Genomic DNA, 144,179 nt, shown 5'->3' on the forward strand with positions numbered 1-144,179 from the left:
TGTGTACGGGGTATAAGTGTTAATGCATACAGTAGGTTGGTATAGGGTAGTGATAGGGTTTCAGACATATGCCACATTATGAAGGGGTGGGGTGGGGGGCATACTGTAGCAGCACACATTTTTATTCTAAGGGACTGAACAGTTCGTTCACAAAGAAAAAAAAAAATCAGACAATTACAAATCACACAATAGCTGTACAATGTTAGCTGCTGCATAAAATAAAAATGGATATAAAATGGTATCTATAGCAACCGCTGAGAAAGGTACATTCCTTCCTTTAAAGCAAAATAGATAAGATATCATTTAAGAAATGTATAGTTAGGTAAGCGTTCTCATTGCCCTTAGGAAGCAATTGAATTTTTGCCTTTGAGAATCTTCTGTAATTTGGTTGCTGCAAAATAAAAAAAACAAGGCAATGTTCCTTTAGAACAATTTAAATGCAGAGGGCTCAGCCGACCTCATTTATAACAGTCAGAAAATAAATGATTTAGTCTCAGGTGATGTATTATATTTTTACTCATAGCAAAGTGAAAATCTGATTAGTAGCGGGACGGAGCATCTGAGGAAATTCTGAAACAGATTGTCAGTAGCCAGCCATGTTCCAGCTGTCATTTTTATGCTGCATGTGGGAAAAAAAATTGAAGATTTCCCTTTTGTTTAAGTTAAACAAAAGTAAAAAAACAGATTTCTCCATTTACATGAAGGTCAGGTTTCTATAACTCAGCCAGCACAGAGTTCCCCCTTACATCAGAGTCTGCAGGATTCCCCCTTACAGTGAAAGGGAACTCTTATGTAAAGGGGAACACTGCAGATCATGATCTAAGGGGGAACTCTGATGTAAGGGGGGGGGGGGGGACTCTGTTGACCAGAGACCACCTTATACCAGAGTCCACTGCATTCCCTTTACATTAGAGTTCCCATTTACATCAGGGTCTGCAGCATTGCCCTTGCACTGTAAGGGGGGGATCCTGCAGACTCTGATGTAAAGGGCAATGCCAGGAACTCTGATGTGGGGGCACTCTGGTGACCAGAGACCACCTTCCGTAGAGTTAATACACTAACGTAATGGGGGGGGGGATTACTAATACAGGGGGGCACCTTTATATCAGTCTTCTCTTACATTATTGTATTCACTCCCCCCTTACATCAGCAACCCCCTTCCCATCAGACTGGTCTGGCGGCGCTGTCACTGACCACCATGCAGGTTTCAATCAGACAGCTCCCAGCTTAGCAGTTCTGGTTTTATCCTATAGTCTCCTCTCCACAGTCCACACATGTCTGACTCCTTCCGTGAATCCCAGCCCAGGGGCACTCCCACTCTTGACTGAGGCTGCAGACAGGATATGGTCAGAGGAGGCGGACAAGATACAGGAGGTGGTCAGAGGCTGCGGACAAGATACAGGAGGTGGTCAGAGGCTGCGGACAAGATACAGGAGGTGGTCAGAGGCTGCGGACAGAATACAGGAGATGGTCAGAGGCTGTGGACAAGATACAGGAGATGGTCAGAGGCTGTAGACAGAATACAGGAGATGGGCAGAGGCTGTGGACAAGATACAGGAGATGATTAGAGACTGCGGACAGGATACAAGAAATGGTCAGAGGCTGCATACAGAATACAGGAGATGGTCAGAGGCTGCGGACAGGATACAGGAGTAAGACTGCAGACAGGATACAAGAAATGGTCAGAGACTGCAGACAGGATACAGGAGATGATCAGTGACTGCAGACAGGATACAGGAGATGGTCAGAGGCTGCGGACAGGATACAGGAGTAAGACTGCAGACAGGATACAAGAAATGGTCAGAGACTGCAGACAGGATACAGGAGATGATCAGAGACTGCAGACAGGATACAGGAGATGATCAGAGACTGCAGACAGGAGATAGTCAGAGACTGTGGACATGATACAGTAAAAGGAGATGGTCAAAGGGTGTGGACATGGTAGTGTCTTCCTCACCCCCTCATAGTAGTTTCTTCCTCTGCCCTTCTTCATATTACCATACCTCTCCATCTCAGTCTCCTGTGAACCTTTCACCTCTCCAGTCCACAGGCACATCAGTGTCCTCTTCTGCCCCCTTTACGACTTCACCCCCAGGAATGTCTTCCTGTGCCCCCGTTTTATTATCTTCCACGTCTCCTCCATTTACCTCTGCTGTAGCAAGTCACTGGCAAGGCGCCGCTGCGGGACCTTCCATTTAAAAATTATGCCAGGTGGCGGCATTACTCTACTGCGCATTATGTTATCGTGCAGCCGACGTGTACAATCTTTCCCGAGCCTGGCAGGCTTGGGAAAGGCGCCTGCGCAGTTGCATGGTCGGCCCACAGCCATCTTTTTTACAGGCACCTCTGCTTGTAATGGGCATTTACGAGCCGCCCCAAAATGGGCTGAAATTTATGGTCTGCGCGTAAATTAATGGGCAGTTGGCAACACTGATAGGCATGTGCCTAAAAAGCACACCCTATCACCCCGTGCGGCACAGATTCCCTCTGCTCTACTGACACCATCCATGTTTTAATACATTTTGAAATGTTTGTTTCCATTTATTTCTAAAAGTGTGTGTATATATATATATATATATATATATATATACAGTATATAGATATATACGTAATTATGTACACACGCATGTGTGTTTTAGCTTTGCGGTACACAACCTAAAGTAATATTAAACAATTTTTTTTTTACGTTTCCTGCAGCAGATGCGCAGACTTACATTGGATGCTGCTCATCTTTCTTCTTTCTTTGAAAGCTTTTCCTTCCTCCTGCTCAGTAGGTTATCTTCCCTTAATTTGTCACCTTGACCTAGCAGGGCCCTGTGGTGTAGGGTGACCAGATATCCCTGGTTTCAGGGGACAGTCCCCGGATTGAGGACACTGTCCCCAGACCAAGTCTGTCCCCGGTTTTGTCCCCAGATTGGATTTGAACAGGGGTTGGGGCAATTTCAAAGACAGTCAGTGCAAAATAAAAAAAATAAAATTCTGAATTACACACCCCCGCTCCTACTATCTTAGGGGGGGGGGCTATTTTTTTCCATTATCTGTGCCCCTTTCTGATGATCATGAGCTGGTGCGAGCGAAGGGAATATTTCTTCAGTTTCGGGTGCATGCCCATTAAGCTCCGCTCGCATGTTCTTCTGCCTTGGCCAGCCGCCTGCCTGCTTATCTCCTTGCCTTCCCTGGCAGAGTGATCTTCCTCTGCTTCCCACCCAGTAGTAGCCGGGGCCTGGCGAGTAAGACTTGACAGGCTGTGACGCAGGCGGCTCCGGCGGCGGGCAGAGAGACGCTGATTGCCGCCATTACTAGTATAAAAAAAAAATATGTCCCCAGATTTAATTTAAAAAATCTGGTCACCTTACTGTGGTGACACCCATGCGTGAAGCTCCCAAAATAAATAGGGTGGACTGGAGGGGGCGTGAAGATTAAGTGCTTCTATGCTCCCGCAGCCAGACGGGGGGGGCTCACAAGATCATTGGTGATCAGCCAGAGTGGGCTGGACAGGGTGTGCATACGCCGCCTGAGCAGACTGGATGCAGTGTGCCAGCTCAGTGGGTGTCAGCCAGAGTAGCCTGGATGGGTGTGCCTGGGCAGTGGCCCCAACACATTCATCCAGTGCAGGCTGGACGGGGCATGCAAGTGCATTGGAGCCTGGTATCATGGGTCATGTAGTCCAGAGCAAATATGCTTCAGGCCAGAAGTTTGGAAAAGCGGTGCACTTAAACTCAAATGCTATGGTGGTAAGTGTTTCTGGACTTTAGTAACCAAATGCATTTATTGTTCGCTGCTTAGCTGCTCACCACCAGTGTATTTAGGAATCAAAATGTGAGGCTTTTAGAACTGCTTTAATTTCTATGCTTTAAAATGAAACTACAGTTGTGGGAGTAAGTTAAAAGTGAACTTGACCAGCACTTGTTAAAAAAGCAAATAAATAAAAAAGCAGCTTCGCTGTACCACCAACCTGTCCCTAGCAGACTTTTACCGCTGTCTGCCTTCTGCTGATGCTCTTTTGGGTTGATAATTGGCCAGCAATGACCTGGATCCACAGGAAAATGCGACAGAGGACATAAAATGTAATGGCATTGAAAAGGAGAGCGCTCCATTCAACTAACTGCAGCTGAAATCTGGAATGTTATTACCTTTCTTTAACCACTAGATGGCAGTCATTTACAATTTTTTTAGCTAGGAAGATGTCCTATCTAAAAGGCTGGCACCGATTATTACAAATCTTCCCATTAACAATGCCCAGGGAGACACACTATATTGCCAAAAGTATTAGGACGCCTGCCTTTACACACACATGAACTTCTTCTGGGAAGGCTTTCCATAAGGTTTAGGAGTGTGTCTATGGGAATGTTTGACCATTCTTCCAGAAGCGCATCTGTGAGGCACTGATGTTGGACGAGAAGGCCTGGCTTGCAGTCTCCACACTAATTCATCCCAAAGGTGTTCTATCGGATTGCGGTCAGGACTCTGTGTAGGCCAGTCAAGTTCCTCCATCCCAAACTCGCTCATCCATATCTTTATGGACCTTGCTTTGTGATCTGGTGCGCAGTTATGTTGGAACAGGAAAGGGCCACCCCAAACTGTTCCCACACAGTTGTAAGCAGGAAATTGTCCAAAATATCTTGGTATCCTGACGCCTTAATAGTTCCCATCACTGGAACTAAGGTAAGGTGACCAGATTTTTTTAATGAAATCCAGGGACATATATATATATATATATATATATTTTTTTTATAGTAATGGAGGCGACCCCCTGCCCATCACTGCCGCTGCCCGCCTTACAGCCTCTCAAGTCTTACTCTCTGGGCCCTGGCTACTACTGGGTTAGGAGCAGAGGAAGATCACTCCTCCAGCAGAGGCAAGAAGATAAGCAGGCAGGCGGTTGGCCGAGACTTCAGCCAAGACAGAAGAACATGCGAGCGGAGCTGAATGGGCATGCACTTGAAACTGAAGAAATATTCCCTCCGCTCCGACCAGCACATGATCATCAGAAAGGGGCACAGATAATGGAAAAAAATACACCCCCTAAGCTAGTAGGAAGCGGCGGAACGGGGGGTGTGTAATTCTGTTTTTATTTTCTTAATTCTGCACTTACTGTCTTTGAAATTGCCCCCGGCACCTGTTCAAATCCAATCCGGGGACAAAACCGGGGGCAGACTTGGCCCAGGGACAGTGTCCTCAATCCAGGCACTGTCCCCTGTGTCACCCTAAACCATGGGTCTTCAAACTGTGGCCCTCCAGTTGTTCAGGAACTACAATTCCCATCATGCCTAGTCATGTCTGTGAAGGTCAGTTTGTTACAATGCCTCATGGGGTGTGTAGTTCTATAACAGCTGGAGGGCCGAAGTTTGAGGATCCCTGCCCTAAACTAAGGGGTCAATTCTAACTCCTGAAAAAAAACCCACACCATTATACCCCTCCACCAAATGATTTGGACCAGTGCACAAAGGAAGGTCCATAAAGACATGGATGAGCAAGTTTGGGGTGGAGAAACTTGACTGGACGAGGACGGCAGGAACAGTCCACTGCTGGATGTGGGGGAGCACAGTTTTCCAGAGGATTGACGGACTGAGGAAGTACAGCTTTCCCTTGGGCCCCTAGACTAAATAAGCAGTTTAGTCTTACCCTTTTCGGAACCCACCCCTCCTCCGGAGTCACATTTGGCACCTAAGACAGGTATTTGCACCCACTTCCGGGCATAGACTCTCGTGGGAGTCATTCCACTTCCTGTCCCCCCTTGCTGTCTCATGGGAAACACACTGTTCCCCGGATAGAGAGGGGACCAGTGAGGACGGGCCGCGCCGCTCGCGCATGCGCAGTAGGGAATCAGGCAGTTAAGCCGCAACGCTTCACTTCCTGATTACCTCACCGAGGATGGCAGCTGGGGCAGCTGAGAGACAAGCAATTGCTCGGCCTCAGCTACCGACATCGCGGGCACCCTGGACAGGTAAGTGTCCATTTATTAAAAGTCAACAGCTGCAGTATTTGTAGCTGCTGGCTTTTAAATAAAAAATTTGGGTGGACCTCCACTTTAAAGTAGAACCTAAACTGTTTTCTGTGTGCCCTTGTGGTGACTTGCATTGGTCCCATGCAGGAAAACACCAGTCATCACACCCTGTGTGAATAAGACCTTAAAGTTGAACTAAAGCAATGGAAGTGGTTCTAAAGACTCAAGGTTTTTTACCTTCATACATTCCATGGTAAAAAAAAATTTAAGATCCGCCGCCGCAATTTTTTAAAGCAAATGCTAATTCACAAAGCACTTACCTCAAAACTTGCGGCGGCGTATCTTAAATCCCCCGGCGGAATTCAAATTCCGCGGCTAGGGGGAGTGTAGTATTTAAATCGGGCGCGTCCCTGCGCCGATTTAAATGCGCATGCGCCGTCCGCGAATTTTCCCGGCGTGCATTGCTCCCAATGATGCCGCTAGGACGTCATTGGTTTCGGCGTGAGCGTAACTTGCGTCCAGCACTTTTGTGAATCAACGTACGCAAACGACGTAAAATTTCAAAATTCAACGCGGGAACGACGCCCATACTTAACATTGGCTGCGCCTCATAGAAGCAGGGGTAACTATACGCCGGAAAAAGCCGAACGCAAACGACGTAAAAAAAAAGCGCCGGGCGGTCATTCGTTACGTTTCTCCTCATTTGCATAATAGTCGCGTAAATAAACCCAAAACGCCACCTAGCGGCCGGCCTGGAATTGCAGCCTAAGATCCGACGGTGTAACACAGTTACACCTGTCGGATCTTAGGCATATCTATGCGTAACAGATTCTATGAATCAGTCGCATTGATACGACCGACGAAACTCAGAGATACGACGGTGTATCAGGAGATACACCGTCGTATCTCTATGTGAATCTGGCCCTCTGTGTGCAGCATCCTTCCCCCAAGCCCCCCGAATACCTACCTGAGCCCCATCGCGATCCAGCGATGTGCATGATAATCTCGGCTCTTCGGGGACTCTCACTCCTCATTGGCTGATCACAGCCAGTTAGCCAATGAGAAGAGAGAGGAAGCAGGGCCGAGCTGTGGCTCTGTGTCAGAATGGACACGCAGAGCATTGAATCAGGTGCTCCCACAGCAAGCTGTTTTCTGTGTTTGTTATTTGAAAAAAAACATACTTAACATTGGCTGCCCCTCCTAATAGCAGGAGCAGCCTTACGCCGAAAACGATGTACGCAAACGACATAAAAAACTACCGCCGGGCGCACGTACGTTCGTGAATCGGCGTAAGTATGTAATTTGCAAACTCTACGCTGACATCTATGGGAGCGCCACCTGGCGGCCAGCGTCAGAATGCACCCTAAGATACGACGGCATAAGAGACTTATGCCAGTCGTATCTTAGGCTAAAGTCGGCGTATCTAGCTTTCTGAATACAGAAAGTAGATACGCCGGCGCTACTTAGCAATTACGCGGCGTATCTATGGATACGCCGGCGTAATTGCTCTCTGAATCTAGACCCATTATGTTTTGGGGGTTCTAAGTAATTTTCTAGCAACAAAAAAAAACGGTTTTCAACTTGTAAACACTAAATCTCAGAAAGAGGCTCGGGCTGAAGTGGTAAAGGGGTTGTAAAACGTTGCGTTTTCTCACCTTAAAGCAGTGTTCCAGCCGCAATTTATTTTTTTAAGTCAGCAACTACAAACACTACAAACACTGTAGCTGCTGACTTTTAATAAGGACACTTACCTGTCCAGGGCACCCGCGATGTTGGCCCCCCGAGGCCAATCCGTCCTTCAGATCATGTCCCAGCGCCGCCATCCTCACTAAGGGAAACAGGCAGTGGAGCCTTGCGGCTTCACTGCCCGTTTCCTACTGCGCATGCGCGAGTCGCTTTGTGAATGGGTGGCTGTCTTCTGGGACACACAGGTCCCAGAACACAGCGCGCCCCATTCCCCAGAAGACAACGCAAGGAGGAAGACTACCGCGGAATAGGACATTTTTAATTTTTTTAGCCTTTTTATGTAATTTTTTTTTTTTTTTTTTTAGGGTGGACTTCCGCTTTAATGCATTAAGGTGAAAAAACACCTTGCAGTGTCCAGTCCCCCTGTTTTTCATACCCGAGCCCCAAATTTCTGTGGGCTCGTCACCGCCATCCTTCTCTCCACGGAGTCCTGGCTTTGATTGGATAGTTTGATAGCAGCGCAGCCATTGGCTCCCGTTACTGTCAATCAAATCCAATGACACGGGCGACAGGGCTGAGTCATACACTCATAGCCGGATTCAGGTAGACTTACGCCAGCATATCTACTGATACGCCGTCGTAAGTCCAAATTTGCGCCGTCGTATCTATGCGCTGATTCTCTAAATGAGATATGCCTGAATTGTGGCAAGATACGACCGACGTAAGTCTCCTACGCCGTCGTATCTTGGGTGCATATTTACGCTGGCCGCTAGGTGGCGCTTCCGTTGATTTACGCGTTGAATATGTAAATGAGCGAGATACGCCGATTCACGAACGTACTTGCGCCCGTCGCTGTAATCTACGTTGTTTACGTAAGGCGTTTTTCCGGCGGAAAGATAAACCACCAAAAAGCTGGTCTAAGTCGTTTAAGGTATGGACGTCGGAACTGCCGTCGGATTTTACGTCGTTTACGTAAGTCGTACGTGAATGGGGCTGGGCGTAAGTTACGTTCACGTCGTACGCATTGAGCCGTCATATCTTAGGGAGTATTTGCGACGTGATTCTGACACGCCCACTACCTGCCTACTTTGAATTAGGTGGGCTTACGCCGGCCCATTTACGCTACGCCGCCGTAACTTAGGGAGCAAGTGCTTTGTGAATACTGGCCTTGCCTCTCTAAGTTACGTCGGCGTAGCGCATATGAGCTGCGCTACGCCCGCCTAACAATACGCCGCTCTACCTGAATCCGGCTATTTGTGTCTATAGACGATGAGTGTATGACTCACGCCCGCAAGGTAACCCCCGTTGGGGTCTATAGACGATGAGTGTAGAAGCACGCCCGCAAAGTAACCCCCGTTGGGCGAACGCTTCTCCTAGGGGGTTATCTAATGCTGCGAGAGCCCCCAGAAGAGGAGGATCACAGCCACTTTGTGCAAAACTAACTGCACAGCGGAGGTAAGTATGATATGTTTGTTATTTAAAAATAAAATAAAACGAATCTTTAGTATTACTTAAAAAAAAAAAGGCAAAACAAAAAAGATCGAAGACAGCTGAAAGGACAAGTGATAATACTTAGAGGAAAAATAATGTAAAAAAACAACATATCTCAAGTAAAAGCACAGCAAAATAGTAAAATAAATAATTGGGGCCTTTTTTTTTTCCTTCTAGAATTCATCATGCACATCGAGCGTTGCCCTTCTTCCGGGTTACGTGCTGACGCCGTTAGCTGTTGTTGTAGCGAGTCATGTGATAGAGCGGAGTCCCGCCCACTGTGAGAATCTCTCCTGCCCCTTTGCTGAGCTGGTGGTACAGTTCTGTCAGCCGGTGGAGACGGTGTGAGGTGACAGAAGCGGACATGGCGGGCCGGGTGAGTGACTGGTCACCTCACAATATTATTATTATAAAGGAGAGCGTACAGAGTCGCTCCGCCATGACACTGGGGGGGACCTATGGAGGATGTGGGCTGTATGTGCGTGTGTCCCATTCATACATAGATATACATTCATTTATAGGTCTGTGTTTTTTTTTCTGTATATAATGACCTCTAGTTATACATTTCTCTCCATATAATATATATATATAAAAATGAAGATAATACAGTGGGACTCGGCAGTTGAGGGGTTACGTTCACACCTGAGCGCCGCCCTCTTCGCACCTTTTCAGCAATGAGGGTCTTTCTTTTAGCCAATGAAAAGCCAGCTTTCAGAAGAGGATTGTTAGGCGTAAAGGCGCACCGATAGCTTGCGTCACGCGTGTTTTCTAGGCGCTCATCGAATTCTATTGGGAAGATTCTGAGCGCGACACTCGGCTGTGAACAGGCACTGTAGAATATCGGGCACACAGACTATACAATCTGATTAGACGGGTCACATCCATGCGTTGCATAAAGGCGTTGTTCGCGTTTTGGGCGCATCCCATTCATTAGAGAAGAAGCTCCTGCAGCTTTTTTTGGGGCGTTGAGCGTCACACATGTGAAAATGTACATGTTCCAGATGTTTGGGGTGTCATTTAGGCTGCATTCACACCTGAACGCGGCGTATGTTACCGCGATTTGCGGCGACAAATTGCGGCGTTTTGTCCAGTGAATTGCCGCGACAAAACGCTGCGTTTTTTAAGCCTAACATACGCCGGAGGGGTGATCAACATTGTCGGCTATGCCGAAAGCCGCCTGAAAAAAAGGTCCGGGACTTGTTTTGAGCTTCAGGCGTACAGCGTTTGGCGTGGAGATGTGAACCATCTCCATAGCCGACAATGTTAAATCACCCCTCCAGCGTATTGCAGGCTGCAATAGCGTCGCGCTACAGGCGACAATACGCCTAGGTGTGAATGGAGCCTAACCGTGAATGGCACCGCGAGCGAGGCGCTTGTTTTGCACGTGTTCGTGGATTGCGCAGATGTGAGCGGATCCTTAGATCTGACATCATCTACGTAGTACAAGGGCCTGTCTGATTTTATAATACGGATTGGGTTGTTTAGGTCAGTCCCGGTATTATTACACAGGGTTGGTAGATCTAAGGCAAACTATGGCTCTCCAGGTGTTCAGGAACTACAATTCCCATCATGCCTAGCCATGTCTGTGAATGTCAGAGGTTTACAATGCCTCATGGGACTTGTAGTTCTGCAACAGCTGGAGGGGCGTAGTTTGGAGATCAGGGATCTAAGACATCATTCGCACGGGTGTACTTCTATGGATAGAGCCATCTGTGCCTGCACAGGATGTTCAGATGTTCCATGCATCTGCATGCAGGCAGTCCCATTCATATCTATTGGGGGCGCAGTGGCTGCATGGACACAGTTGCTGATCCCAATTTGATGTCCGTGCAGGTATGTGTCCCCCATACACAGACAGTATGTATTCAGGGATACGCACCTACATGGCTGTCAAAACCGGTCCAGTGGCTGTTGCTAATGCATCCACTGCACCCCAATAGACATGAATGGGACTGCCTGCAGGCAGATGCATGGAATATCTGAACTTCCCTTGCAGGCAAAGCTTGCTCTGCATACAGATGTGTGTGTATGTATGTGTGTAAAATATATATATTAGGGTAGTCCCGATACCACTTTTTTAGGACTGAGTACAAGTACCGATACTTTTTTTTTTTTTTTTATGTACTCGCCGATACCGTATATATATATATATATATATATATATATATATATATATATCGTGCGTGCGCGATATACGCCGATACCCGCGCTTATTTTGAATGCCTGCGCCGACATATACCAAGCGCAGTACATTCGGCCAGGCTCGCTTCGCTCGTAGTCACGCTCTGTGACGTTTATGCGTGAGAAGCCGAGCGTGGCCGAATATACCCGAGTGTACTGCGCTCGGTATATGTCGGCGGAGGCTTCAAACGTGCGGGGATTCGACACGGAGACATCGCGGGAGAAGCCGGGAGGACACCACCGAGGCCGCAGACGGACGCCGGACCGGACGAGGCCGCCGATGGACGCCGGGCAAGACACCAAAACTGTAAGTAGTAAAATGCGGAGCGCGCAATACCCCGATAAATATGGTATATATTACACCTGTGTGAATGAGCCCTAAGGCCCTACTGTGCATTTAGCCCCGGTATGAGGTGCAGGGTGCAGACGGAAGGCACAGGAGCACCATCCTCCCACGCTTCCGGCAGCCTGTTAAAGCAGAGTTCCACCCAAGAGTAAGCTCTGCTTGTTCATACCCTCCCCCACATTTGGCACATTTCCAGGGAGGGGGGGCAGATACCTTTCAAAACCAGGTATCCGCTCCCACTTCTGTGTAAGTTTGCTGCATCGTTGTGCGGCGATCTACGAAACTTCCGGCCCCTCCACCTTCCCCGCCCCCCCCGCCTTCTATGAGAGACACAGGTACCAAAAGACAGCGGGACCATTCAGAAAGCGCAGTGCGACTTACGCATGCTAAGTAGTAAAGAGGCGGTAGGCTGCTGCAAGGCTTCATCTCCTGTTAACCATAGTAAGGGTGCCGGCACCCAGAGCCAATGGGTGCCAACATCGTATTAGCTTTGAGGGCCCACATCGCAGGCTCCCTGGACAGGTAAGTGACCTTTTGTATTAAGAGTCAGCAGCTGCAGTATTTGTAGCTGCTGACTTTTAGAAAAAAAAATCACCCAGGCTGGAACTCAGCTTTAAGCTGGAAGCTGCACCTAGCAGTGATGGCCAACCTTGGCATCCCCAGATCTTTTGGAACTACATTTCCCATGATGCTTCACTACACTGCAGAGTGCATGATCTGATCATCATGGGAAATAAAGTTCCAAAACATCTGGGGTGCCAAGGTTCCCCATCACTGACCTAGGAGTACTAATGTAATGAAGGCCTAGAACAGTGATGGTGAACCTTGGCACCCCAGATGTTTTGGAACTACATTTCCCATAATGCTCATGCACTCTGCAGTGTAGTGGAGCATCATGGGAAATGTAGTTCCAAAACATCTGGGGTGCCAAGGTTCGCCATCACTGACCTAGAATGTTAGAAGTCTGCTTTCAGGGCATTCTTTCCTGGGAGCATACTGCCCTAATGTTATCCTTGATAGAGGTTTACAGGCTGCTGACAGCGGGGCTGGACGGCGCTTCCACATCTAAACACTGGTATCTTGTGCACAATGGGGGCTTAACAGAGATCTTACAATCAGATTGTATAGTGTATGTCCAGCATTACACAGTAAATGTGGAGCATTTCTAGAAACAACCGCTGAGGTGTGAATGAGGCTCAGGACTTGTTTTGTGTATCCTCAGCCTGTTCACTGTGATTCATACCAAGCTTTGTTCTTTTCTTCAGTCAGGGTCATTCACTCCATCCCTATTGGTCTGCACCAGGGATGAGCTCTCCTAGTCAGAACCCACCTAAGCCGCCATATCAGGAAGCTGTCAGTGTGGACCAATCATAAGTGTCCAAGGCATACCCTCCCACCCGCATGTATACACGCCCCTTGTATTTGTGTGGCTGCAGGTGGAGTAATGCCTCAGTTGCTCATGACTGATGATGGGCAGTGACGGCTTCCTGGTGGGCTTGGGCTAGGATCTGAATAGGCCTGAGCTTATCCCTAGCCAGACCAAGTTCAGTGCGAGGGGGACCTAGAAATACATTGTCCTCTGTGTGCCCTGTATAACCACAATGGTGGCTTGTGTGACATGAACTGCTGCTCTGCATAGACTGGAGTGAAGTGTTGTTTTGTGACACCAAGTTTAGTAGTTTGTGTTGTAAGAAGGGACCTGCGGTTTAGTGTGCGCAGGCTGGTGTGGATGAACCTCTACTACTGAATTAAAGGGGTTGTAAAAGTTTGTTTCTTATTTTATAAATAGGTTCCTTTAAGCTAGTGCATTGTTGGTTCACTTACTTTTTCCTTCCATTTCCCTTCTAAATGTTTTTTTTCTTTGTCTGAATCTCTCACTTCTTGTTTCTCCTCCAGTAAGCTTGCCCCCATCATCCGAGCCGTTCTGGCTGGGGGTTAGCTGATCACATGATGTAAACAAAGGATCAGTAATTTTTTTTCTCCTCAGCGTGAAGGGGGGGGGGGGGGGGCGAATAAAAGATCACCGGCTTGTTTACAAGGGACATCGGTCCGGAGGAGAAAGGAGACATCTGCCTCCTCTGTGCCCAAAAATACCATCTGCCAGTGCCCGCAGTGCCACCTATCAATGCCCGCAGTGCCACCTATCAATGCCCACCTGTGATGCCAATCAGTGCCACCTAGTAATGCAGCCTATCACTGTAATTGATCAGTGCCCATTATTGCCACTCATCAGTGCCCATCACTGCCAGCTATCACTTCTCAGTGCCCATCGGTTCCCATCAGTACAGCCTCATCAGCGTACATCAATGAAGGAGAAAAATTACCCATTTGCAAAAAAATGTAACAAAATATATAAAAAAAAAAAAAAAAAAAAAAAATCTAATTTTTTTTAACAAAAAACAAAAGCCGCAGAGGTGATCAAATACCACCAAAAGTGGGTTTAAGTGCTCAGTAAGGGCTCTTTCACACGTCCGCTCAGTTTTTTAGATTATTTTATTTTTCATCAGTTGATCCGTTTTTTCGTCCGTTTCCGATCCGTTTTTCCATCCGTTTTTTTTTTATTATTATTCTTTTTTTTTTTTTTTTGGCTTTTTACATATTTTGATGAAAAACAGATGTTGGCGGATCGGATGTTAAACGGATCGTCCGCTAACGTCCGTTTTTCGTCCGTTCCGTTTTTTTGACGGAAGAAAAATAGGGTTTTCTTCCGTTCAAAAAAACGGAGCTTAACGAAGACGGATGTTAACGGACGTTAGCGGATGCTCATGCGCTAACGGACGCTAACCCATAGGAAAGCATTGCAGTCCGTTAACGGACGTCCAAAAAACGGACGAACGGAACGGACGTGTGAAAGAGCCCTAAGCAAGTGGTTAAAGGAACCTATTTAGAAAATAAAAAAACGAACCGTTACATCCCCTTTAAATATTTTGGAAGCATAAAATAAATGACACCCCCTGGGAAATGCATGCAGATGTGAAAGGAATCGGAGTGCTTCTCTTCCAGTAAATGAATTGTGTGGCTGTGTAATTGGGTTTGATGCCGAGCGGTGATCAGGCAGGCACCGGTGTTATGTAGGCCAGGCCATCATGTTTGGTGATGACGTTGTACATGTCATTGTTAATAGCTGTAGTCATGTGACTGACTATTGTCACTTGTCACCGTGCTTATGTTTGTGTAGGATGAAGCTAGGGGATTGTGTGACGATGATGGAAACGCCGCTCCTCGGTACATTTGGAATTGGTGTTCCTCCCGTCATTAATATTCTATAATTTGCTGCTGTGTTGCCCTCTCCCTCCCAGTGGGAGATGCGAGCCTCTAAATTAGTATTCTTTTTTTTCCGCTAGCTGGAGATGTTTGCTTCTTCTTCCAGAGGCAATGTCTTCTCCTCCAGGCTGGCTGTCGGCTTGTTGTGGATCGGATGGCGCTGGCAGTGGGAGTCATGATTTGATTTCTGTGTCTTGTCAGGTTGCAGCAATGCAGATGGGTGTGAAGCTTCCAGTGGCCTGTGTTTTATTAGAGTAAAAGGAAGATGCAGTAACCTGTAGCAATGACTAAGCAATCCTTTATAATTCTGACTGCATTTGGCTTATGAAAGATTCAGTGTGGATGAATTGGGTGTTCTCTTTTTTTTTTTTTTTTGCTCCATCCTTTTAAAATGTCATTCCAGTTTTGCTAAGAAAAAATAAATGCCCTTTTAATAGGTCCTTCACACTTGCAGCAGTCTCTACTGATCCTTTAACCACTTGCTTACTGGGCACATATACCCCCCTCCTGCCCAGGTGAAATTTCAGCTTCCGACACTGCGTGGCTTAAACTGACAATTGCGCGGTTGTGCGACGTGGCTCCCAAACAAAATTGATGTCCTTTTTCCCCCCACAAGTAGAGCTTTCTTTTGGTGGTATTTGATCACCTCTGCGGTTTTTATTTTTTGCTCCTATAAACAAAAAAGAACGACAATTTTGAAAAAAAATACAATATTTTTTACTTGTTGCTATAATAAATAGCCCAATTAAAAAATAAAAATAAAATTCAGTCTAGGCCGATACATATTCTTCATATTTTTGGTAAAAAAAGAAAAAAAAACGCAATAAGCGACTGGTTTGCACAAAAGTTATAGCGCCTACAAAATAAGGGACAGAATTATTATTATTTTTTTACTAGTAATGGCGGCGATCTGCGATTATTTATTTATTTTTTATTTATTTTTTTTTTTATTGCGACTGCGACATTATGGCGGACACTTTTTTAACACATTTTTGGCACCATTCACATTTATACTGCAATTAGTGCTATAAATATGCACTAATTACTGTATAAATGTGACTGACAGGGAGGGGGTGAGGAAGGGGTTAAATGTGTACCCTATATAGTGTTCTAGCTGTGGGGGAAGGGGGGTGACTGATCTGTGTCCCTATGTACAAGAGACACAGATCGGTCTCCTCTCTCCCTGACAGCACGCTGTCATTGTGAGAGCCGGCAATGAGAAATTATCTCATATGTTTACATATGAGATCATCTCTCATTGGCCGCACAGATCGCCTACCAAACGGCCACTCTGATTGGCCGTTCACGGCGATCTGTGATTGGCTGTGTCCAAGGGACACGGCCAGCACAGAAGTTCCCCGCTGCGCGCTCGGGAGCAAGGAAAGGGGCGGCCGTAAAAAGACGGCGTCCCAGAGAAGTAGAACCACCCTGCGGCCGTATATAGTCGTGCGACCGTCGGGAAGTGGTTAAAAAAATGCTTTTGAAGGTGGTACTGTCCGCCCAATAAGACGTGGGGTAACAAATCTTAAAACATTGCGGTCAGGGCATGCGTAAGAAAAAAAAGAAAAAGGAAAGGCTGCATGTTATCTTTTAAGTGGCCGTTTGGGAGCAGTAAATCCACTGCTTAACCGCTTCAGCCCAGGACCGTTTTGGTGGTCAAAGACCAGGCCACTTTTTTGCGTTTTGGCACTGCGTCGCTTATTGCGCGATCGTGCGACGTGGCTCCCAAACAAAATTGACATCCTTTTTTTTTTTTTTTCTCACAAATAGAGCTTTCTTTTGGTGGTATTTGATCACCTCTGCGGTTTTTATCTTTTGCGCTATAAACAAAAAAGAGCAACAATTTAAAAAAAAAAATATGCAATAATTTTTTTACTTTTTGCTATAATATCCCCAAAAAATATATATATAAAAAAATATATATATTTTTTCCTCAGTTTAGGCCAATACGTATTCTTCTACATATTTTTGGTAAAATAAATCGCAATAAGCATTTGATTAGTTTGCGCAGAAGTTAGTCTTCAAAATACGGGACTGTTTTATGTTTTTTTTTATTCGGACTGCGACATTATGGCGGACACTTTTGACACCATTTTGGGACCATTGTCCTGTGACCAGACCACCCGCTCCAGGCTCATCCGTCCACATGGCCCAAGTACAACAAATCGGTTAGGAGGCGATATGCCGACTCGTCGTCACCTCTGTTAACCCACACAGGCCTCCCCCCCCCCCCCCCCCCCCCCCAGAGAATAGGTGCAGGAACTCCCTCCTTTCAGAGTCGCCCTTTGTCTCCTCCCCTGCCCACCTCTGAGCACTGTTTCTTCATTCCACCCTTTACCCACCTTCCAGTACCACTGCTTTTAGGAAATACAGTAAGTAATTTGAATGTAATTTAATGATAACAAGAAAATCAGTACAATAGATTCCCTGCAGCCAGCAACAGTAGATCCCCCCCCCCCCCCACAACAACAAATCTCCCCACAGACAGTATCAATAGACCCTCCAGCAGCCAGCTACAATAGACTGCTCCCTCAAAAGTAGATCCCAACCCAACAACAACAGACTTCCATGCAAAAATAAATCTCCTTCAGCAACAATGTACTTTTCCAGCGACAATAAACTCCGCCCTCCTGCAAAAATGTATCCCATGCAGCAACAATAGACCCTGCCGCACACCCCAGCACACCTTGCCATTACATACATTCACTGCGGGAACTGCGTCCCACCCCACGTTCCCTCTGGGAAAAAAAGACCCGTAACTATGCAAATGCAGCTCCACCATGCCACAACCACCGCGCAGCACCGACCCTGAATGGGTTGCGTTAAGCAGGCGGTAGTGCCTACTGAATCAGGTCATTTCAGTGTTGGGTTCAGAGGTGGAAAGGCTGATAGAAGATCGCTACCTGCAGCTCTTAAACTCCCAGGATGTATTGAATCATGAGCTGCTCGGCCATGCGAATAGTGAACAAACCAGTATGAACTAGAGGTCGACCGATATATCGGCAGGCCGATATTTGGCCGTTTTGGAGAAATCAGCATCGGCCGATTTTCATCCAAATTAGGCCGATATTTAACATGGCCGTTAGCGGTGCCTTGGCTCCGGAGCTAGGCCGAGGCTGCGGCCTTTCCTGATGCTGTGAGTCGCGGATTGCCGCCGCGGTCACAGCATCAGGAAAGGCCGCGGCTTCGGCCTAGCTCCGGAGCCGCGGCCATCTTGGTACACCCAGCGCGGCGGCCCTCCCCTCTGTTTACACCCAGAGGAGGAGGGGCCCGCTCGCTGCTATCTGCTGACTTTTTTTTGTTTTAGGAAGTCGCCAATCGGCGCCCGCCGCTGCCGACATCCTCCACTCTGGAAAAAAAACGTCCCCTGACTGCTGCGCGCCCCGCCTCTGCCTACAAACCCCAGAATGCAGCGAGGGCCGGCAGTTACCGGCCCATCCTGCATTCTGGGGCTTGTAGGCAGAGGCGGGGCAGCACGTCAGGGACGAATGGAGTCTTGTGCTAGGCTGGTGGGCATTGATAAATGACTGACATTGGGCTGTACTGGTTGGCACTGATGTGGTGACGCACTGGTTGGCACTGATGTGGTGACGCACTGGTTGGCACTGATGTGGTGACGCACTGGTTGGCACTGATGTGGTGACGCACTGGTTGGCACTGATGTGGTGACGCACTGGTTGGCACTGATGTGGTGACGCACTGGTTGGCACTGATGTGGTGACGCACTGGTTGGCACTGATGTGGTGACGCACTGGTTGGCACTAATGTGGTGACGCACTGGTTGGCACTAATGTGGTGACGCACTGGTTGGCACTAATGTGGTGACGCACTGGTTGGCACTAATGTGGTGACGCACTGGTTGGCGCTGATGGGATTCACTGGTGGGCACTGATGGGATTCACTGGTGGGCACTGATGGGATTCACTGGTGGGCACTGATGGGATTCACTGGTGGGCACTGATGGGATTCACTGGTGGGCACTGATGGGATTCACTGGTGGGCACTGATGGGATTCACTGGTGGGCACTGATGGGATTCACTGGTGGGCACTGATGGGATTCACTGGTGGGCACTGATGGGATTCACTGGTGGGCACTGATGGGATTCACTGGTGGGCACTGATGAGGTGGCACTGATGGGCTGCACTGATGTGGCACTGACAGGCTGCACCCCACCTCTCCACCCTAAACAATTATCTCCTCGCCACCTCTCCACCCTAGGTTTTTTTTTTTATGAGAAAAAAAAAAATCGGCCTAAAATATCGGCCGCAAAAATCGGCAACACATATCGGCCATTGGCCGCCCCGATTTCCAAATATCGACATCGGCCAGAGAAAAACCCATATCGATCGACCTCTAGTATGAACCCAACTCTGTCATTGTCTGTTTCCTAACACTTCTAATCAGCCAATCAGAAGGCTTATCACAGTAATGGGGCTGGTAATAAGATTTAAAATGGGTTGGTAGTAGGGTTGCCACGATAATGTTTGTAGAGTGGGGGATGCCGTTTTTTGTCTGGGTTATTTCTGAAGATCTGGAATATTTTATATAATTTTCATTTATTGATATTGTTACTCTTTTAAACATGCTGCGTTTTTTAATCTTGGGAGAACCAGAGTTGACTTGAAACTTACTTAAAATGATATTGAACCCCAAATCAGGATTTAAATCCCTAGTAAAAAGGCTTTATTTACGGTAAATCGACGCTCTTTTAATCCATAATTTTTAAAGAGCAACTGTCATCTCTGTCCCCCCCAATAATCCTTGCCTTCCCTTGTCACAGAAGGGAGATCTGCCTTGTTTACATATTCAGATCGCCGTTCTGCCTGTCTCCCCGAACAATTGGCCGCTGTTGACTCACCAATGGTCCCATTTACTTTACTGGGACAGCTGGTGATGCGGCGGTAACGCAACAACACGAGGGCAGAAGATGAGTGGATTCCCGCTAACAGGCGCCGCCATGATGGATCTGAAATGACGGGTGCTCTTTAAATGCTTATTCTTGCTGGTAGTTAGAATCTTTAATATTTGCAAACAAAATTAAGGTTTCCTATTTAGAATAATAAGCTGTCAGGTTAGTAAAACAGCGATATCCGAACTGATTCAATCATACAGTTTGTAGTGTACATAGATTTGCAAAACAATGGGATAAAGGAATATTCCTGAACTTTGTTTTCTCTCATGATTAATGTGTCGAATGCATCAATGCAGTGCATGTTTTCTCAGCTTAGTGTTAAAGTGGAATTCCAGAACTTCCACATGCCTTGCCGCCCTTCCCCCAACCCCATTTTTTCTCAAAGGGTCTGTGCCTCTGTGCGCCCCCACCGCGCTAACGCGGCGGGCCGTAATTGAGTCCGCGGCCTTGTAGGCCGCAAAGCCGCGGCCTCAATTACCAGCGGGCGCCAGGTCACAATTTCTTGTCGCAATTGCGCCCGGATATTGCCGAGCCCTGCTTAAAGCGGTAGTAAACCCGCTACCTGAAAAGCAAAAGCCATAATGAGCTAGTATGCACCGCATACTAGCTCATTATGAAATTCTTACCTTGGAACGAGGTGTGGGGAACTTGCCTGGCCCACGCCGAGGGAGATGTCATCTTACCTCGGCGTGTCTTCCGGGTATCAGCCAATCGCAGCGCTGGAGCGGCCATGTGGTCACTCCCGCGCATGCTGGGCCTTTAGCCGAGGATCCCCTCTGCACATGCGCCGCTGCAGTCAGCGGCGCATTGCGAGTGGAATATCTCCTAAACCGTACAAGTTTAGGAGATATTCTTTATACCTACAGGATGAGAGAACGTTCAGGTCCGAGGATGAGAGAACGTTCGTGATAGGCAGAACTGTCTGTTGAGAAACGCCTATCACGGAAGGGACCAGGAGGAGACCGCGACTTTTAAACAATGAATGTCCGCAGCCCGTCAATTTTGGGCACAGTGAGGCGGGCATTGTTGATTCTCTTTTCCGCTTACAGTAGCTGCTGCATTCTCACCCTAGGCTTATACTCGAGTCAATACGTTTTCCCAGTTTTTTTTTGTGGTAAAATGTAGGTACCTCGGCTTATACTCGAGTATATACGGTAACTAATGCAGCCATCACATCTAAGAATTGATGATAAACTGCAATATAATAAATGTTTGCTTTTGGGTTAAATACTTTAACTGCAGGTGGACATGAAAGTTGGATACTGAAGTACAAGTTTACATTTAACTTGGGAATGTGATTGGCACAGTTCTGTAGCTCCATTATACAAGCTCTGGTGTCTTCTGGGAGATTTGTTTAGACAACATATGGAAAGATCAGGCTGGTGTGAGCAAACAGAATGGAGACAACCGGAGAAATATTTAGGGAAAATGGTAGCCGCAATCTGCTGGTCAGTGTGATTTTTTTCGAACATGCTTTATTTTTAACAACATTTTAAACTGTCGTTTTTTTGGGTTGTAAAAAATGATCATGTGAGGGCTTTAATGACGTGAAAAACCCGATCATGCTCAGAAGCAAGTTATGAGACGGGAGCGCTCGTTCTGGTAAAGCTAGCGTTCATAATGGGGTAAGCACATTCATCACACTGTAACAGACAGAAAAGCGCGAATTGTCTTTTACTAACACGAAATCTGCAAAAGCAGCCCCAAGGGTGGCGTCATCCGCATGGAACTTCCCCTTTATAGAGCCGTCATACGTGTTGTACGTCACCACGCTTTGCTAGAGCATTTTTTTTTTTTAACGATCGTGTGTAGGCGAGGCCGTTTTAATGATGAAGTTGAAAAAAACATTTTTTTCTAGAGCCAAAAAACTTCATTTTTTAGAACCAGGAAAATGGTCGCGTGTACGCGGCATGACTTTTATGTCCAGAAGCTGGTGGGACCAAGAACTGGCTTCATAGATCTTCTATAAATCAGGTGAAAATAACGGAGATCTGAAAGAAAAGGTATCCGTGTTCCTCATTGTATCCAACACAAAGCAGTAGACTTACCTCCTGGTTGCTGACCTGTGTTCAATACAAATAATTATCTGGTTGCTCAATAAGACCCAATATGTGTTTTTCATTGTGTAGAATTTTTTTTTTTCTGGTTTTGTCTATAATCTGAGTAACCACATATCTGGTAAAGAACCTACCCACTTTTACTGTAAAAAAAAAAAAAAAAAGAAGAACCTACCCACCTTCGCAGTTTTCTGGATTTGCACCTTTTTTCCTGGATACTTCGAATCTTGTTTTGTGGAATGTTGAAATAATGTCACCTATAAAAATAGATCCTTTCACAGTGTGATAAGTCGTGGTCACACATCAAAGCTTTTGATAACATTCGTAGTCACTTTAAAGCCGTGAAGATTGGATACATGGGAATTATTTTGTGTGGTGTTTCCTAGATGTGCTGTGTTTTTAGTACGGTGGAGTTGTTTGTTTATATATATATATATATATATATATATATATATATATATATATATATATATATATATATATATATATATATATATATATATATATATATATATATATATATATATATATATATATATATATATATAATTTGTCAAAGCTGAAGTTAGAAGCTGATTGGGTACCGTGCATCACTGCACCATATTTTGCACTCTCCGGTTTTAGTAAATCGGTAAGCCGACCCCTGCTTTAAACATTTTAACCACTTGAGGACCGCCCAACGCCGATATACCTCGGCAGAATGGCACGGCTGGGCACAGGCACGCCACGCTTTGCGACCTGGTCCGAAGCTCCGTGACTGCGCCCGCGGACCCGATCGCCGCCGGTGTCCCGCGATCGGGTCACAGGAGCTAAAGAACGGTGAGAGGTGAGTGTAAACACACCTTCCCCGTTCTTCTCTGTGACTTGTCACTAATCTTCTGTTCCCTGTTATAGGGAACGACGATCAGTGATGTCACACGTACAGCCACACCCCCCCCCCCACAGTAAGAATCACTCCCTTAGGGCACACTTAACCCCTTAGCTAGTGGTTAACCCCTTCACTGCCATTGTCATTTTCACAGTAATCGGTGCATTTTTATAGCACTTTTCACTATGAAAATGACAATGGTCCCAAAAATGTGTCAAAAGTGTCCGATGTGTCCGCCATAATGTCGCAGTCACGGAAAAAATCGCTGACTAGTAAAAAATAAATAAAAATATTAACCACTTCCCGCCCAAGGACGTCATATGACGTCCTGGACTTTCAGTGGGGATATCTGAATGATGCCTGCAGCCACAGGCATCATTCAGCTATCCATCTCTTCAGCCGGCGAATCCCTGCACCATAAGAACGATCATAGCGGCAGTTCCGCCACTTGATCATTCTTATAGGCGGCGGGAGGGGACGCCCCCCCTCCCGCCGCCATCCGGTGCTTCTCCGGGCTCTCCTTTGCCATCGGAGACCCGGAGAAACGAATCCGCCGGCGTCCGATGGAAACCATAGAGTAGACTGGTGACCAGATGGTCACCAGTCATCTCTATGATCGTCGGAGGCCCGGGCGCGATGTTATGACGTCACGCCCGAGTCCTGGAATGTAAACACAGCCGCATTCGCGGCTGAAAGCATTAGATCAGTGAATTTTTTTTCACGATATTGGATTATGACAAGGGCAGGTTTCCTGATTTGTTAAAGTCTCCAGTATGACAGTGAAAATGAGTACTGAATCCTTGTGATGCACACACCTCATAAGATTAAAAAAAAATCTTCCTTTACCTTCCCTAAATGAGCAAAATCCTCCTTCACATGTCTTTCACACGCTCCCCCTCTATGACCCTGTGGGAGGATTTCAGGAAGAGAGGTAAGCAGGACTAGATGTGGCCACCAGGTGCTGGGTGGTCAGCGAATCAGCGGTGACAACGCACATACTCGGGTCCCCTGCAACAGTTTTTAGTTTTCATCCCACTGTAGTGAAGGCAGGCACAACCTACATGAGTGGCACCTCTGCTCTGAATTCAGAAGCAGTGTTCATGCCATGCCATCACAGGAGTCGCCTTAGGTTGATTTTACTGGCAGGATTAATAAATATTTGTGGAATACTGGCCATTTAGAAGCGACACCATGCAACTCTGTGTCACTCAGCCCCCCCCCCCCATGCTGTCCCCATCTTGCAATTTTTTTTTTAAGCCTGAGTGGAAAAGACATTGATGGCACGGGTGGGCTGAGCAACACCATAAGTTGCAAGGTGTTGATGGTAAATGCCAATTGCATGGACAGATGTCAAACCTGATGCTATACATTTTATCAAGGTCTACAGTATGTTTTATATGGCCGTTTCATGTTCATATAGTATTTCTAAGGCAAACTTTTTTTATTTATTTTTTTAACAGGGCACAGTCACGGAGCTCGCGGCAGGGGCGCACGCACGGCAGGAATTTCAAAGTGACGTATATATACGTCACTATGCCCAGCCGTGCCATTCTGCCGATGTAAGGCTCGATTCACACCTATGCATGTTGCTTTTGAGCGTTTTTGCAATGCTTTTTGCGGTGCTTGCTGCGTTTTTTGACGTGCGTTTTTCCGCGTTTTATGTTTTTTTTTTTTTTGGCCAGTAATTTAAATTTTTTTTTTTTTTACATTTCCTTTAACAACCAGCTATTAAAAAAAAACGGAAATCGCGGCAAAATCACGGCACTTGCGTTTTGGATGCAGGTCCATTGAATTCTATTTCATGCAAAACGCTGCTTTTTTCAGGGAAAAAGGTCCCCACCCTTTCCAAAAACGCAGAGGCACAAAAAAGCATTGAAGTGAACATGTTCCATAGGAAACCATGTTAAAAAATGTCCCTGTATTTCTGCAAAATGCATAAAAAAAAGCATTAGTGTGAATGGAGCCTTAATCTACAGGAGCCGGTCGGAAACCAGTTAAAATAACTTTCCTGTCTCGGGGAACCCCCGCTAACTAGGGTTGTCCCGATACCACTTTTTTAAGACCGAGTACAAATACGATACTTTTTTTCAAGTACTCTCCGATACTGAATACCGATACTTTTACTTTTAATCTCATGTGACAGCAGCACATGTGTCAGTAGTTTTTTTTTTCATCTTTAATAATTTGTTTTTAATTTTTTACAATATTTTTTTTACAATATTATTTTTATTTATAATGCTTTCTTTTTTTTTTTAAGGGGGGGGGGGTGGACCGTGTCAGTGTGTTTTTTAATTTTTTTTATTATTTTCTACAATTTTTTTTATTCCTTTTTTTTTTTTTTTTTTTTTTTTTCAGCCCTGTAGGGGGGCTTTGGTGAGATATCAGGGGTCTTAACAGACCTCTGACATCTCCCCTTTAAGACAGAGAAAGGGACTAGGGACACATGTTCCCCTGTCCCTTTCTCGGCAGCATCAGCTGAGCTGAAAATGAATGGAGTGAAGACAGCGTCTTCTCTTCATTCATAAACTGAAACATTGTAATCACAGTTTACGATGTTTCAGTTATGTGAATGGACAGTGATCACTGACTCTGTCCATTCGGAGCAGTAGGGAGCTGGATTTACCGGCTCCTACCCCGCTCTCCATCCTGACAGTTCCAAGGGGTGGAGGAGGAGCACAGAAGGGGAGAGAAACACGGCGGAATACACGGCGGAATACACGGCGGGATACACGCCGGAATACACTATATAGCGGTGATTGGTGCCTGTAACTTCCCCATACACGGATCACCCCTGACAGTACAAGTATCGGGTGAAGCATCGGGAGCATTTGCCCGAGTACAAGTACTCGGGCAAATGCTTGGTATCGGTCCCGATACTAGTATCGGGACAACCCTACCGCTAACCATTTCTGTATCTACATGATACATTGGTGTGATAGTCAGTGGGAAGAATGCTCCTTACACCTGTGGTTATTGGGAAGAATTACCCCCTTACAGATAGTTTAAAAGATCATTGGTGTCAGTGGGAACTTTATCTGAGAGGCAGAAATTGCTCAAGGAACACCTATTAATCTCTGGAGGAACCCTAGGGTTTCATGGAACCCTGGTGGAGAAACCCTAATCTAGGGGGACAGGTTTCAAGGAACAGAGCAGCCACCAGCACAAGAAACACTGATCGTTAATACAAGCACTGTCCTTGGTGCTGATTTATAAAAAGAAATGATTAAACTTCAGCATTAAAGGGGTTGTAAAGAATTATTATTATTTTTTTTAATAACAAACATGTCATACTTGCCTCCGCTGTGCAGCTTGTTTTGCACAGAGTGGCCCCGATCCTCGTCTTCTGGGGTCCCTCGGCGGCTGTCTCGATTCCTCCCCACAGGAACTCCACACATTCATGCGAGTGAGCTCACATGGTGTGGAGTCCATGCGGGCGCGCTCCCGTGATGTAGCGAGCAGCTATAGCCGCTCACTGTATTACTCGGCCCTGCACGCCGCGACATTGGATGTGATTGACGGCAGCGCCAGCCAATGGCTGCGCTGCTTTCAATCCATCCGCTCTAGCCAATCAACGGCCAGGCTGAGCAGCAAAAGGGGATGTTGGGGGCGAGCGTGGGAATTTTCGAGGGACCAGGTAAGTATAAAGGGGGGGCGGCATTGTCTGAAGTTTTTTCACCTTAATGCAGAGGATGGATTAAGGTGAAAAAACGTTTACCTTTACAACCCCTTTAAAGTAGAACTATAGGCGTATAGCCCTTGTCAGATTTTTTTATTTTTTCCTCCGCCATCTGTGTCCCATCGCAGAGATTTCCCTTTACTTCCTGTCCCATAGCCAAACAGGTGAGAGGAAATATCTGCAATTTAAGGGTATTCCTTGGGGACTCCCTGGTCATCGGATCTTGTGTCTCCATTGGAAGATTTCTCCTCTATTTATTTTCTGGGAGAGAGAATGATGTGGTCCAATGCACACCATAAATAATTGGCCTCCATCCCAAATATGAACAGAAAGAGAGAACGTTTGGTCGGCGGGACTTTAAATGAGGCCAATCACTTTATAGAGTAAGCATGTGGGATATAAAATACAGTATTGCTTATATGGGTTCCAACAAAAAAGGGAGGAGTTTGTTGGGGACTTTGATTGAGAGATGTATACCAAAAAGCAGTCTTGGCAAAGAACATTTTATTAAACCTTGTGAGATCATGTACAGCATACTGAATGATAAAAAAATGCAAGGCATGCTAAAAAACACATATACATATTGATGGCATGGTACTTGGCATATCATGGAGTAAAGACAAGTCACAACACGGGCCACTGGGGGGTGTTGGAAAATCTGGAGTAAAACAATATAAAAGACATAAAATCATCTGTATGGACATCATGCGCGTCGGGCTTACAGAGATGCAGAGGAAAGTCCGATATCCAGGCTGTGATCTTGATAGTTACGCAGAGAACTATTGGATTCAAATTCAAATCTGTAGGCAGGTAAAGAAGCTCTAGTTTATATACTTTATCTGTGCATTTTGAGTCCAGTTTTATGGATTAGTTTGCTCAGATTTGGGGTCATTCAATAAAAGGAGCAAAACCCAGAACCCCGTGGCTCACTTTGAAGAAGTCAGAGCAATCTATGTTGGATTTTGTTTGGTATAGACAAGAACTGCACTTTGTTCCTTTTGTATCTTTTTATTAACCACTTAAGGACCGCCTCCTGCACATATACGTTGGCAGAATGGCGCGGCTGGGCACAAGCACGTACCTGTATGTCCTCTTTAAGTGCCTGGTCCGAAGCTCCGTGACCGCGGGACCCGCGGATCCGATCGCCGCAGGAGTCCCGCGATTGGTCCCCGGAGCTGAAGAACGGGGAGAGCTGTGTGTAAACACTGCTTCCCCGTTCTTCACTGTGGCGCCGGCATCGATCGTGTGTTCCCTTTTATAGGGAAACAGTCAATGACGTCACACCTACAGCCACACCCCCCTACAGTTAGAAACACAAATGAGGTCACACAACCCCTTCAGCGCCCCTTGTGGTTAACTCCCAAACTGCAATTGTCATTATCACAGTAAACAATGCATTCTTAATGCATTTTTTTGCTGTGAAAATGACAGTGGTCCCAAAAATGTGTCAAAATTGTCCGAAGTGTCCGCCATAATGTCGCAGTCACGAAAAAAAATCGCTGATCGCCGCCATTAGTAGTAAAAAAAATAATATTTAATAAAAATGCAATAAAACTTTCCCCTATTTTGTAAACGCTATAAATTTTGTGCAAACCAATCGATAAACGCTTATTGCAATTTTTTTTTTATTTTTTTTTTTTACCCAAAATAGGTAGAAGAATTTGTATCGGCCTAAACTGAGAATTTTTTTTTTTTTATATATATATTTTTGGGGGATATTTATTATAGCAAAATGTAAAAAATATTGATTTTTTTTCAAAATTGTCGCTCTATTTTTGTTTATAGTGCAAAAACTAAAAACCGCAGAGGTGATCAAATACCACCAAAAGAAAGCTCTATTTGTGGGAAGTAAAGGACGCCAATTTTGTTTGGGAGCCACGTCGCACGACCGCGCAATTGTCAGTTAAAGCGACGCAGTGCCGAATCGCAAAAACTGGCCAGGTCCTTTAGCTGCCTAAAGGTCCGGGTCTTAAGTGGTTAAATAACCCCACTTGTGTCTACCCACTGATTGTTGGCAGAATAAACGATCTTCCTTTCCCAGTATAAAATAAAATGTATTTCTGACATGGCACAGAGATGACGCATTACATGCACACCAGCAGGACTCATTATAGTGCACACACATCAGACGAGACACTGCTGTGCTGTCTGTAGCTACAGATCTCGCTTTGATTTTGGAAGATGGAAACCTTTGGTGGCAGCTCCAGTTTTGTGATTGGCCCCTGGTTTTCAAATTCTCATTAAAGTCTGCAATGTGACGGAGAAGCCATAAGTGACCTGGATTCTGTGCAGCTGCGGGGGGATAGGAGGAAGAGAGGGAGGTTGGATGTTCTCTGGGTGTTGAGAATTATTTCTGTAGGAGGAAAGGAACAGGCTCTTGCATTATTTATCACAAGCTCTGCTTGTGCTATCTAGGTAGGGACACCCCAGATTAAACCCTTTCCATTCCAGATTGAACAAGCTTCTTACACCAGGCTTACAGTGAATTAAAGCGTTTTGCAGTTTAGCTACTTTTGGCAGAGATTAATGGTGGCTGTAATTAAAGACCTCCTCAGACCTCATCAAACAATCTGATAATTTAGGTTATTAGTTTGACTTCACTTGATGCTGAAGTCCCAATCAATAGGGACCCACCTGCTGTATGACTTGGCCATGTATCCTGGTACATATTTATGATATAATATTTCAGCTAGGGATTGATGCAAAGTGGGCTGGGTGACTGACTTGTATATTTCAAATGGAACTGAACTGAGCTGAACACCCCAGGTATTGTATTAGAATGCAGTGTGATTACCCCTCCTTGGGGGTCACCACCTGCCAAGTGCCAAAGTCCAAGTCAACCTTTAGCAGACTGTCTCTAAGTTGTCTTGGTTTGTCTCCCTCTCCAGGCATACCTGACAAGGTGTGCTTTTACTTGTTTGTACTCTGCTTCTATCTTCACTGTGCAGCTCACTTCGCTTCTCCATGTATGTACATCTTGGTCTTTGTTTTAGTGGAGAGATTGTACTCCATATGACCTGGCAGGGGCCCCAGTCTACTTGTTGGTTTTTAATTTATAGTATAGACCCAGGGTCTCCAAATTGTCTAAACAAAGAGACAGTTTACTATACTTTTAGGGGAGGCAGACTGTGGCCAGTGGGAGTAAATAATGCACCATCATTGGTTTATTTTAGGAATAATGGTGCCCCATTGTATGTATCGGGGAAGGAAGTGGTGCCCTATTGGTGTCGGTGGAAGGAAGTGGTGCCCTATTGGTGTCGGTGGAAGGAAGTGGTGCCCTATTGGTGTCGGTGGAAGGAAGTGGTGCCCTATTGGTGTCGGTGGAAGGAAGTGGTGCCCTATTGGTGTCGGTGGAAGGAAGTGGTGCCCTATTGGTGTCGGTGGAAGCAAGTGGTGCCCTATTGGTGTCGGTGGAAGCAAGTGGTGCCCTATTGGTGTCAGTGGAAGCAAGTGGTGCCCTATTGGTGTCAGTGGAAGGAAGTGGTGCCCTATTGTTGGTGTCGGTGGAAGGAAGTGGTGCCCTATTGTTGGTGTCAGTGGAAGAAAGTGGTGCCCTTTTGTTGGTGTCAGTGGAAGGAAGTGGTGCCCTATTGTTGGTGTCAGTGGAAGGAAGTGGTGCCCTATTGTTGGTGTCAGTGGAAGGAAGTGGTGCCCTATTGTTGGTGTCAGTGGAAGGAAGTGGTGCCCTATTGTTGGTGTCAGTGGAAGGAAGTGGTGCCCTATTGTTGGTGTCAGTGGAAGGAAGTGGTGCCCTATTGTTGGTGTCTGTGGCAGTCTGTTTACACCCAACAGCAATCTGATCCACTAGACGGATGGGGAATGGTATCCTCATACATTTGTTTTTAGTAGATAGGATTGGATGTTGGCAGGTGTCAGCGGACACGTCTGTTGCCATCTGCCACTCCATAGAGGGCAATGGATGGTCCAGTTGGGTCTGCTTTTGCCTAAATAACTGACAGGCGGACCCGATCAGTCTTCCCATGTCCCCACTCCCGATCCGCACTGTCCTGTCTGCAACCCTGGACCCTGTTGCAAAATCAGTGGAAGGAAGGGTGCCCTATTGTGTGTGTCAGTGGAAGGAATGGTGCCCTATTGGTATCAGTGGAAGGAAGTGGTGCCCTATTGGTGTCAGTGGAAGGAAGTGGTGCCCTATTGGTGTCGGTGGAAGGAAGTGGTGCCCTATTGGTGTCAGTGGAAGGAAGTGGTGCCCTATTGGTGTCGGTGGAAGGAAGTGGTGCCCTATTGGTGTCTGTGGAAGGAAGTGGTGCCCTATTGGTGTCTGTGGAAGGAAGTGGTGCCCTATTGGTGTCGGTGGAAGGAAGTGGTGCCCTATTGGTGTCGGTGGAAGGAAGTGGTGCCCTATTGGTGTCGGTGGAAGAAAGTGGTGCCCTATTGTTGGTGTCAGTGGAAGAAAGTGGTGCCCTATTGTTGGTGTCAGTGGAAGAAAGTGGTGCCCTATTGTTGGTGTCAGTGGAAGGAAGTGGTGCCCTATTGTTGGTGTCAGTGGAAGGAAGTGGTGCCCTATTGTTGGTGTCAGTGGACGGAAGTGGTGCCCTATTGTTGGTGTCAGTGGAAGGAATAGTGCCCTATTGTTGGTGTCAGTGGTGCCCTATTGTTGGTGTCAGTGGAAGGAAGTGGTGCCCAATTGTTGGTGTCTGTGGCAGTCTGTTTACACCCAACAGCAATCTGATCCACTAGACGGATGGGGAATGGTATCCTCATACATTTGTTTTTAGTAGATAGGATTGGATGTTGGCAGGTGTCAGCGGACACGTCTGTTGCCATCTGCCACTCCATAGAGGGCAATGGATGGTCCAGTTGGGTCTGCTTTTGCCTAAATAACTGACAGGCGGACCCGATCAGTCTTCCCATGTCCCCACTCCCGATCCGCACTGTCCTGTCTGCAACCCTGGACCCTGTTGCAAAATCAGTGGAAGGAAGGGTGCCCTATTGTGTGTGTCAGTGGAAGGAATGGTGCCCTATTGGTATCAGTGGAAGGAAGTGGTGCCCTATTGGTGTCAGTGGAAGGAAGTGGTGCCCTATTGGTGTCGGTGGAAGGAAGTGGTGCCCTATTGGTGTCAGTGGAAGGAAGTGGTGCCCTATTGGTGTCGGTGGAAGGAAGTGGTGCCCTATTGGTGTCTGTGGAAGGAAGTGGTGCCCTATTGGTGTCTGTGGAAGGAAGTGGTGCCCTATTGGTGTCTGTGGAAGGAAGTGGTGCCCTATTGGTGTCTGTGGAAGGAAGTGGTGCCCTATTGGTGTCGGTGGAAGGAAGTGGTGCCCTATTGGTGTCGGTGGAAGGAAGTGGTGCCCTATTGGTGTCGGTGGAAGGAAGTGGTGCCCTATTGGTGTCGGTGGAAGAAAGTGGTGCCCTATTGTTGGTGTCAGTGGAAGAAAGTGGTGCCCTATTGTTGGTGTCAGTGGAAGGAAGTGGTGCCCTATTGTTGGTGTCAGTGGAAGGAAGTGGTGCCCTATTGTTGGTGTCAGTGGACGGAAGTGGTGCCCTATTGTTGGTGTCAGTGGAAGGAATAGTGCCCTATTGTTGGTGTCAGTGGTGCCCTATTGTTGGTGTCTGTGGCAGTCTGTTTACACCCAACAGCAATCTGATCCACTAGACGGCTGGGGCATGGTATCCTCATCCATTTGTTTTTAGTAGATAGGATTGGATGTTGGTGGGTGTCAGCGGACACGTCTGTTGCCATCTGCCACTCCATAGAGGGCAATGGATGGTCCAGTTGGGTCTGCTTTTGCCTAAATAACTGACAGGCGGACCCGATCAGTCTTCCCATGTCCCCACTCCCGATCCGCACTGTCCTGTCTGCAACCCTGGATCCTGTTGCAAAATCAGTGGAAGGAAGGGTGCCCTATTGTGTGTGTCAGTGGAAGAAATGGTGCCCTATTGGTGTCAGTGGAAGGAAGTGGTGCCCTATTGGTGTCAGTGGAAGGAAGTGGTGCCCTATTGGTGTCGGTGGAAGGAAGTGGTGCCCTATTGGTGTCGGTGGAAGGAAGTGGTGCCCTATTGTTGGTGTCAGTGGAAGGAAGTGGTGCCCTATTGTTGGTGTCAGTGGAAGGAAGTGGTGCCCTATTGTTGGTGTCAGTGGAAGGAAGTGGTGCCCTATTGTTGGTGTCAGTGGAAGGAAGTGGTGCCCTATTGTTGGTGTCAGTGGAAGGAAGTGGTGCCCTATTGTTGGTGTCAGTGGAAGGAAGTGGTGCCCAATTGTTGGTGTCTGTGGCAGTCTGTTTACACCCAACAGCAATCTGATCCACTAGACGGCTGGGGCATGGTATCCTCATACATTTGTTTTTAGTAGATAGGATTGGATGTTGGCAGGTGTCAGCGGACACGTCTGTTGCCATCTGCCACTCCATAGAGGGCAATGGATGGTTCAGTTGGGTCTGCTTCTGCCTAAATAACTGACAGGCGGACCCGATCAGTCTTCCCATGTGAAACATGTCCCCACTCCCGATCCGCACTGTCCTGTCTGCAACCCTGGATCCTGTTGCAAAATCTAAAGTGGAAACAAAAATAAATGCCATTTTAAAGATGACATAATAATCTTACCTGGTCCACTGCCCATGCTGCTGATCGTCGCCTTCTTCAAAAGATTATGGTGCCCTGAAAATCCTCTATCTGTCACACTTCCAGGGGTGTCCTATCCCTGTTCCTCCACCAAGCGCTGTGATTCCTTTTACTGCCCCCTACACCACTGCAGTATTGACATAGGGGTGCCCGGCAGAAGGAACCACAGCACCCGGTCTGGGACAACGGGTCCTACACAGGTGAAGTGTGGCTTGGGCAGTAGGATAGGCAAGCGTAACCTTTCTCCATCACGCAGAAATCTTTTATTTCTATTTTTAATTATGCAATAGGGTTACTTCAAATATAGTGTTGAATGATGTTTATCTCATTACATTCCACTGCTGGTTTTATTTTTTTATTTTCTCTGCCCTGAGCTTTAATTAAAATGGCAAAGTAATGAAGACATGGCAGTTCTCCTGGATAGTGCCTGATCAGCATTTCCACGATTAAATAAGGAATACAAGATTAAACGCCTTTACTGAAGAGAAGCTGGTCATCTTCAGTCACTGCAGATTTATTACATGGGGGTTTCACTCAACTGTGGAGACAGCTTTTTTTTAAACGTTTCATAACTAAAATATTCCCTATCCTACAAAATAAAGACTTAAAAGTCCAGTTCACACCGATGGAACAATCACTCCAACTTTGGAGCGTTTGTCGCATTAGAAGTCGGAACCCAGTTGGACCCAATTCTGTGCAGTGGAGCCGCTCTAATCGGTGTGACTTGAGTCGCTCCGAGTCCGACTTAGTAAAAGGTTCCTGCACTACTTTAGGTCTGACTTTGCAATGACTTGCATTGATCTCTGTTACAGAAGTCGCATGCAAGTCGTGCCAGGGTCTGACTTCAAAGTCGCGCATCCTTGAAGTCGGGTGCTAATAAAGCCCCCTCTGACCTTTCCTGCTGTTGTTGGGCGGAGAGTTCTCGTCTACCTTCATTCTGAGCGATTAGTATCTAAAATAGTTTGCTGACCATGGTAATCTCTCACACACTAGCATTAAAGTGGAGTTCCACCCATAAATATAACATTACATCAGTAGTTTTAAAAAAATGTCATTAGTCCTTTAAGAATTTTTTTATTTTTTATTTTTATAGATGCCTTCAAAGTGTTGTTGCTAGGCAGAATAGTTAATCTTCCCTCTTCCTGCACCTAGGTGCTTAAGCTTCCTAACCTACACCGCACAGACTCCTGGGAATGTAGTGGGTGTAACTTTCCAGGAGTCTGTGCACTCCCCAGTCTCGAAGAATCATGTGACTTGGACAGTACAGGTGCTGAAACCTGATCTGAAACCTATTACACTGCTTGTGCAGCACTGAGCATGTGCGAGATCTGCAAGGCTGAAATCCAAGAAGTCATACAGTCTGGCTTCATGATGCCCACACTTAAGATGGCCCCAGTCAATTTCTATTTTATAAAGTGTCTAAATGCTGTAACAACCTAACAAAACGGACCTTAGTTTACAGACTAACTTTACTAGAATACATTAAGCTTGTGTACTACAGGGGTATTTATATTTAAAAAGTGAAATTGTGGCCGGAACTCCGCTTTAAATCAGTACAGCATACTCCAGATGCAGACCTTTTTTTTATTTATTTTTTATTAAGTTTGAGATGTTTCCAAAATTAGGTTTAGAACATAAATAGAAAGATACTGGCATCTGTCTCTGTACTCTAGTGAATTTGGTTGTCCGCTGCACAAGGTAGGTGCCAAGGTGAGAATCCACTCAGCAGGTAGGTCCAGACAATTAAAGTGGAATTTCAGGCTCTAACTAAACTTCAACAGGCTCCCGTCCCCCTTTTTTAACTCTTTTATATTTACTACCCTGTAGAAGGAAGATGCTTATACTTGCCTATTCTCAGGGCGCTCCAGTCTGGTCACATGATCGGCTCCCAGCAGCAACTTCAGGGGAGAGGAGGGACAGCCGACAATGGATACCCCTTAGGTCAGTGATGGCGAACCTTGGCACCCCAGATGTTTTGGAACTACATTTCCCATGATGTTCAACTACACTGTAGAGTGCATGAGCATCATGGGAAATGTAATTCCGTAAATATCTGGGGTTCCAAGGTTCGCCATCACTGCCTCCTCTCCCCTGAAGCCAACCACTTAGCAAATCACAGTAATGGGCTGGAGCACCCTGAGAATGGGTAAGTATAAGCATCTTCCTTCTACAGGGTGGTTAATATAGGAGTTAGAGGGGGGGGGGGGGGGGATTTAGAGATTATGAGAGCAGTTTTTAGGCATGGAGCCTAGGATTTCCGCTTTAAATGCAAACTGAGTAGTACGGATTTCTGTTCTTCTGATAAGTACGGACAGCAAAAAGTTCAAATACTTCCTGTGCATTTCCAGTGTTGGCAAAGTGCAACTTCCTTCCTTGAAGGGACCATCATTTCTCTGTGGTCAAAGTTAGTAATGAATTGTGGTGTTATGTAGTGACGTAGGTGCCGAAGGATGGAAGTACAGATCTCAGCAGGGACAAAAACAAACGCACTATTCCCAACACACGTTCCTCCATAATGACTGTGAATGTAGATGGATGCTGCGTCTACCACCGGCTGGAAACCAAAGACGTTCAAAGTTAAAGTTTGTCACAAGCACACGACGGATATCCAGAATGGGTCCAAAGATCTATTCAGTGATCACCTCATAACAACTTAAAGGGGTTGTAAAGGAATTTTTTTTTTTTTCATAATAAGCATCCTTTACCTGCAGACATTCCTCTCTTCACTTCCCCATTGTTCGTTTTTGCTCAAAAGTTGCTCTATTTCTTCTGTGTTCTGTTCACTTCCTGCTTGTCGGATTTTACTGACCACCGTGACGGGAGGCTTTACTGCGGTGGTCAGTAACGTGCTCACCCCCTCCTGGGAACTACATCTGTGCGGCAGGACGCTCTCTACGTGTTAGAGACCTCAAGGAGGTGTGAATTACTGGGCGTGCCGCAATTCATACTGGGAAATGTAGTTCTTGCATGAAAGAGCGCCGCAAACCAGGAAGTGAATGAGAGAACAGAAACTAGAATGCCGGAGGGGATATAGATGAAGGAATTTAATTGGTATTTACTCGTTTTTTAACAGAATTATTACACTATTCTGTCTGTCTACCTTGCAGACATTCATTTTAGGCAAAAAACATTTTTCCTTTACAACTCCTTTTAAACAACGTTTCGGAGCCATGCAGGACCCCTTCCGTCAGGCATGCGTGCCTCCGAAATGTTATGATGTGATCACTAAATAAAGCTTTGGACCCATTCTGGATATCTGTGGTGTGCTGGTGACTAACCTTCGCTTAGAACTCAGCGAGGAACACGGGTATTCGACCTTCCCAGACGGCGTATAGATCGGTGGTATGGGCCACATAGAGGCAAGTATCATTCTTCCTGTTTTTCAGGGAATTGTTTTTAAGGTTTAACCGCTTAAGGACCAGCGCACGACTATATACGTCGGTACAATGGCACGGCTGGGCAGATGGACGTACGTCCCCTTTAAGATGCGGCATTGTGGGTGCGATCGCGAGCTCCGGCGGGTCCCGCGGACTAGATGTCCGCCGGGGTACCCACGATTGTCTCACGGAGAGAGAGAGAAAGGGAAATGCTGATGTAAACAAGGCATTTCCCCATTCTTCCTAGTGACAGGACACTGATCACAGATCCCTGTAATCGGGGGCGGTGATCATCCCATCCCCCCCTACAGTTGGAAGCACTCCCTATGACATATTTAACCCCTTCAGCGCCCCCTACCGGTTAACCCCTTCACTGCCAGTGTCATTTTTACAGTAATCGGTGCCTTTTTATAGCACTGATCACTCTTTAATGGACAATGGTCCCAAAATGGTGTCAAAAGTGTCCGATGTGTCAGCCATAATGTTGCAGTCATGATAAAAATTGCTGATCGCCGCCATTAGTAGTAAAAAAAAAAAAATGAATAAAACTATCCCCTATTTTGTAAATGCTATAACTTTTATGCAAACCAATCAATAAACCAAAAATATGTAGAAGAATACGTATTGGCCTAAACTGAGGATTTTTTTTTTTTTTATAGATTTTTTGGGGATATTTATTATAGCAAAAAGTAAATATTGCTTTTTTTTTTCAAAATTGTCGCTCTTTTTTTTGTCTATAGCGGAAAAAATAAAAACTGCAGAGGTGATCAAATACCACCAAAAGAAAGCTCTATTTGTGGGGGAAAAAGGACATCCGTTTTGTTTGGGAGCCACGTCGCACGACCACGCAATTGTCTGTTAAAGCGACGCAGTGCCGAATCGCAAAAAGTGCTCTTGTCTTTGGCCAGCCCAATGGTCCGGGGCTGAAGTGGTTAAAGAATGTCACTATAATGCCCCATCACAGGATAGGGGGTGTGCTGGACCAGGCTGTGTTGCTTTATTGCAGTGTAATGCAAAGAACTGGTTCTCTTATCTACCTGTCTGGTGTATAAGACTGGCTACAAAAATGACAGATCCTGTGGCAGCTGATATCCACATACACTCACCGGACACTTTATTAGGTACACCTTGCTAGTACTGGCTCGGACCCCCTTTTGTCTTCAGAACTGCCCTGACTTTTCGTGGCATCGATTGAACAAAGAGATTTCGGTCCATAGTGACACGATGGCATCACACAGTTGCTGCAGATTTGTCAGCTGCACATCCATGATGCGAATCTCCTGTTTCACCACATCCCAAAGGTGCTCATATGGATTGAGATCTGGTGACTGTGGAGGCCATTGGCATACAGTGACCTCATTGTCAAGTGGTGAGATGATTGGAGCTTTGTGACATGGTGCATTATCCTGCTGGAAGGAGCCATCAGAAGATGGGGACACTGTAGTCCTAAAGCGATGGACATGGTCGGCAACAATACTCGGGTAGGCCGTGGGGTTTTAAATGATGCTCAATTGGTACGAAGGGACCCAAAGTGTGCCAAAGAAATACCCACCACACCATTACACCACCACTAGTGGTTGATAGAAGGCAGGATGGATCCATGCTTTCATGTTGTCTATGCCAAATTCTGACCCGACCATCTGAAGGTTGCAGCTGAAATTAAGACTTATCAGACCAGCCAACATTTTTCCAATCTTCTGCTTTTGGTGAGCCTCTACGACTTGAAGACTTATTGCCCCGTACACATGACCGGGATTCCCGACAGGAAAAGGTCAGGGGGGAAAACCGAGAACCTGCTCTCGACTTTTCTCCCCGTACACACGGCGGTTTTTGGGCAGCTTTCCCTTCTGAAAAACTGCGAGGAGCATACACATGGCCGGGATTCCTGCCCAAAAGCTCTCCTCGCAGTTTTCCCAGCGGGAAACCCGGTTGGTTTCCTGTTTTTGGCTGACAGGAGTGGCACCCGGTGTGGTCTTCTGCTGCTGTAGCCCATTTGCTTCAATGGTCAATGTGCGTTCAGAGATGATATTCTGCATATCTTGGTTGTAACAAGTGATTATTTGAGTTACTGTTGCCTTTCTATCATCTCGAACCAGTCTGACCATTCTCCACTGACATCAACAAAGCATTTTCCCCCACACAAATGCCGCTCGCTGGATATTTTCTCTTTTTCAGACCATTCTCTGTAAACCTGAGAGATGGTTGCGAGTGCAAATCCCAGTAGATCAGCAGTTTTTGAAATACTCAGACCAGCCTGTCACCAACAAACATGACACGTTCAAAGTCACTCAAAGCGGAGTTCCGCCCAAAAGTAGAACTTCCGCTTAGCCGATTCCCCCCTCCCCCTCCGGTGTCACATTTGGTACCTTTTTTTTTTATTATTTTTTTTTTTAGGGTGGAGTGGGTATCTGTTTTTTTTTTTACAGGTACCCTGTCCTTATTTTCGGGAGACCGAGCCGCTGTGAATTACGCCAGCAACTTATCTCCCTCCTCCTCCCTCCCCCTTCTGCCAGGGCCAGTGAGAGAGCGCACCGCGCTTTGCGCATGCCCAGTAGGGACCCGGCTGTAAAACGGAAAGGCTGCACTAACGCATTCCCTTTACCTGCATTGATGGCGGCAGCACCTGACCAGCCGATGTAAAGATTGGATGCATTGCGGACGGTCGCTGGACCCCAGGACAGGTAAGTGTCCTAATGTTAAAAGTCAGCAGCTACAGTATGTGTAGCTACTGACTTTTAATTTTTAAAGTGGCGGAACTCCGCTTTATCCTAGGTTCACATTGGAGCGATTTAGCATGCGATTTGAGATCAAATCGCATGGAAAGTCGCAGCCTATTGGGGGCAATGGCACTGTTCCAATTGGTGCGGCGGCGCCACACCGATTTGCAAAAGTAGTTTCTGCTGTACTTCTGACGATTTCAGGTGCGACTTCAAGCATGAAGCCGCACAGATGTCTATCAAGTAGTGCCTGAAATTGCGCTGATCTGCTACTTTCATGCTACTTTGAAATCACTTTAAGTAGTGTGATTTCAATGAGAACCAGGGCTTGAATCCCCTTTCTTCCACATTTGTTTTTAACTTCAAGTCGTCTTCACCATGTCCAGATGCCTAAATGCATTGAGTTGCTGCCATATGATTGGCTGATTAGCAATTTGTGTTACCAAGTATATATATATATATATATATATAATTATTGCTTTTTTGAGCTGTATTGTCTGCCTGCTTTTGTGTGATCCGTCCAGCTCTTGATGTAAGCGTATGTTTTACATTTACCCCGATCATTTGGGGATTGTACGTTGGATTATATTACTGTGTCACTATGACATATATATTATGTCACATAGTCCCAGTATGGCTTATTGATGTGCTCTATACCTTCAGTGGAAGAGAGTGCAGGATATGGCGTCCTGTTTGACGAGCTTATGGTCTTAATCGGTCAGCCGATTACAGAAATGTATCTAAAGCCTTGGGGATTTCATTCCCTCCGTGTCCGACAAGCCGATGATGTGACCTGTGTTTCTGATTGGGACCTCGGTGTAACCCTTTAAGCACATGATTGTCACTATCGCCCCCTCCCAGTTCTGCAATAACTGCTGGCTGGTGTATGACATGGGTTCCTAATCATCGTCTGATCGGTATACATTTAATCACACAATCCTGGCAGTAAAAGATCAGGAATGATGCGGGAATTTGGGCTTTATCATAGAAAGAAAGGCAGATTGGTGTATTTGGGGAACCCATTTTTTTCTGTTCTGGCCGTTGATCATCTCCTACATCATTCTAAGTTATGGTAGACCTTCATGTTTTTTCCTTCTCTTCAATCCATGCCAGAGTTTCTAAGACTAGCAGCGTGAAGCCATTTCTGGAAGAGAAATCAATACATCATTGAATAAACGGCACGTTTGTGCAGAATAACGGCTAACTATCGTCTTGGCGGAGAAACGCTGGGGGCTGTCAGGAGCCGAGTGAGACGACTGAAATGTCACTGGGATTTGAATGATTGATGCCAAGGATAGATGTTCTGTTCAGGCGTGCGGAGGCTGCAAAGCTTTAAAGGTCTCTTTAGTTTTCGTGTAATCAGATGGCGGCGGGAGCTGCTCGGAATTCCCTCCTACAAAATAAAAGATGCTGAAAGCTTTGTCACACACCCAATTTCATACATTGGTTTTCTGCAACAGCAGGCTGTAGCTGAAAAGAAATCTGAGGGCAGCAGGCAAAATCAGGTTGCGGATTTTGCTACCGAGGGAAGGTCGGCAAACAAGCTGACAAATTCCAGCAGATATGTAAATCGCCATTTAAAATTACTTTGTTTAAAAAAAAAAACTTGAACAATGAACAGATGTGCCGCAAGGAAGGAAGTAAATACTGGGCCAGATTCAGAGAAGAAGTACGCCGGAGTATCTGCTGATACTCCGGCGTACTTTCAAATTTCCGGCGTCGTATCTTAATTTGTGATTCACAAACAAGATACGACGGCATTTGGCTAAGATCCGACAGGCGTACGCCTTCGGATCTTAGGATGCAATACTTCGGCCGCCGCTGGGTGGAGTTCACGTCGTTTTCCAGAGTCGGGTATGCAAATTAGCTTTTACGGCGATCCACGAAGGTACGCAAATTCGTCGCATTCTCTTACGTCGGTTTTTCCCGTCGTAAAGTTAAGTGTGCTATTTAGATGGTGTAAAATTACACCATCCATGTTAAAGTATGGCCGTCGTTCCCGCGTCAAATTAAATTTTTTATTTTTTTTTGCGTAAGTACGTTACACACGTCGCCTTTCAAAAACACGTCGGAGCGCCGTAATTTCGCGCAAAGCACGGCGGGAAATTTCCAAACGGAGCATGTGCAGAACGTTCGGCGCGGGAACGCGCCTAATTTAAATGGTACACGCCCCATTTGAATTAGGCGGGCTTGCGCCGGACGGCTTTACGCTACGCCGCCAAAAGTTTACACGCAAGTGCTTGGTGAATCAGGCACTTGCGCTGAAATCTTGCGGCGGTGTAACTTACTTACTGTAACTTGTAAGACGATATGTTAGTGTCACACGCAGGGGGCTGTGGAAAGTTTTTTTTCCTGAAACTTCCCTCTTAAAGTTAGGGTGCGTGTTATACGCCGATAAATACAGTACTTAAAGTGGTATTAACCACTTCTCCACCAGGCCTTTTCTGGCACTTCTCTCCTTCATGTAAAAATCATTTTTTTGCTTGAAAATTAATCGGAACCCCCAAACATTATATATTTTTGTTTTTAGCAGACACCCTAGGGAATAAAATGGCGGTCATTGCAACTTTTTATCTTGCACAGTATTTGCGCAATAATTTTTTAAACTTTTTTGGAAAAAAAAAAAAAAGTTTCATGAATTAAAAAATAACGAAACAGTAAAGTTAGCCCAATTTTTTTGTATAATGTGAAAAATTATGTTACGCCAAGTAATTAGATACCTAACATGTCACACTTTAAACTTGCGCACACTCATGGAATGGCGCCAAACTTCGGTACTTAAAAATCTCCATAGGCGATGCTTAAATTTTTTTTTTACAGGTTACTATTTTCGAGTTAGAGGAGGTTTAGTGCTAGAATTGTTGCACACGCTTTAACGCACGCGGCGATACCTCACATGTGAGGTTTGAACGGCGTTTACATATATGGGCGGGACTTGCATGCGTGTTTGCTTCTGAGCGCGAGCTACTGGGGACGGGCGTTTTTTTATATTTTTTTTATTTTTACTTAATTTTTACACTTTTTTTTTTTTTTTTTTTTTTACATTTTGATTTTTTTAATCACTTTTATTCCTATTACAAGGAATGTAAACATCCCTTGTAATAGGAATTATTGTGACAGGTCCTCTTTATGGAGAGATGTGGGGTCAATAAGACCCCACATTTCTGCTCCAGGCTTGATAGCATGAGATCGTGAAAAAAACTTGTCGATCTCATGCCGACAGCCGCGGTTGCGGCTTTGTTTACTTCAGGGCACTCGAGCGTGAAGTCACAACATCGCGCCTGAGCCTCCGACGGTCATAGAGATGACTGGTGACCATCTGGTAATTTTTCCAATACAGTTGTCATTGTATCCTTGGTGATGGGTCCTCTCTCACAGCTACACCACTCTCTCTTCCAGAATATAGAAGGAGCAGGCTTCTGCAGTTTTCTGCCACATCAATGAGAAGATGAAGTATCAGGGCGCTCAGTAGGAGAGAATTGTCTATATATAGAAATGTGCGTTTATTTTCATAGAGTGGCAATTGAAACCTAATAAGTGCATCTATATGATGAAAAGAAAAATGGAACTGGTATGTTGCCTCTACAATCCGTATCAATTTCAGAGTTGAGAGTAACTTGGTTTGAGAGCGTTTTGAAAGACCAGCAACATTTTGAAATACATTTTGACGATATACAAGCGATGCCTTGATATACAAGTAGCGTCGCATCACAACTGAGTATAAAAGAGAAGAGAGGCGCCTTTACGTGTAGCAATATGGTTACATTTAATGAAGGTACAACATTTAGCAACTCACATGGTTGATGATTAAAACGGGCACATCGAACCCGGTATGCAGGCATCCGGGGTAAAGCTGTCCACATAGACCGGTGCTGTCAAACTCGTTTTCATTGTGGGGCGCATCAGCATTATGATTGCCCTCAAAAGGGCCGGTTGTATCTGTAAGATTTGAAGTCCAGCGCATCCCCCTCCCCTTATCTTAGATGTCAAGAGCCGCCCCACCATCAGAAGTTAAGTCCCCCGCTCTTCCTTACATCACAGTGCACCCCCTTTCTGGGAAGAAGGTGGATGCATTGCTTGAAAGCAGAAGGTAGGGGTCTGGAGGAGGGCTGGAGCTCTCCTGCAGCTGCAGGAAAGGTGCGAGGGCCACATGAAATGGCCTGGAGGGCCAGATTCGGCCTGCAGGCCTTGTGTTTGACACCTGTGACATAGACCATCATCCGCACTGCCATCAACATCATCCCTTCCCTGCGCTCCACGAGCGCTTCAAGTTCAGATCTCTCTAATGAAGGGTAGTTTTCTCGGTCACAATTGCAGATTTACAGCGGTGCGGAGGACGGTCTATGTGGACAGCTTTACCCCGGATGCCTGCATACTTTGATGTGCCTCTTTTAATCATCAACCATGTGAGTTGCTAAATGTTGTACCTTCAATAAATGTAACCATATTGCTACACTTAGAGGCGCCTCTCTTCTCTTTTACACTCAGTAGCTCCTGCTGGATTTTGCTTCTAATCCCCTTGTGGAGGCTTCCATTTGCGGATGGACATTTTATGGTTACACAACCTGTCACATTACTATAATCTTGTTAATATGGACTATAAACTGAAGGACTTATGAATAAATGGTGGTGAAACAAAACATTTGAGTTTCCATTATTTCTTATGGGGAAATTTTGCTTTGATATACAAGTGCTTTGGATTACAAGCATGTTTCTGGAACGAATAATGCTTGCAATCCAAGGTTTTACTGTTCTTGCCATCAGTGAGGTTTCTAGAAGCTTGTATAGGTAATGAGCGGAGGGTCAGACAAGCTGTATTTATAAAAGTGTGTGTGCGTGAAACGCGTAGTTACGGCAACCAACTAGCTTTTGTTCCATGCTGATCCTGTTTTCTTCCATCTTACGCCCCTTGCACACTGGGGCGTTTTTCATGCGGTACAGCGCTAAAAATAGCGCTGCTATACCGCATGAAAAATCATGCCCTGTAGTGTTCAATGTGAAAGCCCGAAGGCTTTCACATTGAAGTGGTGCGCTAGCAGGAGCGCACCAAAAGTCCTGCTGGCCGCATCTTTACCGCGGTATAGGAGCGGGGTGTTCACCGCTCCTATACTGCGCCTTCCCATTGAAATCAATGGGAAAGCGCGGTATTAACCCTTTTTCGGTCGCTAGCGGGGGTTAAAACCTCACCGCTAGCGCCCGACTATCGCGGTAAATACGACGTTATAGCCGCACTACAAATCGCGCGGCTATACCGTCACCGCGGCTGCACGCCTCAGTGTGAAAGCAGCCTTAGTCAGGAACCGCCTGACATAAACGAGAGCACGTTCCATCCTCTCTGCTTCTGGTCAGCTGACCTGTTTCCCACACGATCGCTGTTGGAGCCATTGCAGCAGCACGCTCATTCAGGCTGTTGGCGACCTTGCCACATTCCACGGCCCACAGCAGCTTCAGCTGAACGACTTGCAGCAAGTGGTTCCCCCGCACACACTTTCCTTTTGGACTCCATCTGGGATAGCACAGTTATTGGTGCCCCACTGCTGGCACATTGGATGTGGTTGGCTCCTCACTGCCATGGACACCTGCAGTGGCATCATTTTTCACCTTGCATTGGTACTTTTCCATGCATAGAAGGAATAAATCAGGTTTTTTATCTAGTTTGGGCCCCTCTGACATGACGATCTTTTTTCCAATCTGTTGATAGCTACATTTCCAGATGTCTTCTGTCAGCTGCACTGTTCTGTTGATTGATTATTTACCATTGATTTTATTTTCCTGCTATGATCCATGGTTTAGCACTTGATGACTTTTTCAGTGTGTGTGTGTGTGTGTGTGTGTGTGTGTGTGTGTGTGTGTGTTGCCTGCTACTCTACCTCGAGTCAACAACTATATGTGGAAGTGGTGGCACAGTTGTCATCAGAAGACATCAGCTGGCTAACTGCAGCACCCATTCATTCCCTTACCCTGTTGTGCCAAACCTTTGTGTAAAGACAGTATTATGCAGTAATCATGGGCTTTTTTTTTTTGGGCTCCATCTTCTGCAGATTTGAGTTATTCAAGGACTGAAATTGTATTGTTTGCTGTGTGTCGCTGTCAATCGTAGTCTTTGTTGTGTGTTTTTTTTTTCCCATCATTTTGTTGCCAAGCTACATTTATTTTTACAGTACAGTTGAGTTAAACATAAGCTATTGTCTAGAAAGGTAAAGCAAGAAAAATATTCCCTATGTTGCCCAAGGTTTAGATGATGCATCTACCTCCAGAGCAGATAATTATTATTATTGTATTGTTGCACTATCATTAACGAGATCTATATTTGTTGCCTACAGAGTATGCAAGCAGCGCGGTGTCCTACGGACGAACTCTCCCTCTCCAATTGCGCAGTGGTTAATGAAAAGGATTTCCAGACTGGAGTGTAAGTAATAAAATATATTCACAAATAAGGAAGGTTGAAAAATGTCTGACACAAGCTGCTGTGCCTTAGTATGGTCCAGTCATCAAATGCAGATGGTATCAAAAAAGAGGGACATTGCTCAAGCAATAGAGGGGCGTCCAATGTCCCCAACAAGGTGGTGAAAGAAACACTCTAAAACTACAAACTATATTGATTTCATCATGAGAGTGAAAAGTGTCTGTGAAACCACTGACCTTTACTTGGATATTAGACCTCCAAACCATCCAACTTTCATCTCTAACTATTGTACAAAAAAGGATCAAGTCCCACTTGAGGAAAAATAATCTTACAATAGTGAAAAATGGTGTACTGGGGATTACAAGCATAATTTGTTCCAGAAGAATGCTTGTAATCCAAAGCACTCATATATCAAAGCGAGTTTCCCCATCAATGGAAACTCAGATAATTTGTTCCACAGTGACTTCTATTGTATGCAGTACCGCATGTGGCCAGAGGTGGGGGGTTCCAGAGGCACTCAGGAACGGAGTGTTTCTGAGCGTCACCAGCGCCCCCGCACCTTTGGCGAAATGTGGTACTACACACCGCAGAGGCTTGAATCCTGCTTGTTTTGTGAGACAACGCTCGCAAACTGTGTCGGGATTAAAAAAATAAATAAAAAATAGCTCGGAGTTGCGAAATGCTCATTAAAGCCGAGTTCCACCCTAAAGTGGAACTTCCGCTCATCAGATTTCTTCCCCCCCCCCCCCCCCCTGTAAAAGACGGCGGCCGTGTCGTCACCGCGGGGCTTCCTCCTTCTCCTCCCCTGGCCGCCGGGCTAATAGAGAGGAGTGGGCCTCGCACATGTGCAGTAGGGTCCCCAGCGTGAAACCGAAAGGCTACACTGTGTCCCATCATCCCACCATCCCAGAGCATCAAACAGAGTGCAATGCAGAGGGACTACTTATAAAGTTGGAGCTGTAGTAGGGAGCAAGAGCTGCATCAGCCGATGCGCCTCTGTAGTACTGACTCCTGTCCCATACGGAGTCATACCAACTGCACTCCACCTCTTATCCCGGCTAGTGTTTTGCCAGCAGAAGGAAAGAAGAGATCTTCAGGTCAGTGTGAAGCAATACACTGGGCATATTATAGGTCTGCTTTCACACTGATGAGCTGCAGTTTACTCACACCATTGGCGTAGTGCAGTGTACCTGCACTAGACTTCTAGTATGATAAAACCCCATAGTTAAGACAGTGGCCAAGGGTGGACACGTGTTGCATGGTTGGTGGGTGTAGCACCGGCCAAGCATGACCCATTCAAGTAAATGAGGCCACTCTGCAAGTGCCCTGCAACCTTGTACAGCAAACACGGGGCTAAAGCAGGCAGTGTTGTGTTGCTTTCTCACCACCTGCTTTAACCCCTTTGATCTCGCAGAAGCATGCAGTTGCGCAGGGCACTTGCAGAGTGGCCCCATTTACTTGAGTGGGTGACAATTGGCAGGCAGTAGCACCCACCAAAAGTATCAGGAGGCTTAATTCCTGCCTCGTCAGCTAATGGAGGTAGGGATTGGGGGTGGAAAAACCGTGACTTCAACAATTTAACCACCCCCCCCCAACGTTACGTGTGAACGACCACTAAGAGTGCCGATGCCTAATGCAACTAAGGGCTCGTATACACTGCTGTTCCCCTGAAAAGCGCTCTGAGTGTGTTTGACAATTGGTGAGGCGGCGATGTGTTGCCTTCTCACCACCTGATTTAAACTCGTGATGTAATGCAATGCACGTGATTGGGACACAGTAAGGCCCCTTTCACATTAGCGGACAGTTCGTCCGTTTATTACAAGTCCGTTTACGGACTTGTAATGCATCCCTATGGGATCGCATCCGTTAGCGGATGGAGCATCCGCTAACGTCCGCAACCATCCGCGTCCGTCAGGATCCGTTTTTTCGGACGGAAGAAAACCCTATTTTTCTTCCGTCCGGCGGAACGGATCGGAAGAAGACGGACAGACGGTCCGTCTTCATCCGATTCCCCATAGGGGAGAGCGGAGGAAAGATAGGGCGGTCTCTGCACAGTGTGCGGGCACCGCCCTGTCCGCCGACAGCTCAGCGGGAATTACGGAGGATCCCCGCTGAGCCGACGGACACACACGGAGCGGACACAAAAACGGTCCGCTCCGTGTGAAAGAGGCCTAACACAGCAATTGGAGGTTTAAATCAGGTGTGAGAAGGTGACACTGTGCCTGGTAATCTTGGACTTCTCCCATGGTGTTCAGATAGATCTCCACCTCTTTAAGGTTGTCTACCCCTGAGTTAGTTAAACAGAGTCTCACAGCACTCCTGGACCAAAGATTGGCTGCTCAGACCCCAAGTGCTGGATTGTGGGATGCGTCATGTGCTCCCTTAAGCCTCATACACACGATTGGATTTTCGTCGGACAAAGCCGTGGAATTTTGTCTGAAGGGCGTGGGCCGTGAACTTGTTCTGCATAGAGACCGCAGAACTCTGTGGTTTTCTCTATGGTTCATAGACGGACACAGCCTTCATTGACCTTAGGGTTATGCTTCTTCCTACCAGGAGATAAATCTCCTGGTAGGAAGAAGCATAACCCTAAGGTCAATGAAGGCTGTGTCCGTCTATGAACTCAGAGAAATGGATTTTACGGTGAGTACAAAAATCCTTTTTTTCTCTTTCGTCCATGGACGGACACAGCTTCCTTATACTCTTGACTGCAGTTAGTCCTCTCCTAATAGACTGAGCATAACCTTACAGTCAAGAATATAAGAAAACTGTGTCCGTCCATGAACTCAGAGAAATGGATTTTACGGTGAGTACAAAAATTCTATTTTTTGTGGCAAACCCTTTATAGGATTCACCTAATAGAATATAATAAAATTAGAGGCGTGTTCAGCCACTCTTCTGAAGAATCCTATAGGTCGGAGGTGTAAAAGGGTTGCTATGTTATTGAAAGTAGTTTTTTTTTTTCATCGGCAATCAGATGTTTGTTTTTGCCATTACAGTATGGAAGATGATCTGTTTGGTTGTTATGACCAGCAAGAAAAGATGTTCATTCAGGCTCTTCAAGAAATAAGTCCTAAAATGTTAAAGTGATTGTAAATGATTACCTTTGTAAAACAACCCATTCAGTTTAAGGCCCCTTTCACACCATCGGGCTGCTCAGATCTGTCTGTTTTTCAGACAGATCTGAGCGGGCCACCCATTGACTTCTATGGGCAGGCGGATGTCAGCGGAGATGTGTCCTGACACTCGCCTGCCAACCGTTCCGACAAGATCTGCTGAAAACAGACGGATGGCAATACGTTCGCCATCCGTCCAGTGGATCGGATGAAAACAGACAGGCTGTGCGTTTTTCATCTGATCTCCCCATAGAACAGCAGGGCTCTGACAAGTCTGTCCCTGCACAGCGAGTGGAGACGGAGCTTGCGGAGTCTGTCTAGCAGGTCCATCCTGGTGTGAAAGGGGCTTAAGATGAAATGAAAGACAAATCGTTGTATAGATAAATAAAAAAGCCATTTGTATAATGTGTGGGGTTTTTTTTTTTTTTTTTTTTTTTAGAAGTGATCACATACCCTCTGCTCTCAGCTGCATAAGAGCTGGGGGAGGAGAGGCAGCAGTACACGGAGATTCCCAATGAATGGCTGTGCATGTGGGGGCGTGTCAGGACAAGTCTGATCATTGGCGGACAGCAGGCATATTTAACAGCAGAGCTAGATAACTGACCACACCCTGCTTGGTGTGGTCAGTTTTTAATAGAAAAGCAGAGGGAATGGCAGGAACACCAGGGATTTCACACAAAGGAAGCAATACAAAGAGAATAGGAGGATACTTTCTCAAAGTACAGCAGGCACATATCGGGAAGATGAAATGTTGTGGTAACAAACACTTTAACTTCTGTTTAACATACACAACTTTTTAATTCTTTTTATCCAGGCATGTAAGCGTGAGGACTTCACCAAACCATCGCTACATCTTCACCGTAAAGACCCACCACACGGTGGTGCCGGGGACTATTGCTTTCAGTCTCCCTCAAGTAAGTGTCTGTTTTGTTACTGTTGTCCTGTGATTATTTGTTATTGCTACTGATTTTCCTGTGGCACTGGAAGTAATAGAATTCCAGTTGCAAAGTAACACATTCAGAGCAAATCCAGGTACAAAAGGTGTGGGCCTATGTAGCGTTATAATCTACAGGAATTTGGCAGGTATAACCGGGAAAGGATCAAGTAAATGAGAAGTGTGCCATGTCAGATAGTGGAGGAAGAAGCAGTGGTCTTCACTTGCCATTTGTGTATTGAAGGAAATCTCTAATATTTTATTTATATACCTTACAATGTAAGGCCGGCCATACATTATGCAATTTTCTTTTTTTTTACACTGGGTTGAAGGAAAGAATATTGCTTCCCCCATCAACACAGTCAGTGTTGCTGGGGAATTTCCTCCTCCTGCATTATTGTATTCTGAATGCATGTGGTTTCCCATTTGTAAGAATATAAAAATCACTGCTGGGGGCTATAGCCTCCAGTGGTGAGCGAACAAAAAAATTGAAGTGTAGGAGGGGGAGGGGCGACCTGGGCACTCTGTTGGTGCAGGGTCATCAGTGGAATCTCATTTCTTGATCAATATCCTGGAGCTTTGTGCTTGCCTGTCTCTCCAGCATTGGACTGTCCTATTGTAAGGTCATGTTCTCTCCAATTTAGCCAGACAACACCATGTGTTTATAAATTCCCTGTCAAGAGAAATGTGGGAGCTGCCATTGCTGACTTTTTGAAAAATGCTTATTGCCTGGTTGTCATGTTGATCCAATCACCACATTCCAATTCAAGTCACGGACTCAAAATCCAAATACGGCAAGCAAAGTCAGAATTCCTCTTTTTAGATACTTATTCTTTATTACATAGAAACCTAGAGAAGTGCCAGCAGAAAAACATTGAGTAGTCCATGGAGTCTTGAGTATAGATCGGTTTGTCTTAAGTATGTTTGAAGCCATTTTCTGTTGACTGTCTCACTACCTCTACTGGAAGTTTATTCCAAGCATCAATTACCTTTTCAGTAAAATAATACTTTATAAAATTAGTTTGGAAGTTTTCTTTCAGTTAGTTTGAGGTCATGTCCCTGTGTTCTTGATTTTGGTTTCATGTTAAAGGGACACTAAAGTCAAGATTTTTTTTGTTTAAAAATAACAAACATGTTATACTTGCCTCCGCTGTGCAGTCCGCGAGTGGCCCCGATCCGTGTCTTCTGGGGTCCCTCGACGGCTGTCTCTGCTCCTCCTTGCAAAAGCTTTCCACCTTCATGCGAGAGCTCCCTTGCATGGTGGAAAGCTTTTGCGAGCGCGCTCCCATGATACAGCGGCGGCCATAGCTGCCGACTGTATCACTCGGCCCCGCCCCCCGGCGCGCCATGTCATCCGCTGGTATTGACAGCAGCACCAGCCAACGTCCAGGCTGGGAACCGAACAGGATGACGAGAACGCGCCCGGGACTTTTGAGGGGTGAGGTAAGTAAAACGGGGGCTGGGGGGGGAATGGCGGTGCTGTCAGATGTTGTTTTATATAGGATGCATTAAGGTAAAAAAAAATTTACCTTTACAACCCCTTTAATGGTTCAAAGAACTGAAGCCATAGGGTCTGAATGCAGCCAGCATTTTCTGAAGCCAAAGTCAGCGATGGCAGCCTGTGCATATTTTCCTTGGCACAGGTTTCCCTAAACGCTTTGTAAACCGTTTTCTTCATTTTATTTTGTACATAAGTTTTAAAAACTTTTATGTGTGTTCTGTTGTAACGGTAGGACACAGTGCAGTAGATATACTGTATATGACTGTTCTTTCAAGCGGAACGAAAGGGTAAATATTTCCCTATCCAACGGTCATTCGCTGGCACCCGCACCTTTTTCTGGGTGGCAGTCTTCGGGCCTCTTCATTGGCCGGCAGGGGGGTGATGTCACTCCTGCGCATGTGCAGGAGATAGTCAGCCCGGCACTGTAAGCTCCACTGCACATGCGCAGCTCCGTTTACAGCCAGGGCCGATCCTAGGCACGGTGCATTGCACCCAGGCGCCTGTAGAGTTGGGGGCGCCAAACATCTAACAGACTCTCTAACAGAAGCCCTCTCTGTGTCCATCACAGAGGCTCCCCCTCCAGGTCCCAATAAAGTACTCTGCTTCTCTTCCCGTATGTTGTTTATTGTTAAGAGATCATGTAGGGATCCCAGGGTAATGAAGACTTTGTGGGGGAGCATCTCTGTGGTTGAGTCATTGCCATAGAAACATTTGTAAAGGGGAGGAGTTAGTAAAATGACGACGCCCATGTGGGGGCGCCAGAAATATTTTTGCGCCTGTGACCCTAGGATCGGCCCTGTTTACAGCACCAGAGAACAGAAGAGATGGAACAAGTCTCTTCTGCAATAATTCTGTAATGAAGACTTTGTGGGGGAGCATCTCTGTGGTTGAGTCATTGCCATAGAAACATTTGTAAAGGGGAGGAGTTAGTAAAATGACGGCGCCCATGTGGGGGCGCCAGAAATATTTTTGCACTCTGGCGCCTGTGACCCTAGGATCGGCCCTGTTTACAGCACCAGAGAACAGAAGAGATGGAACAAGTCTCTTCTGCAATAATTCTGTCTGCTCGGTTTCTTACAGTGGAACTTCAATTCCACTTTAATAGAGAGCTATTTCAAAGGATTTTCCCTTGGATAGACTGCTATGCCAGCTGTAGGTTAAACTTTATATTTCTACAATAAGTTATATACTGTAATAGGATACATTTATTATTGTGCTCACAGGTTTGGATGAAGTACTTAAACTTAATTTTACCTTATTTATTTTAGAGGAAATGGGCCGGGCTCTCCATTGGTCAGGACGTAGAAGGTAAAATCATTATTTATTCATTTCTTTTCCCGTTTTGAGTATTTAAAATGTGCATGGTTTTTAAATACCCGTTGAACACACTGAACAAGGACTTCAAATACTCTGCCACACGACCCATCCCTCACCCCAAAGAAGTGCCTCTCATTTCTGTTCTATGACTTCCATTACCCGGACAGAATGTTTTCTCCTGATAAGGTTTTCTCTTGTTGGGTTGATGTTATGAAATTACTTGGGGCCCTTTCACACGGGCGGACCGTTCAAGTATGCCTGTCAGTTTTTTAGGCGGACCTAAATGGGCACTCTATGGAGCCATGGATGTCAGCGGTGACATGCCCGCTGACATCCGACCCGCCAAAGTGTGACGGAGAAAAACCCTACTTTTCGGATCGGGTAATGACGGACTCTACGGTCCGTCGTCACCCGATTCCCCCATCGACAGGCCGGTCCCTGCACAGTGTGCAGAGACAGACTTGTCATCTGCCTGCTCAGCGGGGATCGACGGAGCGATCCCCGCTGAGCTTAAGCGGAGCCTGCACATGGTCAGCCCCTTGTGAAAGGGCCCCAAGTGAATATTTTTTTTTTTTGCGTGGTTCTAATCTAGAAATGAAATAAACACAGGTTTCTCTTAGAATCAGAGTATTCGGTCACAGGTCTTAGTAATTTAGCCTGAGCATTCATTTAAAGAGGCATAATCGGTGGTTACCTTCAGGCTGAATTTTAACATGAAGGTTGGGTTCACACTAGAGCTGCACAATCGCTAAAAAATCGTGATCTCGATTCAAACCCCCTGACATCTCGAATGTAGAGTTTGCTGATTTTTTCAACAAGTGGAGAGACTTATCTGCTCACTCAGCTGTCAAAGAAAATATCCGGGCAGTCTGCCAAGTTTTTAACGGGAAACATTGTAACTAACACTTCCTTCTTGGATTAAAGTGGAGTTCCACCCAAAAGTAGAACTTCCACTTAAACCACTCCTCGCCCCCTTACATGCCACATTTGGCATGTAATTTTTTTTGGGGGGGGGGGGGGGGGAGTGGGGGCTTTAGTAGGAGTGGTACTACATGTCCCACTTCCTCCTTCCGCCCAGGGGGCGCTTAGGCGACTCGTCATATCGCCTTAAGTGGCCCCTTCCTGTAGGCGATCACCTGGGAAATGTGACAGGTCCCAGGCTATCGCCTGTCCACTCAGGGAGCGTAGCACCACTCGCGCATGCACAGTGAGTGTCCGGTCGTGAATGCATTTCAACAGGGAAGTGTGTCGTGTGTGTGTGTTTTTTTTTTTATTTTTTTTAAGCCCTGGTTCACATTGATGCTTCTTTAAAATCGTGCTAAAGTAGCAGATCAGAGCGATTTCAGGTGCTACTTGAAAGACATCTGTGCGGCTTCATGCACAGCTGTCTATTGAAGTCACACCCGAAATCGGCAAAAGTAGTGCAGCAACTACGGTACTTTTGCAAATCGGTGTGGCACCGCAAATCTGGCGGCGCACCGATTTGGAACAATGCCATTGCCGGCAAAACAGTTTGACTTGTCATGCGATTTGACCTGTTAACTAGCAAGACAAATTGCTCCAATGTGAACGAGGGCTTAACTGACAAATGTTGCCGCAAGCAAGATTTTTAACGGACCAGTGTGAAGACATACATAGAATTTAAGGGATACATTTTACTTGAGCTTTTCTTGCACTAAAGGTGCCAATAATGGCTGACCACCTCAAATTCATGAATTAATTTAAAAAGTCGAATATAATATAATTCTATATAAAAATATAAATATTTTTTAAAAACTGTAATTTTCAGCCATTTGCATCCTGCATTTTGGCAGCAAAATTTCCATTCTGTGCACCTTTAATTTCCATATAATGTCATTGTATGTCTGTTCTTGGCTTTTTTAGTTATGTGGGCTTCCTAAAGTTAATCAGTTAATCTCTGCTTATTTTTTTTTTTTTTAACATTTTTGCCTAGTTTTACTTTGAGACATTTATCTTTGATTTATATGCAGATTATAAAAACAATCTGGGTGTTTTTTAGTTGGCCGTGACTTTATAATTTGATATACAGGATCTGTATTTGTGTATAGAACATTTAGATGGCATTTGGGTCATCTTCACGCCCCCATTAATGTGACGCAAAATTATATAAATTAATTGGTTGTTTCCTGTCTTCCCCACATTTATTCTGCTCTTTGCCTGACAGAACCAGAAGGCCATGCCTGAATAATGAAGGCACTGGAGAATTAAGAATCCTCTGTGTGTGCTATATATAACTCCTCTGTGGTGCCCCCGCTCCCCTGGCTAATCGTTGATATTTTATTAGCCTGTTAGCAAGAGGTAGGGGAACATTTGTGATTTGTTTATGAACTAAAGAAGTTTCCCGTTCTGGGTATTGTACAGCATGGAGATTTGCTGAGAGTAGTGTGCAGGAGATTGAAGAACCACTTAAAGGAAAACCCCAGTTTTTCCAAAAAACTAATGTATCCATCTTATCTTATCTATCTTATCTCTCTCTCTCTCTCTCTCTCTCTCTCTCTCTCTCTCTCTCTCTCTCTCTCTCTCTCTCTCTCTCTCCCCCCCCCCCCCAATTTCTACACAAGCCATATTGTATTTTAATGTTATTAAAATGACCTTTCCTTTTAATGCTGCACCACTGTAATTTTATTTAACATTCTGTGCAATATGGCAACATGGAGGTGTGTATAGAACGCTCCCAAAAATGTAATTTTGTGCTTGGGTGAACAAATCTGCACTATGATAAAAGTCAGATTTTAGGCACCCTGTGCAACAAAAATGTCATTTTTGGCGAGATGCCGCCTGAGGGATGCAGAGACTAACTTTTCTCATCAGAACACAAAGTGCACCATCTGATTTAATTTAAAAGTCACCCCCATTCATTTATGAAAAGATATAATAAAATATTTACAAAAATGTCAGGGGTGCACTCTTGTGACATACTGTATGTGTGTGTGTTTTGTAATATATAAATATATATAAAATCAGTCTGCAAGGGTACAAGGCAGGGATTTTTGCATGTCAGTCCTGCACACCGTCAAGACCACATACGTTCTTTGAAAGAGTCACAAAAGAAAGTAAAAGCCTACATTACAAAAATTAAAGGGTAATTTCCCCCAATACAATGCCCCACCTTTATTTAGGCACCTTGGGCTCTCAGCTAGCCAGAGTTGCCGTTAGACTTCATGGGGCCCCGTACAGCCTAGCTGACAGGAACAGTGAACCAAACCTACTAGACAGCTCTAGCTGCATGGTCAAACCACTCATTCATGCAACCAGAATACCCGCGAGAATGAGCCCTTATGTGTTTTTTTTTTTGTTTTGTTTTTAAAATTTTTCTTTTATTTTTCTGAAGAGCCCTGTGGGGGTTGATGAAATATCCGGGGTCTAAACAGATTCCCAAAGTCTCACTTTTGAGACAGAAAGATTGAAGGGCACATATTCCTCAATTGTTTCTCTGCAGCCTCAGAGTGAATGAACAGGAAGTGCTTTGTACAAAGGCTCCTTGTTCATTCACAAACTGAAGCATTGTAAACACAGGGAAGGCCAAAGGGGGAAAGGTTCAAGTAGCTGCGCCCACTTTTGCTACTCTGGGCCCCCCGGTTGAAATTATGTGACCTGGGCCCTGTACAGGAGGGTAGGTGCTACCCCCCTTATCAGCGGCCCTGCAGCTAGGTACCATACACAAAGTGGAGTGATGATGGCGGCAAGAGAAGCTCATCCACTCTCCAGACTGGCCAGAGTCCTAAACAAACTGGACTTCCTGCCTGTCTATCCATCTGTCTCCCTCCAGATACTTTCATGTGTGCCAATGCCACAGTCTGGGTACAGGATATACCCTGTTCATGACCACCTCCTGCATCCTCCTTTTGCTGTTTGTCGCTGTATCTTAAAAACATATGGAGTCTGTGTGAGCTTCAGACATAAATAAACAGCAAGCAGCATCATTAAAGCATGCTGAACCACAGGGGCGGCCTGCCTATGCTTCCAAAGTCCATAGGGGTGTTTGTACAAACATATGTGTGATGAATGAAGAAATCTCTACCCAGGGCTGTGTTGCCTCTGGGTGCCATCATTGCCACAGGAAGCTTTTATTGCATTAGTTCCAACCCAGTTTCTACAATTCCCAAAGATGATAATTAAAGGGATTAAGATGGGTGTTACTAATAGATTCAAATAAAAAAAATGTTCTCTAAACCTTTTCATAATTGTGAAGAAATGTATAAACAATAATATAAAGTGTTTTCTGTGTGATCATACTTCATATGAACGCTCAGGTGATTTAATTCCCCTGGAAAGCGGAGCGTTGCCACATGAATAGGGTACACTGGGTTGTTCGGAAATAATTTCTAATCTGCAGAACTGTATGCAATCAGCTGATGAGCTGAACTCTGGGCCTTCCTCTGAAGCACATCAATCTGTCCTCTCTCCAAACAGATTACATTGTGCTTATAGTTGTAACCCGTTGCTGCCTTCAAAACAGATGGCAGTGCCCATGTGGAGTCTGTTTGCAGAGCTTTGTGGGTAACAGATGGTTTTACTAAAAACTCTTGCCCAGTGCCGGAAGACCGTATGCAAGGTGATTGTAATTTCCAAAGGGGTTTTTGTATTTTTTTTTTTTTTTATCTAATTGTCTCCAACTAATGTCTTTCAAGGAAAATTAAGCACTGGGTATAAAATGAAATGGCCATATAACCCCTCTGTTTTTATTTAGTATAAAATTATTTTTGTAAAAAGAACCTATAGCCTATAGAGCTTCCAAATGATGGGTACCTGTGCACACATGCTTATTTATAAACCTAGTTCTTTTATGCAGACTTGCCTTGTGTAGGAGCTACCATGACCCCAGTAGTCAGCCATAATTAAGCACTAAATTACAAGTGTGAAACGCGTCGGCTGTCCTGTTTTCTGTTGGTTGCAGTGACTGTGTGTGTACAGTTGAAAATTAAAGACAACTTTTTTAAGTCAATTTGGAGTGCGGCTATCCAGTTTTTGTTTCTCATTTTGCCATTGCTACAAGCACCGCCAGCACCTTGGTAGTTCAACCGCCCTTGATTGCTCACGGGGCTCACCTGGAGCGGTGAGAAAATCTCTGACGACCCCAGTAGTGGACACAGTAAGCACAGGTAACTTTGGTTACATTCAGGGCCAGTTCACATGAGAATATGGTGCAGGATGCGCACATTCCGTGCGTGTTAAAAGTGCACTTTAGTTAGCTATCTGAAGCGGGTGTCAATATTAAAGCAGAATTTCAGTAGTGTAGCTACTTTGTAAAATCTGCAAGCATATTATGAGGCGAGTCTAACAAGGTCCCTACTGCCTTGTATACTTATCTCTATTATTCACATCTTTCAGGTTTATTGTGATCCAGGAAGATAACTTCCGGAGCTCTGCTGCTCACTGTGGTCTCTGTTCCTTCGAGAGGAGAGTGACTGGAACTGATATGCCTGCCTCTCCCCTACTTTTGCCCATTCACAGAAGCCTTTTTATTATGTGAACAAATTACAAAGGCTTCTGTGAATGGGCAGCAGAGGTGAGGGGCAGGCATACCTGCTGTGTATGTGTTCACGCGCGCTGGGGGGGGGAGAGGGTCTCGCTTCAGATTACATTGAGACTTTGAGGAGGATTCTTCAATTCTCCTCAAATGTGTGGATGGGGCATTTGGCTCAATTTTTTCTGTTCAGCTGGCTGACTGATCAAAATAAAACTGCTAAAGTATGTCCACTACAAACACTTGTTTACATTTTTAGATTTCTCTTCAACAGTTGGTTGGGGAGGATTATAAACAAGTATATACGGCTCCTGTTGGGGTGTTGCTGTCTGTGGGATTGGAAAGTGAATTATAACTATTGTGGCTAGAGCTGGGTGATTTTTTTTTATTTATTTTTTTGATGGACACTGCACCGGTCCTGAGGAGCTGCGGGCAGGAGTTTTTAGGCGAGGCTGTTGCTTTGGCCTAGTCCGTGGCGTCTGGCCTCGCAGACTAAGCCAAATCCTTGCCTAAAAACTCCTGCCCGCAGCTCCTCAGGAGCTGTGCGGTGTACTTGCCGATCATGGGGAAAAAAAATAGATTTTTGTCAAAATCTGAAATCGATTTGACCTTTTTTAAATCAAATCGATTTGTTGCACAGCCCTAATTGTGGCTTTGTTCCTTTTTTGCTGTTTAGAGAATAAAAAGTCCCTTCTGCATACTGTATATCAGATGTACAGGTTCTCTCTTTAGCATACTTATTCAGTCATTTTCTTGGCTTGTAGAGGACAGTATGAATGGGATTCATGTTGCAATGTCAGAGGAAGAGTCGCTGGCAATGTCAAAGCTCGCTGCCTCCTCCTCCATAGCAGAGAGGTTAGTTCTGCAGCACAATCCGGTCATATGAGGACTGAGCTCTCCGAGGTGCTGAACGGGCTGCATTGTCATGGTAGCAGCAGCCGCAGGACTTGTGTATTGCAAAATATTATTTTATCCTATTACCCCCATATTAGGCTTTGGGGTTCATGTAAAGGAATTGGATCGGCAATAAAAATTGATTTCACTTTGTTAACAAACATGATCTATTTGAACTTTTTTTTTTCTTGATTTAACCACTTCATTACTGGGCACTTAAACCCCCTTCGTGCCCAGACCAATTTTCAGCTTTCAGCGCTGACGCATTTCGAATGACAATTGCGCGGTCATACAACACTGTACCCAAATTATATTTTTATCATTTTTTTTTTCCCACAAAGAGAGCTTTCTTTTGGTGGTATTTGATCATCTCTGCGATTTTTATTTTTAGCGCTATAAACATAAAAAGACAGAAAATTTTGAAAAAAACACAAATTTTTACTTTTTGTTATAATTATATCCCATTTTTGTTTTAAAAAAATTAAAATTTCCCTCGGTTTAGGCCGATACATATTCTTCTACATATTTTTGTTAAAAAAAAAATCGCAAGAAGCGTATATTGATTGGTTTGCGCAAAAGTTATAGCGCCTACAAAATAGGGGATAGATTTATGTTTTTTCTTTTTTTTTTTTTTTACTAGTAATTGCGGCGATCTGCGATTTTTTTTTTTTTTTTTTTTTTTTTTTTTGTCAGGCCTGCGATATTGCGGCGGACGTATCGGACACTTTTGACACAATTTTGGGACCATTCACATTTATACAGCGATCCGTGCTATAAAAATGCACCAATTACTGTATAAATGTGACTGGCAGGGAAGGGGTTAACACTAGGGGGTGAGGAAGGGGTTAAATGTGTATCCTGGGTGTGTTCTAACTGTGTGGGGGGAGGGGACTGACTGGGGGAGGTGACCGATGCTGTGTCCCTATGTACAAGGGACACAGATCGGTCTCCTCTCTCCCTGACAGCACGTGGAGCTCTGTGTTTACACACAGAGCTCCACGTCCCTGATGTCACCGCAGATCTCGGGTACCTGGTGGACATCGCGGCCGCCAGTCACACGCATTGGCTCCCCAGCGATGCGCCGCGCACGGGGAATGTCAACAACAGGACGTCCAAAGACGTCCACTCGGGACTTGTGAGCCGCGCTGTGGACGTCTTTCATCCATAGCGCGGATCCCAAGTGGTTAACACTGTTTCACACATTTGCTGACTTCTTATGTCTTATTATGAGATCAGAGGTGAGATGTCCCTGTCTAATTTCTCAGTTCTGCCTTTCCCACAGAAGTCTTGCTCCACTTGCTGCATTTTTCCATAGAAAAACAAAAAATCCAGTAGTGAGAGAGAACCACTTGCAGCAGCAGATGGGCAGAACTGAGGACGCAAGCTCAGATTGCCCAGCACTGAAGTCCCCAAGAGATGTCTATTTGGCTTGTTTACACTATTGGGTAAAACGTTTGGGATGGCAGGATAATGTAATCTGTCGCTATTAGCCAAGATGGTCATATCCCGTATTTCATACTAGTACAGGGTGAGGAATGAAAACCACCTTGTGCCAGTTTGTATAGATTAGCCTCACTGTCGATAAAGTAACAATTTGCAGATTTTCGGATCGTCTGTACGGGTCATAAGCCTCCATTCATATCTAGGCCTTGATATTTTACAGGTGTGTTTTCGGGCGTTTTTGCAGCGTTTTTATACAGGCGTTTTGAAGTTCAAAAGGTCACCAATGTAAAAGCGGTAAAAACACTCTGCCAAAAAAAGAAGCTCATGTATATTTTTTGAGCGGCGAGAGTTTTGCTTTAGGCAATAGAACGCTCAGATGTAAACAGGTGCCATTGAAATGAATGAGATTTTTCTTGTTGGCTGTTTTTGGAGCTGAGGCTTAAGCTTCGTGTACACGGGACATTTTTACAACCTCCCCTGAATTTGACAGATAGTAACCCACGTTTAAAACGTCAGTTTTGCCGCGTTTAGCCAAGTTTGCGCTTAGTGTTATGCCGCGTACACACGATCATTTTTCGGCATTAAAAAAAAAACAACGTTTTTCGGCATGTAGAAAAAAAAAAGTTTTTCCAACTTCATCATTAAAACGACGTTTCATTAAAACCATCGTTTTAAAAACAAAATCTCTAGCAAAGCGCGGTGACGTACAACACGTATGACGGCGCTATAAAGGGGAAGTTCCATGCGGATGACGCCACCCTTGGGGCTGCTTTAGCTGATTCCGTGTTAGTAAAAGACGATTCGCTCTTTTCTGTCTGTTATAGCGTGATGAATGTGCTTACTCCATTATGAACGGTAGTTTTACCAGAACGCTCCCGTCTAATAACTTGCTTCTGAGCATGCGCGGGTTTTACACGTCGTTTTAGCCCACACACAATAATTTTTTACAAACCGAAAAACGACATAGTTTTAAAACGTCGATAAAAAATGCAGCATGTTCGAAAACATATTTTTTTTGTTTTTCAGAACCCCCAAAATTATGTGAAGCCCACACACGATCGTTTTAAATAAAAAAAAATTAAAACAACGTTTTTTTCATGCCGAAAAATGATTGTGTGTACGCGGCATTCGTGTTAATTTTATTTTCAAAATGGCTCAAAATTAAAAACACCGCGTTTAGCCACATTTAGAAGCGTTTGGCCTTTGAAATGCCTCTAAATGCCTCTCTTTTTTTTTTTGTGTTTCAAAAACTCAACTGCCTAGAAACGACTGTAAACGACCCTGTGTACATGTACTGATAAGATAACATCGAGGAGGGTAGTTGAATTTTTTTTTCCAACTGCCTCCTATATATCTGTTGAGCAGCAGCAGTGTACATGAGGCCTTGGGGACGGTTCACACTACTGTGAATTCTATTGCGAATTTGATCCATTGCGATTGCTCAAATTCGCAAGTCAATTTACTAACTTAGTTTTCTATGCCGTTCACATCAATGCGTTGCGAATCTAAGCTGCGTTAAAAAGTTGATCCATTTGCGATGCAAATTCAGCTCTATAGACTGGCATTGATAAATGAGAAAGCTTTTGCGCTACTGGCGAGTAAAAGAATGTGAACAAGGTATAATAATAATGTGTTCTAAAGCTGCAGTATCTAATAGTGTTCACTGTACACAATAATAGGAATAAATCAAAAATGGTGATAAGCGCTAAAGAAAATCCCTCTAGGGCAGGGCTGGACAAAATCCGGGCGCCCGGTTGCAATTGCGACAAGAAATTGTGACCTGGCGCCCAGGGAAGCTTAGGCCTGCAGAAGGCTGCAAAGCCGTGGCCTCAATTACCGGCTGGTGCAGGCCGCGATCACGGCGGCCCCACACCCACCGGTAATTGAGGCCGCGGCTTTGCGGCCTTCACAGAAGGGATGCTTAGGCCTGCAGAAGGCCGCAAAGCTGCGGCCTCAATTACCGGCAGGCGCGTTTAAAAGAATTCTACAGGTTGCATGTTTTGAGTTACAGAGGAGCTCTAGGGCTAGAATTATTGCTCTCGCTCTACAAATTGCAGCGATACCTCACATGTGTGGTTTGAATACCGTTTACATATGCGGGCGCTACTCACATATGCGTTCGCTTCTGCACGCGAGCTTGGCGGGACGGGGGTGCGTTTTTTGGCTCCTAACTTTTTTAGCTGGCTCCTAGATTCCAAGCAAATTTGTCAAACCCTGCTATAGGGGATCCCATATACACACAAAATAAATAAATATTTAGGGTGACACAAAATACAATAAAGTGATGGACCGTTGAGTGACGTGAAGTCGCTGTAGGAGTGTCTATATAAAAAGAACAAAATATAAAAAGGTGAGATGTCCTCCTATGGGGTATGTAATTTTCAGAAAGATGGAATCTATTTTTTCTTTTTATACAGACGCCTACAGGCGCTGTTTTGTGATTTATGTCTTGGCTGTACCCATGATAAATCCTGGCGTCTATTTTTCTGGCAAAGTGTAACGGCTTATTAATGAGGCCCGCCTGTTGGGGTTTCCTTGATGGGAACTTGCAGCGTGTGATGCCGCGCTCAGTCATATGGCGCAGCCAACGTGTACTTCTCCCTTGTGGGTCAGTCATTGTGGTTTTTATGCAGATCAATAATCCCCGTCTCATACTACAGTAATGTTTCACCTTCTGCTTCATCTCCATCCACTGCTCATATCCTGCATTTGTGTTCCTGTCTCACTCTGAAGCTATATTGTATTTTCAGTGACTAATAGCCTTTTGTGCTTAGAGGTCATTGAAGCCTCGATCCTCGGGTCAAATTTAGCATCAGTATGCATTTTTAACGTGACTAACTAGTCAGCCCACCTGCATAGTCTATATTACCAAAAGTATTGGGACGCCTGCCTTTACACGCACGTATAATTTAATGGCATCCCAGCCTTAGTTCACAGGGTTCAATAGTGAGTTGGCCCCCCCTTTTGAAGCTATAACAGCTTCAACTCTTCTGGGAAGGCCGTCCACAAGGTTTAGGAGTGTGTCTATGGGAATGTTTGACCATTCTTCCAGAAGTGCATTTGTGAGGTCAGGCACTGATGTGGATGAGAAGGCCTGGCTCTTAGCCTCTGCTCTAATTCATCCCAAAGATGTTCTATCGGGTGGTGGTCAGGACTCTGTGCAGGCCAGTCAAGTTCCTTCACCCTAAACTTGCCCATCCATATCTTTATGGACCTTGCTTTGTGCACTGGTTATGGTGTGGGGTTGTTTTTCAGGGGTTGGGCTTGGCCCCTTAGTTCCAGTGAAGGGAACTCTTAAAGCGGTGGTTCACCCTAAAAAGCAAGTTTCTAGCATGAAATCCAGCATACTAGTGTGAGCTACAGTATGCCTTTATTTTAATTTTTTGCGCCGTACTCACTGTTTAATCCTATAGTTAAGTTTCAGACTCCCCGCGGGGAATGGGCGTTCCTATGCAGAGGGGAACATGATTGACGGCCGGCTATGGCGCGTCACGCTTCCTGAGTAGGACTCTGCTCTTCACGGCGCTATACGGCGCCTGCGCACAGACTAGGAGCTGACTGCGCAGGCGCCGTGAAGAGCCAAGTCCTATTTCGACTATTTCCGGGAAGCGTGACGTGCCATAGCCGGCTGTCAATCATGTTCCCCTCTGCATAGGAACGCCTACTAGTCTGAAACTTAACTACGGGATTAAACAGTGAGTACGGCACAAAAAAATAAAATAAAGACATACTGTAGCTCACACTAGTATACTGGATGGCATGTTAGAAACATTTTTTTTAGGGTGAACCCCCCGCTTTAAGGCGCCAGCACACAAAGACATTTTGGACAATTTCATGCTCCCAACTTTGTGGAAACAGTTTGGGGATGGCCCCTTCCTGTTTCAGGATGACTGCTCACCAGTGCGCAAACAAGGTCTCCAAACAAAAACTCCACCGTTTTATTGTTAAATGGCAATCCTTGATATTCAGTGACTTTGTCGTGGTTGAAATGATGATCTGCTGCTGGCAGGAAGAAGCATTATTAGACCGTGGCCACTCATTCAAATTAAGAGAAAACTACGTAGAGGGTTCTTTACTGTAAGAGCGGTTAGGATGTGGAATTCCCTTCCACAGGCGGTGGTCTTAGCAGGGAGCATTGATAAATAAAAAAAAAACTATGACTACTGACCGACCACAACATACAGGGATATACAATCTAATACTGACATATAATCACACACACAGGTTGGACTTGTGTCTTTTTTCAACCTCACCTGCTATGTACTATGTAGCTATCTCTTCTGTCCCAGTAATCAGACTGCAACATTGCAAGTCACAAGGTAAGAGGTTGCAGCAGGGGCAGATATGTGTCAGGCATTTGTTAACACTGCTAAAAACTGCAGCTGCACACATTTCATGACTGTATCATCTCTTGTGTCGGCATCTCAGTCCAGGAAGATGCTGACCCTTTTTAATGATGTCTGTATAAAAATGGCTGTATTCTTTTGTAGAAAAAAGCCAATGAAGGTATTGTCGGGGGTAGTGTGATCTCTGAGAGGTGGACTAAGGCATTCCTAGTTCCCCAGTGATGGGATCTTTATACCGTCTCTCTGGTATTGTACTTCTTGTAGCTGTGATGTCTTCACTAGGGTTATCCCGATACCACTTTTTTAAGACCGAGTACAAGTACCGATACTTTTTTTCAAGTACTCGCCGATACCGATACTTTTTTATGATCTCATGTGACAGCGGCACATGTGTCAGTATGTTTGGTTTTTTATCTTTAACAATTTGTTTTACATTTTTTACATTTTTTTTTTTTACATTTTTTATTTATTTATAATGCTTTCTTTTTTTAAAGGGGGGGGGGGGGGGTGGACCGCGTCAGTGTGTTTTTTCTTTAATTTTTGTATTTTCTACAATCATTTTTTTTATTCTTTTGTTTTTTTATTCTTTATTTTGTTATTTATTTTTTCAGCCCTGTTGGGGGGGGGGGGGGGGGGGCTTTGGTGAGATATCAGGGGTCTTAACAGATCTCTGACATCTTCCCTTTGAGACAGGGAAAGGGACTAGGGACACATGTTCCCATGTCCCTTTCTCAGCAGCATCAGCTGCGCTGAAAATGAATGGAGTGAAGACAGCGTCTTCTCTTCATTCATAAACTGAAACATTTGTAAACACAGGTTACAATGTTTCAGTTATGTGAATGGACAGAGTCAGTGATCACTGACTCTGTCCATTCGGAGTAGTAAGGAGCCAAATTTATCCTGGGGGTGGAGGAGGAGCACAGAAGGGGAGAGAAACACGGCGGCATACGCGGGATGTACGGCGGGATACACGGCGGAATGCACGGCAGCATACACGGGATACACAGTGGCATGCGCGGGATACGCGGCGGCATGCATGGGATACCCGGCGGGATACACGGCGGGATGCACGGCAGCATGCACGGGATACACGGCGGCATGCACGGGATACCCAGGGGGATGCATGGGATACACGGTGGCATACACGGCGGCTTTCAGCTGCTTTAAAATCAGCGGTGATCGGTGCTTGTAACTTCCCCACGCACTGATCAGCGCTGACAGTACAAGTATCGGGTGAAGCATCGGGAGCATTTGCCCGATTACAAGTACTCGGGCAAATGCTTGGTATCGGTCCCGATACCGATACTAGTATCGGTATCGGGACAACCCTAGTCTTCACCCACCTTGATGTGCCCCATGCCTGCTGGATCCTTGTAATATCAGGTAAGAAATTATCAGAGACTGTGTCCTTGCAGTGGTAGTGGTGGGGGTGCTAACCCTCCAGCATCTACAAAAAAAAAAGATCAGTTTTGGTCTGAATGTTGGCCCTCTTATGGGTTCCCTCCAAATTGTTCTCCTAAAATAGAAGCAGTGTGTGCCATCACATGAAACGTGGGCTATTACATGAAACTGTCTATGGTGGTCGGGGGACTTTTTATCTTTCCCTTACTATGTAAATGCACTAATTAAAGGTTCTGTTATCAAGAGGAGGAGTGCAGGATTTTTTTTTTTTTTTATAATATCTATTCATACCTTCTCACCACGTTACAGAGATCTCCGCTTGAATGATCAACGTTTCATTCTTACTAGATAACCTGGTGTAAACATGTTTCATTTTAAAAGGCAATTCCACCAAAAAAGGACATTTCATTTGTTGGTGCATGCAGGAGCTTTAAAGCGGATCGTCGCCCACCTTTCCTTATAGTGTCACTAAACCCACAACAGTAAAATCAGTCTGTATATGTATGCAGTAAAGCATGCTTGTTATAGGCACTGTGGAACCTAAGGGGTTAATCCTGTGCATTGTGTAAAAAGGCTGTTTGATCCTGTCTTCTCTGATCCTCCCCTTCTTCCACTGACTCCAGAAAGGGTCCGGATAAGATGGAGTTACTGGAGTCAGACTGTACATGCTCGGTTTGGTGTGTATTGCTAGAGAGTTTTTGTGTTTTTTTTTTTTTTTTCTCTTGGCAGAGTGCATGTGATCAGTACAGGGCCAATCGGCACTGTCCAGACAGAGGGTCAGGTGTAAGGATGAGCTCTGGTGTGTTCGCAACCCACACATGCAAAGCGGCCAGGAAGTCTGCCCTGTAGAGCGTTAATCGCAAGCAGTAAGAAATTTTCCCGATCTGCGGTTGCAGAGATCGAGAAATGTCTCACTGCTTGTGGTCAGGCCCGTCGGAACAGGACAGGCAAAACAAGCAACTGCTTGGAGCCCCGAGCTGGCCTGGGGCCCCAGCAGAGCGCCCCGCTGCCGCTTACTATAAATGCTGCAGCCTGTAGCGTGGCCGAGCTCTTTTCCTAATTCCTCCTGCAGTCCGGCTGGGTACCGTAACCGCGTGGTACAGGAGATTCAGTTTCCTGTTCCCGGCCGGACTGACAGGAAGTGCACACACTCAGTGCTCACTTCCTTTCAGTTCGGCCGAGAACAGAAAACTGAATCTTCTGCAGCGCGGCATGCTGTAAGGGGGGTAAAAAGAACATGGGGGGGGGGCCGGGGAGGCAGTCAGAAGTAGTACTAGCTGACGTTCAGCAGCAGCAGTATGCGGTAGGGAGGGGGACAGCAGCTGTATCAGAAGACTGAGAGTGCACCAGGAGATTATAATGAACCCTCTCATTCAGAATCAGTCTGTAAAGAACATGGTGAAACAAACCTCTATTTCTTCACAGCAGAAATGTATGCTAATCACCCAGAGGGGGTTGTCCTCACCCCCGGGCTACACTTTTTTTTTTTTTTCTATACCCCTTCCTGTGATAGAATTGTGTATCCTTTTTTTTTTTTTTTTTTTTTTTTGTAGCTTTTCAGAAATACCCTTTTGGATTCCCATATCTGTCATTCCATATTTGTCACCTTGCCCCTAGCTGTCTGCAGCTTTCTGGTATATGCAGGTCACGCATGCCAGAAGGATTTAAACCAATCTACAACACATGGTGCAAGAACCTGGAAGAGATGGAGAAGCCACATCTTTATGGTTTAAGAAAGGAAGATGGCAGCATGGGGCTGAGTGTGTGGAAGCAGAGTGACAGATTACAACAGAACCATGCTGGATTTGCTGGGATTGTATGCTTATTGAGGATAGCCAAGAAGACAAAAAAGAGTGGGGTGGGAAAAAATACTAACACTGGGTAGAGCTGCATGATTAACCGTTGGAAGATCGCGATCTTGATTTACAACACCCCCTGCCCCCCCGGAAGCACGTTTTTGTATTCATTTGCAGTTCATTCTTCTTAAGCTTGTGTTTCTTTTGAGGTCACTTCTGTTGTCTTTGGGCTTTTATGTTCCCTAAATTGTGTTGCAATGAATTTTTGTGCATTTGCAGTGCGGAAAAAAAATTCAACTTTTTTCACTGCACTGCAATAGTATGAACTATTCCCATAGGATAACCTGGATTTTAGACTGTTAGCTGGATTCAAGTCGGTCGCCGCATCTTTAAGGCGGCGTAGCGTATCCTATTTACGCTACGCCGCCTTAAGTCAGAGAGGCAAGTACTGTGGGCCAGATTCACAGAAGAAATACGCCGGAGTATCTACTGATACTCCGTCGTATTTTCAAATTTGCCGCGTCGTATCTTAAATTGTTATTTAATAAACAAGATACGACGGCTTTTGGCTAAGATCCGACAGGCTTACGGCTTCATACGCCTTCTGATCTTAGGCTGCAATACTTCGGCCACCGCTGGGTGGAGTTCGCGTAGTTTTCCAGCGTCGGGTATGCAAATGAGCTTTTACGGCGATCCACGAAGGTTTTCGCGTTCGTTACGTCGTCGCTAGTCGTTTTTTCCCGTCGCAAAGTTACGGCTGCTTTAACATGGCTTAAATTTAGACGAGCCATGTTAAAGTATGGCCGTCGTTCCCGCGTCGAATTTTAAAAAAAAATTTTTTTTTCGTAAGACGTCCGGGAATACGAAAGTACGTTACGCACGTCGCCGTTCAAAAAAATGACGTCACTTTCAAAACGGAGCATGCGCAGTACAGTACGTCCGACGCGGCAGCGTGCCTAATTTAATTGGTACACGCCCCATTTGAATTAGGCGGGCTTGCGCCGGACGCTTTTACGTTACACCGCCGTAAGTTTACACGCAAGTGCTTGGTGAATCAGGCACTTGCGCTGAAAACTTGCGGCGGTGTAACGTATAGACGATACGTTACGCCGCCGCAGTTATATGTGAATCTGGCCCTGTATTCACAAAGTGCTTGCCTCCTAACTTACGGCGGCGTAGCGTAAATGGGGCCCGGCGTAAGCGCGCCTAATTCAAATTAGGATGAGGGGGCGTGTTTTATGTTAATAAGGGGTGACCTGACGTGATTGACGTACATATCCCAGTGTGCATTGTGCCAAAGTACGCCGCAAGGACGTATTGGTTTCGACGTGAACGTAAATTACGTCCAGCCCTATTCACGGACGACTTACGCAAACCAAGTAAAATTTTCAAATTTCGACGTGGGAACGCCGGCCATACTTAACATTGACTAGTCCAGCTATTTGATGGAATAACTTTACGCCTAAAAACGCCTTGCGTAAACGGCATATCTTTACTGCGACGGGTGCACGTACGTATCTAGTCATTTACATATTCTACGCCAAACTCAACGGAAGCGCCACCTAGCGGCCAGCCTAAATATTGCACCCTAAGATACGACGGCGCAGGCTGTCGTATCTTAGCTAGGTTTAAGTGTATCTCAGTGTGAGAATACACTTAAACTTAGGACGGTGCAGATTCCGAGTTAGGTCGGCGTATCTACTGATACGCTGGCCTAACTCTCTCTGAATCTAGCTATGTGTGTGCAGTTGGAGTGCAGTAAAACATGCATCCCACTGCATCTGGTGTGAATGGGCCCTGAAGTCTCAGCAGGAACTGTGATTGGTCACATAGATTGGTGGGGAGACACCCAGAACTCCCAGGTAAATAGAACCCTGAGTGATGTCAGGGGGGGGGGGGGGGATCTCAGTATTGGAGAACCAAGAAATCTTAGCAGGAAGAGACTGATAAAGCACACTGGGCTCCATCTATGACTTGTGGGCGGACTTTCAGTTCAGATACTGCGCCTGCAGTCATTTACAAATTGTTGGGTGTGAATGTAGACGGTTGCAGTAACAAAAAAGGAAAGGCTTAGTCTGCAGATGTTTTTTTTTTATATCTGTGAAATAATTCATACAGCTGTGCCAGCGGAGGATTTCACCCTCCCCCCCCCCCCCCCCCCCCCCCCCCACCTTAGTGCCTGTTTACTGATTACACTCCCTGCCATGGACACTCATTCTGTGTGTGAATGATCGGTGTAATCTCTGCTCAGCTCCATAATTTTTTTGCTTGCAACCCACTGAACGCAGAAAGGAGACTGTCCTTTGGTTGCCACAACAACACAGACACTTCCTTCAGACTCTTTGATAAATGACCCTCCATACACCTGCAGTTACCCCCAGATGACAGTAGAGGGCACCATTATATAGGCTGACCTTTATTTTATTACAATGAATTATAGTGACTGTTAATGTCTTTGAGCTAGGAGAGGATGCGGCGTCCTGACGATCCCATTCTGTTTTTATTTTAGTCCTTTTTTTTTTTTTTTTCTTCTTCTTTTGATAACCAAGTGCAGAATCTGATGTACATTAAATATTTATTTCTGTAGCGCACAATGGAGATGTTCTGGTATAGAATAGCAGTGTGCAGAAGAGAAAAATGTGGTTGCCATGGAAACTATATAGTTGTGTGAGTTATGCGCTGAGCGACCGCGAGATTAACCTGACCTCGATAGCAGGAAAATATGTTTATTTATTACAGGTATTTATATATCCCCAACAATTAATGCAGTGCTATACATGATGTACATTGACATCAGTCCCTGCGCTCAAAGAGCTTACAATCGAAAGTCCCTATCTCACATGCATACATACACATAATAGGGCCAATTTAGACAGGAACCAATAAACCTACAAGCATGTCTTTGGAGTGTGGCAAATAAAAAAAATATATATTTAGGATATACAGTTGCTACAAAAGTGATAATGTAGTTGAAAGATATTAAAAAAATGTTTTCCTTATCAATCCACAGCTCATGACGTCACAGTCCAATCATGGTGCACGAAGCATGATGGGACTGTGACGTCATGAGACCCCTATAAAAGTCGGTGTGAGCCGCCGCACATGGCATTACAGCTGGAGGAAGCGACGTGTCAACAGAGGAGAAGGAGAAGGCAGAAGGCAGAAGGCGACAGAAGCCCGGGCAACACCACCCACATCGGAGGAAGACCGGGAGGGGGGCCGCTGTGAAAGAGCTAAAGAAGAAAGCGGCCCCCACCCGGCGGAAGAGAACCAGACGGCGGTGAAGACTGGGACCCCTCCAAGAAGACGTCGGAAGAAGCAAGCCCCCCCCCCCCCCTTGTGAAAGAGCTAAAGAAGAGAGGGGGGGCCCCGGAGCTGACTAATAAAATATTTTAAAAACCTGTGTAGCGTGTTTATTTATTTTTTAACACTTCCAGGTGAATGGGTAGGGGTACGATGTACCCCATACTCATTCACCTAGGGTGGGGGGCCGGTATCTAGGGGCCCCCTTTGTTATAGGGGGCTCCCAGATTCCGATAAGCCCCCCGCCCCGCAGACCCCGACAACCAACAGCCAGGGTTGTCGGGAAGAGGCCCTGTCCTCATCAACATGGGGGCAGGGTGCTGTGAGGTGGGGGGGCCGCAGTGCGCCCCCCTGCCCCATAGCACCTACCTCCCCATGTTGAGGGCATGAGGCCTGGCACGGTAAGGAGGGGGGGGCGGGCGCTCACTCGTCCCCACCCCCTTTCCTGGCCGGCCTGGCTGCTGCTCGGATACGGGTCTGGTATGGATTTTGGGGGGACCCCCGCCGTTTTTTCGGCGTAGGGGGGTTCCCCTTTAAATCCGCACCAGACCCATGGGCCTGGTATGCTCCTGTAGGGGGAACCCATGCCGTTTTTTTTGTTAAAATTTGGTGTGGAGTTCCCCCTCAAGATCAGTAGAATACATGTCGCATGCCAAAGTCGGAGCGTGCAAGACTGCGTTCCGACTTTGATCCTACTTTAATGATGTTCAATGGAGTGAAGTAGGATCAAAGTCGGACCAAAGTAGTACAGGGAGCGTCTTCAAAGTCGGACCGACATGTGTCGGACCAGTTAAGACAGCTCTCATAGGGAAACATTGCTTTTCACACGTCATGCGACATGAGCTCCCAATGTCGGAGCGTATGTCGGACCAGTGTGAACCCGGCCTCAAGCTGGAAAACTCTAAACAAGTAGATTTTGTAAATAGCACCTGCATGTGGGTGTCAGCTGTGCTGGATAATACGGATAATGGATAATAGAATGAACACCTGGGTCTCCGTGTGCTGGTGGTTTGTAGAACTGTAATATGCGCATCGTCTGTGAAGACCCTCCCGTGTGAAATCACACCACTGTACTGACGCCTTGCTAATTATCTAATGATCATCTGCGTTCATTAAATCTTTTTATGGCACATCAATAAACAAGCCTCAATGAGAATGTTTATCATGTCACAGAACGTTCAGCAAATTAACTTGATGGATCTACTGTGTCTTGATTTAGCGCCCGTGTTTCCTAAGGCCAGTGTCTACCAAGCTCTGCGCTGGCAGAAGTGTGCCCTGTGCAGGCATATAAGGAATGGAAAAATATATTGGAAAACCGTGTTGGTGTGAACTGTAATTTTCTATTTCAATAGGGATTTTGCTGTAAGTGCTTATTGTTCAGGACAGTACAGCTTGGGATTGTGTGTGAATGTCTGTGATACCCGATAGCAGCTGTTTTATGGTATTTGACCTTGAGAGTGTACATGGTCATGGTGAATGATGGCAAAACACACTCTGAAGTCTTTTAAACCAAGAAATCCGTGGGAACCAAACACTGATTTCAGCAGTGGGTATGAGCTAAACCCCTCTCTAGAGAAGGGTGAGACCGTGTATTACTGGGTTTTATGCAGTATAGACATTCATTTCACATAGCAGGACTTTTTCTGCCTAAAGTTCCACTCCATGGCCCAGATTCACGTACAGCGGCGCATCTTTGAGCAGGCGTAACGTATCCTATTTACGTTACGCCTCCGCAACTTAGACGGGCAAGTGCAGTATTCTCAAAGCACTTGCTCCGTAAGTTGCGGCGGCGTAGCGTAAATAGGCCGGCGTAAGCCCGCCTAATTCAAATGTGGAAGATGTGGGTGTGTGTTATGTAAATTATGTGACCCCACGCAAATTACGCTTTTTACGAACGGCGCATGCGCCGTCTGTGGACATATCCCAGTGTGCATTGCTCCAAAGTACGCCGCAAGGACGTATTGGTTTCGACGTGAACGTAAATTAGGTCCAGCCCCATTCACGGACGACTTGCGCAAACAACGTAAATTTTTCAAAATTTGACGCGGGAACGACGTCCATACTTAACATTGGTACGCCGCATGTACGCCTCATATAGCAGGGGTAACTTTACGCCGGGAAAAGCCTAACGTAAACGGCGTATCTGTACTGCGTCGGCCGGGCGTACGTTCGTGAATTTGTGTATCTAGCTGATTTACATATTTCTAGGCGTAAATCAGCGTACACGCCCCTAGCGGCCAGCGTAAATATGCAGTTAAGATACGACGGCGTAAGAGACTTACGCCGATCGGATCTAATACAAATCTATGCGTAACTGATTCTAAGAATCAGGCGCATAGATACGACAGCTCGGACTCAGAGTTACGACGGCGTATCTGGAGATACGCCGGCGTAACTTGTTTGAGAATCCGGGCCCAAGTATTTAAAGGGGTTGTAAAGGTAAAAAAAAAAATCCCTAAATAGCTTCCTTTACCTTAGTGCAGTCCTCCTTCACTTACCTCATCCTTCGATTGTGCTTTTAAATGTCCTTATTTCTTCTGAGAAATCCTCACTTCCTGTTCTTCTGTCTGTAACTCCACCCAGTAATACAAGGCTTTCTCCCTGGTGTGGAGAAAGCCTCTTGAGGGGGCGAGCAGGAGTGTCAGGACACCCACTAACACACAGCTCCTTTCTCTATCTGCAAAGTAGAGAGTGTCCTGACACTCCTGCTCGCCCCCTCAAGAGGCTTTCTCCACACCAGGGAGAGAGCCTCAAATTACTGTGTGGAGTTACAGACAGAAGAACAGGAAGTGAGGATTTCTCAGAAGAAATAAGGACATTTAAAAGCAAAATGGAAGGATGAGGTAAGTGAAGGAGGACTGCACTAAGGGAAAGGAAGCTATTTAGGGAATTTATTTTTACCTTTACAATCCCTTTAATGTATTATTTAACGTGAAGATATTCAGAAAATCCAGCAGCCATGGCCACCATTCCTGTGACATACACTGATCAATACTGAAAGTTCCATGTTTTCTCTCTTTGCAGTTGGATTGTATAACTTCGACAAGACCAAACAATGTATTGGAACCATGACCATCGAGATCGACTTCCTTCAAAAGAAGAGTGTGGACTCCAACCCCTATGACACAGACAGGATGGCCGGAGAGTATATCCAGCAGTTTAATAACCAGGCCTTCTCTGTCGGGCAGCAGGTACAGCTGTTGGTAGACTACCGCCAAACCATTGTTTTTCTTTCCGCTTATAAGTGGTCATTACCCTTTTATAATATCCATGTTTCAGCAAACGTACTATATAGTGGCTGCAGCATCAGTACAAACCAATCCTGTTTCCTGTAGCCCATTTCATATGGGGAATCCTAAAGCTTTGATTTTTGGTGCTTATGTATGCAAAGCATTATGTTGGCCCCCAGACAAAAGCATTTTCTGGCCAGTACATACCGTACTGAAAACAGAGGGTAAAGAGTGCCTGCGTGTTATACGCCGATATCATGTTTCACCAATAGGGGGCGGGGATCGGGCAGTCTGCCCCAGGAGCCACCCATTGGGGGGGGGGGGGGGGTGTCAGGCTGGCTGTCCCGCATCCCCTGCATAGTCTGAAGTTGAGAAAAAAAAGTCACTTGCCAGCCCCTTCTACAGCGCTCCTCCTTTGTCAGTGTCATTGTAAAACAAAGCTTTTAAGTGTCTTTATAGCTCCGTTTTTTTCTGGCTGCTCTCCTCCTGCTCTGAGTGTAGCTTTGATTGGAGGAGGAGAGCAGTCACATGATCTACTGTGTCACATAAGAAGAGAGCAGTCATGTGACCTACTGTGTCACATAAGAGGAGAGCAGTCATGTGACCAGGGCAGCCATCAGGAATTATGGGGCCCATTACACAGCTTCAGGCATGGGCCCCCTGGAGCACAGAGAACCGGGGGGGGGGGGGGGGCTTTACAAAAAGAAATAAAGAAAAATATATATATATAAAAAAAGGGGGGTAGCCATCTGGGGTGCTGGGGACCTATGGGCCCTTTAATAAAAAAAAAAAAAAATTATATATATATATATATATATATATATATATATATATATATATATATATATATATATATATATATATATATATATATATATATATATATATATATATATATATATATTATACAATTTTTTTTTTATTTGCATACAAAGCTTCCTCTGATTGTCTGAAGCAGAGAAGCTGGAAGATAGTGTCACAATTCCCAACGTAAGCATCCGGGACCTCTGGGCCCTTTAATAATAATTAATAATAATAATAAATAATAATAATAAAAAAAAGAAACCTCTGGGCCCTTTAATAAAAATAACTAAAAAAAATATATAAATAAAAATATACATGTAAAAAAAAAAGGGGGGGGGGGGTTGCCATCCAGGGCCCTGGGGACCTCTGGGCCCTTTAATAAAAAAATAAAAAATAAATAAACATTTATAATAAAAAAAAGGGGGTTTGCCACATGGGGCCCTGGGGACCTCTGAGCCCTTTAATTAAATAAATAAATAAATATATATATATATAGTTCTCAATGAACTTTGAGAACACTGGTGAGCATCCTCCTAGTGCATTGATTTTCCTACGATTCAGTAACTGCCAGCCTATATTGGAGGTAGGGACAGACAGTGTACTGAGAGTCTGCAGGATCCTGGCATTGCACCCATGACCTGCAAAAAATAATGAATGCCTTTTCTTACCTACAAAAAGATGTGCATTTTATTTGATTTCTTTTTTACAAAAGATGAAATGATCCTTTAGCTTGTTCAGAATGTTCGCACCTGGCTGAAGGCCCTTTAAAAATATTTCATGGCATCTGGGGTTCCTGGAACCTCTTCTTCTTGCTTCCCTCTTTCTGAAGAAGCAGCGGTTGTGTTCAGCAGTACATGAAGGGAATGTTTGCTCTTTTTCCTGTAGGTGGTATATCTGTTTTTTTTTAATTAATTATTTATCCAGCCTACACACTGATTTCCTTCATCGAATGTGTGGGTGGACTGCAGATGCACGCCATGCATTACACTGACTTGGCAAATCGTGATCCAAAACCTGAGTGTAGCCGTTCGAAATGTTTTGTGTTAAAGTCTTTGAGGAGAACAAGTCAGAAATGGCCATTTGTAAGTGTGTGAATCTGTACTTTAAAGTTGTTATAATAGTGCAGCCTTTCCTTTGAGGAATGGCACTGTGTGTTGTTATTCACTTGTGTTATATTCCCGTTGCAGCAGAAATATTAGCTTAGGCCCGGATCCTCAAAGGACTTGCGACGGCGTAGCGCCATGTACGCCGTCGTAAGTCCGAATGAGAGCCGTCATATCTATGCGCCTGATTCTTAGAATCAGTTACGCATAGATTTCTTTTAGATCGGACCGGCGTAAGTCTCTTACGCCGTCGGATCTTAACTGCATATTTACGCTGGCCGCTAGGGGCGCTTACGCTGATTTACGCGTCGAAATATGTAAATCAGCTAGATACGCGAATTCACGAACGTACGCCCGGCCGACGCAGTACAGATACGCCGTTTACGTTAGGCTTTTCCCGGCGTAAAGTTACCCCTGCTATATGAGCCGTACATGCGGCGTACCAATGTTAAGTATGGCCGTCGTTCCCGCAACGGAATTTGAAAATTTTACGTTGTTTGCGCAAGGTCGTCCGTGAATGGGGCTGGACGTAATTTACGTTCACGTCGAAACCAATATGTCCTTGCTGCGTATTTGGAGCAATGCACACTGGGATATGTCTACGGACGGCGCATGCGCCGTTCTTGAAAAACGTCAATCATGTTGGGTCACAAGTTATTTACATAAAACACACCCCCTGTTCCACATTTGAATTAGGCGGGCTTACGCCGGCCGATTTACGCTACGCCGCCTCAACTTACGAAGCAAGTGCTTTGAGAATACTGCACTTGCCCGTCTACTGCACTTGCCCGTCTACTGCACTTGCCCGTCTACTGCATTTGCCCGTTTACTGCACTTGCCCGTCTAAGTTGCGGAGGCGTAATGTAAATCGGATACGTTACGCCAGACTATAGATACGCCGCTGTACGAGAATCTAGGCCTTCGTGTCAGGCTGTAAGACTCCAGCCCTGCTGGTGGCAGATCAGAGGGCTCCAGTTAGTGTGCCATGTATACGTTCTCAGACGGGGGACATGATTACGGACCCTGAGACTATAATGAATCGTTTAGTTGAATACTATTCAGCTTTATATTCTCCTATAGTATAGGACCTATACTGTCTTATTATGATAGGAATTGATAGACCACCTATTGAGCCTTCCTAATTTGGAGGATGATGATAGAGAATGGTTATACCAAGCTATTACTCTTCATGTAATAGAAGCTGCCATCCTTTAATTTCCCCCAAATAAATCCCCAGGCCCAGAGGGGTTTCCAGTGGAGTGGTATGGTCAATACTCTGATACCTTGGGCATTTATACGGATGCTTATATGGTTCTTGTACCTAAACTGGGTAAGGATCTTGCATGCAAAGGGGGACGGGATATATTGTGGAAGGTTTTTTGTCTCTTCCTATTTTCCTGCCCCCTGTGTGGCATGGTTATGCTTCACCCTTTGTTTTGTTTTTTGTGCAAAATATTAAAATAAAATATAAAAAAAAAACAACAAAACAACTACCCTGTTTGCCCAAAAATAAGACCTACCCTGAAAATAAGACCTAGCATTATTTTCCAGGAGGGCTGCAATATAAGCTCTACCCTGAAAAAAAGCCGTAGTTAAAAATGCTTGTAAAATCCTATAATCCACTCTATTATAGTAGTATATAATGTACAATGTGTGTGTTTCTGTAATATAATTGTGGGGGAAGAGAGCTCTGGCGGGTAACAGAAGCACAGAGCGGCTCTATAACAAAGGTATTTGGCACAATTATATTACAGAAACACACACATTGTACATTATTTAATACTGTAATAGAGTGGATTATAAGATTTTTTCCAGCATTTTAACTCAGTTCACACTGAGGATTCCTGACAGGCAGGGAGGGAGAGGGGGAGAGAAGACATCACATTACATAGTAAGACCTACCCCGAAAATAAGCCCTACTGTGTCTTTTGTTGGCATAATTAATATAAGACCCGGGCTTATTTTCGGGGAAACACGGTATTTGGAGGATTGACATAAGTGTGTGCCTACTTTTGAATAGAATTGTGACTTTCTCTAAGGTATGTCGTAAATAAAGACCCATTTTCTACTTATTTTTACAAAAATTCTTTAAAAAGAGAGAGTTCATTATAGACCATCATTTATTGCCATTTAAAGTCCCTTTTATATGAGGGTTCTCTTTCTATTCAGTATGCAATTAAGGGATGCTGGCAATCAATCGGCTACAACTTACATTATTCTCTCTAGGATACTGGGCGAGGACAAAACTGTCCATTTTCTTTGATGTAATCATAACTGTATGAGCCCTAACATTGTTCTCAAGAGATAGGATGGCCTTAATGTCTGATTATTTTTTCTCTGCCAAGGAGTAAATGCAAGTATTTAAAAAGGAAAAAAGTATCCTCTTAGAGGCGAGGCTATACTTTTTATAACAGAGTGAAGATTCAGACTTGGATTTCCATTTTTTGACTTATGTTTTTTTTTTTTTTTAAATGATGGAACCAGTTTGGTGCTCGGTATTCAATCTACTATAGATGATACCAATACAATGTTGCCAAAGCTGCTATACATTTTCCCTCTGTAAATTCTACTTTTTAACATATGAAATATCTTGCCCTTTCCTGGTAAAATGTGTTCTTTCATCGGCAAACATCCGCTTTGTTCCTTGTCTGCAGCTGGTGTTCAGTTTCAACGATAAACTTTTTGGGCTGGTTGTAAAGGATATTGAAGCAATGGACCCAAGCATCCTGAGGGGGGAGCAACCCTCCGGCAAGAAACAGAAGGTGAGGTCATATTTAGATTTTTGTCATCTAAAAATTTTATGATTTTTGTTGTGATAATTGTTCTTTTTTTCTTGCACAACATTTCTTTTGCTGTCCTTTAAAGCGGAGTTTCAGGCTTTTATTTATTAAGTCGGCAGCTACAGAAAGTTTAGTTGCTGACTTTAAAGAAACAGCCACTCACCTGTCCCACGGTCCAGCGATGCAGCCGCACAGAGTCTCGCTACTCACCCCCTATTCTCTGCGGTGCCTCCATTAAACTGTGGGCAGCAGGCCGTCACATCTTGCGACTTCACGGCCGGGCGTGCACTGCGCATGCGCAAGTCGTGCTATGCTCGGAATGGCCAGGCAATCTTTTGGTAACTGTTAAGTGTCCAAGAAGATTGCAGAGAGGGAGGGGCCGCCTAGGGGGAGAGGAGTCGACACCTAGGTGACCCGTTCTCAGAAGCAGGAAGTGTGACAGGAAGTCCCTCTCAAAACGAAGCACCCACTCCCCCCAAGAAAAAAAATACACGCCAAATGTGGCATGTAAGGGGGCGAAGAGTGCTTAAAGCGGAAGTTCCACTTTTGGGTGGAACTCTTCTTTAAGGCCCCTTTCACACGTTGCTCTCTATGGAGATGGAGCAGCAGATGTCTGCGTGTCTGCTTATACCCACCGACATCCAATCCTGTCCGCTAAAAGTAGACAGACAGATGGGAGATCCGATCCCTATCTGTCTATTGGATCAGATGGAAACGGCCAGACTATCTGTTTCCATTCTGACCGCCCCTCAGAGAACAGCAGGGCTGTGTCTGCTCTGCATTAGCAGAGCGGACATGGACCTGTCATCCGCTTGCTTAGCGGGGATTGGTGGAGAGCTCCCCTGCTGAGTAGGCCGATTCTGAAATGCTTGTAATACACTTCTAAAAACGCGTGAGGATCCGCACATGTCTCATCCGCTTGCTCAGCGGGGATCGCTCCGTTGATCCCTGCTGAGCCGGCAGATGACAGGGCGGTACCAACCTGTCAGATCTCCGCTCTCCACTATGGGGGGATCGGATGAACATGCACCGCCTGTCCGTGTTCACCCGATCCACTCTACAAACAGATGGAAAAATAAGATTTTCCTCCGTCTGCAGAATCAGAGCGTATCGGACACCGATGAGATCGGGTGTCAGCGGATGTTTATCCGCTGACACCCGCTATCCCATAGGGATACATCTATGTCCGTATTTCATCTGAAAACAGATGAATGAAATATGGACATACGGTCCGCTGGTGTGAAAGGGCCCTAAAAAGGGAAGGAGATTACCAGTCACTACCTTTCATGTTCCCGTACACCCTTCTAGAGCTCGTCATACACTGATTGTTGGAACGTTGTCCATTGATCAGTGGCTGCAGGCGCTAGTCAGTGTATTCTGACTGTGGTGAGTGCTACTGTCAAAATATAATGTCTCTATTGAATGAAGGGTAGGTGGTAGTGGTGGAATTCCTCCATCCCCCTGGTTTGTGTGGCCTTATTGTTGCACCTATGAGATTGTCTCTTTCCATATGTTTTTTACAGTCTACACTGGCCTTGGGGTGTCAGTAGATTGGAGGTTCCTCAGTGGCACTGATGTAAATATTTCTGTATGTGTATATACATAAAAAAGACTCTTGACCATAACCATCACACAACACAATAGCATAGCAAGACATATGTAAAGTATAGCATATAATTTCCCCGTTTGTAGAACTTGATCTGTGTACTTCTTCTTTTGCAGATTGAAGCCGGTCTGGTGGTGGGAAACAGCCAGGTGGTTTTTGAAAAGGCAGATAACTCCTCCTTAAATCTCATAGGTGAGTTATACTGGGTTACAAAATGAGATTTTTTTTCTAAGGCCCTGTTCACACCTGAGTGATTTTCTACTTGAAGCTCTAAAATGCTCCACAAGCCAAATTTCATTAATTTCAATGGCCCTTGTTCAGTGTTCTGTCGCCTAAAGCAAAACGCCTGTCGCTAAAAGTACATGAGTTTATTTTTAGTAGATTGGGCCCCATAGACTTCAGTGGGAATGCCTGAAGTTTGTGTGACATGAGTGTTTTACGAGCGCTTTGTCACTAATTTTCTGCTCAAACAGCAGCTCTCACCGACTAATCTCCTCCAGCTCTCACCGACTAATCTCCTCCAGCTCTCACCGACTAATCTCCTCCAGCTCTCACCGACTAATCTCCTCCAGCTCTCCTCCCCTGGTGCTTTCTATTGGCTAAACAAAAACGTCAGAAGCGGTAAAAGACTTGTAATATGTTTCTAAAATGCTTGTAATACACTTCTAAAAACGCCCAAAACTTCCCCCCAAAGAAAGCCGGTAAATCTCTACGTTTAGGTGAGAATGCAGCCTAAAGCCTGGTACACACGGTCAAATTTTCTGCAGACAAAGCGTCAGCCTTTTGTCCAAAGGGTGTTGGCCATGAACTTGTCTTGCATACAAACTGCACACAATTGTCGGCCAACAAAAACCAACGTAGTGACATACTACGTGAATTCTCAGCTCTTGAGCGCCACCCTTTGGGCCTCTTCGTGTTTGAGCATTGATTCTGATCATGCGTGTTTGTACTTTGGACCTTTTGTGTGACAGACTTGTGTACACACAATTGGAAAATCTGACAACAGACCGTTGTTCGCGGACAATTTATTAGCCTGCCACCCAACATTTTTCTGTGAAAAGTTGGACAACAATTGTCTGATCGTACAAACGGTTGGATTGTAGGCTAACAGTCTGTCATCACAAAATTCCCGTTGATCGTGTGTACGAGGCTTTAGACTTCTGTGCCAAAATGTTTTATTGCAGAAGGGATAGCCTTTGTTGCAGTGAATCCTGGCACAGTCAGTTAATTTGACATAAAGGAGTGTTTGTGATTACAGGGCAGTTTGATGTTATGGTTACTTGGAGGCTTAAAGGGGTTGTAAAGGAATTTTTTTTTCCCCCTAAATAGCTTCCTTTACCTTAGTGCAGTCCTCCTTCACTTACCTCATCCTTCTATTTTGCTTTTAAATTTCCTTATTTCTTCTGAGAAATCCTCACTTCCTGTTCTTCTGTCTGTAACAACACCGTAATGTGAGGCTTTCTCCCTGGTGTGGAGAAAGCCTCTTGAGGGGGCGAGCAGGCAAGTCAGGACGCTCTCTACTTTGCAGATAGAGAAAGGAGCTGTGTGTTAGTGGGTGTCCTGACACTCCTGCTCGCCCCCTCAAGTGGCTTTCTCCACACCAGGGAGGAAAGCCTTGTATTACTGTGTGGAGTTACAGACAAAAGGAACAGGAAGTGAGGATTTCTTAGACGAAATAAGGACATTTAAAAGCAAAATGGAAGGATGTGGTAAGTGAAGGAGGACTGCACTACGGTAAAGGAAGCGATTTAGGGGGGAAAAAAAATCCTTTACAACCCCTTTAAGATGAGGCTTAACGTTGGTGTTATAGCGAGGGTGACCACTGGGGTTATCTGAAGGCTCGACACTGGTGTTTACAAGGGGGCTCGGCACTGGTTTTTTACAGGAAGACTCTACCACCGTGGGTTATAGGGAGTCTTATTGCCAAGGTCTTCAGGAAGGCTGTGCACTGTGGTTTACTGGCAGGTCAGTTGACTTCCACCCAAGTTGGTCTTGGTATGTCTGAAGATACATGGATTGAAATGTCTCGGTGGCACTGATTTAAAGGATAAGTAAATTTTTTAGAAAAAAAAATTATAAATGCACATTTTTCTTTTTTGCAGGCAAAAAAAAAGTGCTTTTTTTTTTTTTTTTTTTGGAGCCTGTAAAGCCTTGCATCAGTGATGCAGCAGACATAATGTGCATTGTTTATTTTTTTTGGAGCCTGTAAAGCATTGCATCAGCGATCAGCAGAAGGCTGGTGCCATGCAGGTCTCTTGCAGACCTGTCGGTGTTATCTGTGTGCCGTACATCCCATACAGACAAATGGATAGGATCTGACAGGAAGAATCAATGAACTACCTTGGTGATCCACAGCTCCGTGGTAGTTCATTGAGGAACTACAAGCCGACGGCTGCATAGGATGTTGGTGCTTGTAGTTCATTCACACAGCTAGCAGTGTAGAGAAAAATGACGCGCCCGTGTGGGTAGAGCCCTGCACGGTAGCGCTGAGTTAAAAACATGACAGCTAGTGTGGGGAACTTCTCCCTATGCTGCGATCACAGAGGAGGGGGATCAGTGAGCGGCTGCAAAACTGGGAACATGAGCTATTACAAAAATAGACAGATCAGGCAAGTTCAGCTTTTTAATATATAGTTGTATTAATAGGGATGTAGAGTTTCTATTTACAATGCATCTGGAAAGTATTCACAGCGCTTTACCTTACCCACATTTTGTTATGTTATAGCCTTATTCCAAAATGGATTAATTTCATTATTTTTCCTCAAAATTCTACAAACCATACCCCATATTGACAACATGAAAGAAGTTTGTTCATAAATCTTTGCAAATTCATTAGAAAAAAATAAAATAAAAATCCCATGTACAGAAGTATTCACAGCCTTTGCTATGGCACTCAAAATTGTGCTCAGATGCCTCCTGTTTCCACTGATCGTCCTTGAGCTATTTCTACAACTGTCCACCTGTGATAAATTCAGTTGATTGGACATTATTTGGAAAGGACCTCACAGTTAAGGCTGGGTTCACACTACGATTTTCCGTCCGTCAGCCGCATACGATTTCAGTATTGAAAACGTACGGGCCCGGACGGGAAAACGTATAGATAGACAATGCATTGCAAATCGTATGCACTCAGATGCATCCGGGTGCGTACGATTTGCTGGCAAAACGTTTTTTAAACGTACGCAAAACCGTGTTCAACCACGGTTTTGCGGCCGTTTTTAAAACAGTATGGCAAACGCATACATTTTTCTTTAACATTAACGTCAATAGAAAACGCACATATGTGCGGTTCCATACGTTCCCGTCCGTTTCAGCCACATACGGTTTTTCATATAAATCGTATGCGGCTGACGGACGGGAAAATCGTAGTGTGAACCCAGCCTAACAGTGCATGTCAGAGCAAAAAGTCATGAAGTCCAAGTAATTGTCTGTAGACCTCTGAGACAGGATTGTATAGAGGCACAGATCTGGGGAAGGGTACAGAAAAATGTCTACAGCATTGAAGGTCCAACGAGCACAGTGGCCTCCATCACCCGTAAACAGAAGTTTGGAACCACCAGGACCCTTCCTAGAGGGGACCCACTCGGCCAAACTAAGGAGATCGGGGAGAAGAGTCTTAGTCAGAAAGGTGACCAAGAAACATGGCAACTCTGACAGAGCTCCAGCGTTTCTCTGTAAAGAGGTGAACCTTCCAGGAAAAGGAAATGACAGCCCAACTGGAGTTTGCCAAAAGGCACATGAAAGACTCTCGGACCATGAGAAACAAAAATTCTCTGGTCTGATGAAGCAAAGATTGAAGTCTTTGGCCTGAATGGCAAGCGGCACCGCTCATCGCCCGGCCAATGCCATCCCTACAGTGAAGCATGGTGGTGGCAGCATCATGCTGTGAGGATGCAGCAGCATGAACTGGAAGACTAGTTGGGATCGAGGCAAAGATGAATCCAGCAACGTACAGAGACATCCTTGTTGAAAATCTGCTCCAGAGCGCTCTGGACCTCAGACTGGGGTGAAGGTTCATCTTCTAACAGGACAACGACCCTAAGCACAACAATGGGAGTGCCTACAGGACATCTCTGTGAATGTCCTTGAGTGGCCCAGACTTGAACCCGATTGAACATCTCTGGAGAGATCTGAAAATGGCTGTGCACCGATGCTCCTCATGCAACCTGATGGAGTTTGAGAGGTCCTGCAAAGAAGAATGGGAGAAACTGCCCAAAAATACGTGTGCAAAGCTTGTAGCATCATACTCAGAAAGACTTGAGGCTGTAATTGGTGCCAAAGGGGCTTCACCAAAGAATTGAGCAAAGGCTGTGTGTGTGTGTGTGTTTTTTATTTTATAAATTTGCAAAGATTTCAAACAAACTTCTCTCACGTTGTCATTATGGGGTATTGTTTGTAGAATTTTGAGGAAAATAATGAATTTAATTAATTTTAGAATAGGGGCGTAACATAACAAAATGAGGAAAAAGTGAAGCGCTGTGAATACTTTTCGGATGCACTGTACATGAAATCCTTTCTCCAGTTTGTAATGACAGAGCTGTTTTACTCTCTAATTAAAACCTTGTGAATGGCACTGCTGTCCTGACTGCTTGTAACTGTGTCTCTAAATTCAGGTAAATCAAAGACCAAGCAAGACCGTCAGTCTATCATCAACCCCGACTGGAACTTTGAGAAGATGGGTATTGGTGGTCTGGACAAGGAGTTCTCGGACATTTTCAGACGAGCCTTTGCTTCAAGAGTCTTCCCTCCAGAGATTGTGGAGCAAATGGGTAAGTCTTTTGTATGGGGTGACTTATGAATGGGGATATTATATGCTGAATAAAGTTATTACCGTATTTATCGGGGTGACGTCAGTGATCGTCTTTCCCTATATCAGGGAACAGACGATCAATGACACTGCCACTGTGAAGAACAGGGAATGTGTCTTTACACACACCTCTCCCCGTTCTTCAGCTCCGGTGAGCGATTTGCGGGACTCTGACGGAGATCGGGTCCGCGGGCGCTGTCACAGAGCTTAGGACCGGGTCGCAAGCGACCTCACGGCTGGGCTTAAAGGGACACGTACAGGTACGTGATTGTGCCCAGCCGTGCCATTCTGCCAACGTATATTGGGGTGAAGGGGTCCTTAAGTGGTTAAAGGAACCTATTTAGAAAATAAAAAACAAACCTTTACAACCCCTTTAACCATTTTAAGAAAAAATAAGGTCATTTTTAAATGAATGGGACATGGTCATGTTTACCACAGTGCAGCATTCCCCCTTTTTTTTCCGCCCCTTTGGGGGCGTGGCTTTTTTGACACACAGTTTTCAATTCCACCATTTCCTATAAAAGCGCTTGCCCATGGTGTGTGAGACTAGCCTAGCTCAGAGGAAGGGGGTGCGCCCCCCAAATGCATTAGCTGTACCCCATGTTCTGTGCATGTCCATGCACTGTGTTTATGGCCTTTTGTCAGTTGCATTTTGTGAGTACCCACTTTTTATACTAAAATCTTTTTTATTATTAAATTATCTCTGGTAATGCTCTAGGTAGGCGCTCCTTCCATTTCTGTTTTTCTTGTATTCCCTCTTTTAACCACTTGCCTACCAGGCACTTTCACCCCCCATAGGCACTGATGGGTGTCACTCATGGACAGTGGTGTGTGGCACTGGTGGAGGGCACTGATCTGTGTCACTCATGGACAGTGGTGTGTGGCACTGGTGGGGGGTTCTGATAGGCAGGTCTGATAATCTGAGCATTGATTATATTTTTGTACACAATCATGTTACTGACCTGTTGCCAATTTAACCGAATTATTTGCTAAATGCTCTTGCAGTTCTTCCCCATTGGTACCACTTACTTTGCCATCTTTTTGTTGCCCTGTCCCAGTGTTGCTGCTAACCGTTTTAAAATTGCATTTTTTTCCCCTTAAAATGGTACATTTTCCAGTTGAAACATTTGATATGTTTTCTATTTTCTAGGGTGAATAAAATATGGGTTTATGAGATTTGCCAATCGTTGCATTCTGTTTTTATGTAGATTCTATAGTGTCTTTTGGGGTTGTAGGGGGGGGGGGGGGGGGCAAGATCATGGTACAAACCTAAGTTCGTAAAGTGACACTTTATTTTTAGAAGGAAAGAAATCTGTCCACACACAACCCGCTTTTTAATGCAACATCATTTCTGTATAATTTTTTTTATTACTGATCAGCATTAAACAAAATATTCAAAGGTCTGCCCAGCCTGATGAACTTTGATAAGGAGGGTAAGGCTGTCATACGCCCACTACTGGCATTCTTTTACCAAGCTGTGCTGACAGGTGTGTTTTGGTAGTGGGAGCCGCCTGTCATCCCAGTCTAATTCTTCAGGATTGTGACCTTTTCCTGGCACACAGGTGTCAGTGTACAAGGAGATAAAATCTACAAGACAGGGCTGGGTTGCTCAGCAAAGCTTGGGGGAAATTTCCTGAATTCTGCTAGAAAAATGTGTGACACCAGTTTATCTGTTTCAAAGGGGTGTTTTAGTGCGTATAACAGGAGCACTTGGCACAAGAGGCTACGTTCATATATCAGCATTTCCGGTGGGAATCTATAGATACAGAAATGATGGCGTAAAACTATTTTTTCTATTATATTGCACCATACAGAATGGCTAAAGACCTTGTTTTTGTTTTACTATCCGCTACCCATTTGACTGATCTCCCTTCACTTCCTGTCCTAGAGACACAACGGGAAGTAAGAGGAAATCTCTCCAAAGTGGCAAGAACTCCTCTTTTAACAGGTGTCCATTGGAGGATTTACCCTTCACTCCTCTTCTGGTGACATCTGTACAACTGTTGCCTTTCCCATCACTTTTCTGTTCCAGTTACATTGAAAAAGGACAAACATCGAGCATGTGAATCTTCCCAGCAGGAATGCAGATCCTTATATAACCTATCCAAAGCTAAAAAAAGTGGATGCTAAATAATACCCTTATTCTTCGTAAATAATCCCTACACATCCCTGTAATCATATTTTCATGAAATCCTTTCCTACTGTGTTTTGCGGATTCCTAGTAATGTCCTCCAGTGAGCTCCCAAACCTCTCCTTTTCTCTCCCTCACTTTCCATTTGCGGTACACAATCGTTGAGCTCTATGCACGCTACTAATCCCACAGTCCATAATCCATCTCAGAAATAAGCAAGGAGGAGGGCGGGCTATATTCTAAATACAGAAGGACCATGTAGATTGAACATAGACACCCTCTAACAGGAAGTCTGATCACAGCAGCAAAAATGTTTTTTTCTTTTTTTTCCAGCCAGCGCAATTTCTCTGTGAAATATTAAAGCCCGTCTCCAGGCAAAATCGATCCTTACTACCCATTCACAAAATCCAACACCCCTTTTGTACTTGATAGGCGATTCTGCGATGGGACAGAAATGAATGTGTGTGTTTAGCTGCTGCCTCCACTGCGACTACTACCAAGGTGGGGTCCAGGAAATGAATGGAGTATTGCAAAGTGGGTGTGGCGCTGCTTACAGTATGTGCCTCATGGAAAAATTGTGTAAAGAAAAAACAATGTTTTAAACCTATGCAAAAATTACATATATGAATGCAAACAGTGTAGCATAATAAACAAACAGTGACTTCAAATAAATGTATTAATAATTAGTGCAAAGAACATATAAAGTGACCAGTGCTACAGATTATAAATTCTTTTGTGGTTATAAATAAAAGTGACAAAGGTCCTTAAAAGATATGTAAACATTCCTTTTTTTTTTAAAACAAACCTGTCATACTGACCTCCTCTGTGCAGTTGGTTTTGCACAGAGTGGCCCCGATCCGCCTCCTTCTGGGGTCCCTTAGCGGCGCTCCTGGCTTTTTTTCTCAATTGCCTCCGTCGGAGAAGCGCTCTCCCTCGGTGCACCCATGCCGGCACGTTCCCGTGTCCTGCTGCTGCGTTCATTGACAGACAGCAGGACTTGGCTCCGCCCCCCAGCTCCTGCATCCTTGGATTTGATTTGATCGCTTCATGGCCTTTTGGCTAAAGATCAAGTGTAGTATCTGTTTCTTATTCAGTTGCCAAGGATGCGCTGAAGCACCTCCTAAGCGGGGAGGGTGGATGCAAATCCAATGGCGTCATTGCACCTGGAAGGACGGTTTCGGGAGGGATTGGTGTCGAGGGTAGGCCACCGTCGAGTCTGAGCAGCCCTGGAAGGGTGCTTATGGTGAGGATGGGTGGCTGCACTGGGGTTTGGCTTTTTTTGCAGAGTCTTATTCTGGCCTTCTGGCTGGTGTGGGTGTAAGTGCTGTCTCTGCCGAAGATCCGGTGGAGCCCTGTATTTGAGACGGGGTGAGGCCCATGCAAATCCGCTGGATTGAGGGGGGCCTAGAAGGGCTAGTACCGGGAAGCTGTAAGAGAATGGCTTCCCTGAGAAAACCTGGAAGGGGCTCTCTCCAGCAGGGATGGAGGGCTGCACTGACCCCGTCGGGGGGGTCGGATAGGAACTTGAAAGCCTATGGTGCATGTGCCCCTGGAGTAGCAGTCCAGGGGTACCTGAAAGTCACTGTGAGTGAGGGTCACATTGATTTGACGGTACCACGGTCAGTGCACCCAGATCACGCTTCTTTTAAGCACCTGCCTCCTGGGCCTTTTGGCTGGGACCAGAGGAATTTTTTATTCCTGGCGGACGGCTGGCCATTGAAGTTTGCACAAATGGCGACCTTTTCACTCTCCTCTATTTCCTTCTCCCCCACTTTATTTTACTTGTGCCCCGGGGGATTCAGGGCAAGGCCCTCTGATTTTAGAGGCTTTGTGTACACCCATCTACAGACATCTAAGACTAACCTATCTAGCCCTGTAAAGAAGAAATCGTATACATAACCTTTTTTGAAGCCCTCCGATCCGGACTAGTGGCGGAAGCTCTGCAGAGGACACAGCCGACAATAATGGAGTTACATAACCCATAGACTTGCTATACTGCCTCCTCTGCACCCGCTTCCACAATGAAGCGACAGCTCAGCGAGGGATTGGGTCAGATCGGCTTCAGAAGAGGAATGTATACTGATTTCTTCTTTACAGGGCTAGATAGGTTAGTGTTAGATTGTGGATGTCTATAGATGTAGTGATTTTAGTATTTGGACTTATCCAAAAGACAAAAACACTTCCCTGTTTGTACAGAGCAGCTGTGTAGGCAAAAGCATCAATCAGCCAGCAATACTGACCGTGCCAGGAACCCAAATCATTCATAAAAGAAAAGGCAAAGGAACAGATAACCTCTGCAATGCAAAAATAGCTTATTAAAGTGGTATTGAACTCTGTACTACCACTTGTACCTACAGGTAAGCATATAATAAAGCTTGCCTGTAGGTACAGTGAATATCTCTTAAACTTGCACAGTTTAGGAGATATTCACCGGACCTTCAGAGCTCGTGCCGGAAACAGTGGCTCCTGTGCGGGAGTGAAGTCATTGCATCCATGGCCACTCGTGTAGCCAGAGGCCGTGGACCCGGAAGGAAGACCGGAGAAGATATCGGCCGTCTCAGCTGTGACAATCGCGGTGCTGGAGGGTTTCGTTCTTAGGCAAGTCTATCATAATGTGTTGGTATGTAATGCATACTAGTACATTATGACATTGCCTGGCAGGGATTCTTTTTTTTTTTTTTTTTTTAATCACCTGTAGTTTAAGAATAAAAATACGGCAGAAAAAAAAAAATCAGCAAAGCACCCCCTCTGAACGGATCGGACCTGCTCAACAAAGCAATGTTGATATGAGACTGCTGGGCAGTGGGGGAAAAAAAGGATAAGGAGAGGGCGCTTTTTGTTGGTTCGGATATCCATATACAGCTAGGTGGTGCTGTGAGAGTTTTCTGGTGAGTGGAGCAATAAGAGGGGGAGCACCGAACACGTGCCACACCGTATGGTCTTTCGTGGAATTCTTGTAACACTAAGTGTTTAACAGCAGCGCTTTACTATATTTGACTTGTCATTTGGAGCACTATATTAAAGCGGAATTCCACCCAAAAATTGAACTTCCCCTTTTTGGAACCCCCCCCCCCCCCCCTGTGTAATACAGGTATTTGCACCCACTTCCAGGGAGAGACTCTCACAGGAGTCACTCCCACTTTCCGCCCACTCCCCCCCCCCCCACCTTCTGGTAAACACACTGGTCCCAGGAGACTGCGGGGACCACTGGGAAGGCGCAGTGCTACTCGCGCATGCGCAGTAGGGAACCGGGCAGTGAAGCCGTAGGGCTTCACTTCCTGATTCCCTCACTGAGGATGGCGGCGGGGGGCAGCAGAGAGACGAGCGAACTGCTCGGCCTCAGGCTGCTGACATCACGGGCCACGCTGGACAGGTAAGTGTCCATTTTTTAAAAGTCAGCAGCTGCCGTATTTGTAGCTGCTGGCTTTTAATATTTATTTTTTCGTGGGACCTCCGCTTTAAGGACTGAGAACCTTTTGACACTTTTTTATATTTAACCACAAAAGGACTTCTAATCTGTAGCACTGGTCACTTTATATGCCATTTGTACTAATTATTCATACATTTTATTTGATAGTCCTGTTTATTTTCTTATGCTACACTGTTTGCATTAATATATGTAATTTTTTCTTGAGGCACATACTGCTATTAAGCAGCGCCACACCTTATTCATTTCCTGACCCTATCTTGGTTTGCAGTCGCAGTGGAGGGCAGCAGGTACCCACAACACGTTTCCGTCCATAGAGCAAGCAAGCGATTGGGAGCTTTCCGTTAGCCGCCAGTAACCTGTGTTCGGGTGCGTGCTCTCGGCACAGCTGTGTTTGCAATGTGGTACGCTAATATGCAGTCCGCACGGCACCAAGGCCCACCCGCTGGGATATAGCATATTTGCATGCCATCGGTTGCCAAGAGTTAGTGAAGAATCTACCAAACACCAGAGAGGAAAGCAAAATCGTACCTGGCCGGTCACCATGGGTTTAGTTGGTTGTCGATTTTTCTACTTTTTTCTACTGCTCTCCTCACTTGACTATGAGGCAGCCCCATGAAGTCATCCACAGTAACTAAACCACATTTGTTTAGCAGAGAAGGAAAAGGATTAGAATGGCTACTGAGTCTTCCTGTCCTAGTGACACAATTTATTGTCCTGGTGTCGTCGGGACAGAAAATGAGGCAAGGTTTCTCCAATGAGAACAATAAAACTGAAGACTTTTCCACTTTTATTGAAAACTAAATTTAAAATGTTTTGATTGGATTTGTGTTTAATGTAGTCTGATTTTACTTTTTGTCCTGCAGGGTGCAAGCATGTGAAAGGCATCCTTCTCTTTGGTCCTCCTGGTTGTGGTAAGACCCTCATGGCTCGACAAATTGGTAAAATGCTAAATGCCCGTGAGCCTAAAGTAGTCAATGGTCCTGAAATTCTAAACAAGTACGTTGGGGAATCTGAAGCTAACATTCGTAAGCTGTTTGCTGATGCCGAGGAGGAACAGCGGAGGGTGAGTCCCATTCTCATTGGCCAATGCTCATTAAAATTAAATAGTCCAACAATGAACTTTTCTTATTTGCTCCTTTTTGATCTCTTAGGCCTCATGCACACTGGACATTTACAGCTGCTGTTTTTGGCTTCAGATGTTTCTTTCTACAGTCAATAAACTCCCCATCATGTTATCCTGTGTGTCCATGCACACATAGACTGTTATCAACTGTATTTGGCTGGGGCATTTTTTTGGCTGTAAAAAAAAAAAAAAAAAAAACAGTGGGTTCTCAGTTTTTCAGCTATAAAAAACGCCGATCAAAATGCTCAACTATCGTGGCTCACCAGCGGTTTTTTAAACTTTTTGATCCATTGAAGAAAAAAAAAAGAGAGAAAAAACGCTATTGCAAAAAACGTTTTAAAACTCACTGCTGGTGTTTTTTATAATGTTATTTTAACATCCAGTGTGCAGGAGGCCTTAACCACTTCAATACCCGCCGATTGTGAACTGACGTCCTGGGTTCCAGTGGGGATATCTGAATGATGTCCTGCAGCCACAGGCATCATTCCGATATCCATCTCTTCAGCCGGCGATTCTGTGCCACCATAAAGAATGTCATCCGCTGGGGCGGTTTCGCCGCTTGATCGTTCTTATAGGCAGCGGGAGGGACGCCCCCCCCTCCCGCCCGCCATTCGGTGCTTCTCCGGGCTATCCTTTGCCATCGGAAGACCCGGAGAAATGATCCACCGGCCGTCGGATGGAAACAATAGAGTAGACTGGTGACCAGATTGGTCACCAGTCATCTCTTGATCATCTGAGGCCACGGGCGCGATGTTATGACGTCCACGCCCGGGTCCTGAATGTAAACACAGCCGCAATCGCGGCTGAATGCATTAGATCTGTGAATTTTTTTTTCATGATCTAATGCTTTCCAGCCTGGAGGAGAGATGTGGGGTCTTATTGACCCCGCATCTCTCCATAAAGAGTACCTGTCACGAACCATTCCTATTACAAGGATGTTTACAGTTCCTATGTAATAGGAATAAAGTGAGCAAAAAGTGTAAAAATAAAAGAAATTGAGTAAAATAATAAAAAAATAAATTTTAAACGCCCCTGTCGCCGGTAGCTCGCGCACAGAAGCGAACACACAAGCAAGTCCCGCCCACATATGTAAACGCTGTTTAAACCACACATGTGAGGTATCGCCGCGTCCATTAGAGCGTCAGCAACAATTCTAGACCTCCTCTGTAACTCTAAAATTGTAACTTGTAAAAGAAAAATAAGCGACGCCTATGGAGATTTTTAAGTACTGACGTTTGGCGCCATTCCATGAGTGTGCACAATTTTAAAGCGTGACATGTTGGGTATCTATTTACTCGGCGTAACTTCATCTTTCACATTATACAAAAAGAATTGGGCTAACTTTACTGTTTTGTTATTTTTTAATTCACAAAAACCGTTTTTTTTCCCCCAAAAAAAGGCGTTTGAAAATGATTGCGCAAATACTGTGCGAGATAAAAAGTTGCAATGGCCGGCATTTTATTTCCTAGGGTGTCTGCTAAAAAAACATATATAATGTTTGGGGGTTCGGAGTAATTTTCTAACAAAAAAATTATGATTTATGCATGTAGGAGAGAAGTGCCAAAATAGGCCCGGTATTGAAGTGGTTAAAGTAGACTGCCAAAAATAAAATAAAATTTCCCCTCTGGAGCTTTTTGTTACTAGTGTGAGTGAACGAATGCACAGCTGCCATCTACACCAGGTCTTCAAGTTGCCTAGTTTGATTGGTGCACGTGCTTTGGAGCTTTGTGGGTTGAGCCGGCCTGGCTTGTGTGTCTTTAACACTTCAAAAGCAAGTCTTTCCTTCCATAGTACGACTCCATTTGTGTCCAGATAGGGATTTTAGGTGTGTACCACCCCCACACACACCATTCACTTTGTGTGTTCAACACATCTCTTCCACTTTTAACATGAAATAATCAAACCAGTAGGTAAAGTGGGTGGCCTCCGTAATGGGCACAGCAAGGGTGAAGATTCGGGATCTCGGTACAGAGATCTCACTAGTAGAATCCTAAGGCTCCATGCACACTGAAGCTGATAAACTGCAGTTTATTGGCGCTTTGGCTTTTTTATTTTTAAAGCCCATAAACTGAACTCTATGTTAGCCTATGTGTCCATGCACACCTGAGCGTTTATTAGTGTTAATGAGCTTTGGAGTTTATTGGCTTTTTTCTGAACGCCCGAAATTTGCGTTCAAAGTGACGTTTTTTGGTGGGAAAAAACGCTGAAATACGCAAAACACTCAAACGCTGGTGGAAAAAAAAGCTACACTGAAAAACGCTGATTAAAGCTATTGCAAAAATGCTAAAAAAACGTTGAAAGGCTCCCTGCAAAGCTACTGGCGTTTTTTATACCTTTTCTCAGCTTCAGTGTGCATGGAGCCTAAAGATTCATTTGGAAGATACTGACGATTCAGTGTTTGTACTCCTCTTACAAACACTGAAATATCCGTTTCAAATGGACTGACCCTTTAAGCAGGATAAAAAGCAGCAACTGAAATGCAGCACAACATATATAATGGCAATTTGCTCGAGAGGTGAAGCTGTTAACCTTACTCTTGACTATGAATATATCACTGATTGCACCATACGTCATTAATAAATATAATTGTTTTGCTTACAGCTTGGTGCCAACAGTGGTCTGCACATTATCATCTTTGATGAAATAGATGCCATATGTAAGCAGAGAGGCAGCATGGCGGGCAGCACTGGCGTCCATGACACTGTAGTCAACCAGCTGCTGTCTAAGATTGATGGTGTGGAGCAACTTAATAATATCCTAGTTATAGGTAAGAACTTTAGCTGGTAGAAGGTGGCTTCTGTCTCTCACTACATGGGTGCTGCGGTCTTATCGCTGTCCTATTTCTTCCTCTGTGTGTCTTGTACAGGGATGACCAACAGGCCAGACCTGATAGATGAGGCTCTTCTGAGACCTGGTAGACTGGAGGTCAAAATGGAGATTGGTGAGTGCGACTTTCTTTTTTTACTAGGGACGGCATCACTCCTCTGTTCCTCCCTTTGACATGTCTGTTATCTGATCTTCTCAAGGCTTGCCCGATGAGAAAGGTCGCCTCCAGATCCTCCATATCCACACTGCGCGCATGAGAGAACACCAACTACTAGCTAGTGATGTGGAAATTCCCGAGTTGGCCACAGAGACCAAAAACTTCAGTGGAGCTGAGCTGGAGGGACTTGTGAGGGCAGCACAGTCCACAGCCATGAACCGACATATCAAGGTGAGACATGCTCTCTGGCTTGTTTAAAGATCTGTGTATTTAGCCATCTCTACCAATCTAATGTAGCGCTTGGTCCATGAATAATAAAGGCAGTTACTTGAGGGGTTGCCTAAGTTTATACAAACCACTGCCAGCTGCTTGTTCCCTAAATGTGGTGTGTGAATTGGGCCGTAGCTGCTTTATATAGGGCCTTCTCTTGAAAATGTTTTACTTTATGACAAGGTGTACCTTTGTTCGCCACACAGACCTACCCTCTGTGTTCTGGGTATCCTGGTCTGACTGTGTTTTGGTCTCAACATCTAGTAGCTTAGCCATACATAGCCCAACTCTCTGACTGAGGAGTGCATCAGTAGCCAATTAAAGATCTCATTGCATGGGGAGAATTGTGTGTCTATGCTTTGCTAGCAGGGCTTGGCCCTAAACTCAAGCATTTACTAAGTTCCAAGATCAGAGGGAAGCGCAAAAGGGTTTTTTGTAAAGGTCATTGGTGTAATTTTTGGGTGCTTACGCTTAATTAGGACTTGCATCCACTGGCTACTTAGTCACTTTCTGTACTGGTAAAGACATTTCATGTCCAAGTGGCTTCTACTTTTATCTATAGCATGACCAGATAAATGAGAATCCTCATAGACATATTAGCTGCATCATGGCTTCAACAAAAATAATCTGCAAAGTAGATTCTAATCATTAATGTATCATTTTGTCCAAGCACTTGTAAAAACACTCATAGATAAGGCACCTAATCCCAAAGAGAAAATTAGATAAGACAATGGGAGGAAAAGGGGATATTTGCGGTGCATGGGATATGGCAGTAATGATGAGAAAGAGAATATTTTCATGAAAATACAAAATATTTTTATTAAATATATATAAAACTCAATCAATGTAATGGTATTAGTGGTCATAAAATACATGGTTCTGTTTACTGCACGTAGAGATCACATATTCCCAACATGTTTCGCAGTACTTGCTTCTTCAGGGGAAAGCAAAATCCAAGCAGATAAAGTTTATAGCTGAACAGAAACAGAATACATAGGATTAGCTATACAATATACAGATAATATATAGTGTATCTATAACATGCATGAGGCTAAGGGCAAGATAATATTCCAAACTAGGGGAGGCAAACAAGAAAGCTTACCAACCAACCACCAGAGAAATTCTAATCATATTAAGTGCAGGAAAACAATGAGGGAGATTTCCGAAAACTAGAGCACTCAGGATCTGGTGCAGCTGTTTGTTAGCATATTCAGTTTCAATTAAGCTATTCACAAAAAAACTGGAAGCTGATTGGTTTTTACAAAGAGCTGCACCAGATTTTAGTAAACCCCCCCCAGTGAGACGGCATGCAAAGTTTTAGCTGGGTTACATGTTCACATCAGCCTCAAAACCATAATGACTTGATCTGCATAGAGGAGTGGGACAAAATCCCTCCTGAGATGTGTGCAAACCCGGTGGGCAACTACAAGAAACGTCTGACCTCTGTGATTGCCAACAAGGGTTTTGCCATCAAGTACCAAGTCATGTTTTGTAAAGGGGTCAAATACTTATTAAAATGCAAATCAATTTCTAACTTTTTTGAAATGCGTTTTTCTGGATATTTTTGTTCTTGTTCTGTCTGTTAAAATAATCCAACCATTAAAATTTATAGACTGATCATTTCTTTGTCATGGGCAATTGTACAAAATCGGCAAGGGATCAAATATGTTTTTCCCTCACTTTTTTTTTACATATGACACATTTGTGTGATTTATAAGAATAAGGTGGAATTGAATTCTACCATTTAGAAAGGGCTTTCAGAATGGAAATATTTGGTGATAGTTGCCCCAGTCTCTTGCAGACTCCTAATCTGCCCAATATTTCAACACCTGACAATATCCAACCACCACCCGGAATGTGTAAACACTCGTTTGACCTTAATAGCTGGCAAAAGGGGTGCGTCTGTGTCTCCTCTGTTCCAGATATTCACCACGGCCCGTTCTAGTCTCTCGCCTACAGAATGGGAATATAGGGCCAAATCCACAAAGAAATTGCGGATCTTAGTTTTAGGCAGAAAAGTTACACTGGCGCAATTTTAGTATTTTAGGTAGCGATCCACAGAGCACTTACCTCTAAAATTGCGCCAGTGTAGCTGATCTCCTTGCATCTTAAGCGATCCCTAATTAAAATGGGCGATTCCCATTTAAATTAGGGCGCGCTCCCGCGCCGGACGGACTGCGCATGCGTGTGACGTCATTTTTCCCGACGTGCATCGCGCATACGTAGTTTACGTCGGGCTTTGTGGATAGCGACGGGTTCGTAAAGTTGCGACGGGAAAAAAAAAAGTTACGCGACGGGAAAAAAAAATCTAATTTAAAAAAAAAACGCGGCGATCGAAAAAAAGGTATGGTTTTGCATGGTCTACTAAAGTTAGTCCATATAAAACCAACCTTAGTTTTGCGCAAGCAAATTCGTAACTTACGCAAATCACACAATGCCTAAAGCTTTGTGGATCTCCGTAACTACTAATTTGCATACGCAAGGAGGGATTTCGACTCGAAATGCCCCCAGCGGCGGATACGGTACTGCATCCGAAGATTCAACAGCGTAACTAAATTACGGATGTCGGATCTTCTGCCTAACTTGGGAAAAATCCTTTTGAGGATCGCTCCCAAAGTTAGGCACAGAGATACGCAGGCGAAACAGCAGTTCCGCCTGCGTATCTCTTTTGTGGATTTGGCCCTAAGGTCCGTTATATGCAGTACATTGCAAGGATTGTAGATCCTAACCTGCATCAAAGGCCATTCCAGTTCAACTGTTGAAATCGTTCAAGATGAGTGCCAAGGGGCAGTTTTTGCCTTATCTGTAGTCACACGATCGGTTCTAGTGTTGCACCCCTAGCATTCCTATAGACATGCAAGTCCGTCACCAAAGCCGCATCTGTTTACCTCCTTGCTTTTAATCTATTAGCTATTTACACTTGAATTCCATTACTACGAATATAACTAAGTGTTAATGTAGACAAGCATTTCAAATTGTGAGGTCAGTTTAATTGTGCATTGCTTAATGAGAACCTGTTTAGATTCCATCACCACATTCCATCTGTCAGAAGTTCTTCACAGGCTGAGGTCAGAAGGAAACCACAAATACCCATTAACTGTGTCCTTCAGGTGGTTTTATGGAATGAAAAGCACCTCCGATGGCGGGTTTGTACCTTTTGGATACCAACTTCATTAAAGATGTCCCCTCTCTTCTTAGGCCACCAACAAAGTTGAGGTTGACATGGAGAAGGCAGAACGCCTGCAAGTAACAAGGGTAGACTTCTTGACATCTCTGGAGAATGATATAAAGCCTGTAAGTAGTTTTCTTTTTACCGCAGATACTGGGCCCTCACTATGATCGCCATCCAGATAATTGAATCCTTGTTTATTGGCTTGCTGTGCCATACTGTTCCTATAATATGTCAGGTGACACACAGTTGTATCGCACCTTTTATAGGCCTTTGGAACTAACCAAGAAGACTATGCAAGCTACATTATGAATGGCATCATTAAGTGGGGAGACCCAGTGACCCGGGTCTTGGAGGACGGGGAGCTGCTTGTCCAGCAGACAAAGAACAGCGACCGAACACCCCTTGTTAGTGTTCTTCTTGAAGGTAGGTATATTGAAATCTGTTTGGAGGTGCGGTTCATGATCCCGTATGGAAATGTCAATCAATGTTATTCTGCTGACAGGTCCGCCACACAGCGGCAAGACCGCACTGGCTGCCAAGATCTCTGAGGAATCTAACTTCCCATTCATCAAGATCTGCTCACCAGAGAAGATGATTGGCTTCTCCGAGACCGCCAAGTGCCAAGCTATTAAAAAGGTACGTGCCCTCTCCTATCTGGCTCATGATTTTAATAACCAGTGAAAAGGGGGGAAAATGCGTTGCCCATGGTAGCCAATCGGATGTGCCTTTTTCTTTGCTATGCCACATTGGGAAAATGTTTCCCTGGGCAGTATGTCTGTGTTCCTTTTTACCTGGCTGTTGTTTTCCCTTTTCTATCTCACAGCTATATAATCAAGTCCAGCAAGTTACATTTTGTGGTCCATCAATTGTGGCTGCAACTTATTTGAATGATCATCATTGAAAATTATACTTCCACTTCAGGGGGACATTGAAGTACAAATACATTTTAAAGTGTTTGTAAAGGCATTTTTTTTTTTTTTTTAATTAACCACTTAAACTCTTAAAGGTTTACCCTCATTCATGACGTTGTGCCCAAATAAAATTGATGTCCTTTTTTTCCCCAACAAATAGAGCTTTCTTTTGGTGGTATTTGATCACCGCTGCGGTTCCTATTTTTAGCACTAAACAAAGATCAACAATTTTGAAAAAATATATATTTTCTACTTTTTGCTATAAGACATGCCCAATAAAAAAAATCGAATTTCTTCATCAATTAGGCCAATATGCTAATATTTTTGGTATAAAAAAATAAATCCCAATAAGCTTATATTTATTGGTTTGTGCAAAAGTTTTGGGCCCAGATTCACAACCGAGATACGACGGCGTATCTCTGAGTTGCGCCGTCGTATCTATGCGCCTGATTCTTAGAATCAGTTACGCATAGATATCCATTAGATCCGACAGGCGTAGTAAGTTCTCTACGCCGTCGGATCCTACTGCATTTTTTTTGGACCGCTAGGTGGCGCTTCCGTCGAATTCCGCGTTGAGTATGCAAATTAGCTAGATACGCAAATTCCCGAACGTACGCGCGGCCGACGCAGTAAAGTTACGACATTTACGTTGGGCTTTTCTCGGCGTAAATTTGCCCCTGCTATATGAGGCGCAGCCAATGTTAAGTATGGCCGTCGTTCCCGCGTCTAAATTTTAAAAAGTTACGTCGTTTGCGTAAGTCGTCCGTGAATGGGGCTGGACGTCATTTACGTTCACGTTGAAACCAATGACGTCCTTGCGGCGTACTTTGGAGTAGTGCACACTGGGAAATTCCACGGACGGCGCATGCGCCGTTCCGAAAAAACGTCAGTCACGTCGGGTCACAGTAGTTTTGCATAAAACACGCCCCCCTGATCCAAATTTGAATTAGGCGGGCTTACGCCGGCCGATTTACGCTACGCTGCCGCAACTTACGGAGCAAGTGCTTTGAGAATACAGCACTTGCCCGTGTAAGTTGCCGAGGCGTAGCGTAAATCGGATACGTTACGCCCGCACAATTTTACGCGGCTCTACGTGAATCTGCCCCATAGTGTCTACAAACTATGGGATAGATTTTGTTCATCTCTATGACATTCTGATGTCACATCCAGGCTGTTGGATGTAAACAATGCCGGGGACTCGGCTGGAAAGGCAGAGACAGTTCATTGTTTGGATCTTTCCAGCCTGGAGGTGTTATGTGGAATCTTGTAGGCCTCACATCTCTCCATAAAGAGGACCTGTCATGCACTATTCCTATTACAAGGAATGTTTACATTCTTTGTAAAAGGAATAAAAGTGATCAAATCATTTAATAAGAAAATTTAAAAATAAAGATAAAATAAACGATAAAAAAAAAAATGTAATTGTTCGCGCACAGAAGTGAACGAATATGCAAGTCGCGCTCACATGTGTAAACTACGTTCAAATCGCACATGTGAGGTATCTTTGCGTGCATTAGAGCGAGAGCAACAATTCACACCCAAGACCTTCTCTGTAACTCTAAACTGGTAACCTGTAAAAAAAAATGTAAGTGTCGCCTATGGAGATTTTTACGTACCAAAGTTTGGAGCCATTCCATGAGTGTGCGCAATTTTAAAGTGTGACATGTTGGGTATCTATTTACTCGGCATAACTTCTTTCACATTATACAAAAAACATATTTTTTTTTTTTTTTTTAGGAAACCCTCCCCCCACACACAAAAAACGTGTTTGAAAAATTCCTGTCCAAATACCTACCGTGTGATCTAAAAAGTTGCAATGATCGCTGTTTTTTTCTCCAGGGCAGTGATGGCGAACCTGGGCACACCAGATGTTTTAGAACTACATTTCCCATGATGCTCATGCCCTCTGCAGTGTAGTAGAGCATCATGGGAAATGTAGTTCCAAAACATCCTGGGGCGCCAAGGTTCACCATCACTGTTCTAGGGTCTCTGCTAAAAAAAAAAAAAAAATATATATATATATAATGTGATCCTTTTTACATGAAGGAGAGAAGTGCCAGAATTGGCCCGGTGTGTAAGTGGTTATTATCTATTGTTCTTATTCCGTCCCCTCCCTATTATCCATGCTATTCATTGTTGTGTTTTGATTTTTTCCTCCTAGATATTTGATGATGCTTACAAGTCGCAACTGAGCTGCGTTGTTGTAGATGACATAGAGAGGCTGCTAGGTGAGCATTTTGGAAGTCTTTCTTTTTAGAACGGCTACGCCAGGGAAAGCTTTGGAATTCTAATTCACTGCTTCTTTATTGTAGATTATGTGCCGATTGGTCCCCGTTTCTCCAATCTGGTGCTGCAGGCTCTGCTTGTGCTCTTGAAGAAAGCCCCTCCCCAGGTATGAGAATACTTAAGGAATGATTACCTTGTAATATTGTCATAGTTGGCTCAGCTGTGGCTTAAAGTGAAACTATCTTCTTACCTTCAGGGTCGTAAACTACTGATCATTGGCACCACCAGCCGCAAGGATGTTCTTCAAGAGATGGAGATGTTGGATGCTTTCAGTACAACCGTCCAAGTTCCAAATATCAGAACAGGAGATCAGCTTATGGAAGCGCTGGAGGTCAGTATATCGGGGGGGGGGGGGGGGGTCTGCTATATGTAACACACAGCTGGGCAGATTTGTATAAAGCAGAGGTTGCTAACCTGTTAGGACATTTAGAGGAATGAAAAAATAAATCGGTAATGGTGGTAGGCCAGGCCGCACAGTGCCATGCATTGGTCATGATGCAGAGTGGCCTGGCCTTGCGCTATTATTGGTTGTTATGGTGCTGGCCAGCTTGCACAATGATGCTGGGTGGCCCAGCTGCCTAGCCTACCATTTGTCCTGACAGGTTGGGAACCACTGCCGTATTTTTGTGGTGACAAGACCCCAGCACTGTAAGGCAGCAGTGATAATCACTCAGACTTTATTATGGGCACTAATGATTGAGTGATAATCAGTACTGCCTTGTGCTTAGAGCTGTTTTATTTGGTACATATTGATCCAGCTTGGATAGCAGAGCAATGCACATGTTTTGCACATAACCTGGCAGATGAGAGCTGTCACTTTCTAGGTTTAATGTAGGAATTAAAGTGGAGGTTCACCCTCAAAAAAAAAATTCTGACATCACACGGAGTCGAGCCATCCTACCGACAGAATGCCGGTGTTTTTTTTTTGTTTTTTTCTCAGCACATACCTCTTAATCCCGATTTTCACCTCGCGGCAATCCAGCGGCAAAAAACAGAACGTCAGTGCGGCTCTATACGGCGCCTGCGCACCGACGTTCGGGTTCTGTCGGCAACCTGTGACGCGCAGTATGCGCCGTTCGGAAGCCTGTCAATCACAGGCAGTGCTTGGGAACGCCCACTCCCGCGGGATTGCCGTGAGGTGGAAATCGGGATTAAGAGGTATGTGCTGAGAAAAAAAAAAACACCGGCATTCTGTCGGTAGGATGGCGCGACTCCGTGTGATGTCAGAATTTTTTTTAAAGGGTGAACCTCCACTTTAAATGCTCTTTCCTCCATGTTTATATATTGGACCTCTATAGCCATATGATATCGGATCTACTATCCAGGCCTGGGCCTTACAGCTGCACAGAATGGTGACCACACTGTGGCATGTAAGCACTGTTCTGTGCAGGTATCCTCTGAGCCCAGGTTACAAGATGATGTCATGGGTCTAGACAGCCTGGGCTCAGAGGAAGTTGGATGAATAAATGCTGACTGAAGACTGAGGGCATCTAGTGGAGAGAAAGAAATGCAGCGGGACAATTCTGTGTATGTTTTTATACTACTCGCTTTTTCTTCATTTCATTAGCTGGTGTTTTACTGTTATCTTTGGTCATTCCAGCTCCTGGGTAGCTTCAAGGACAACGAACGCTCCATCATCGCACAAAATGTGAAGGGAAAACCAGTTTACCTTGGAATCAAGAAGCTGCTAATGTTAATTGAGATGTCCTTGCAGGTGAGAATACGGGGGGGGCGGGGGGTTGTGCAGGAGGTAGGAAGCCGCACAATGGTGCAATCAAAGCAGTTACAGTTTCCATTGTCCAGTATAGTTAATGAGAGACTGCCACCTAGTGGCCAATGTTTTTATAGCAAATGTAGATTATTTCTAATATCTCTTTTTTAATGTCTGTTCTTCTTAGATGGACCCAGAGTATCGTGTTAGCAAATTTCTTACCCTCTTAAAAGAAGAAGCTTCGTAAGTATACATGATGGGATATGTGAATGGAGATACAGGGCATTGTGAAATTATAATTGCGCTTTAGTCTGCGTGTTCTTTCCCTCAGTGCAGGGGAGGGGAGGCGGAAGCTGGCCGGCAGGCAGTACAGCATACACAACTTTCTCACTTAAGTATGATCACAGTGTTGAGACATTTATTTTTTATTAACATTCACACAGTTGGTGCAGAGTAAACAGTAGTGGAAAATCTGAGGTTTTATTTAGAGCCCAGCAGGAAGCTGTAAATACTCCTTTGTGCCACAACACTGAAGAGGTTTACTGTCTTCATAGTGCACTTAGTTCCACTGAGAATAGCTGTAGAATCTCAAACCTCCTATTCTTATTTCTCCATATTCAAGGGGGGTAGCATATGCTGGTTCCAGGCTCATGGCGCTGAATGTACCGTGCTGGAAATATGACACAGCCCCCTTCAGAGGTCTCACTACAGAAACATGGAGGGATTTTACTGCCCTCTACCAGAGAGTAAGGTGGGGAACCACACGGCACCCGAGTACATAATCCACCAAGCTTCCTCTGCAGCCTGAGCTGACTGCTCACTCCTCTACCTTGCTATTTTTTTTTATTTATATGGATGGTAAGAGAATCAGTGAATTTGTTGTTGGTGTCTTCCCGGTTCTATTTCAGATACGGCCGCATTCTCTATGTAGGAAAAAAGTGACAATGTCTCTGCAGAGAGGCCACCCACCCCCACTCTCGTCTTCCTTCATTGCAGCTATGTACTAAATTAAACCGCATCAGCAACCATGGGGGACAGCGACGCTACTCCCTTAGTCATGTGACAGTACCCAGCTCTAGTGATTGGCTGCTAGACGCTGAGCTCTGTCACAGGGAAGGAGGTCACATGCTTCCCAATACACAGATGTGAACGACGTTATCACTGGCTGAAATGGAGGAAGGAGGGGAGTACTGGCAAGTTCAGTATAAGTCGGGAGAGACACTGCCTGCCACTTTGCTCCGCGTGGTAAGGCGACATTCCCTTTTGAAGGAAATTTATAGTGAGAAAATGTTGGTGTCTGCCAATGCTGTATTCCTCCTAAAAATGTTCAGTGCTCTCGGGTAGACCACAAATCGGTATACAGCAAATGTAATGCAACTGACGGCACTAGTGATCTGCTGATCAGGTTAGTGACTGTCGATTATTAAAGCCATTGGATCGGTGTGACACCCGGCTTTGGGTATAACCGTCATTAATCTGCAGATCAGAAGTGCCCCATGTGATAGGGTTAGCAGTATTTGTAGAGGCCCCTCTATTCACTGTTGTTTTTGGTTATTCCAGAGAACCACCCCGTCATCGTGACTACGCTTAACTGGACATCTCATTGGTGTGGGCATGGGCACTAGAGGATGTCTCCTTCAGAACCAGTAACATTCCACCCCTTACCGTCTGTTCCTGGGAAGGTTGGATTCTTGAAGCACACCACAGGTCCCCTTAGTACTGTGTCGCACAGGACATGCATGTTATCTGACAACACTTTGTCAAAATGTTACACCACCTCGGCTTTGTACATCCATTCTGCTCCTAAGTTATATGAATGCACAAGGCGGCCATGTTGTACCAGCCTCTTGTCAGAGCTCTCCATGGTATGTTCTTTGTATTCCTTAGTGTAATATGGTGGGACAGATGGACAAGGTGGCCTTTGGTGGTAAAGTCATTTTGTACCATTCTCATATTTAAATTGAAGTTCTGTACTTTAATCTTGTAGCAGTCAGATCTGATAGGCACAGACCAGGCTGCAGCAGCCATATTGGAATGTGTGTTTATTAACCTGTTCATGCTCAGTACGATTGTCCAGAACTCACTGCAGTGGCATTACCCTGATTTTAATTACCTTGTGTTATCCACACAGGATTTAATCGCTAAACAAGTGGCCAGATTGTACAGCCTGTTGATCTGTGGCACTTTATTGTGAATATTTATTTAAAAATGTCCAAAGCAATTACATATCAGTGTCTGTGGTTCCTGCTGCTGTGGATGTTGTCACCTGTACAGCTCTGAAAACGGTTTGTACAGATAAAGGGTATTATTACTTTCTCATATGGTGTTTGCCAATAATGTTGTCTTTGTTGAAGAATTTGTGTTAAAGTGTGCCCATCATCATCACATAGGCAGCAGATCTGCTGTGATTTGAATGGCGATATTGGAACCGGAGTCTAAAGAGGGGCTTGGTGAAACGTATGGCTGCCCTGCTACATGAGGATGATGGATACACTTTAAGTTTTATTGTCAGGAATCCGGTTTAAACCTACATAAAGGTGTTGATGGGGGTTGCATGTCTCTATGGATGGAATATGCTGTGTCCCTTCAGACTGCTCAGATCCACACTGTCTGTCATAGCCGAGTCCACCTTCCCGTCCCATCCATGTCTCCCCTCCTTCTGGTATCATGTGATGTGACTCTGTGGCCCTTTCCCTCTCTTCTGCTTTACAGACACATGTTTTATCCTCCGTCCCACAGTATGTGTATATTTTATTGTGGATTTAAGATGAAATGAATATTCTGTGGGTTATTACTGCTGAACAATCATTGCAATAAAGAAACTATTTATCGGACCTTCTTGTCTCCAGTGTTGTGATGTAAGTCCTGTTTATGGTACAAAAGTGGGAGCTTTTATGTATTGAGTGTTGCAAGGCAAAGGGGACTCATGAGAAGGTAAGTAGTGGGACAGCCACTAAATAGTCTTTTCCAAATGCTAGTTCATTGTCTGACTGTATCTGGCCTGAATACTAAGTATATATGTATGGAGGAGTGCTTGAATTTCTTTAGGTCAAAGCCTCAACAAGCATAAGAGCCATTACAGTCCACACTCATACATTTCTCTTGACAGAATCATTTTAAATGTATTTGACATTTTGTCTTCTAAAATGCTGAATTCTGATCACTCCGTTTTGGGTAAAGATTGGAAGGCTGAGAGTCCCCTCTGTCAGGAGGGAGATTTCCCCACTGAATACATATTACAGAGTTCAGCAGGGGATGGAGATTTCTTTATGGGGGGGGGGGGGCGCAGGGGTGATTTCCACTGCAAGTAAAAAAAAAAAACCCTAAAAGCAAACATTTATTATATTGCAGCTTACCAATCCTTGGATGTGATTGCCGCATTAGATTCCTCTTTTTTTTAATGCTTGTTTTCTTCTATTTGCATCGGATGATGTGGCCACTGTCTGTCTTGCAGATGTAGCAGTTACAAGGATAATACAAACCATTCAAGACAGACCAGGGTGTTTACAGTGAACAGCATTTATGTAAAACCTTTATCCCAAAATGCTTTTTTACTAATTATAGGTACTTGTATAGCACCAAAGTTACACCGTGCTTTACATATTTATTATACAGTCACATCATAACCTATTGGCTGGGGTTCAGCTTCAATTTGTTAGTGTATCCAAGACTCTCTTCCCATCCCCCTGCCTGAACTGATAAACTCTCAGTGGGAAAAATGAATCTTCTCCCAGAATCAGAAATGTTCTTGACAAATTTCACACGGAGGTAAGTGTGGACATCACCGGCTGAGCAGGAATTTGTCATTTTAATTAAAAGGCATAGAGAGTGCTGAGAATCTCCCATGGTGTCCTAATGGTTTGGTTACACAAGGAATATTTAATGCTTGTAAATTGTACTTTTTATGTTCTAAAATTGGAGAATATGTTTGGGTTTTCAGCATGCAACTTCAGTTTCTACTGCATCCTATAATAACCAAACCGCCAAGGAAGTGCCTGTGTATGTATGGCCCCCTTGATGCTTGCCACACATGGCAGTCTCTTATTGGATAGTTTGCTTTCCAGTTCATGAGTAATGTGTTCCAAGATCTAACCCTAAGAAACCATTCAATTCATTGTATTCCAATCAGGTAAGACTTCCCATTACTACTGCTAAAGTCTGTGTGGCTGGCTTAGGGAAAGCCCCAACCATAACGCTCGCAGTGTGAAAGGGGGGGGGGGGGGGTCTAAGTGCTTTGCTACAACATTCTTAGTCCTTTGCAACAGCAAAGAATTCTTAACTCTCCACGTATTGCATGTGGGGGGGAGTTCTATACTCCTCTGGTCACAAGAATCCATGATAGGGGTGAGAACTGTACCATGCAGCACACATATGGATCCTTCAAATCATGTAGCAAGTTCTTGACTTAAGTTTTATTGAAAAGCTTACACATAGACAAAAGAGAGTAATGCTGGCCATACACTATACGAAAATTCGTCCGAAATTCGGTTGTTCAGACAGTTTATTTTTTGAACAGTTAATGGGCACAAAATCGATAATCGTTGTCCATTTTTTCGGCTCAAAAACGTCCCAAGTTTGGAAATTTTCTGCCGATCGAACGATAAATCAAAGGGTAATGTGTTTCCCATCTGAACTTTCTGCACTAGGTATATGTAAAAAAAACGAACCAATTTTTTTTTATTTATGTCCACTGAACGATTTATCGGTCATTACATGATGGCAATATCGTTTGCACTCACGACCGAACATTCGTTTTTCAAAAGTTCTTTCTGACAATTTTTGCAGAGTGTATGGCCAGCATAAGACCCGCTTCACACTGGTGTGACATGCACTCCGACTTTAGGAGCACATATCTCGCACCTCATTAAGTGCAATGAAACCATTCTAATAGGAACGACTTGAGTTCCTCCTAAAGTCGTACACACGATACGATTATTGTTCAACCGCGCGTCTGATTTTTGTCAAAAGGGCGTGTGCCTAGATCTTGTCTTGCATACCAACGTTATACAATTTTTGTGCCACAAACATGAACGTAGTGACGTACTACAAGGCATTTCAGCTCTTGAGCGCCACCCTTTTGGGCCCCTACTGCTAATGTCGTGTTTGAGCATTGATTCCAAGCATGCTTGTTTTATACTTTCGATTTTTGTGTACTGACCATCTGAAAATCAGACGCCAAAAATTTACTAGCCCGTCATCCAACATTTGTTGTTGAAAAATTGGACTTCAATTGTCAAAAGAAGCGTACTAATGGTAAGATTTTAGGACAACAGACATGCCCCTGCCAACAATCGGATCGTGTCTGAGGCTTTAGAAAAAGATTTCTGCACTACTTTTGGTCCAACTTCAGCACGACTTGCATTGACTTCTGTTATAAAGAAGTTGTATGCAAGCAACGCTGGGATGTCTGAAGTCATGGTAGTGTGAACCGGGCTTAAGGGGGCGCTCTGCTACAAATTGTACTACTAATTACAGAATCCCCCTACTGTATGTAGATGTCAAAAACAACAACAAATGTAAACATTTTACTGTAGAATAAAAAAAAACTTCACAGATAAATTTTCTTCCAAATATATATATATTTATAATATATTATATATAATTTCAGTTAACTCATATAGGATATATACACAATGTATAATAAATAACAAATATAAAATGATTCTGTATATAAAATCTGGCCCTTGCCATCTATGGGATGTTCGGAGTCTATACAGTGTCATGTTTCGCTGCATTGCAGTACAGAATTGTGCTGTGCTCAGAGCTTTTATGCCATATTTTTCTCATCTTCATATCAGATCGGTTATATCTGACTGCAGACACAAAAGTGGCGGTTTCTCAGTGTAACTGACTGGGCCAATGAACAGACTGGGAGAATGTCCGATTGTATATAGCGATCACATTAATGTTTGTGGGAATTTGCAACTAGAACTACAAGTACCAGCCATGTTTTGCAGAAACTTGTTTGCAACATGCAGTCAGGTCCGTGTTTAAAGTATAACTAAAGCCATTTCTTTGCTTTGGGGTGAAGAGGTACCTATAAGGTTTTATTGCTGTCTGTACCCCCATTAGGGAGATTCAATTGCCCTCTTGAAGATTAATAGTAAACATGTCTTTCAATGACAACCAGGAATTCCTTTTACTTTGGAAGGATTTCCTCACTTCCTGTTTTGGCTATAGAACAGGAAGTGAAAGAAAATTGTCCAAATAGGACACAGAAGAGTGGGGGAACACTGACAGAGGTTATAACTCTCCCTTACTCTTTTCTAAATGGGGGGGGGGGGGGTGTTGCCTTCTACTTTAAGGGGCGTTTCACTATAGAAACACATAGGAAGGTGGTTCACATTGCTGTGCAATTTTTCAGCCTAGTTATTTGAACGGGCTCAAATTGCACTGGATTGCATTAAAAGTAATGCAGGCAAATGCACTTCATTTGGGGCGTCATTAGAATACACTGACACCTGCAGCAAATCGCACACCCAATGCATTTTAATCACTGTGGAACACGGCACGCATGTTTTTCACACCACATTTTTGTGTGACCAGGCCCCTAAAGGCACAATCACACCAGATGTGCTGGACAAAAGGTATACATATGGCAAAATTGCCTTAAAGTGTAAGTAAACCCACCTATTATTTTCAGCCAAGGAAGCTGCCATCTTGGCCTATGTTTAATCTTCAACTGCTATGGTGCTGCACATGTGATCAGTTATGACACCAGCCATTGGATGGTTTGGTTGAGAGCACAACCAATGTGACAGTTAGCAATTCCGGCATGCTGGAAATGTAACTGCTTTTTGAAACTGTTAAATCGATGGGTTTACTTCCGCTTTAAGTCCTATTGGATCAGATATTACCACTGCATTGGTGTGTGCTGAAAAAGTAGGAGATGCTGCTTTTTGTGACAATTCAGTAAAATTAGAAGAAAAGGTAAACGGTACAATGCAGCCACACAATAATGTGTGTGTGTGTGAATGGGCTCTTAAAGAAGTGCTTTAATGTAATGTTGAAGTCAGATGCACAGCCTATTTTTATATAGAGTGGGAAAAAGATAAATGGCGCTCTCTAGTTTTCATTGCTGTGACCTCATTTCCTATCCTTGGCATGTGTCTGCTGGAAATACACATTTCTTGTTGCTTTTGTCTGAACTGAAGAGATTTCCCCTTTTTCTATGTTTTATGCTGTTTACCTATTACCATGGCACCAATATACAATTCTTGTTTTTAATTTTTTTTTTTTTGTATTATTATTTATTCCAGTACTATAGATATTCAGCAGCCATTGCCTGCCTACATGTGCTCCATTGATGGCTGCATGCCATTTGTAAGGGAGTTTATACTTCTGATGACAACACTGGAAAATGCCTGCATATGGTGCCTTGAAATTCTCCATCCAGGAGCCCCAGGTTGTCACCTTGTACCAGAAAGGTGCCTGAGCTTGAAGCTTTACTAGAGCGCATGTATAAAATGTTACTGAAATGGAGGGATACAAATGAACAATGGTTCATCCACACAGTGCTTTAGCAAATAACCAAAAGGGTTATTGATTTTTGGGGTGGGGGGTTCTGCCTACTACACTAGGCAAGCTCCTCCTATTTAACATGTTCAGGTTATTGAGAAAATACATAAGCTAAGTTTCCTTTTTTATGAGCTCAGAAAATGCTGGTCCAAAAGGCATCAAGCTAAATGATGACTGTGCCTTAAAGCTGATCTCTACATGTAATGTCCCTTTATATAGTTTGTTACAAACTATTTACTGCTCTAACAGGTGTGCTGTATGAACTGTAAGTAGCCCCAGGTACATACAGTGTCCAGTACTGTGATAAAACACCCACTTCACTCACAGAACAAGATAGTCAGGCTGAGCGTATCTCATTCATGGGAAGCTATATATTCTATGAATAAATACAAAGCTTTGTCTGATTGGTTGAGACAGGTGGATGACTTTGCCTTCTCCAATTAGGGGAAGTTTTGTACTCGGCCCAACTTGACTTTGTTCTTGGAGTGGGATGAGAAGTTTCCATCCACTGATGCAACACAGCCCTGTAATACTGTACATAGCTGAGGTTGCATCCTGTTATTACAACATGACCAATAAACTAAAGGGCTAGTCCACCTTTACTGCTTGTTTCTACAAACTTCCCTGGGCATTTCATTGTCCTCAATACATTAACATGCAGTTCTTTTTTTTTTTTTTTAGCTACTTATTTCACTGCTCTCCTGTCTCCACACTCCATATATGCAGGACAGATGGGGGTGAAATGAGCAGCGGAGGACACTAATACACAAGGAAGTTGGAGATCAGCCTTAATGAGAGAAACATGAGCCATAAATTATCTGGATCAATGGACTCTATTTGGTGCTGGATACATAGAACTGAGCTGGCCTTTGCCGCATTAAGCACACATTGGTGGACTATAAGATAAATGGTTACCTCCCTGCCATGGTAAGAGGCAAATAGCTTGAAAACATACTTGACCATTAAGCATTCTGTTTCCTGACAGTAAGGCTGCATTCACACCTGAGCGTTTTGTCGCCTGAAGCGCGACGCTCAAATACGCTAGAGGGGGAAAAAAAATACATTATACCCTATGGAGATGGTTCACATCTGCACGCCGATACGCCTGACGCCGAACGCGTATCGGGCGGTTTGGGCGTATTTGAGCGTTTCCATTTCCTATAGAAATTAATGGAAACGCTCGATTCAAGCAACTTGCGCAACAACGAGCGTTTGCTACGGGCGTCTTGTCGCTTTAATCAATAGAACTTTTCACCCAGGCAGAAGATTAAAAAAACCTACCAACATAGCAACAAGTGATTAAAAGATTATAATTTTTCCCTTTTGGCTAAAATAAAAAACGTCGAACGACGCTGTATGCAAACGCGCAAATAAGCATGAATACGCGCGACAAAACGCCGGAAAAAAACGCCCGAACGACCAACGCTCAGGTGTGAATGCAGCCTTAGGCTTCATTTCGACTAGCGTTTTTACAGCCACTGTTGTTAGCCTTTTTTACAGCTTAAAAACGCCTGTCCATGTTTATTTTGTAGAAAAACGTCTGGCGTTTTTACAGCTCTACTCTGGAGCTTCAGAACGCCCGCGTTTTTTTTACAGCTCAAAAACGCCTATGTGGGCATGATGCCATAGAATAACATGGACAGGCGTTTTTAAGCTGTAAAAAACGCTCAGAAAAGTGGCTGTAAAAACGCCAGTGGAAATGAAGCCTTAAGAAACTGGTGAGGACGGTAGAGTAACCTAATCACCCCTAAATCTGCAGCACTCCTACAAAGTCACATTTGAAAGCTGGCCATAGACACTGAACTACTTGACCCATCACAGTGAGCTAGTCACTGACCAATAATAGAGGAATTATCATTCTCTTTCTCTCCTATCCCAGCAAGTGTGTACTGCTTCACTACAGGCGTTCTTGTACAATATTCAGACATTTTTGTGGGTCACCTTCGATGCAGAATACATTCCAGTGTCTGGAAGAACTTGATGCTGTTCTCTTCTGTGCTTGCAGAGCCGCCACTATGTTCTATGCCTGTGGACAACAGAAAACCCAAATGAACATTGCTGTAGTTGGTAAATATGCCTGGACTTAGACATATATAGGCTTGTTAATGCTGATCATATAAGCAGACTGCACAAGAATAATTCTGACCATGTGAATATAGAATAAATGTGCAGACACAAAGACAATCTGATATCACACACAATACAACCCAATCCACCCAGTCTTGCTGCTCTGAAACCAATCAGCAACCTGCAGCCAATATCGATGTGTCGTCTCCTTCAGAGTCTTCAGTGATAATAAACTTTCAGAGTTTCCCTTCAAGGAAAACAGTCATGACAGAAGAGGCATCTCAATGCCAATCCAGTTGCCAGGCTGTGTCTGGCTTGAATACATTGGTATTCACAGATATAGAACAAGTATACAGTAAAGGGAAGGCAGAACTGTGTGATAGGTCTAGGTCAGTGATTCATAAAGCAATACAAGGTTGGCTTTTTTAAATTAGCAATGGCAGTTTTCCTTCAGCCTTTAAAAACAAATCTTCATTATGCCTGGTATGTATTGCTCGCTCTATAATAATATAAATAAATAATTTAACGGCACCGTTTGAAAGGAGCAATGCCATTAATGTCTGAACCTGTAAATAGGAAATGAAGCCTGACACGGATTACTTCCTGGACAACAAACCATGTGGTTAAACCTGCACTAACCTCCCTTTCACAACAATTGGGAGCTGACCCTCACTTGTGATGAGCCGTCCTGGCGACCTTCAATGAAATAGCACTGGGGCTCACAACCAAAAACATGGGCACACAGTGGTTATGCTACCACTTTGCAAATTAAAGGAGAACACCAGGCACTGTAAACAGTAAGGCCCCTTTCACACTAGGCGGAATCTGTCTCAGCAGAGTTCGCTGGCTCAGCGGGAGATTTCCCCTGTAGATCTCCACTGAGCCGGCGGATGACAAGTCCCTCTCTGCGCACTGAGCGGGGAGGGGCTTGTGCAGCGCCGCTGATTCCTATGGAGAGATCTGATCCGCCATGGACAGATGGGGACGTATCGCCATCCGTCTGATTTTGGCGGATCGGATGTCAGCGGACATGTCTCCACTGACATCCGACGCTCCATCGGCATGCATGGAGCGGCCGTATAAATCCGCCATCAAAACTGACAGGCGGACCTGGACGGTCCGACCGTGTGAAAGGGGCCTTAAATATATCTGTACCCAACTTCTTAGGCCCCATAGGAAGACAACTGAATGGGTATAGGACCATTGACACCAAAACATAATGGAGTTCCAGCAATATGTGGATGCCAATTCACACATACCTGTGTCACTTGCAGGTGTGCACATCGTAGATGCGAACACATTCCTGGCAGCTCACATAGCAGCACCAGTGGAAGATGCAGTGGCATTTCTCTTTGCGTTTCTCAGTCCGGGTATTGTGACCTCTTCCACAGCACAGTAGATCACAGCCATCTATCCCATGAGATGTGACATTGCAGGAACGCCCCCGTGTCCCAAAGGAGCCAGTCTCTGGGTTGGGGTCACAGAAGTTTGGAGAGGTCTCATAGTACACAAGGTCCCTCTCAGTGGGAGGTTTGAACAATGAGTATTTGGCCCGCAGGGTTTCCACCCATCCTCGTGCCTCTCGATGTTTCTCCACGGCCATCTCAGAGGCACTGTCATACTTATCCTTCAAGTGGTCACCGATGGCTCGAAAGTCTGGCTGGGACCACCAGCAGGTCTTTACCTCGCAGCTGCCAGACAGACCATGGCATTTGCATTTCAGGTGCATGTGGTCCAGGATGGTCTGTGAAAAAGAAAGGTACAGGCACGGGGAAGTGAGGATACAAGATAAAAAATAAATAAATATTGCTTGACATTTTTAAAGAATGATTCCTTCTACAGTCTGAGGAACTATTAAAATGCTAAGTTTTCCCATTCATCCTTTCACTATAGGCAGCCACTTCCACTCTATGGGTATGTTGTATAGCTCTGTATATACAGTATGTCAGTGCTCCTGTACCTAAAGATTGGTAGAATGAAGCCTGTACACCTAAAATGTTAAAGACCATTTCATAAGGGTGCTGCTTGGCACACTTTGAAATATCAATTACCATCCCTGTGCCTGCGTGGGTTTCCCTAGTGTGAGTTAGGGACCTTAGAGTGTAAGCTCCTTGAGGACAGGGACTAATGTCACTACTGTACAATATAATAATATTTCAATGAGTAAAATAAGTATTTGATCCCCTATCAATCGGCAAGATGTCTGGCTCCCAGGTGTCTTCTATACAGGTAATGAGTTCAGATTAGGAGCACTCTCCTAATGTCCAAGGATGTCGGGGACAAGATTGTAGATTTAGATGTAGAAGGCTGGAATGGGCTACAAGACCATCGCCAAGCAGCTTGGTGAGAGGGTGACAACAGTGCGATTATTCGCAATTGGAAGAAACACAAAATAACTCAATCTCCCTCGGTCTGGGGCTCCCTGCAAGTGCAGTTTTTTTTTTATAATCACAAGAACGGTGAGGAAACAGCCCAAAACTACACAAGAGATTCTTGTCAATGATCTCAAGGCAGCTGGGTCCATAGTCACCAAGAAAACAATTTGTAACACACTACGTTATGAAGGACTGAAATCCTGCAGCACCCAAAAAGTCCCCCTTGTCAAAAAAGCACATGTACAGGACCGGCTGAAGTTTGCTAATGAACATCTGAATAATTGAGAGGAGAACTGAGTAAAGTGTTGTGGTCAGATGAGTCCAAAATCAAGCTCTTTGGCATCAACTCAACACGTCATGTTTGGAGGAGGAAGAATGCTGCCTATGACCCCAAGAACACCATCCCTACCATCAAATATGGGGGTGGAAACATTATGCTTTGGGGGCGTTTTTCTGCTAAGGGGACAGGACAACGTCACCACATCAAAGGGATGATGGACCATGCACAGTCAAATCTTGGGTGAAAACCTCCTTCCCTCAGCTGGGGCATTGAAAATGGGTCCAGCAGGACAATGACCCAAAACACGTGGCCAAAGCAACAAAGGAGTGGCTCAGGAAGAAGCACATTAAGATCCTGGAGTGGCCTAGCCAGTCTCCAGACCAATCCCATGTGGAGGGAGCTGAATGTTCGAGTTGGAGACTTGGAGAGGATCTGCAAAGAGTGGAACAGAACCCCTCCTGAGATGTGTGCCACCCCAAGAAACGTCCTGAATTCTGATTACCAACAAGGGTTCTGCCACCAAGTACCAAGTCATGTTTTGCGAAGGTGTCATATACTTCTTTCACTCGTTAAAATGCAAATACATTTATAATTTAATTTACATTTTCTGGATTTTTTTTGTTATTATTCTTGTCAGTTGGGGGATCAAATACCTTTTCCCCTCACTGTATACAGGCATATATGTAAGGCAGGTAAAACACATCCCATCTGTGTGATACACACAGGGCAGTGCAGGTAAAGCTGAAGAGCTCAATGGATTTTTTGCAGAGTTTTTAAAAGAGACAAAACACAGGGCAAGGTGCATGTATTGCATGGACTGTACACTTACTACATTCAGAACAGGTTACCTTTCATTGTTATTTTATATAAAGACAACCTGTATATTAGGTCTGCTGCTATTTACCATTAGCTGAGTGTCCCACAATACCCAGATTGTGTATAACATTTCTCTTACCGCCCTTCCTGCCTCATTATTGTGCCTATTCATGGCCGATCTGGCATCTGGTCTGTTCTCCCTGGCATCAGCAAATTCTCGGGACACCAGGACCCCAAAGTCTGCGTCTTCACTGCAGCCGCCCCACTTCCAGCCATCTCCCGATGAGCCTTTGTGGTGGGAGTCACAGCCGCAGATGGTGGAGCTGCCCTCTGCACAGGACCGGGTCACAGCAAAGGCCACTCCAGCTGAAGCGATGGCATGAACAAAGGCCGACTCCCGCGTGGCTTTAAGAGACAAATAGAAGGCACACTCTGTTACACCATGCTTTGACAACACCATACTTAGATTGCTGTTACATCACTATTACATCAGAGACACAAGGAAAAGCCTCACTGGGGAGTGTTGGGATTTCTACAATGTGGACACAGACAGCAATACACGTTATTGGGCTTCTCCTCCATATACAGCACAAATAAAAAGGTTCTGCTTGTAATGTGACTAATGAAAATATGATTTATTAAATCCCTCAGAACTTTTTTTTTAGTACCTGGCTGGCCAATACAACACAACCTAATGTTGGTAAACCTGGTCCAATCAGCAATCATTTACCTTTTCTGCAGTCAGAAGCTATCCACTGACCCACAGTAAAGCATCTACCCTGTGAGGGAGTAACAGTTCCCCAAAAAAATGTTGTGTTGTGTGCTTCTGTTTGGCTCTGGACTAATCCCTTCCCGCACAATCCAACCTGCTTCTATGCAAATTCTCTCCTGCACCACCCAAAATGTCCTTCCCATTGGCTCTGTACAGACCCCCTCCCTCCTGCACCATCCAAAATGTTCTTCCCATTGGCTCTGTACAGACCCCCTCCCTCCTGCACCATCCAAAATGTTCTTCCCATTGGCTCTGTACAGACCCCCTCCCTCCTGCACCATCCAAAATGTTCTTCCCATTGGCTCTGTACAGACCCCCTCCTGCACCATCCAGAATTTCCTTCCCATTGGCTCTGTACAGACCCCCTCCCTCCTGCACCATCCAGAATTTCCTTCCCATTGGCTCTGTACAGACCCCCTCCCTCCTGCACCATCCAGAATTTCCTTCCCATTGGCTCTGTACAGACCCCCTCCTGCACCACTCAGAATTTCCTTCCCATTGGCTCTGTACAGACCCCCTCCTGCACCATCCAGAATTTCCTTCCCATTGGATCTGTACAGACCCCCTCCTGCACCATCCAGAATTTCCTTCCCATTGGATCTGTACAGACCCCTCCTGCACCATCCAGAATTTCCTTCCCATTGGCTCTGTACAGACCCCCTCCTGCACCATCCAGAATTTCCTTCCCATTGGCCCTGTACAGACCGCCTCCTGCACCATCCAGAATTTCCTTCCCATTGGCTCTGTACAGACCCCCTCCCTCCTGCACCATCCAGAATTTCCTTCCCATTGGCTCTGTACAGACCCCCTCCTGCACCACTCAGAATTTCCTTCCCATTGGCTCTGTACAGACCCCCTCCTGCACCATCCAGAATTTCCTTCCCATTGGATCTGTACAGACCCCCTCCTGCACCATCCAGAATTTCCTTCCCATTGGATCTGTACAGACCCCCTCCTGCACCATCCAGAATTTCCTTCCCATTGGCTCTGTACAGACCCCCTCCTGCACCATCCAGAATTTCCTTCCCATTGGCCCTGTACAGACCGCCTCCTGCACCATCCAGAATTTCCTTCCCATTGGCTCTGTACAGACCCCCTCCTGCACCATCCAGAATTTCCTTCCCATTGGCTCTGTACAGACCCCCTCCTGCACCATCCAGAATTTCCTTCCCATTGGCCCTGTACAGACCGCCTCCTGCACCATCCAGAATTTCCTTCACATTGGCTCTGTATGGACCCCCTCCTGCACCATCCAGAATTTCCTTCCCATGGGATCTGTACAGACCGCCTCCTGCACCATCCAGAATTTCCTTCACATTGGCTCTGTATGGACCCCCTCCTGCACCATCTAAAATTTCCTTCCCATTAGCTCTGTACAAACCACCTCCTGCACCATCCAGAATTTCCTCCCCATTGGCTCTGTACAGACCCCCTCCTGCACCATCTACAATGTCCTTCCCATTAGCTCTGTACAGACCCCCCTCCCTCCTGCACCATCCAGTTTTCTCTTCCCATTGACTCTGTACAGACCCCCTCCCTCCTGCATCATCCAAAATGTTCTTCCCATTGGCTCTGTACAGACCCCCTCCCGCACCATCCAAAATGTCCTTCCCATTGACTCTGTACGGACCCCCTCCTGCACCATCTAATATTTCCTTCCCATTGACTCTGTACAGATCCCCTCCTGCACCATCCAAAATGTCCCTTCCCATAGGCTCTGTATGTACCCCCCTCCTGCACGATCCCAAACCTGCTTCTTTTTTTGCTTTTGGACTGATCCCCCTCCTGCACAATCCAAAACTTCCTTTCATTGGCTCTATACGGATCCCCCTTGCAACATTCAAAACCTGCTTTCCTTTGTTCAGTACAGATCTCCTCCTGCACTAAACTTCTCCAACGGAACACAAAGCATTACATGGAGACACAAATTTAAATCAATGTTTTCCCAGCTAGGCAGGGTGTGCATGCAGGACAGGAGAGAAGACAGCACATTACTTACTGAGAAGAACATTTTGGCAACTAAAGCAAAGTATACTTCAAGTTTTCTTAATTTCATTCATATCCACTTAAAACTGTCCCAGCACATCTCCTTGTTCAGAGATGTGGCCTGCTATGCCCCGAGGCAGACTGCACTGAGCTGGTTGTTTGTGGACCAGAGCAGTCAGGGTAATACAGTGCAGATCTATGCATCACGGCGTACAAGGGATTAATCCTCTTATTAAAAAGATCTCCTCCTTTTCCCAGTGTGGCAGTTCCTGCTGGGACGCTCAATCCCTTTTGTGTTCTGGTGTCACAGTGTATTAGTGACATAATGATGGACGTACCTGGGACCCGATTGTGACCAGACTGCCATTTCTCTGCCGTTCCGTAGCAACAGGCAACTTTGCGCTGACTGCTCGCTGTCCCCTGCTTGTATGGGGGAGCAGCGAAAGGGCGTGTGAATGGTCCTGGAGTCCTGCTGGGGCCCAGAGACCCTCTCAGCCTCTCAGTGGGGTGGAGGTCTTAACTCCATTTCATTCTGCACTAAGCCATTTCACTCATTCAGTGAGTGTTACTGAGCTGCCAGCCTCCCTGATGAGCGAGACCCACATTGCTGCCATCTCTGGGAACCTGCTCGCCTCTCAGCCTGGGACTGCGCTCCGTACACGGGAAAAAAACCCTACATACAAATAAATTTATATATAAAAATGGCGGACAAGATGATTCGGTAACACGACTCTTCTGCACAACCCAACATTATGATAATCTGTATTTAGAGTGTGAATAAAGTGTACATAAAGAATGCTGGGCAGTTTTTCTTTGTCAAGCCAGTGTGCAGACAACCATAAATATCCTACATTTAGACAAATACATTCGTATGCTATACGTTTATGGCCAGGTCTCATCTTCATTTGGATCATGTAAAAACAGACCTACAAAATCAATCAGCATTTTTCCTACGATTAGCTGCAATTTTCTATTTATTACTCATTGGTACAAATAGAATATTCATTATCAAAATTGGAGAAAATAGCACTCTAATGTCTCGTACACACGGTCGTTTTTGTGATGAAATAAAATGACGTTTTTCATTCATGAAAAAAACAACGTTTTTCTAACTTCATCATAAAAAACAACGTTGCCATCACACCATCGTTTTCTGAAAATGCCCTAGCAAAGCGCGGTTACGTACAACACGTACGACGGCACTCCATTCAAGCTCCCGACTCATAACTTGCCTTCTGAGCATGCGCGGGTTTAAAACGTCGTTTTAGCCCACACACGATCATTTTTATGACACAAAATAGGCGAAATAGGCTTTGGCTCTTCACGGCGCCTGCGCATAGTCTGTGCGCAGGCGCCGTGAAGAGCCGAGACCTACTCCGGCTGTCTTCGGGGAGCGTGACGTGCCAGAGCCGGCCTTCAATCACCCTCCCTCTTGAAAGGAACGCCCAATTCCCCGCGGGCAGTCGGAATCTTCTATGTACGATTACACTGTGAGTACGGGGATAAAAAAATTAAGACAGGCATACGGTAGCCTCGCGCTACTATGCCGAATTTTATGCTAAAAAGTTGTTCTGCAGGGTGAACACCGCTTTAAATGACGCGTTTAAAATGTTTTTTTTTTTTCATCACAAAAAACGACCGTGTGTACGCGGCATTAGAATAGATACCCATAAGGTGGTGAAAAATAAAAGCACAGCATGCATGTATTGACTGCTCTGTCCCACATATATAATCACAAACTATGCAAAGAATAGATATTTAAACAATTAATACAGATTAATTTGCCATTAGTATCAAAATGTAGCTTCTCATATATGCAATATATATATATAATATATATATATATATATAAATATTTTTTATGTTAAACAATAATATACAAGACATATATGTGTGTATATATAGTATATATATTTTTTTTTTTTCTCCGCAGTACACGTCTATTTGCATGACGTATTTTTACAGCACATTTTGTGATTTCTACTGCTCTGGCAAGTGTGGAGGTAAGCAGAATCAGCTTTGGTTAGAACACTAAGCCGTACCTTTATCTAGCACTGGTCCAAAGATGCAAGACTGGTCATGGATCGTGGTACAGTTCCAGCGCCTGCCTCTGAACTGGTGTTGGCACTCCTGTATTCTGAGCCTTCACCCTTCGGCCACACTTGGCATGATCTCAATGTAGTTTCTGACAGAATCGCATTTGCTTGGCACCAGTCCTGGTATGGATCCACAGAGAATGGGCTGTGAGCTGAGGGAACTGTACTGCTGTCCCAGTGCCAAAGACCTACGTAGACAAAGTAATAGACAGGTAAGGAGTCAGTAGGACAGCCTATAAGATGTACTCACACCTTCCCTGACCAGTCGGTATCGATAATGGTCACTGCAGTCTCTATCGGCACAATCCTTTGGGCTAAGGCATCGCTGACCTAATTTTCTGAATATATTATTTTCCTGGCTGTCATGATGACTTTACATGCGACAGATGAAGAATGTCCTTATGCTTGTGTGAGGGTATTAACTCCTGACAGCCAGTCAAATAGCACTTTCAGAAGGAGAGGTCAGCAGTGATTTCCTTCATATGGCTTTCATGACACGTTTCTATTTATTACTATTTCTTTGCTTTTTTACCAATTTATTCAAATCTTAGTTTACAGCCACTCATATAAATGATCCAATAATATTTCACAGAGACCCTATCCCCATTGTCCCTGGTTTCCCACACGTGTTCCAATAACACTGAACTGAGACCTGCTCCCCATTGTCCTTGGTCTCATACAAGTCTTCCAATTGAAGCGAGATCTGTTCTCCATTGTTCCTGGTCCCATACAAGTCTTCCAGTAACATTGAAATTAGACCTGTTCCTCATTGTTCCTGGTTGCCAACAAGTGCTGCAATAACATTGATCTAAGACCTGTTCCCTTTTATCTTTGGTTTAACCACTTGCTTACTGGGCACATATACCCCCTTCCCACCCAGGCGAAATTTCAGGTCCAGCACGGCGTCGCTTTAACAGACAATTGCGCGGTCGTGCAACGTGGCTCCCAAACAAAATTGACGTCCCTTTTCCCCCCACAAATAGAGCTTTCTTTTGGTGCTATTTGATCACCTCTGCGTTTTTTATTTTTTGCGCTATAAACAAAAATAGAGCGCCAATTTTGAAAAAAAAACACAATATTTTTTACTTTTTGCTATAATAAATATACCCCAAAAATATATAAAAAAAAAACGTTTTTTCCTCAGTTTAGGCAGATACGTATTCTTCTACATATTTTTGGTAAAAAAAAAAAAAATCGCAATAAGAGACTGGTTTGCGCAAAAGTTATAGGGCCAAATCCACAAAAGGGATACGACGGCGTAACTGCTGGTACTCCATCGTATCCCTGGTCCTAACTATGGAACTGATCCACAGAATCAGTTTTCCATAGTTAGGGAGAAGATCCGACATGTGTAAGGGACTTACACTGCCGGATCTTAGGATGCAGTACCGCATCCGCCGCTGGGGGCATTTCGTGTCGAAATGCCGCTCGGGTATGCAAATTAGCACTTACGGAGATCCACGAAGCTATTCAGCTTAGTTTTTTCTCCGTAAGTTTTAGTTTGCATACGCAAAAATTAGGGCTGCTTTTACAAGGTGTAATGTTAGTACACCATGTAAAAGCAATCCTTTCTGTCCAGCGTCAGCGATTTTTTTTTAAATTTGAATTTTTTTTTTTCCGCCGTATCTTTTTTTTTTTTCCGACGCAACTTTATTGACCCGTCGCAATGCACAAAGCTCGGCGTAACGTAATTTCGCGCTATACACGTCGGGAAAATGACGTCACGAGCATGCGCAGTACGGCCGGCGCGGGAGCGCGCCTAATTTAAATGGGTTTTGCCCCATTTGAATAGGAACGCCTTGCGCCGGCGGATTTAAGTTACACTGCCTTAAAATTTCTAGGTAAGTGCTTTGTGGATCGGGCACTTAGGTAGAAATTTTAAGGCAGTGTAACTTAAATGGAAAAAATTAAGTTAGGCACGATCTTTGTGGATTTGGCCCATAGTGCCTACAAAATAGGGGACAGAATTATGATTTAAAAAATAAATAAAAAAATTCTACTAGTAATGGCGGCGATCTGTAATATTTTTGGAGACTGCAACATTATGGCGGACACATCAGACACGTTTGACAAATTTTTGGGACCATTCACATTTATACAGCGATCAGAGCTATAAATATGCACTGATTACTGAATAAATGTGACTGGCAGGGAAAGGGTTAACACTAGGGGCGAGGAAGGGGTTAAATGTGTCTTCTGCATAGTGTTTCTAACTGTGGGGGAAGGGGACTGACTGGGGGAGGTGACCGATCTATGTCCCTATGTACAAGGGACACAGCATTGGCCTCCTCTCCCTGACAGGACGTGGATCTGTGTGTTTACACACAGAGATCCACGTCCTTGTCTGTGTAATGGCTGATCGTGGGTACCTGACGGACATCGCGGCCGCCAGGCACGCGCATCGGCACCACAGTGATGCGGCGGGCGCCCCCCAGTGGCCGGAGGAGCCGAGGACGTCTATAGACGTCCTCCCAGCAATTGAGAGCCACCTTGTGGCCGTCTTTTGAATATGGCCAGGATACCAAGTGGTTAATACAAGTGCGCCAATGCCAATGAACCAAGACCTATAAAAACACAACATACAGCAATAACAAAACATATGAGTTATTCATACGTGTCCCTATTCATATTGATAATAAATTGCATAGACTTTTTTTTGTGTGTTTTTAGATTAAAATTCCAGGGAAAATGAATTAATTTTTGTAGAACAAGGAAGCAGAGCAGGGAATTTCTCTGGTTGGTTTATTTGAGTGGCCTTCCATGTGCTCCTTGCTGCAAAGGCAAGTTATAGGCGAGGGCAATGGCCAATTGTTTGTACCGTTGGAACACTGGTGAGGGGACTTTGAAAACCCAGATTTTTGACGTATACTGTTAGACAAAATAATTTGGTTGGTTGCAGGCTGGTCGGCCAGTTATAGGCAAGGGCAGTGGCCAGAGTCTGGGTGACCACACCACCATAGGGAAAGGAAAGGAAAGGTACACCTGACAAAACCTTCATGATTGAGGGTAGATCTTTTTTCAATGGACCATAGACAGCTATAAAAACCTGCTAAAAGCATCAAGTGTACAGAAATGGCAGGTAATGTCTCCAGGAGAATGCAATACAAATCCATAAGACGGTCAAATCTTTCTCTAGACTACGGGAATTTAATAAGACGCGCGGCCATTCAATAAAATTAGAAGAAAAGCATTTTAATCTTAAACTACCTAGAGGGTTCTGTACTGTAAGAGCAGCAAGGATGTGGAATTCTCTTCCACAGTCAGTGGTCTCAGCGTGGAGCATCAATAATTTAACCACTTGAGCCCCGCCGAACGCAGATATACGTCCTCTATTTGAAGAGGGATATCTCAGTAACGGCAGCAGCTGCAGCCACAACCAAGATATCCATCTCTTCAAGCGGTGGGGCTCTAAACAAAAATGGCGGTCTGCGCGGTGGATTCGCAGCAAGATTAACGTTATTGGCGGTGAGAGAGGCCCCCCTCCCGCGCCCTCCATCATGGATGTGAGTGAGGGCAAAATGGCCCCCACCCATCTTCATAGCATAGCAGGGTGGAAGCAACGTCAAAACTTTACTTCCGCCCATGTGTGTTAAAGGCACTTTTTTTTGTTGTCATTTTTTCAAATGACAATTTTTTTTATTGCATTTTAGTTTAAAATGAGGTCTTTTTGACCCCAGATCTCATATTTAAGAGGACCTGTCATGCTTTTTTCTATTACAAGAGATGTTAACGTTTCTTGTAATAGGAATAAAAGTGACCCATTTTTTTTTTGTTAAACAGTGTAAAAATAAATAAAATCAAGTATAATAAATCAGAAAACAATTTTTTTTTTAAATCGCCCCGTCCCAACGAGCTTGCACGCAGAGGCGAACAAATACGTGAGTAGCGCCTGCATATGAAAATGGTGTTCAAACCACACATGTGAGGTATTGCCGCAATCATTAGAGCGAGAGCAATAATTCTAGCCCTAGACCTCCTCTGTAACTCAAAACATGCAACCTGTAGATTTTTTTAAACGTCGGGTAAAGGTTTGACGCCATTCCACAAGCGGGATTTTGAAGCACGACATGCTGGGTATCATTTTACTCGGTGTAACATTATCTTTCACAATATAAAAAAAAAATGGGCTAACTTTACTGTTGTCTTTTTTTTATTATTAAAAAAAGTGATTTTTTTTTCCAAAAAAGTGTGCTTGTAAGACTGCTGCGCAAATATGGTGTGACAAAAAGTATTGCAATGACCCGACCGCCATTTTATTCTCTCAGGTGTTAGAAAAAAAATATATATAATGTTTGGGGGTTCCAAGTAATTGTCTAGCAAAAAAAAACGTGTTTTTAACATGTAAAACGCAGAGTCTGAAAAACAGGTTCAGGGCTTCAGTGGTTAAAAAAAAAACATTAGATAAGCACTTGAATGACTGCAGCATACAGGCATATACAATATAATAAGGACATATAATCAGACACATAGGATGGACTACTATGTAACAGAACGTGAAGGAACTCCCCCCGCCAAGGATACAGAAAGTTGAAGTGTTTGAGATTTAACTGATAAATTTGTAAATTTACGATTGACTTATCTGGCCTATAGTACTTCCTTAATAGCGTTCCCAGCTATAGGGGCCATAGGGGGTATGGTCACTGTCTTCTCATACGAAGACAAACTCATAAAGGGGTTGTCAGTCACGTTTTAGTCTTCACACTCGGTGCTTAGGCCATAATCAACTCCAACAAGTGCTCTCATATTATTGCTTCCCGATATCCTTGGTCTTTCATGCCCCCAGAATCTCCCATTGATGTTCCAGGACTAACCTTGCAATAAAATACATTTGAGGATTTGTGTTTGCCCTCCATAAAACATCTCAAGGAACCGGACACACTCCATGCATTAGTGAGTCGCCTATTCTGTTCCTCGGGGAGACCTCATTACAAAAGACTTAAGACCCCCATATCCTCCTTATCGCTAACCCAGACAGAGCCACACCAGACAATACTGCTCATCCTACAGCCTAATCCTCAAACAATACAAGAGATTAAGATGCCCCCGGATATTACCTAGTGGTAACTTATTCCAGGTCATCCAGCTGGGTACCAGTGTAATCCTCCTTGGGCAGACAAATGGAAATGGACCAGTGTGCTAAAATAACGATTCAAACACTGGCCAGATATTCAGCATATCACTGAGGGGAAAAAAACATCTCAACTTTATTGTAATGTAGCAACCATGGCTACCTAATCCATATAGTAAGAACTCTTTACAAAAGAGAGAAACAATAAGTCAATCAAATCTTTACATATTAAGATCTGTTCGGACTTCACCAGTGCTAAATAGAAGATTGGAGACGTCACCCATAGCAACCAAGTCCTGATTACCATTTTTTTCATGGCTTTCCGGTTTTTAACACTTTAGGCAACTTTCCTATTCTGTGTTTGCTCTGTTGGGTTGGTTATGCACTTATGACATACTTACCAACACTGATGACATTCTAAAATAAGGCTACACATATGTATTACATAGTCTACTATAGAAACTGATAAGTTACATATGTGAGGGAATAATTACCAAACCCTCATAGAAGGTTTTTGCTTTTTCATTTAAAGGGCATCTCTAGCCCAAACCCCAGAAAGATTTCCCCCTCAATTCCCTAGTGAAACCTTTTTTCTGTCAGGTTTTTATTTTGGTCTGTGTTACTTTTGCAGATTTTCCCTCACTTCTTGTTTAGTGAATCTGTTGTCACAGAAAGTGAGGGGGAATTTCTCCAATGGAGTCTGGAATAACAGTAACCACCTGTCAGAGATTCTAATCCTTTCCCACAAAATGTTTTGAATGCTTATATGACGTCCTGAGGACGCAACGCGACGATCAGTGGTGAAGTGTTTCACTTGGAGACACTGCATCACCGATCACGGTAAAAGAGCCTATGACATTGGCTATTTACCATGTGATCAGCTGTATCCAATCCTAGCTGATCACAGTGTAAAATAGGAAGTGCCAGTTATCGGCATTCCTCTCCTCACACTAATAGCGTGTGAGGAGAGGAGAGCTTATAAGCGTCTTTTCTCAGTGGGGACATCTGCACTGCACTGATAATTAGAGCAATAATTATCAGTGTTATTTCCGGCTGTTGGAACGCAATTAGCGTGTTTTCGACCATTCTATCACTGATGATACACATTCGGTGGTGAAGGCTCCGTTCTGTATCTATTTAACCCCCCTGGCGGTATTCCCAAGTCTGACTCGGGGTTACATTTTTGTGCTGCGATCGGTAACTCTGAGTCAGACTCGGGCTCGCCTCGCTGAATCCACAGGCTTGGTTTACTTACCTTGTCCCTGGATCCAGCGATGCCACCGCGCTGTGTGAGCGAGCGGGACCTCGCTCGATTCACACAGTGCCTCTGTGTGCCGCCGATCTCCGTTCCCTGCGACGTTACGACGCACGGGAGCGGAGAACGGCGCCAAATTCAAAAAGGTAAACAAACACCTTACATACAGTATACTGTAATCTTATAGATTACAGTACTGTATGTAAAAAATACACACACCCCTTGTCCCTATTGGTCTGCCCAGTGTCCTACATGTTATTTTATATAATAAAAACTGTTCTTTCTGCCTGGAAACTGTAGATTGTCCATAGCAACCAAAAGTGTCCCTTTATGTCAAAAATGGTTTTAGAGCAGCTAGAAAACAGCGATAATAAATTATAATCACTTGCAGAATTGTGCGATAGCGATTTGTGGGGAAATTCGTCATAAAAAAATAAAAGTAATGACAGCGACAATTCTGCAACTGAGCAAATTTCAGTGATTTTGAGTTGATAACATTATTGAATAATTTTTATTATAATTATATTATAATTTATAATTTTGTTTTTAAAAAAAAAATCATACCCGGGATGCCTACTAGACTCTTGTTTGGACAGATTTAAGTGAGTTATTCCTAAGAATTACAGGCCTACAGTATAAAACACCAAATTTCCTTGCAAATAATGGTACCACTTTCAGCACCTTTTTTCTAAAATAATCATACCGCCAGGGAGGTTAAATAGCATGTGCGTCGTCCTCGTCACACCTCTGATGATGGCCAATAGGCTGAAATGTATCAGGTAATCTGTAAGATGCCCATCAATGCAACCTCACCAGTGCCCATCAGCGCAGCCTCAGCAGTTTAGATCAATGCCACCTGATCAGTGCCCATTAATGCAGCCTCACTAGTGCCCATCATTGTATCCTCACCAGTGCATGATTATTAGAGATAGGAAAGAGAAGAAGGGGGGGGGCGCTACCACGCCACTACCACAGTCTTTTTTTGATTTACATGCCTGTATTCATCTTTCATTTGTGAGTACCCCCCCTTATTTTAAATAAATTAAGGGCTGCTTTAATGGACTTCACCACGTGCCTCCTTGTTTTCTTATAACACACGTATTGCTTCCATTGACTGATATTGGAGTCTGATGGTGTGCCACTGCTGGCTATTGGGAATCTGCAGAGGATCTTAATATCCCCAGAGCTTCCACTCTGCTTCCTATGTGAAATCTGTGGTGATGCTGTCTTCAGGAGTTATTGGATGTGCTTGATTTTATCCGACTTCTGGTAAGAAGATATATTTGTCAGCACAGTGGTGTCTGTTTTATTACGCTTTTAAGTTGGTGTGACATTCCTACGTCCATCTATACCCACCGTCTCCTCATTTATCTCCTACCTTCAGTGTTGCATTTGGACTTTTATGTGGTTTTATATATATATTGCAATCACTGTATTTATGCTAGCTGCTTGTATGCAATTAGCTGATTATCATCCTAGTGTGGATATTGCCCCAATGATGATCCATTCAGCCCTATCAGTGATGCCAATCAGTGCAAGCCAATCAGTGCCCATCAATGTAGCGCACATAAGTGAAGGAGAAAAATGTATTATTTACAAAATGTTATAAAAGAAACTAAGAAAAACATTATTATATTTTTTCTAAATTTTCTGTGTTTTTTCATTTGTTTAGCAAAAAATGAAAACCCAATGGTGATTAAATACCACCAAAAGAAAGCTCTAACTGTCTCAAAAAATTATAAAAATCTAATTTGTGTACAGCGTTGCATGACGGCGCAATTGTCATTCAAATTCGACAGTGCTGAAACCTGAGAACTGGCCTGGGCAGGAAGGGGGTAAAGTGTCCAGTAGGCAAGTGGTTAAAGAATTAAAGTATACACTGTGCTGTACATATTCCTGAATGGTCATGCAGACAGCAAAAAAAAAAGGTATAAAATATTTCAGCACACGTTAATATTCACAACAATTCATTTACATTTCAGAGACAATTCCCAAGGAGACAATCAGTACAAAGAGACTTCAGCTTTGGATGGAAGCAGCTAGGTTAAGTCAACCCATCATCTTCTTATGTGAGTAACTTATATAGCGCAACACATGCGAACTGAATCACCTCTGGGCGCTTAGTATCCTTTCCCTACTGTATTTTTGCCCTCAGAAAAGATGGGTTTTGAGTTTTTTTCTGAAGGTCTCGCAAGGACTTAGACAGTGCCTGATAAAGGGGTCCTGGTGGCGCCTGAAATGTTGCATCTTTACTGCTGTGGTGTGATTACTTTAAACATTTGGGTTTCTTTTTGAAGATCCACAGTGTGCTGGTGATATGTACAGCAACAATTTACAGCTGGTAGTTGCTACAACACACACTTACGCCTTGCCAGTTCCAGAAATGTGTGCAATGGGAATATTATACATGATCAAGTGGTGAGCTCTCTGCAGCTGGTGAGAATTCTGTGATGGATGGTCCCTTCCATCTTTTTGTGTTTCAGCTCCTCCTATTGCATTCTCCAGAATATAAAAAAATACATAAAAACACCCAACAGGGAGAGTGGGACTCCCTCATAATGGCCACAGCAGGCGTGTTGACCCCGTAACTACAGCATGGACATCCCACCAATAGAATCCCTAAGAGATTTAAGTAACTATCAGGTGGTTCAAGGCTCCCGCATCTTCCAAACACTGAAATATCAGCTTTGGGTGGTCTGACCCTTTAAATAACTGAAGCCACACAACTTTGGAATAGTCCTGTACAACAGTGGTCATCAACCTTGTCCTGCAGGGCCCACTAACAGGCCAGGTTTGCAAGATAACTGAAATACATCACAGCTGATATAATTTGCTCCTCAGTGATTGCAGTATTCTAGACTGCATCTCCCCAAGGTAATACATAAAACCTGGCCTGTTAGTGGGCCCTGCAGGACAAGGTTGATGACCACTGCTGTACAAGACAAGACCACGCATGGAGAACCGTCTATAAGTAAGGAGAGAAGTACCATAAGCTACTAGATCAAATCTTTCATGCTGATCAAAGGTTTGTAAATCACACCATCCCAATTCAAATGCAAGAATGTCCAGCCTACAAGAATCTGCGCATCTTATTTTATACTCCAACAGAAAAAACTCCTCTCTACTGACACAATCCCAATACGGAAAAAGATATTACAGTTTAGAGTCAAACACCTTCCAAGCATAGCTGGTTCTTTCCATTGCAACTAAATATGCAGCTGGTGAAATCTACCCCCCTACCTAGGGAGGAATCTATCCTAATAAATAAAATCCATATCAATACGCTAGACAATACAATAAAATTGGCAGTTATTGCTTCCAGTTTGACTATTTATTGAGACATTTACATCAGACTGCTGAATTTGCAAAGCTTTAACGCCAGTTAAATGCATTATATTTTCAGGTATGCGACTGTAATTTTGATATTTCGTTGGACTCAACTAAAAATAACTCACTTTTATAAAATAAGGTTACTTATCCTGGTTTGTAAGCTTTGAATTGAGCCTACAGAGAGGAAGACAGTCACCTGTCAACAGATACTAGAATTCGGAATAATTGATTTGACTATATGAAATATCTGCCATACAGTAATAATGAATAACTTTTGACAGTGATGTTACTGTTAAAGCTGTCAACAGTAGAATGTCGAATCCGTATCAGCTGGGAAATTACAAGAAAAGAGCAATCCTGAGGGTAAGAATAAGCCAACATATTCCTTATTTGTTCTATAGCAACCCTCCGACATACATTACCACTGTGTCCCTTCACTTATGATCCCGCATAAATGCCAAGACATTATTACATACAAAATATTATATTCTGATATGTATCAATACATGTCATTTTAGTATTACATTTATGAATTCTTTAAAAAATAAAATAAAAATGTAAGTACATTTTTTACATGACATTTAAATGCAGACCAGCAAAAGTGACAGGGCCTGGGACAACCTAACACTGCCAGGAACGGAGGTGGTACAGCGGGCATGTTGTATTCCCATTTTGCATGTTTAATGTGCACAATAGATAAGCACAAAATTGAATTATGAAACAGCCATACAAAATTCCCCAGTATTGGAAAACTGCCATTGCATGTTTAAATGAAAAGACATTTTCTGTTTCAAGGACGATGCTTTCTGTACAACCATGGGCAATTCACACCTGAGAAGTAACAGTCACAGCCTGGTTTTACACATCTCAGGTATGGTAGGATGCTGACTGAAATACACAATAGCATGACGGGACACATTGATGACAAAGGGAAGCAAGATGTGTAACACGCAATCATAAAATGCCTCTCTGGTGTATTTAAATTGGAGATAGGTATTAAAACATCCCAGCATTTCTATACAATACCTCAGTGTTTACCAGTACCCACCGGTGTGTGTCGCCTTTTAAAGTGTGTACATTTACTGCCAAGGCACCCCATTGGCACCAAACGGGAGCTTTTACATCATGTCTAAAGTTCTTCCTAGTGTAAAACACTGTACTAATCACATTTTTATGTATACAAAATTTGTTTACAGCAAGGAAAATTACCCTTGAGGAGTCATAAGGACCCCCCCAGAAGGCTCATCAATAGAAGTAGTAGGTGATCTCTTACCACCAAATAGGGTAACCAGCCAAGACGGGGACAGCAGCGAAAAACCACAGGAAGTGCAGAATGTGGAGCCTGCCCATGGGGGGAGAGCGCTGTGCGTTGGGAAAGTCAGGAGACCTTGCTGGAGAAGTAGGGGGCATCCCATGAGAAGCTCGGTTTGTCCTCTTGCTGAGTGTCTATTTGGGGGGGGGACAGGAGGTTTTGGCTACTTTATACCCTGCCTGCTGATCATGACAAGGAGAGGGAAGCTAGATGTCACCAGACAACCAATCCCTGAACCATGAGACAAGGTATGAGAATCCTCCCTACAGGGAGCAGTCAATCAAAGTGCCCCCTCCCTCTTCAACAATACTTCTTTATCCAGCCTCCTACTTATCTCTCCTCTATGCCCTTTCATGTCTCCAAATCTCATTCTGTCACATCTTTCAGGATAAAGTCAGTGCAAAGAGCAACAGTAATGAGAATTAAATGCCACAGCCTAGATCAGCCAATCGCATGTAACCTTTCATGGACTCTTTCACACAATTGTTTACTTGATGCAGTGACTGGGTCCCACTGATCACATTGTTACACTGTACACTCTATTGAATGTACCTTATGTGGTTTACATCTCACAGAACTAGTACAGTTCTAAAAAAAATAAAAGTTTTGATTATGAATAACTTGAAAAGCATGATGATCTGCAACGTTTTCTAAAAAAATAACTGTTCAAATACAGCCCTCATTTCTATGCCATAGAGAGGGTCACAGCTACATAGTGCCCAGGCTCAATAGAACCCCAATCCATGCAAACCTTATGGCTTTTGTTTGTGTGTGTGTGTGTGTTCCACCACCTCTGGCTCAGACCCCTTGGTGCCTGCTCACCACAATCACTTGTAAACACAGAAGTGTGGTTTCTGTGTTTACAAGCGACAGCTCTGCACTCTGTGTGTAACTCCCTGAACTCTGCACTGTATGTTATGCAATCCTGGTATTTAATTCCTCTTTTAAGACCCTTCTACTGTATGTGAAATCTGAACGGGGTCGTGGTTGAGTTCCTGCACCTATTTTCTGAGAAAAAAAGCTCTGGTTAGAACCCTTTGAATTATATTGATGTCTGTGTACCCTTTGGGGAGACTTAGCCTCCCTTGCTATCCCCATGAGAATGGGACAGGAAACAAGCAGAAATCTATTTGGTGAAAACAAGTCAACCGTCTGCCTGGCAGAGGGGGCCCTGCGTGGACCCAATATGTTAAATGTTACTTCTACTGGTGACGTGTAATGTAACGCATGTAAGCGCACAAAAATGTGTGGTAACACACACGTCTTAAAGCGGAGTTCCACCCAAAAGTGGAAGGTCCGCTCATCTGTCTCCTCCCCCACCCCTCTGGTGCCACATTTGGCATCTTTTAGGGGGGGGGGGATACTTGTTTTTGACATCAGAAGTCCGGCCCCCCCTCCTCCTCCTCCTCCTCTTTTCCCCCGCCGTCTGGCCAATAAGAGTGTGCATGCGTAGGGAACCGGATGTGACGCCGCATCGGCTTCACTGACGGTTTCCCATACCGGCTATGGCAGCGGCAGCACCTGAGAGCCGATGGAAACATTGGCTGGGGTGCCAACATCGCTGGATTCCAGGACAGGTAAGTGTCCTATTATTAAAAGTCAGCAGCTACAGCATGTGTAGCTGCTGACTTAAATTTTTTTGTGTGGGGCGCAATACCGCTTTAAGGCGGAACCAAGGTCTACAATAAAGACCAGGCCCTTTTCTGACATTTATTGTCAGTATTTTTTGCTAGAAAATTACTTGGAACCCCAAACATTTATTTATATATATATATATATATATATATATATATATATATATATATATATATATATATATATATAACATATATATAAAGTCTGTGCGCAATCACGGAGGGATGGGGCGATTTAAATTTATTTATATTTTCTTATTTATTTTACTTTTTATTTTTACACTGTCCCTTTATTTTTATTTTTTTTATCACTTCATTTCCTTTTACAAGGAATGTAAGCATTCCTTGTAATAGAAATCAGCATGACAGGTCCTCTTTATTGAGAGATCTAGGGTCAAAAATCTGCCCTATCTGCCCGAGAACTGCAAGTGAAGTCAAAGGTTGCTACGGTCCTCCAAGGGCATAGAGCCAAAATGGGGCTATCTTGCCCTCACTCGACTTCTTGTCTAGCTATCGGTCGCATCGGATCAGCTCCAGGGTTACCGACGGCTCTGGTAAGCTCTGAAACTACTGGGAAGCAGCAGGAGGGGGGCACCTCTCCCACCGCCTATAAAAGTGATCTCTTGGCAAATCCGCCACTTGGACCACTTTTATCTAAAAGCCGGCCACCTTAAGGAAAAACAATACCGGGGTTTCGGCAGCTATCTGCTGCCTTCACAACGGTATTTCACATCAAAATCATGATGTCCTGAACATTCCCAGTTAGGCGATCGGCAAGTGGTTAAAAACTGCAAGCAGACAGGTTCTCTATTGCAGAAGGGACACGCAATGTCTCTTCTGCAATAAAATAAAATTGCCCTGCCTGCTCCCAGTCTTCATTCGTATATACACTGAGCATCGCATGCAAACCTGTAACAAGCCAGGTAGAAGATGCCGGTGCAATGAGGGACCTTGGACTGTTGAAGCAGGGGTAAGTATTGTGAATGTGGTTTCTAATTTACTGCATGCAAATGTGTTAAGATCAAGTGTAGTATCTGTTCTTATCAGTTGCCAAGAGGAGGTGCTGTGGTACTGCCCCGACTATGGTGGAGGTTGGGGTGGTGGCTATACAAAACCTTTGGTGTAATAGTACCTAGATGATTAGTACCTGTGCGAACAGAACCCGGAGCATCCTAACGAACGTGGAGGCCGGAAATAGGTTCCCCCTGAGAAAGCCGGAAGGGTACTCCTGGTGGGGATGGGAGCTGCTGCACTGGTCTGGCCAAGGGATGGGTCCCAAAAAAAACCTGTGGTGCATGTGCCCCTGGAGTGGCAGTCCAGGGGTGCCATAATCTCACAGTAAGTGAGGGTCACTTTGAGTTATGGCACCAAGGTCACTGCACTTCCACACTTTTTTTTTACACCTGCCTCTAGGGCCGACCCTTTTGGTTAGAACCAGAGGATTTTTTTTTTCCCTGGCCGGAGGGCCGGCCATTGTAGTGCACAATGACACCTTTCACTTCTCTACTACCTTCCCCCCACTTTATTTATGTGTTTGTTGTGTCACTTTCTCACGTTTGACTGGTAGGGTCCTCAGACCAGCCCTGAACATCTTGGGAGGGGGTGAACATGGCCTTTTGGCTTGATTCGCCAACTCTCATAGGGGATCCCCACCTAGTACTTAGGGTGGTCCATTTCCGCAGACTTCCCAGACAACGGGGTCCGTCTGTTTCCGACAGATGGACCATGTGAAGAACCCCAGTCCCTGTCTGGAGCCCAACGCCCCGGGGGATGAGGGCTAGGGTCCTTTTTCTTCTGAGGTGGACTATATGTACACCCTGTGCACGTTTTATGCTTCACTTTTTGGTGTGCATTTTTTTTTGCACTGGGTGAAGTGTTTACACACCACGGCTTTAAAAAAAATATACTCAAGCCCAAAGTAAGTCTAAATAAAATGGAAAATTTAAATATTTCATAAGTAACGATTCTAATAATTTAAAAACTAATAATTTCATATGGCGTATTTGTGACTGGTTACCTTTATACAGCATATGTGGTTTTGTATCCCAGGTTGAATGGCACAACGCTCGTTGGAAAATACACAGTTCTGCACTGCCCTACAAATTAAGTTTTCTTTTCAGGAAAAACACTAAATGCTTCATGAACAATCATCCCCAAAGTCTATCACGGCCAAGCCTTTTCTGTAAAATTATGAATTTTGAAAGCTTCAATTTGATTGGTTCCTGTGAGGCAGCACAGACAGCTCTCTAGTACAGGTACTGATACATGAGAAATCCAAATCTGAGTTGCTCTTGAGCAACTGAAGTCTCTCACACTTGGTGATTTACAGTTTGGCCCTATGGAGGCCGATGGATATGCAGCTATTTTCAGGAAGATGAGAAATTAAAGCATTCCCCTAAGTCTAAGTGAAAAGCCCCCTGCGGGGATCGTTTCCAGGGAGACCCGAAACTGCAGGACAACCAGCCAGAAGAGAGAGACAGCGGAGAGAATTAGGGGGGAGTGTCTCATTAACCCTTGCACTGCACAGTAGACACCAGAATAAGAGGAGCCACAGATCTACTAAAAAGAGACCATAACGTCCCTCGGGATACACACAACCCAGACATCCACATTACCTTGTCACTGGGAATTTCCAGGCCGTCCACACCAACCCATAGGAAATATTACTGCCATCAGTTTTAAAGATTACAACCCATAAGGGCACCAGAGCCTTCAAAAGGGGTTATAGGGGTTGTCAGTTTTTTTTGTGGTTTTGGTCCCTAGTTAGCAACTCTGGCAAGTTTTTGTTGTTGTCTGATCCCCAGCTGGGGAGAGAACAAAAGAAAGTCCATCATTTTGAGTTGTTGCTGCAACAAGCACGGAGGGGAAATCTTCCCGTGGGGGACAGATGTTGCAGTGACAATTATCTGAGTGGCTGCGGTGCAAATAGCACAGGAGTCCTGCGAGTCTTCTGGTCTATTTCAGGTCTGAATTCAGCCAAAAATCGTACCTGAACCGGTGAATGGAGATGCACCGGACCCCTGCTGTGAGGGCGCTCCTGTGTGAACCCAGCCTAAAAGGGTATTTCTCTCACTTTGGGGAGATTTCCTCTCACTTCCTGTTGTGTCAACGGGACCAGAAATTAAAAGTCCCCCAGTGGGACACAAAAGGCAAAAAATGTTTTAAAATCTGATGGATTTATTCATACAGGGTTGGTTAAAACCTACTTTCATAGAGAACATCAGCACATGAAACATCCAATGAGCATTGAGACCTGGGGATGAAGATCTAGTCATTTATTTTTCAATGTGTAGAAGGAACACTGAGGCCCCGTACACACGACCGGTTTTCTCGGCAGAATTCAGCAAGAAACTCGATGGGAGACGTATTCTGCCGAGAAAACCGGCCGTGTGTACACTTTTTGCCGAGAAACCCGTCTGGAAACTTGTCGAGCCAAAAAGAGAGCATGTTCTCTATTTCCTCGTTGGGCAATGGGAAAATTTGGCTCGACGAGTTTTCTGACAGCCGAACAAGGAACTCGATGAGCAAAACGATGTGTTTTGCCCGTCGAGTTTCTCGGCCATGTGTACGGGGCCTGACACCCAAAAAATATATCAGAAAAAACTCACACCAACAACCAACATTTCTTCCTTCTGCAGCCTATCTTCTACCAAGATACAAAGGAGAACTCACAGATTCTAAAATGAAGTGCTGGTATCATTAGTGCATTGGATGAGGTGGAGATCGTGATGTAATCATCTGGCTACTCCACATTGTCCAAACAGAGAACGCTTTGCATTCACTGAGAAAAATTACAAGGCATTCTGTGAATGGTGTACAGGACCGAAAAAGACGGCAGAGATTACTGTAGTATCAGTAATTCTCCATTTTCACAGCAGTCCCACGGGTATAGAATATGTATACTTACTATGGTGCTTTATTGAAGTAAGTAATACATGGTATTACAGGAAGCAATTGACAAAAGTTGCAGTAGATAGCTAGGTTCAGAAAAAAGAACAGTACAGTCCAACAGGTCATGGCAACTCAAACGTATACACTACTAGGCGTACAGAGACATCCAATGCAGGGTAGGACTAGGAGATGACAAGGTCTAGCGCATCAAGAACCCTTTCAACCCAAAGGCAATATAACATCTGGGGGAAAAACATAAAAGAAAGGTGAAAAGAGAACACAGGAAAAAGACGAAGGGGGATTGGTGGGAATCAGAAAAGAGGTGACACAAAAGGGGTGCCTCCCTTCCTCACACAAAGAACCAAGAAGGCCCACATAGTATTACATCCTACTGGGACGTCCAGGGGCGCCAGACTACTTTATCCTACTTCCATAAACAGCTACGTTTGATACAAGTCAGTTTATACAATGACAAAGCAGCATCAACTGTGGCTTCCCAAGACGAGACAGCAGGGGGGACAATAGAAGTCCAGTTACAAAGAGTTTCTTTCTTGGCACAATATGAAAGATATCAGATCAATAATTTTTTGTATGGTGAGGGCGCCGATTATCGTAATGGATAATCAGGTGTCCATTCCATTCCCGTTGACATAGGAATGGACACCTGAAGCTTGAGATTAATAGATAAAACACAGCTGAGCAGAAAACAGCAATCCTAGGTCAAGCCCAGAACATGTAAAAATATGGACCTGGATGTACATGACAATGGGGACACAGAAGGTCCCAGGCAGGATAGATTCTATAGAGCAGAGGTTCTCAACCCGTATCCTCAGGACCCACCAACAGGCCAGGTTTGCAAGATAACTAAAACACATCCCAGGTAATAACATTTGCTGCTCAGTGATTGCAGTATTCTAGTCTGCATCTACCCCAAGGTAATACTTAAAACTTGGCCTGTTAGTGGGTCCTGAGGACAGGAGTTGAGAACCACTGCTATAGAGTCTCCGAGGAGTATAGTATACTCTGTGCAGTAACTTGGTTTGTATGAGCTTGTCTCTAGAGGAAATCACGAGTCTGGGGCATTGCTCAAGACAGTCCTCCCAGTCTAAAAAGGGGATATCACCCATCCAGAGAGCCCACCTGGTGCTCCTTGAGAGAATCAGTACTGAGCAGAGTCCAGTAATAAGGCAGACAGCCGATTAAAAGGATCACCCTGGCCAATGAATCTTCCGCAGGATCAGTCTGGAGGAGACGCCCATTAGACATGGGCAGAACGGAAAAATGTGTTTTGTTCTGGATAGATTCGTTATGTTACCAATTTTGTTTCGTTATGGAATTTGTTTAGTTTGGTTTCGGAATTCGTTTCATTTCATTTGGATTTCATGAAAAAATGAGTTTCGTTTTTGTTAAAATTTATTTCCTTTATTCATTCTCTAACTTTTAAGAACGATTAGAATTTGGGACGGTAGAAAAACGGTCACCCAATTCTGTGTGAAGAAATAGCTGGTTGTAAAGCAGTGGGTCGGGAAGCCGCCAAAGTTGGCCGGGCAATCTTCTGGGACCTGTGACGTGTCCCAGAAGATTGCAGGGAGGGACAGGGAAGAGGTGAACTTCCTTCCGGTGCCCCGGAGCCCCGGGAGGAAGTGGGAGCTGGATGACTCTAAAAAAAAGAGGGAATCTGCCCCCCCCCCAAAAAAAATATGATTTGCCAACAGTGCCATGTCAGGGGGTCACCTTCACTTAAAGCGGAAGTTCAATTTTTGGGTGGAACTCCGCTTTAACAACCATGAGTCATCATCTGTCAGCTGGCTTCCACACTAACAGATGAATGTAAAAGAAAACAATGTCGACAATTGCTCGGCAATAGAATAATTTTAAAAATGTTTTTTTTTTTTTTTTTTTACAGTTTTCTATTGCCGCCAATTTAAATAGAATTTCATTCATTTTTCTTTCTTTAGAAATTAAATTTTCATTTGCAACCATAATTAAAATTAAATGTGATTTGACTCATATTTAAAATAATTTTTAATTTTTCACTTAAAGTGGGAACCCCGATTTTCGCATCAGCTCTCGGGTGCTACCGCTGCCATTCAAGGTAAGAGAAACCGGCAAGCAAGCAAGTAGCGCGCTGCGCTTTCCAACTAGCCCGGCGGTCGGAGGAAGGTTGTCGAACTTCCATGGGACAGCGCTGCGGCACCATCTCCCAGAAGTGGGAAAGGGTACCTGTCAAAAACAGGTACCCGTTTCCCCTCCCCCTGAAAGGTGCTAAATGTGGCACCAGAGGGGGGGGGGGGGGCACATATGAGCAGGTTCCACTTTTGGGTGGAACTCCACATTAAATTGACTCGCGGTTGCAATTGCCGGCCCGGCTCTTTAACCACTTGCTTACTGGGCACATATACCCCCCTCCTGCCCAGGTGAAATTTCAGCTTTCGGCACTGCATCGCTTTAACTAACAATTGCGCGGTCGTGCGACGTGGCTCCCAAACAAAATTGACGTCCTTTTTTCCCCACAAGTAGAGCTTTCTTTTGGTGGTATTTGATCGCCTGTGCGGTTTTTATTTTTTGCGCTATAAACAAAAAAGTGAGACAATTTTGAAAAAAATACAATATTTTTTACTTTTCGCTATAATAAATATCCCAATTTAAAAAAAAAATAACATTTTTTTTTCTCAGTTTAGGCCGATACGTATTCTTCTACATATTTTTGGTAAAAAAAAAAAAAAAAATCGCAATAAGCGACTGGTTTGCGCAAAAGTTATAGCGCTTACAAAATAGGGGACAGAATTATATTTTTTTAATTATTTTTTTTACTAGAAATGGCGGCGATCTGTGATTTTTAATGGACTGCGACGTTATGGCGGACACATCGGACACATTTTTGGCGCCATTCACATTTATACTGCGATCAGTGCTATAAATATGCACTAATTACAGTATAAATGTGACTGGCATTGAAGGGGTTAACACTAGGGGGTGAGGAAGGGGTTAAATGTATCCCTGCTTAGTGTTCTAACTGTAGGTGGAGGGGGGGGTGACTGGGGGGGTGACCGATCTATGTCTCTATGTACAAGGGACACAGATCGGTCTCCTCTCCAGAGACAGCACCGCTGTCTCTGTGTAAAACGGCAATGAGAGATGATCTCATATGTTTACATATGAGATCCTCTCTCATTGGCCGCACAGATCGCCTCGCGAACGGCCACTCTGATTGGCCGTTCGCGGCGATCTGTAATTGGCTGTGTCCGAGGGACACGGCCAACACAGATTTTCCCCGCAGCGCGCTCTGGAGCGCGCGCGGGGACCGCCCTAAGGGGCGGCCGTCAATTGACGGCGGTTTGGAAATTGGGATCCGCACTGTAGCCGTCAATTGACGGCAGGCGGATCCCAAGTGGTTAAAAAATAAAATAATTTTTTTTTTTTTTTTAATGGCGTAGGGTCCCCCCCAAAATCCATACCAGACTTTTATCCGGGCATGCAGTCTGGCAGGTCAGGAATCATACCAGGCCACAAGCCCTCAACACGAGGCCAAGGGTGCTTTGGGGCCAAGGCCCTCTTCCTGACAACCCTGGGCTGTGGTTGTTGGGGTCTGTGTGCAGGGGGCTTATCGGACTCTGGAAGCCCCCCTTAACAAGGGGGCTCCCAAATCCCACTCCCCATGTGGTCCATAGTACCCGTACCCATTCACCAAGAAAATTGGCAAAAAGTAATAAACACAAGAGACACGTTTTTGTCAATTCCTTTATTAAAAATAAAAAGTCCCTCAATGTAAATCCACCTTCAGTCATGCCACCCGCCGACCAGAAAAACAAAAACGCTCCGCATCCTGAGAGGCGCCCCACCGTATGCCCATTCTGCGCTTTCATGTTTCTTATATAGGTAAGGGGGGCGCCACGTGGCTGCATCACCCAGTGGCCCTGCCCCCTTCTGACATCACGGACTGGTGTATGCTGGGTCTGTGGCATCAAAAGGGGTGGGCCACCGGGTGGCGTACCTAGGTGGCCCCACCCCCTACCTATATAGGAAATGTTGAAGAGCAGAGGAAGCATATGGCGGGAGGCCTCCCAGGAGGCGACAGCAGTTTTTATTTTTTGGGTTGGTGGGTGGCGTGATTGACGATGGATTTACATTGAGGGACACTATTTTTTATTAAAAGAAAAAACGGTCTCTTGTGTTTACTAAATTTGGTGAATGGGTATAGGTACTATGTACACGATACTCCTTCACATAGGAGGACCCGAATCTCAGGGCCCCCTTGTCAAAGGGGGCTTCCAGGTCCCGATAAGCCCCCTGCCCACAGACCCCGACAACCACAGCCCAAGGTTGTCGGGAAAAGGCCCTTGTCCCCATCAATATGGGGACAAGGTGCTTTGGGGCAGGGGGGAGCAGAGCCCCCCTGCCCCAAAGCACCCACTCTCCCATGTTGAAGGCATGTGGCCTGGTATGGTTCAGGAGGGGAGGCGCCTCTACTGACCAGCCAGGTTGCATGCACGGATATAGGGTCTGGTATAGATTTTAGGGGGGGCCTACGCCATCTCTGAATAACCAAAAGTTTGTCTGAATTTGTATTCGCACATGTCTGAGGCCCATTAAGAAATTGGGCTTGAACGGCATGTCGCAACTGAAAGTATGCCATCCAACCCTGCAGCTGGAACGACTGAGGAAAAAATAACAGGGAACCAGCAGGCATATCACCTCCTAAAGTTTTTATACCAAATCTCACCCACGCCTGGGGGTCCGGGATATATCTGAAACAAACCAGGTTAGCGGTACCCCACAGGGGATGGGCATAAGGCCACTGATTATCCCACAGAAATTGACATCTAGCAGCCATCCATACCCTCAAAGTCACCCTAGTAGGACCCGAGAAGACATCATATGCTTGCGCCCCCCTTTTACACCAAGTTACTAAGGTCTGATAAGGAGAGGCAGCCTCCTTGCAGACAGCAGCATTAGAACGCAGGTTCCCAAATCACCAATACACTGTGACCAACACTGCTGCCTAAAAACTACAAAATTAGACAGGGCAGGGCAAGCCCATCCGACTGAGTCGGGAGGTGTAAGGTAGACTTCGCTAATCAAGGAAGGTGCACCATACCATACGAAGGAGGTAACACACAACACAGTTTTTTTTTTCTCTCAGGAACTAACCCTTCACAGCCAAATTCCTGTCCTGAACCATGCTGTTCCTCGAGGAAAGAAGTAAAGTAACATGAAATGATCTGCGCTTTGCACAAGGTGCAAGAGGCATCGAGTACCGCACTCAGACATGAACAACACACAGGGCTCTGGAGTGTGTACTGTGCAGTGCTGAGGGTGTGCGTATCACACAAGGCACAGAAACAAATCAGCACAAGTGACAATACTTGCATATCTCTTCCCAAGGTAATCTATTGCACAATTTTGCACCTCACCTTCCCCTTGTCCACACCTCACCTCGTCTTCCCCTTGTCCACTGCTCAGCTCTTTTTCCTTCGTCCACAGCGCACCTTTGTACTCCTGTCCATAGTTTACCTTAGCACCCCCTTGTCCACAACTATCCTTTGTACTTTCCAACAACAATTCAACTTTGCACCCCCGCCCCTTCTCCATCCATAGCCCCCCCCCCCCCAAGACATCAGAACTTAACACAGTGCGGAGAGCACAGAGCGGAAGAGTGAGGAGTACTGGAACGCTTCACAAGTCGGACAGGTGGGGTCGGAGACAGGAGTGGCTTCCCGAAGCAACACAGTAACAGAAAAAATAAATTAATACAGGCATTTGCAGGGTCAAGACCAAGGACACCCAAATAACATATGCCTTACCTGCACTTGCCCTGGATGCCTGGCAATAGCACACAGAAGGCAGTAGAGGAAGTGAATCAAAAACTTCCTCTCCAGCCTTCTGTGATTAATAACAAGGTGGAGGGGATGGGGCTAGCCAGAGGAGGCAGAACGCCGTTCCGCCATGTTCTGGCAGAGATAAAAGAACACATACATATATACACACACATTGTGTGTGTGTGTGTGTGTGTATATATATATATATATATATATATACACACACTAACCATATACAGTGGATATAAAAAGTCTACACACCCCTGTTAAAAAAGGCAGATTTTTGTGATGTAAACAAATGAGACAATGATAAATCATTTCAGAACTTTTTCCACCTTTAATGCGACCTATAAACTGCACAACTCAGTTGAACAACAAACTAGAATCTTTTAGGTGGAGGGAAGTAAAAATAATAAACTAAAATATAGTTGAGTAAGTGTGCACAACTAATATTTTGTTGAAGTATCTTTTGATTTTATTACACCACGTCTTTTTGGGTATGAGTCTATCAGCATGGCACATCTATTCTTGACTTGGCAATATTTGCCCACACTTCTTTGCAAAAGC

At 44.6% G+C, this 144,179-nt stretch overlaps 2 protein-coding genes across 2 annotated transcripts; one reads left to right on the top strand and one right to left on the bottom strand.

Annotated features, from left to right (window-relative positions):
- Nucleotides 1–9,398: 9,398 nt before the first annotated feature.
- NSF (N-ethylmaleimide sensitive factor, vesicle fusing ATPase) lies at nucleotides 9,399–106,227 on the top strand. The gene is made up of 21 exons (XM_040331373.1): nucleotides 9,399–9,500; nucleotides 45,425–45,510; nucleotides 49,438–49,537; nucleotides 52,327–52,366; nucleotides 74,071–74,237; nucleotides 78,838–78,945; nucleotides 80,686–80,761; nucleotides 85,183–85,338; nucleotides 91,801–92,000; nucleotides 94,662–94,827; nucleotides 94,927–95,001; nucleotides 95,087–95,274; nucleotides 98,512–98,607; nucleotides 98,752–98,908; nucleotides 98,988–99,121; nucleotides 101,558–101,624; nucleotides 101,709–101,788; nucleotides 101,879–102,013; nucleotides 103,283–103,396; nucleotides 103,581–103,636; nucleotides 104,954–106,227. The coding sequence occupies exons 1-21, from the start codon at nucleotides 9,489–9,491 to the stop codon at nucleotides 104,982–104,984; spliced, it is 2,244 nt and encodes a 747-aa protein (XP_040187307.1). The 5' UTR covers nucleotides 9,399–9,488; the 3' UTR covers nucleotides 104,985–106,227.
- A 6,663-nt stretch (nucleotides 106,228–112,890) lies between these two features.
- WNT3 (Wnt family member 3) lies at nucleotides 112,891–132,494 on the bottom strand. Its single transcript, XM_040331328.1, is given in 5 exon segments — nucleotides 112,891–112,937; nucleotides 114,238–114,722; nucleotides 116,589–116,854; nucleotides 121,250–121,491; nucleotides 132,230–132,494. Coding segments are annotated over 4 exon segments (1,125 nt in total). The 5' UTR covers nucleotides 132,367–132,494; the 3' UTR covers nucleotides 112,891–112,937; nucleotides 114,238–114,242.
- Between the last annotated feature and the right edge of the window lie 11,685 nt (nucleotides 132,495–144,179).

This window comes from Rana temporaria, chromosome 12 (assembly GCF_905171775.1).
Source record: "Rana temporaria chromosome 12, aRanTem1.1, whole genome shotgun sequence".
NCBI classification, from domain to species: Eukaryota; Metazoa; Chordata; class Amphibia; order Anura; family Ranidae; genus Rana; species Rana temporaria.

What these genes read in the sequence shown, in the direction of transcription:
- NSF (XM_040331373.1), top strand. An exon ending in AAGGATTTCCAGACTGGAGT is followed by an intron (nt 45,511 to 49,437) that starts GTAAGTAATAAA and finishes CTTTTTATCCAG; the next exon opens with GCATGTAAGCGTGAGGACTT. An exon ending in CCTCCGGCAAGAAACAGAAG is followed by an intron (nt 78,946 to 80,685) that starts GTGAGGTCATAT and finishes CTTCTTTTGCAG; the next exon opens with ATTGAAGCCGGTCTGGTGGT.